General features: G+C 34.3%; 1 non-coding gene and 1 pseudogene across 1 annotated transcript; one reads left to right on the forward strand and one right to left on the reverse strand.

Moving 5' to 3' along the window:
* Positions 1–6,969: 6,969 nt before the first annotated feature.
* Positions 6,970–58,399, reverse strand: LOC143665180 (small ribosomal subunit protein eS8-like; annotated as a pseudogene).
* On the forward strand, positions 37,846–37,916 carry TRNAG-GCC (transfer RNA glycine (anticodon GCC)). The gene has a single exon. It is a non-coding gene; the product is annotated as a tRNA-Gly (tRNA).
* Positions 58,400–144,179: the final 85,780 nt, after the last annotated feature.

The raw sequence follows: 144,179 nt of genomic DNA on the forward strand, positions 1-144,179 counted from the left end.
AGTAGGCCAATGCATATTGCTTATGACATATTAGGTTTACCTATGTTTTTATAGTTATTTTCTCCAAGCTCATACTCACTCAAGTATTGAACTATACGTACTGAACTTTACTGTTTTTCTCTTTGGCCCAGTGAGGTCGCAGCAGGCTCTAGACTACCTTTTTCTCTTTGTCTCTAAATGTTTTACTGAAGTCATTAAATCACTACAGAGTAAAAGCTTTGATGAAACTGGGGCTTCTTCAGATTTTTATGTGTTCTCTGAGATATTAGCCTCCTGATTTTTGTCTGCCTTGCATATTTTCTGAGGTTTTCCCACAGATTTTTTTCTCTAGATTTTATGCTAATTACTGGTGAGAGGTTTAGTTACATTTCTCTGAGGATATTGATAATATTTATTCATTACATCTTAGTTATGTTTGCTATATTAATCTTTGTTCTTGAGTATAAGATGTTTTGATGGTGGTTTGTTACCTTGTTAGTACTTTATCATGTTCATTATCCATAAATGTTGGGCTTCTTGATTGAATGCATATTTCATATTTTTTAACCTGTTAATAGATATATGTAGTTTTGCATTATACTCTTGTTGATTGTTACTGGGCTGAGAAGTTTGTGAAGGTTGGAGTGAAGAGTGAACAAAGAGGGGAGTGCAAGTATAGTTCAGGAGTAGAATTCTCGCCTACCATGTGGGAGACCAGGGTTCGATTCCCAGTTCATGAAGTCCCAAAACAACAAAACAAACAAGGAAAACAAGCAATCAAAATTTAAAAAAAAGCAAACAAAAATTCAACAAATGGTATTGCAATAATGGGATACTCACAGGGAAAAATAATGAAATGTGACCCTGTCATACAGCATACAAAAAAAGAAAAAGAGTGAACAAAGAGCTGAGGTTGCTATATTACAGTTAACCTCCAGTAATTTTTGGTTTATTACTTAAAATTGTGCTTCAGTATTTGATCATTTAGAAATTCCATCTCTCATGCCTACTGGATATCACCAAACGCATGCATGGTGAGAGTTCTTGTCTCTCTTAACAGCAAATGTAGAATTGCCTAGCAGAAACCCTAGGAAACTAATACAGTATGTTCCTCTTTCTGACAGATGTCACTTTTGGTCTTTGATTGATTTGTAACGCAAGTCATATTTTTTCCAATATTCCTGCTCTAGGAAATTTTATAATTTAATTTATTCAATAATATTCAGTCTACTTTCCTTCTTTCAGAGATTCCTCATAATTTTTGGTTCATTAAGTGCTTTCATTACTTAGAAACAGAGGAGTGGGTTGCTTATTTCCCAGTGTTCAATCCACTAACATGAACCAATTTTCTTCATCATGTTCTAATTATACTAATTCTATGATTATTTAATTAACACAGCTAATATATGTAAAAATTCTTTGGAAGGAATTTTAATTTTATATTCTAATATGTATCCAGTTTCATTTCCTGATTGGTTCATTTTCAGTGTACTTTAAATTGCTCAAATTTGAAATAAATTATAATTAAATGTAAATTTAAAAAAAGATTATTACAAGAGTCATGAAATGAGCATTACAAAAACTAGTTTACCATTCCTGTGTATTTTCCTTTTTATGTGTAATTTATGTTCAGGTTACTACAAAGATACATGAAACAGCAATGAATGAAGAAATTAAATAATATTATGGATAAAGGGTATAGAAATCAGGCTATTAAACTTAAGAAGCAATTTAGGAAGAAATTTCTAATAGAATTGATACAAAAGTCTCAGTAAATTTCACTGTTTCTCTTACATTGATTTAACTTCTGGTACAAAAACGGAGATAAAATTACAGGAATAAATCATGTTCATAAGTCCCAGGGTATCTGCATTATTTAGAGCTTTTTTTTTTAAGTTTCACTTCATACATTGAAGTTTTGAAAAAGGATTTTGATTTTTAAATAAATAACAGAATTTAGCCTTAAAAGACTAGGTCTCCCCCTATAAATAAGCCTGAGATTTATCATCATTTACCGGCATTTTACACTACTGCTAGAGGTTTAATGATTGGTTACTAACACTTGTATTATAGGCTTTGAAGAAGCCCCTAAGGTTCTTCAGTCAGTTATGCAACTGAAACAGTAACTAACTAAATCATTTACTGGGGGAAAAAAAAGACAGCTTATTTGTAGAGTTTAGCAATCAAGAGAAAATTTATTGGTCTCATGATATAAGTTTAAGTATCATAATTAAGCTTATCACCCTGTGACCTTGGATGCTGATTGTCCAATTGATGTTGAAAGCAGCTGTTGATTTACAAGTTCCAGGTGGCATAGAGTAGGCTGCTACAGTGAAAACTGCTCAAATACTGTTTCAGGGGATTAAAAACTATACACTAACATAAATGAATGATGCATAGCTATTTTAAGTGTTTAAAAAAGCAATGGAGATCAGTGAAAAGAAAGAACTTTAGTAAGGAAAATAACCATGATCAGACTATTTTCTGGGTCCATTTCTTAATCCTTGGAGATTGCCGGAAAAAAGTTGAAGTACATATTAAGTGAAAGTCTACAATTGTTTCAGCAGAGATGGGAAATTAACTCATAAACCTTTTTTTCAGAAAAGGTTTTATAACATATTAAGGAGTAAAAGAGCATACTTTAAAGTCATACTTTAAAAGAGCTTGTTTTTGAGACATATAAGACCATAAAACAAATGCTTGACAATGTAAATTGTAAATAATGTCCTGATAAATTTTAGTCTCTCTGGAAGAATATTTTCATAGATCCATTTTTCTAGAAACCTGGAGCATGCCTTGTATAGTTGTGCAAACACAAAGTAAATAAACATCATGGATGGAGCCATTGCTTGGGAATCTTGAATAGATAATGGATATGAAATAATAAACTTGAACATGTAAGACAATACATATATGCATATATCCTTAAATTAGAAAATTAAGTTGTGTAAATGAACTTGAGGAATGTTACATTAACTTAAAAATTAATTCCAAGGAGAAGCTCCTGAATTTAAGCTATCATCAAGTCTTAATCTGACAGTTAAAGTACATGATTTTGCCACTGGTCCTCCAATTTCCTTCCTGGGTGTAATATGATTTAATAGCATTAGTCTGGCAGTAAGTTCACAATGAGGCAGGTAAAGAAGTTACAGCAGGTGAGCTGCCCCACCCTGGCTCTCACATGCCTAAAACAACCACAAAGGTTAACACTTGTGATTTTGCTTCTCCTGTGCTTCTTTCAGCCTGCTGTTTGCACAGCCAATAATGCAAGTGGATCACCATGCAAAAGTTCTTACAAATTTATGTCTTTAGGCCCCCAAATGACTCTTAGCTCATATTAAATCTTTATTCTTAAACATACTTGCAACTTTCCATGGGTTCACATATTTGAGGCAATCCTCAAATACAGGAAATTTACCAAGTAAATGTAGCCTAATCTAAAGTTTCTGTATTTTGTTTTTCAAATATGAGAGCTACTTACAGACCTGCCATATACACTATAAATTATATACCAGATACTATATGATTACTATATAGTAAATAAATAGTAAGTGTTGTTAGTTGGTTGTTATTTCCACAGTTATTGCTACTGATATTTTTATTACTATTACTATTATTATGCCTTGCTTAGTTTTGTAATATTTAGAGATCTTTGTATATATTTTAATGAAATTTTTATAAAGTTGATACTATTATAAATAAATAACATAATAAAAATTGTATTGAGTTGTATAGATTTAAAGTCTATAAATTATTTTCCATTAATACTTTATATCTAATATAATCAGGGAAGCACATTTTATCAGGAAAATGATTAAAATATTTGCATTATTTTTAATAATAAAATTGTTTTCAAAACTGGTCAAGATCTATTCCAGTTAAACATGTTTTCATTTGTTATTACTTGATTTCAGTGTACTTTTGCTGTATTCAATTTTAGTTTCCTTCTCTCTAACCATCCCCCATACTTGTCTATTCTAAATCTTCTATTTCTGAATTTGTTTAATAATTTTAATGTTAAAACTGCTATTCTAGGATTTCTACTATTTTGAGCAGCTGTAAGTAATTTTAAAATCTGTCATAGAAGCATAAATTGTGAAGAAATTCAGCCCAATAGATTTTAAAAATAAAAATAGAATTATGTCATTAAATCTATACTTGATTACAAGGTGAGAAACAAGTTGGGCTAAAATTTTGAAAGTATATAAACCATAAAGGTAAATTTTTATTCCAGGTAAAAAGTGTCATATTTGGAACTATACATCATAGCTTATTTTTATGGTATATATTATACTGCATAGAAATCATTTTCGTAGTGATTTCCGTTGCTTTTTTCCTTCTTTTCAACATTCTTCTTAAATTTTTCAGTGCACATGCTTTAAGAATCTGTGTAGGCAGGCCACGGTGGCTCAGCAGGCAGAGTTCTCGCCTCCCATGCTGGAGACCAAGAATCTGTGTAAGCTCCAATCTTATTTAAAAGTCTAATGTTACTTGAAGCAAAGTGGGAAAAAAAAAATAACATAGCAGAACAACTCTGTGTTTACTCTTTAAACTGCATTTTAAAGTCCAGCCAAGAGTTAGTTGTTAGGTATTGCAATAGACAAGTTTTGCCTCAGAGGCTGATTACTTTTATTGATCAAACCTATGGTTGATTCACTAGCTTTTACCTACCTAGAGAATGCCTGATTCTTTTTCGCATAAAGTGAAGCTTGTTAAAAAGCACTTGCCAAACTGTGTCCACTAAAGCATAGCAGAGAAGAAGTTGCTCCTCTTCTAGTTGAATATAACCGAATAAACAGTTGGATGAACAGATAGAAATTTCTGCTCTGCATTTACTGAATCCAAGCAAAGGCTTACACACCCTGTAATTATAAAAGAAAAGATGGTGGAAGTGATGCTTCTAGAATTAAAAAAATAAATAAATAAATATTTAAGATGGGCTGAGAAAATGATTCTGCAGGCAAAGTGCAGTTATTATGTCCTTTTATAGGTTGGCAAGTCTGTAGTTTCTTTGTTTTTTTGTTACTGGGTTTTCGTTTTTGTTTCAGTTCTTACATATTTTTCAATCTGTATATTTAGAAAGAGCTATGTATAAAGACAATGGCATCCAACAAGTTCTGTTTTATTTTAATGCATAGTTTAAATTTTCAACCATGTGATGCTATAAAGGAAAGTTCTGCTTCCAAAATAATTTCAGAGATGGATATCAGTTGAGTTTCAGAAGTGTTAAGGTAATTTGGACAATGTCCTAAATAAATTAAGAACTCGTATGGGACTCCAGATACCCAATGCAGTGCTCCTCCCAGCTCTACAGGTAATCTCCATAAGTGGTAAAACATGTTAATACCAACACCCAACAGTATCACTAGATAGATTACAAAATACACTATTGCAGCCTTTTGTCTATTTTATAAGGGGACGGTTGTCTTTCTTCTTGCATTTAGAACAATTTATAAATCCTGAAAAAATTAAAGCAATCATATGACAACCATAAAACTTCCAAGAACAAACAGAAAGGATAAAACTCTCCATCGTGCCTCACAGATGAAATAAAATCATTAGATTTCCAATTAAAGGAAATGGAAAAGGACACTGATCATAAAAGGAGGAAACTTGATTTAAAAAAACTTATTAAAGATGTTAAGATCTCCCTCATCAATGTTTAGATTTAATAAAAAGAGGAAAATCACTAAAATAAACCCCGGTATGTATTAAATAGTGTCAAAAAGAAAATGATAGGTACAGATTCATACTGTGAACCTTCCAATGAAAGCAGCAAGAAAGCTTACACTTTTAGCTATGGAAAAGTAGTTTGCAGGACCAACCCTCATGCTATAAAATGGAAAAGCTTGAGAAGATTCCAACAAAATTAGAAGCTGATTTCTCAGCCACGAGGAAAAAAGGAAATGAGATACGCCTGATTTGTTGTTGCCTCGTTTCCTCAGAGGCATTGCTACTTGTAAAGAATTAGAGGCAAAGATACTGAGAATCTGAGTAGAAAGTGGTAGTTAAGTAGGTGAGAAATATGAGTTTATATAGTTAATCAGGGCTGAAGAGATGAACATTGGAGTTCAGTGCCACCAGGAAAATAAGGAATTAAGGGTACAAGATCTCAGAGAATAAAGAAATGCAAAGAACTAAGCCATATTTTTTGCACCGTTTTCCTTTCACAGTATTTTTGCTGTTTTCATGCAGTAATAAAAAGGCTGATAATTAAGGGATAAATAGTGGCTAAGAATCTGTGCATAATTATTCATTGAAGTATTATTTAGAACTAACATAAATGGGAAATAAAACTTAACTGCCCATTCAAAGAAGAGTTTTGGGAAGTGAATCGTGTATCCTCCAAAAGACATTTTCAAGCCTTAATCTGCATACGCATGGGTGTGAACACATTTTCACATGGGACTGTGAGATTGTTAGTTAAGATCCTATTAGTAGGAGCAAAGATTACTATTAATTATCATTAGTAGTAAAGATCCTATTGTGATTTTTGAAGATCCTATTTAGTGAAAGTGTTTCTGGGTTTCTCTCTGTCTCTTTCAAAAATAGAAATGTATATATACTCATATATATGAAAGTAGAAAGGCTGAGATATAGGGTGCAGATCTAAGATTTTACTAGGTATTTTATTTTATATATGCCTTCTTTTGTTTACTTCATATTCCTTCATATGATAATACTGTCAGCCCCACTAATAATTTGCATTACATATTTATTTACTTATGTCCATATTTGGCTTCTGTAAAAGAACATTATTAATCTTTTGTATAGTGATCTTTTAGTAGGTGTTCACTTCTACAAATATATATTTTATACTAACTTTCTATATAGACAATCGTTTTATAGAGCACATAATCTTATCTTTTGAAAAGTATATATTTTCCTTTCTTTATACTATTACTGTTCTCATTTTATCTTTTTAGCTAGAATCGCCAATGACATCCTTTTTTTTTTTTAAGATAGCACAATAAAAGCCTTTATTATGAGCTAGGATGAGAGGGAGGAATTATTTGCCTTCCCAGGCTTTGAGTTTCTCAGCTAAAACGCCAGCCTTCTGCCTCCTAGCCATAGCCATCTGCTCGGCCACACTGGCCTGGCCTCGAAGCAGTGCAGGCAAGCAGCGTGCCCTGCTGGAACTGCTCCTCAAGAAGACTGCTGATCTTGACATTCTGTTTCCTTTCATCATATTTCTTCTGAATTTTCTTAGATCGTTTTTTGTTGAAAATTTCTCCCTCCTCAGGAATCAGCTTGGACCCCTTCCTGCGGCCCGGGGGCAGAGCATCGTGGGACTCGTACCACTCCCTGTCCCACGCTGTCAACGAGCACAGTGCAGTTCGTTCTCCACCAGGGCCTTGCTGCGACCAGCTCATTACTGGATGCGTCGCGAATACCATAGATGATTCTCCTTTTGCGAGTATAACACTCAGACCCGAAGGACAAGTTCCCCACATCCAGTCTCAGGGCAGGGTACTTCCTGTAGCCTCCTCGCACCCGAACTGTGCAACTGTGCGTATGCGAAGGGGCCAATCTTTGGTGGCAGCGGGCGTCCCGGCTCATACTTCTGCTTCTTGCCATAGAGCTTTCTCTTGCCCTCGGTCTTGCGGCCAGTTGTCCCAGGATTTGCCCAGCGTGGCGCTGCTGGACAGAGGACACCCAAAACTTCTCAGTACGGTTTGTAAAACCTCTCGAATGTTTTCATCCTAATTTTTAAGCAGAATGTTTCTGCTAGTTCAACATTAAATAACATTACCAGAGGTTACAAAAAATCACTCCTGTCTCCCTATGTTACAAGTTTTTAACAATAACATACAATAACCTTCTGTTAATATTAATATGCAAATTAATAGGCTTTCTTAATATTGTATTATCCATGCTTTTTTGGTTTAAAGCCTACTTGGTCACAATGTATTATTTTATTTACACATTGATGAATTAAGTGTGAACCTTTTGTGTAGACCTTTTGTGGGTATTGCTATCAACATTATAAAATAGGTGGTGTAAGGTATGGCACCTCATTTCCTGGAAGGTTTAGTAAAGATCAATATAAACCTGACGGTTAATAGTATGTCCTTGATGCACAAGTTTTTGAGTCTTGACTAAATTTTTAAGGTAAATGATTAAACTCATAGTTGCATATGTTTATATTTTGTGTTCATTTTGTCATTTTATTTTCTTCTGTAAAATTACTCAATTTGTTTCAAATAGAACCGTCATGCATACTCCTCTTTGAAAAGTAAGGATGGGAAGTAGCAACAATTTGTAAGTCCTGTCACTGCCCCCCACTCCTGCTATACACAAAATTCTCAGGGTTAACTTGACTGTCATTACATATCAGAAAATATAATTATGCTTTAACGAAAGACATCAGGAAGAAACTCTTGGAAACACTGTATTTTACAATTTCTAGCTGGAATATTGTGGTAATACAATACAAAGGTGATTTTTTGTAACCTCTGGTAATGTTATTTAATGTTGAACTAGCAGAAACATTCTGCTTAAAAATTAGGATGAAAACATTCGAGAGGTTTTACAAACCGTACTGAGAAGTTTTGGGTGTCCTCTGTCCAGCAGCGCCACGCTGGGCAAATCCTGGGACAACTGGCCGCAAGACCCAGGGCAAGAGAAAGCCCTAATGGCAAGAAGCGGAAGTATGAGCTGGGACGCCCGCTGCCACCAAAGATTGGCCCCTTCGCATACGCACAGTTGCACAATTCGGGTGCGAGGAGGCTACAGGAAGTACCCTGCCCTGAGACTGGATGTGGGGAACTTGTCCTTCGGGTCTGAGTGTTATACTCGCAAAAGGAGAATCATCTATGGTATTCGCGACGCATCCAGTAATGAGCAGGTCGCAGCAAGGCCCTGGTGGAGAACGAACTGCACTGTGCTCGTTGACAGCGTGGGACAGGGAGTGGTACGAGTCCCACGATGCTCTGCCCCCGGGCCGCACGAAGGGGGCCAAGCTGATTCCTGAGGAGGGAGAAATTTTCAACAAAAAACGATCTAAGAAAATCCTCCAACTACAGTGTGCATATACCAAATAAGAAAACATTTCCCCCCACAGTTAGCTCATTAACCTTAGAAATCACGTGTCAATGTTGGACTCTCTGACTTTTATTTCTAAATCTAATGCTTTTTGGGAATGTTTATTTGTTCCCTTTTTGAGTGAAAAAGGGCTTAAAAGATGGTGTAATGTATTTTCTTTTCAACTAAAAGTTGTTTTCTCAAAATATCTTAGGTTTCTTTTAATACTGCAAAATGATGTCTGGCTGTATTTCGATTTTATGCTCCACAATCCAATCAATAGAAAATGAACAGCTTTATATCTTTCATTTCCTTAACTTGTAGTGTTTTTTAAGGTGGTAACTTTTTTCTTGTTCATATTTAGTCTACCAAAAGATAGCACATAATTCAATACACTGATTGAATTATCTGATTGCTGATTAAGTTTCCTAATCAGCAAAAATCTATTGTCTCTGTAAATAATGCTTCAGTCTTTACATTTTTTGTTAAAGAAAATGGGAAGAATAAAAAGAATGTGCACATATTATAATTAAATGAGAATTATATTTGACCACATTATAAAAGGGACTTTTTAAGCATAAGACAAAACATATCAAATGTTCCGAGTCTTTGGAATGTGCCAGATATTAAGTAGTATATTGATAAGCTGAAGGTTTTTGTAAGAGCTGACCAACAGTTCATCAAAATGTGATCCCAATATGTTAAGAACTATGTTTTTGCTGGAAATAAACTGAGGGCATTCAAAGGATTTAATTTTCCTTATCCCATTCCTCCAACCTAGTACTTGACTGGTAGCTTTACATCAAATTTCAATGTTTGTCACCACCGACTGCAACATACCTGTATATTATTTATTTTAAAAGTAAAGAAATAAAGCTTTACTTTATTTCCAATTTCATAAAATTATATATATATATATATGCAAAAGCTGATAAATAACTGTGTTAAAGAATATTTATAGGAAGCATTGTTTGAATGAAAGTTAAATCATAATACTTTTTCTTTAAAATGAAAGCTTCATTTAAAAATTTCATGAAGTATCTTTTGAGAGTATTTTGGAACCACAAAGATTTCTCACTATAGTCACTGATGCATATAATCAGGACTGGAAATAAATTTTAGCAACTTTAATCTTACATTATAAAATCGTTTTTACTCTAGCCAAAGCCAAAGTGAAATGGTATATACTGCAATGTTTAATCAACATCTATATTTTAAAGAATTGGTTCATGATTGTGTGGGCAAAACTGAATTCTGTAGGGTGGGCTAGCAAACCTTAAGGAGTTGGGGTTTTTTGTTTTTTTTTTTCCTCTGGAAAATCTTGGTTATTGCTCTGAAGGCTTTTCACCTGATTGATTGAGGCTCACCCACATTATTGAGGAAAACTCCTTTACTTAACAGCTTTAAAACTAACCATCAAACCATCTAAATATGCAGTCCAAGTGACAACTTCTGGCCTCTTTTATAAAAATACTTCATTTTTAAGTAATCAGAAAGATAAATGTGTCTACTGACCCAAACACTTACCGAACAAATGCCTTTCAAATTTTTTTACTATAGAAATTAATGTACTTCCCTCCATTGGGAATTTCAAGGAGTTTCCTTGACAATGGAAAGGATTTACTGATGCTTAATATGTACCAAGTGCCATGATCAGAACTTTGTATTCTTTATCTCTTCTGAATCTTTCAACAACCCCTTGGTGTACTATTCATTAATTCAAACTGTATCTATTGAATAAACATCATGTTCTAGACACTGGAAACAGGATGTGTGGGTGGTTATGCATGGGCCACAGTGACTCAGCAGGCAGAGTTCTCGCCTGCCATGGCAGAGACCCAGGTTCGATTCCCAGTGCCTGCCATTGCAAAAAAAAAAAAGAGAGAGAGAAAGAAAGAGAGAGAGAGAGAGAGAAAGTGGATAGTTTCAAGGAAGTATATTTAACATTAGAGAGTTAAGGAAAGCCCCTACAGAAGATGATACTTTAATAAAAATCTAGAATGGATGAGTAATTAAACAATAAAGAAATATATGGAGAAGAACACTCCAGGTAGAGGGAACAGCAAAGGCAAGATCTCTTAGAGGAAGCATGCCTGTCATGATTGGGAATAGTAATGATGAAAGTGTGCCCAAAGTGAAGGGAGATTCAGGAAGTTTTAGATGATGAGGAGAGAATGTTAGAGTTTTTAGAAACCCCCAAGTTTAGGGTATTGTAGAGACTTTGGATTTACTCTGCCCGAGATGAGAATACTTCAAAGTGATTGGAGTAGAAAAGTGACATACACCTACAGAGAAACCCTTTGGCTCTATGCTAAGAATGACTGAAGCTTCCTTTAGGATAAAGCAGGGAAATCAAAAGAAAGATATTGTGGTAATTCATTTGAGAGCTAATGATGGCTTGGATCAGTGACCTTGTGATTGGAGGAGTGACAATGCTCAGAGGTGTTATAATTCTGGATAGAAGGCAGAACCAACAGGATTTGCTGAAGACTTGTGTCATGGTCAGGTTCATGTGTCAGCTTGGACAAGGGGTTGGTCTGGTTGGGCAAGTGTTGGCCTGTCTGTTGCTATGAGGATATTTCATAGAATTAAATCATGATCATGTCAGCTGCATCACAGCTGATTGCATTTGTAATCAGCCAAGGGGAGTATCTTCTACAATGAGGGATGTTTATTCTAATCCCTGGAAGGCTTTTAAGGAGGATTCAGAGGAGACAGTCTTCTTGCTTCCGTCAGCGAGCCTCTCCTGTGGCGTTCATCCAGACCCTCCATCAGAGTCATCAGCTTCACAGCTTGCCCTACGGATTTTGGACTCCACATTCCCATGAATACATGAGACCCTTTTATAAATTTTATATCTATGGATATTTCTTGCTAATTCTGTTTCTCTAGAGAACCCTAGCTAATACAGATTGGATATCAGATGTGAGAGAAAGAAGGAAGTTAGAGTTTAGCCTGAGCACCTAGAAGGAAGGAGTTGCCATTTACTAAAATGGGGTAGATTCTGGTGAGAATATCAGTTCAGCTTTTGATGTGTTAAGTTTGAAATCCCTATCAGCATTCAAGTGAAGTGAGATATTGGATATGTGGATTTCAATGTAAAATCAAGGCTGAAGATGTAAATTTAGGAGCTGTCAGTAAATACATGGTATCTGTGGCGGTTTGGAGCTGTTACATCTCCCCAAAAAGGCCATGTTCTTCTAATCCATTACTGTGGGTATAGACATATTGTGGTGGGACCTTTGGGTTAGATTATTTCAATTGAGATGTGACTTAGCCTGTTCAGGGTGGGTCTTAATCCTCTAACGGAAGTCTTTTATGACAGGATAAAAGAGAGATTAAATGAAGAGAGCTTTGAGGAAAAGCCTCCAGAGAAGCTGAGAGAAGAAGCCACTGAAGTCAGAAGTTAAAAGCAATGAAACCCAGGAGAGAAGAACCAGCAGATGCCTGCCACGTGCCTTCCCATATGACAGAGATGTCCCAGATACCAACGACCTTTCTTCAGAGAAGGTATTGTCCTGTTGATGCCTTAATTTGGACATTTTCATGGTCTTAGAACTGTAAATTTGTAAGCTAATAAATTCCCATTGCAAAACCCAACATTTCTTCTATATTGCATTCCAGCAACTTTAGCAAACTAAAACAGTATCTAACTCCACTATAAGACTGGGTAAGAGTAACAAGGCATTACTGATGTTTTTAAATATGATATAATGTGTATAGAAAAGGCAAAATATCCCAGGATCAAAGCTTGGCCAGAAAAGGTTTGAAGGATAGCAAGATAAAGAGAACTCAGCAAAATACACAGAAAAGGCAGCCAGTGGGATACAAGAAAATCCAGGAGAATGTGATATTCAAGAAATTGAATGAATGAAATATTCCAAGAAATATTTAACCAGTGGAATAAGAAAAGTGATGATTATTGGTGACTTCTAATGAAACAAGTTTGGTAGACTGACTCAATGATTGGGGAATAATTTACGGATACCAGAAATATAAAAATCTCTTTTAAGGAGGAAAGGGAAGGAAAGAAATGGCATTAGCTGGAAGGAAGCATCAGATCACAAGAGGAATTTTTTTTTAGTACAAGAAATACAATCTGTGTGTTTTTTGATGCAAAAGGTCCAGAGGAGGGGATAAGAAAAAAAAAAAACATGATAATTCAGGAAAACATGGAAAATATGGCATGATATCCTTGAGACTGAAAGTCGGGATAATTCAGTGTACAAATGAAGAGGTTTGCCTCTGGCCTCTGTTAAGAGAGAACTCAACTAACACATATGTAGAGGAGAGAAGGCAGCATATAAGAGCACAGGTGAGCAAAGATATCTGTAGAGGTGCAGCTTGTTGAAATTCTCTTCTGTTTTTATTTTCTTAGTGAACCAGGAAGCAAAGTCAGCAGTTGTGAGTGTAAAGGATATTTGAGTATAGGAAGATAATAATAAGATAGCCATCTAGAAGAGTGTACACTGAATGGTCCAGAGGGACAGGACCATTGGCAGGATTAGTAGGCAGAATTAAGGTATAGTTAAAGATTAATGATCTTTACATAAAGTGAAAAGTCATAATTATGCTCATTTGCATAGTTATAAGTGAGGAAATTGAGGCAAAGAAAAAAGTAACTTGTCAAATGTAATAGTTATAAATGCCAGAATTAAAGCAGGTACCAATTCCTACTTTCAAAATCTTTTAAAGAGTAATTAATAACTTTGCCATACTGGATTGATCTTTAAGGCTCTATCAGCATCTTCTATGGATACCAGAAAGCAGAGTGTTGTCATATTTCAGAGAAAATCATTCTCCATTATCTTATGTAATTCATGTGCTCACAGATGGGGATTAGAAGACAGCAGCATTATAAGCTAAATCAAAGCAAAAGTAATCCCATCTTCCCAACTTTATGCATTAGAGGAACCCTTACTATGCTATGCACAGACAGAAAGTGAAGAGAAAATGAGAACTTTCCAGTGATAAAGATGAAGTATACATAATGAAAAGATATTGTTGAAAAACTGAGGAGCTTATTTTGCTGAATCATATTTTTGATATCTGCTAATGGGATATAGGAATTATAAGATAACTCACCTCGCCCATTGGCACCTATGACAGATACTCTAAATATGCACTCGTCTCTCTGAAAAATAATAAAAATAATTTTATATGGATTTCAATATAGAGATAATTGAGTTGCAAAGTATAACTTGACAGCTATAACACAATAACAAAAGGAGAATAATGGGTTTCATAGGGGTAAGGCAAGTTTCCTTATAATCTCCCATTAGAAGAAAATGATCGTTTGTCAGATAAATTCATTTTTACCTGAGAAGAGTGGGAATTAGGAAATGTAATTAATGATAAGGATAGAGGGAGTGGAAAGTCTGGGGTAGAGTTGATGCTGTCTGCATTATCTTTTTTGAAAGACTTCTTGGTCTACAGAAATTACATCCTCAGCTATACTATGCTGATATTAATGCATGGCTTATGGATAAATGAAGATCTCCTGCAAGGCAAATAAAGGTTCAATATTTTCCAGACAGAAATAGCAGGCATAACATATAAAGTATAGAGAGTTGACAAGATGTCTTTAAAACATAAAAGACAGAAGACTAGGGGGAGAAAATAGGAGGTTAAACCATTCCGAGCTAATGAAAACCAAGGAGGTGATACTTGTTAGTCAAAATGATAATGCTCCACCATGAAATGTTAATTAATAATAATACAGACAACAGTTTCAAAAATCCTTGTCCCTCGTAATACACTCCAGGCCAAATTAGCTTAATGCAAGTCCTGCTTTTGGACAGCTATGACTAGTTACAAAATGAGCCTCATTCAGAAAGTTTACAAAATCTACTAATTCAAAATAATACAAAGTTTAAAATGCAATATTTGTTTTGCTTTCTCTATCCAGTAAATTCTGTCATGAGAGGAAAACGCTACTGCAGATTGCACAGAGGATAGCCATTAATTGACTGCTAAATCTCTATTTCCAAAACAGTTATCATTTATAATCATATTTACTTCCACAATGATAGTAATTAAACTCAGTCACCCAGAATAAGAACATGGCAAAATAATTCTAGACAAAATTACCTTTACAGAAATAATTCCAAGAATAAATGACAACAGGTAATAACTTCCCCTGTTAGTCTCTTAGTCATAAAGCAGTGCATGGAACACCTTGCTTTGGGGAGAGTCCTTTTATCTTTCTCACTTAATCATCTTTCTATCCAGGACTCTAGAATTTCCCTTGGGCCATGAGATAGCCTTGAAAAAGGAAGCTGTAAGCTGTAGATGGTGGAAGAAGAGTCCCTAGATTTACTGAAAATAAACCTTTATCTTGGATAAGAAAAAAAACGCATGGGGTCTCAACAATTTTGCTCATCAGGGATTTGAAACTTTTTATGTTTTCCTGAGTCATATTGTGAAACAACGCAAATTTTAAATCAGTATTAAAGCCATGGAAGTTGTACTATAGAAAATAGGATTTGTTAATTTTATTTTAAATTAAGAGTAGCTTAATATGAATTCCTAATACTTTTGATACAGCAAGAGCATGGGTTTCATCAGTCAAGTGTGTATTTCTTAGAAAAATGCTATCCCACTCATTGCAGATTTCTGTGAACTTTATCCTCCTCCAACTTAGATTTTATGCAGATAGGAAATGGATATCATGTAATCTTTTCATAAACAAAAATTTGCTAAAGTCCAGGTCACTTCAGCAGTTCAGAAATCATATGTGTATATAATAAAATTTTAATTGACTTCCAGTATAAAATTAAAAATGAAAAATTATATCCCTGAAATAAATCACATTATGTAAAGTATACAATTTAAAAAATAATATTTAGGAAGAATGATTTTCTGTTTTATAATGCTTATGACAGATTACATTAAAAATAAACTTCAACATAAAGTACAATGCAATGCCAAAACTTCTCTTACAGTTCTTGCCATTATCAGTAATTGCTCACATTTTAATTCAATAACTTACAAATTTAAGCATTTTGGGTAAATTATACCTATTTCTTCTCAAAGCATCCTACTCAACATTTTAGACTATTATAATATTTATAATGTTTTCTAGGTTTTTCTTTCCATGTTACTTGAGCTTGCTGACCTCATCATAACTATATTTAATAAAAACATGGTTCAAAGCATATTCTATTGAGAAAGAGATGGAGCACATAAAATAGATTTTGTATTAAATTTCCTTTTGTTTATCTAGACATGCAAATGTTCACTGGGAAATAAAGTGGGCCTCAAAACAAATAAATTAACACTCACCACCCATCCATAGATAAATATGGAAACATTACCATTCTAGCCTAAAAAGGGTTTTCAATATTTTAATATTGTAATGAATCCATTGCTAATTTCATTATAAGATATTACTGGTACAACCAATTGTTTGATAGGCATGGCAAAATTCTTATCATTCATGCAGTTTAGTTAATGATTGCATTTTTAAAATTTCAATTATGAGTATATCTAAAAGGCGAAGAAGCATATTAAGGAGTTGTATACTAACAACATAGAACGAGAGCATTCTACAATTTTACAGAGGATGCTATTTCCTAGAATAATATTCTAATTTTAAGTACCTATTTTAAAAAAATTCTGATATATAAATTTTAAAAATGCTATCAAAAAATTATTAATGGCTACCATAGTTCACAGTACCCTACATAAGTATTCTCCAACTTTACTTATTAACGCTACTTACCAAACCCCACTGTTAAACAGTATGCCTCACTGAAGAAATTAGGGTCTGACAGTGAGTGCTGGTGCATGGTGTGGTGGTGTGAAATTCTATGTTACACTCCCCTGAAAATTGTGTTTTTAAAACTAATCCATTCCTGTGGATGGAAAGCTATGGTAAGCAGTGACTTTTGATGAAATTACGAGAGAGAGAGAGAGAGAGAGAGAGAGAGAGAGAGAGAGAGACAGACATGGAAGCCAGAAGAAATCAATGAAACCTGTAAGAAAAAGGAGAGATCAGCAGATAATGTCACATGCCTCGCTATGTGGCAGAGGAGCCAAGGATTGCCAGCAGCCAGTCTTCAGGAAGAAAGCATTGTTTTCAAGGTGACTTAATTTGTATATTCTCTCAGCCTCTAAGCATACATAAATTATTTCCCATTGTTCAAGCTGAACTATTTCATAGTACATTGCTTTCAGCAGCCTAGAAAACTAAATAGGTTTCCTATGACATGGCTTTATGTTTGAACCTCTCAACTACTTCTCAATTATCACTTTGGTTTGAACCTTAAACCAGAACATGGAACAGTATGTCAGCACTTACTTGCTAGTCTTTTATAGGGCATACATTTATTATTCTGATCTTTCTTAATGGACCCATATGACCTATACGTTGTATGTCTTTTGTTTTGATTACTTGGTAGGATTTTCCAATTGATTTATCAGTATTAGGTGCTCAGAAATTACTGGTTAAATAAACTAAGGTATTGTTTGTCTTGTTAATTTATGATATGATAGTTATGGTACTCTTCTAATAAACAACTCCAATTTGCATGATATCCATTTGTTTATTAAAAAAACAGTTTCAAAAAATGTTTTCTGACCAAAAATTGGAAGTTATCTCTACCACTGACTTCCCAGAAGTAGGTAATTTCTAAGCCACTATCTTATCATTTCTAGGAGTAAATACAATCAGTTCTAACTTCACTGTAATCATCTTAACTTCAATGTTTTTGCATTCCAGATATGTGCTATTTGCTCAGTTTTTTTTAATTTACATTTTCTTGAATATATCTAGATATCATATCTAATATATATATAATATATTATAAATGAAAATTAACTGAATCAAAGAGTTTTTGTGTGTATGCTAATTTGTGCAAAGAGAAAATGATATTCTTATTGATAGACTCCTTCTGGGTCTCTCCTTAAGGTTGTTCTTAATTTTAAGGTGGTATATTTTAGGCCATTTCTTATAACTAAAGTTCTTGTAACTGATATTTTGTATTCTTCTTTCCTCTACTGTTGTTCTCATTGATTCTATAGTTTCCCCTCAAATATGAGAAAGACTTAAATAAAAGTATTAAAATAGTGTGCCTTTCTTTGGTACTTAGTAAGATTACCATAACCTTTGAACTTTCACCTTATACTTAAATCTCTGTTGTTGTTTTTTTTACATTTTTAAATATTAGTATGTCTTTGATAAAAATTTAAAGCAAAAGTCTTTTTTAAAAGTCTTGAGTTTTAGATAATTTTAAGAATCTAGTGTATATCCAGTTTATATCTTGTTCATGATACACTTACTGAAGCCACAAATAATGAGGTTAATCATGATGAAGGTTATGCTGCTAATGATAATGAAGTAGCAACAATGGAGGATCATCTGATGATCCAGTTTTCATTTTGAAATAGGCAATGGAAAATTATTTTATTTTGCAGCATTCACAACACTTTGGTAGTTTTTCTGTCAAAGTTTTCCAGTACATTACATTCATTGATGTTATAGAAAGAAGGCTGTCCTTGTAGGCAAAGCTACACTATCATTTGCCATGTATCAGCATTTTCTTTAACTCTCCTTCAGGAAACCTTTCTTTCTTATTTCATGATAAGCCAGGGAAATAGAATAAGCCCAAGGGTATTATTTAATTACATGCTTTCTCATCTAGAAATCAAATAGGTCACTTCTATCTGAACAAAACCTTAATGATAAAGGAAGAAGGTATCAGAAGTATTATCATAACAATGATAGGGTCAAAAGGAGATTCTGATGCAGAATAAATTAGAATAGTTTCCTAGGTCTCCGTTACTCATAGGAACTCACAAAAGTTTTCTGCTAAACCCAACCCAATAATGCTACTTTTCTATTGAACCTATGTTTTTCCCTCCAAATCACAAGCGATGAACTCTCAGTGGTGGAATTAGTATAGTGGATTCCACCCCTATGAGCACAAATAATTGCACAAGAAATGCTTACTTGACCCAAGAGGATTGAAATCATTCTGGAGGATTTGAAATTGGTATTAGCAATTGATTTTTAAGAGCTCAATTTTAATATGTTCTTGTTTCCGAGCACTGTAGTAAAATTTGCATCCAGTACTTGGACCAAGTTACAGGAATAAACCAGATAATAATAAAGTACCTAAAATTTAAGAATCATAAATGAGAACATCTTAGGTTCCTGATGTATTCCCATCTCCTATTCTAGTTGCTTTATGAGGTCTAGCTATATTTTGACACTTTTTGTCTTTGAATCATTCAAATTAAGCTTTTCTTTTTCTTAAACTCAAGTTAGTTTCTGTTATTTAAAAATAATGCTATTATAGAATCAATATTACATATGCCAGTATGATCTTGGCCAGAGATGAACTACCTTTGCAAATTAGGCCACATGGTGCACTAAAATGGTGACTCAGTATTGTACTGCATTCAGAAACAGTTTCCAAACATTTGGTATCTGAGGTTTTGAAGATCACAGAGGATTCACTGCTGTAAAAAGCTTTTATAGTACTGAGGTCATGAACTTCAGGTAGCAGCTGATCATTTTTATTTGTGCTTTATAACATTTCTCTATTTTTTAAAATTGTAAACATTATATCAAGCTGGTAACCTACAGCATGTATATATGCACAGAGTAATGAGATCCAAGAGAAAAAATAACATACAAGAGTATAAAGTCAGAATGACAAGTGAATTGATAGATGGCCAAGAATAAAGTAGTGTTCATCCAGGGATTTGAAACATACAGGGAAGCTAAAAGTAAATGTGAAAACAGAAGGTGAAGTTTCAATAGAGAATCATGCAGAATATTGATTTATTTGAAATTCTTATAAGGTATTTAATGTAAAAAGTTTCTACAAAATTTTATTCGACACATTAGGTACACACAGAGGCATACACACACAAAACACAGAACATGTGGTGACCATTGCCTGTCACACAAATGCAAAACTTTAGGCTACTGAAGGAAATCTACATAAGACATAAAGAAGGACACTGCATATCAATAGAAAGGACAATTCACCAAGAAGAAATAACAATCATAAATGTTTAGGCTCCCAATCAAGGAATTGCAAAGTACATAAGGCAAACATTGGCACAATTGAAGGAAGCAATGGTCGTTTCAACAACAATAGTGAGATATTCTAATACACCACTCTCCTGTATAGATAGAACAGCCAGGCAAAGGATCAGCAAGAAAATAGAGAACTCAAAGAATTTAACAAATGAATTGATGTGTATAGTTATATGCCAAAACACCAGGCTATACTTTCTTTCCTAGTGCGCATGGAATGCCCTCCAGCATAGGTCATATGCTAGGGCATTAAACAAGTCTTCATAATTTTAAAAGATTTAAAAAGATTGAAATTATTCAAAACCCATTCTCTGATTACAATGGAATGAAGCTGGAAATCGATAACCACCAAAAAACAGAATTTCCACAAATATATGGAATTTAACAAATGCACTCTTAACCAATGGGTCAAAGATGAAATTGCAAGATAAATTGGTAACTATCTGGAGACAAAAGAAAATGTGAATACAACTTATCAGAAATATGGGATGCAGAAAAGCAGTGTTGAGAGGGAAAGTTACTGCCCTAAATGCCTATATTAAAAAAAAAAAAGAAAAAGCAAAAATCAAGGACTTAACTGCTCACCTGAAGGAACTAGAGAAAGAATAGCAAACTAACCTCAAGCAAACAGAAAAAGAGAAATAACAAAGATTAAAGCTGAATTAAATGAATTGGAGAACAAAAGAACTGTAGAAAGAATCAATAAAACCAAAAGTTGGTTCTTCAAAAAAATAAATAAAATTGATGGACCCCTAGTTAAGCAGACAAAGAAAAAAAAGAGAAGATGCAAATAAACCAAAATCAGAAATGAGAGTGGGGTCATTACCCTAGACCCTGAAGAAATAATAAAATACCATAAGAAGATGCAGCTATATGCCAACAAACTAGCCAACTTAGATGAAATGGACAAATTCCTAGAAACACATGGACAAGATACACTGACTCAAAAGAAACAGAAGATCTCAACAAACCAATCACAAGCAAATAAATTCAATCAGTCATCAAAAATCTTCCTCCTACAAAGAAAAGCCCAGGACCAAATCACTTCACAGGGGAATTTTATCAAACATTTCAGAAAGAACATCAATTCAGCTTAAAATTTTCAAAAAAAAAAAAAAAACTGAGGAAAAAGGAACACTATTTAGCTCATTTTATGCAACTAACATCACTCTAATACCAAAACTGGGAAAAGATGCTATAATAAAGGGAAACCACAGGTCAATCTCCTTAATAAATATAGGTTCAAAAATTCTCAAAAAATACTGGTAAATTAAATCCATCTATATAATAAAGGAATTAAATACCATGACCAAGTGGAGTTTACACCAGGTTTATACCAGGAATGCAAAGATGGTTCAACACAAGAAAATCAATCATTACAATACAGCACATTAACAAATCAAATGGGGAAAATCACACAATCATCTTGATTGATGCAGAGACAACATCTGACAGAATGCAACATCCTTTCAACATAAAAACACTTGAAAAAGTAGGAATCAAAAGTAACCTCCTCAATTTGATAAGGGGCATATATGAAATGCCCATAGCTAGCATTGTACTTTGAACAGACTAAAAGCCTTTCCCCAAAGATCAGGAATGAGACAAGGATGCCCTCTGTCACCAGTTCATTCAACATTGTTCTAGAAGTTCTAACGAGAGTGATAAAGCAAGAAAAAGAAATAAAAGCATTCAAATTGGAAAGGAAGAAGAAAAACTTTCATTATATGCAGATGTCATGGTACTAGGAAAATCATGACAAATCTATGACAATAATTTTGGAGCTAACAAACAAATTCACCACAGTGGTGCAATATAAGATTAATAAACAGAAATCAGTCTATACACAAGAATGACCTAACTGAGGAGTCAATTAAGAAAAAAATTCCATTCAAAAACCAAAAAAATCAAGTATCTAGGAATAAGCCTAACTAGGGATGTAAGGGACCTGTGCAAAGAAAAAACACAACATTGTTAAAAGAAACCAAAGATCTAAATAAGTAGAAAGACTTTCTCTGCTCATGAATAGGAAGGTAGAATGTAGTTAAAATGTCAGTTCTACTCAAGTTGATCTATTCAATGCAGTACCAATCAAATTTCCAACAACCTACTTTGGAGACTTGGAAAAGCTAGCGGCCAAATTAATTTGGAAGAGAAAGAGGCCTCATATAGCTATAAAATGTCCTTAAAAAGAAGACAGAAGTGAGAGGATTTACACTTCCTGCTTTCGAAGCTTATTATAAAGCCAGAGTGATCAAAATAGCATGGTACTGGCACAAAGATAACTAGCATTGACCAATAGAATAGAATCAAGAGTGCTGAAATAGACCACCAAATCTCTGGTGAACTGACCTTCAACGTGGTCCCCAAATCCACTGAACTGGGACAAAATAGTCTTGTCAATAAATGGATATGGGAGAATTTGATATCATTTTTCTGAAGAGCAATGCGGTTTGCTAAAAAGCTCATGAATCAATCACCAAAAAATGAAATAGGACCCTTATTTCAGTCTATACAAAAATGAGATCAAAGTGTATCAAAGACCTAAATATAAGAGCCTGTACCATAAAACTCCTAGATAAAAATACAGAGAAACCTCTTCAAGACCTAGAAATAGTAGGTAGCTTACTAAACTTTACACTTAAAGCACAAACAATGAAAGAAAAAAAAGATACATGGTGACTCTTCAAAATCAAATGTTTTTGTCCTTCAAAAACTTTGTGAAAAAAATGAAGAGACAGCCAAATCAATGGGAGAAAATATTTGGAAATCACATATCTGATAAAGGTTTGATATCCTGTATACATAACGAAATTACACAACTCAACAACAAAAGAACAAACAACCCAATTGTAAAATGGACTAAAGATATGAATAGGCATTTTGCTTTTATGAGCATGGCAAAGATGAACTTAGAGGCTTATAATACAAAATACATGGGACTTAGAGATGGGTGAATGGTTAGCTAGTGAGGTTGAACTTAAATGTGAGGGAATGGAGAGAAGTAAAGACATTTCATTAGTAGGTCTATAAGTAATGTTGTTGTACTAAATATGAACATAATTGAAAGGGGTTGTATAGAGCCATGTATCCCACTGGTTAACACTAAAAATATAAATAAGTTCTTACATGAACTACTTCAAAGGTATGATCTACAAAGAGTTTATGATATCAGGGTATAGAGGGAAAACTACTATTGCATGCTATGGGCTGTTTAACAAGAGAAGACATCAACTGTACTACAGCAATACCAGGGGTAGATAATGGGAAGGGATGCACAAGAGTTGAGGAGAGGTTTGGATTTTCTATTTGATGAGGGTCTTTTTATTTGTAATTTTTCTCTTGGGAGCAATTAAAATTGTCTAAAATTGAGATGATTGATGTACTGTTGACTTTGAATATTATACATGATGCTCAATGGATGGAAGTGGCTGAAGAAGGATAAACTGACTGAGAAGTAGAATGGTGAACTGTGGTATATACATATGATTGAATATTGTGCTGCTACAGAAAGAAATGAAGTTGTGAGGCCTGCACCATTGTGAATGAATCTGTGGGGCATTAGGTGATACAAACTAAGCCAGAAACAAAAGAACAAATATTGTATGATCTCATTTAGAAAATATTTATAAGAAAATTTGGGGCCTAGATTGTAAGCTGTTATAGCAGTCAATGTAGCCGGAGCAGTAATTGTGATTTACAGATTTTGAGAGGCTGTGCCATATATTTATAACCTGCTATTTCCCTGGAACTTTGGGTATCTGTGTGACACCTAAGACTCATGTAGGAGTCCTGCAATTCTGAAGTGAGCATTGCCACATAGAACAAATGTTAAAGAAATTGCAAAAGAGACCAGACTTCAAATAGAGATAAGAATGAAGCCAATAAATTCAGGATTAAGGTAATTCAGAACACATGGGAAGGAGGACACTGTTTGTATTTTGGAACTTCAGCTACTCTATGAGACCAAAGGAAAAGAGGTTAATTTTTTTCCAGAAACTAATTTTTCTGTAGCATATGAAATTTCTGTGGCACTAAATTAACCTGCCTGCACAAATCATTTCAACAACCCAAACACAAGAAGCCAAGAGTGGGAATGAGGACTTGTAATTCTGTACATTTTAATGTAATGTCCAGCTACATCCAAAACTATGATGATCAGATAATTAAAAATTATTGGCAAATGCTCTTGAGGGACAGGAGAAAAATTACGGAACTATTAAATTTTAATACTGGGGAAACCCTTGATACTGTCTCAAACATTAGGGATCTGGAAGTCAATAGCTAACCTCTTGATCTTGGGGCTTGCTCTTGTGAAGCTTATTTATATAGCAGAGAACTTAGCCTACTGTAGTTATGCCTAAGAGCTACTTCTTTAGCCACAAGTTTTTTGTTTGTTTGTTTGTTTTTACATGGGCAGGCACTAGGAATCGAACCTGGGTCTTCCGGCATCGCAGGCAAGCTTTCCTGCCTGCTGAGCCACCGTGGCCCACCCCTAAGAGCTACTTTTGTAGGACCTCTTTTGTTGTTCAGATGTGGCCTCTCTCTCTCTCTACGCCCAACTCTTCAAGTGAAATCATTACCTTCACCCTACATTGAACATGTTATCCAGGGGTGAAAATTTACCTGGCAATGTGGAATATGACTCCCAGGGATGAGTCTGGCCCTGGCACTGTGCAATTAACAATGCTGTTCTGATTAAAAGGATGAAAAGAATTGTAACAAATAAGGTATCAGTGACTGAGAGAGTTCAAATAGAGTTGAGCCGCTACTCTGGAGGCTACTCTTATGCAAGCTTCAGCTAGACATTGCGACTTATCATGGCTTGCCAAACCTCAACCCAAACCACTCCTGTCAACCCCAAGAACACCTAGAGCATTATCTGAGATTCTACAACCATTCCATGTACTATGATTACTTTCCAGAAACCTACAACCTCCAGTTGTGTTCCTAGGCCAGATAAGTCCTGAAACCCAGAAGGGACAGCCTCTCTAGAACATCAATTTGTCCCATCCCCCTATTCCATATTATTGATAGCCTTTCTAATATGAAAATGTTAGAATGGGCATAACCCAAATACCCCCAAATATTGGGAGTAAGATCAAAGGAGAAGGTGGAGTTATAACAGAGAAGATAGGATTTAATAAACTAGTGTGATTACTGAATCATTATATTAATGTTTCTTTTAATCTCTAGTGTCCTGGAGCAGCTAGAAGTAAAGACCTAAAATTGTGGAATTGTAACCCACGGCAAACTCTGAAATCTGTTCTGCAACTAATTGTGATGTGCTTTGAAATGCATTGTTTTTTTGTATATATGTTATTTTTCACAATTAAAAAAATGATTACTACTAACCACAACACGTGGTCACAAGAACTCAGCTGGAGATGTATGAGACAGATGTTTCCATAACTAGTAACACAACCTCCATTCTACAGGCCATGGATCAAGGAGTAATTTTGACCGTTATATCTTATTCTTTAAGAAATACATTTTATTTGTCATTGATAATGATTCCTCTGATGGATCTGGAAACCTTCTAAAAAGATTCACCATTCTAGATGCCATTAAGAACACTCATGATTCATTAGAGGAGGTCAAAATATTAACATTAACAGGAGTTTGGAAAAATTTGATTCCAACCGTCATGGATGCCTTTGAGGAGTGTTAAGACTTCAGTCCATGAAGTAACTGCAGGTGTGCTGGAAACAGCAAGAAAACCAGATTTAGAATTGGATTCTCAATACACATTGCGGCAATCTCATTTCATAACCTGAAAGGGAGTTGCTTGTTATGGATGATCAAAGAAAGTAGTTTCCTGAGATGCAGCAGCTCCAGGTGAAATGTTCTGCATATTGTTGAAATTGCGATCAAAGATATAGAATAATACATAAATGTAATTGATAAAGCAGCTATAGGATTTGAGGGGAGTCCATTTTAAAAGAAGTCCTATTGTGGGTAAAATGCTATCAAATGGCATTTCACATTAAAGAGAAATCTTTCATGAAAGGGAAAGACAATTAATGCATCAAACTTCTCTGGTATCTCATTTCAAGAAATTGTCACAACTTACTTTATCCAGTATATGGGCAGATAAGCAAAAAAAAAAAATGACAAAAAACAAATAAATATGGGACATAGGATATTTGGGGATGTTCTTTTTCATTTTATTTTTATTCTTATAAGCATTTTTTTGGAGTAATGAACATGTTCAAAAATTGATTGTAGTGATGAATGCACAACTATATGGTGATACTGTGAAGTACTATGGTACACTTTGAATGATATATGTATGTGAATATATCTCAATAAAATTGCATTTGCAAAGATATTAAAAGGGGTGGGCAATAATGGCTCAGTGGCAGAGTTCTCACCTGCCATGACAGAGACCCGGGTTCAGTTCCTGGAGCCTGCCCATGGAGAAAAAAAAAAAAAGATATTAAAGAACATCTGAATTAATGGAAAGATATTCATGCTCATAGATTGGAAGATTGACTATTAAGTTGTCAAGTCCACTAAAAGTGATTTAAAGACTCAACACAATCCCAATAATTGTTTCAACAATCTTCTCTGCAGAAATAAAAAAGCCTATCATAAAACTTATATCAAATGCAAAGTACCCCATATAACTGAAACCATTCTGAAAAAGAATAATGAAGTTGGAGGACTCACTTTTCCCAATTTTGATACGTATTTTAAAGCTAATATAATCAGAATAGCATACTTGTACAAGGACAGCCATATAGGCCAATGGAATCAAACTGAGAGTTTAATAATAAACCCTGGGGTAGTTCAGTGGTTAGAATGACCACCTTTCATGCAGGAGACCCGGGTTCGATTCCCGGACCATGCACCCAAAATAATAATAAACCTTTTCTTCTATGGCCAGTTGATTTTTTTGACAAGGTTGTCAAGTCTACTCAATGGGAAAAGAATAATCTCTTCATTAAATGGTGTTTGGAAACTGGATATTTATTAACAAAAGAATGGAGGTGAACCTGTACCTCACAACTTATACATAATGTAACTCAAAATGAATTAGTGATCTAAACATTGGAACTCAAACTACAAAACTCTTGCAGGAAAGAATAAGTAAGCATCTTCCAAACCTTGTGCTAAGTGATAGTTTCTTACGCTATATACCAATATCACAAGCAACAAAAGAAAGAATAGAAAAAAATGCGACTTCATCACAATTAAATAATTTGGGGGCCTCAAATGGCTTTATCATGAATGTAAAAAGTTAACATATAGAATGGGACAAAATATTTGGAAACCACATATATAAAAAGGGTTTAATACCCAGAACATATAAAGAAATTCCACTTTGTGTAAAGATACACAAATGGCCAGAAAGCACATGAAAAGATGCTCCACAACATTAGCTGTTAGGGAAATGCAAATGAACACCACAATGAGATGCCATTTCATACTCAGTGGAATGATTAGTGTTACAAAAACAGAAAATCACAATATCAGAGAAGATATGGAGAAATAGATACACTCACTCATTTTTGATGGGAATGTAAAATGGAGCAGCTACTTTGGAAAACAGTGTAGGCTTGCCATATACCAGGAAATTCCATTCTTAAGTATATCCCCAAAAGAATTAAAAGCAGGGGCTTGAACAAATATTTGCACACTGATGTTTATAGTGGCATTATTCACAATCACTGTAAGGTGAAAGAAACCCTAATGTCCATCAAGCAATGAATGGATAAAGAAATGCAATATATACATACAGTGGAATACTATTCAGTTGTGAAAAGGAATGGAATCCTGATAAATGTGACAATGTGTATGAAACTTGAAGACATCATGTTGAGTGAAATTAGCCAGACACAAAAGGATAAATATTGTAGGATTTCACTGATATGAAATAAATAGAATAAGCAAATGTATGGAGTCAGAACACAAAATATAGCTTAACAGGTACTGGAATGGAGGTAGGGAATGGGAAGTTAGTGCTTCATTTGTACAGGCTTTATTTTAAGGTGGTGGAAAAATTTTGGTAATGGATGGTGGTAATTAGCACAACATTGTGAGTGTAATTAAAATCTACTGAATTATATATTTGAATGTGGTTAAAAGGGGAAATTTTCTGTTGTATATATGGCACTAGACTAAAAACTAAATGGCGATGAGATAGCTGAATAGGGAACTGTAGGGCTCGGTTCTCCTATGAAAAAAAATATTAAATAAGCAGGAACTGCCTGAAACAACCATTTTAAATCTTTCGAGGTCAGGAGAATACTATACAACATCCAGGGAAGAGTGGGAGGTAGAGGCAGATAAATTATGGTAAAGAATTGTAAATTCTCTCTTTGCAAGAGAGTGACCAGTACCCGTACCCCACTCTCACCAAAGGCCACCATGGGTCCAGTCCCTAGCTAGTAATTGATGATAGAAAGGCACCTAAAAATCCTCTTCCCCAAGAACAGGGGTGGGAATTACTGATTGCTGATCATGGCTTTTTATTGGTGAATTCAGATCGCTGGGACCTTTAAAAATAAGGGCAGCTTTGTTTCACTCCACTCTGGATAGAGGGGGCAGTAGCCACTGTTTCAACACTGCATTGATAAAGGCAGCAGTAGAAATTGTTTCAGCCCTCCTTGGAGAGGGGCAAGGTCAGTGGAGAATTAGAGATGCAGAACTTCCTCCAAATTGCAGGTAACAGTAAGCTGAAGGGCTACATTTGCTGGTCCAGCCAGGGAAGCTCAGCAGTGGGAAGTCTCTGGACAAACTTTTGGCACATTTGCTGATTCCCTCCTCCAGGTACTTTGGAGGTAGCCTGTGTCCTCCCTTCATGCCCTTGTTTTGGCTGGGAAAGACTGATCTGAGAAAGTCCTCTCTGGGATGACCCTCCCTGAATGTACCCTCCAGACAAAACCAGTGTGAAACAATAAAAGGACTGCAAAAATTGGAGAGGCAGATAAGTCTACGACAAAACCTGGTCAGCATCAAATACCCAAGAAAATGGCTGGCCAGCATCAAATACATGCATATCTCCTGTGTAACAATGGGACAACCAAACTCCTGTAAACAGGGGAATTCTAAAACAAACAACAAGCAAAAGCTCAGAAAGAAAGGGAAAACCTTGTATACTGCATTCATACTGGGCAAACTTTATTTATAGGAGAGCTGAAGCTCAAGAAAATCTCCATCTTATCACGAGGTAGTTACAAAAGCAAGAAACAAGCATCCCAAGGCATAAATCCCAGAGATAACATTTTAAAACATTAAAATGTACAGTGTGCAACTAAAAAGTGCAAGACAAAAATACAGTAAATGATAACTGTATCAAAAAGAAGGGGACATAAATAAGAAAACACCAATAAAAAAGATGAGAATGTGGACATACCATTTAAGGCCTTTAAAAATAATATTGATAAAGTTCAAGGAGATGAAGGAAAGTACGAATAAAGAACTAAAGTGTATCAGGAAAACGATGAATGAAAAATATAAGAGTCTAAGTGAAGAGATAGAAAATTTAAAAAGGAACCAATCAGAACTACTAGAATTGAAGACCACAATAACTGAAATGAAAAATGCCCAGGGAGGTTTCTAGAGCTGATTGGAACTGGTAGAAGAAAGAATCCATGAACTTTAAGTCCAGACACTTGAAATGAGTGAGGCAGAGAAGCAGAAATATTAAATGTGAAAGCAGCCTAAGACAGCTATGGGACACCATCAAGGGTATCAATATATGCATTATGGGCTTCTCAGATGGACAAGAAGCAGATACAGGAACAGAAGGAAAAGTCAGAGATATACTGACAGAGTGTTTCCTGCACTTAGCAAAGGATGTGAATATGCACATCGCATAAGTTCAGAGAACACTAAACAAGAAAGACCTAAAGAAAAATATACCCTGTCATATACGGATTACACAACCAAATGCAAAGGAGAAGGAGAACGTTTTAAAAGATAAAAAAGAAAAACAATGTGTTACACACAAGGGAGCACACTTTTTTTTAGATTGAGTTCCAACCTCTCCTCGGAGACAAAAAGGCAGTGGGTTGCAATACTTAAGGTACTGAGATTTATGTTTGGCAAGACTCTCTTTCAAAAATGAGGGAGAAATTAAGACACTCTCAGAATAAGAAGAACTGAGGAAGTTCATCACCACTAGACTGGCCCTTCAAGCAATGCTATAGGTACCTCTTCATACTGAAAGGAAAGGACAAAAGACAGTGGCTGAAAGCAGCATAAAGACACAGAGACCTACAATAAAGAAATCATTTGGGTAATTATAAATGCCAGCATTATTGTACTGTATTGTTTGGTATGTCAACCACGTCTGACATCCTAACTAAATACAAATACATAAAAAGTAATTATAAAGCTATAACAGCAAGTTATAACAAGTGGCAACAATTACTAAAAATAGCATGGGAATAGAGGGATAAAGGAAAAGTACATGTGCATGCTAGTAAAGTTAATTTGGTATCAGACCAAATATGATTGTTATATATTTGGGATGTTAATTTTTTTTTGGAATGTTAAATTTTAAACCCATGGTAGCCACAAGGAAAATGGAGGAAAAGTATATCAGCTAGAAGTGATAAGGCACTCAATGTGGTACAACACACACACACATACATGCAAACAAATGAATATAAAAGAGAACATAAAAGAAAGTGAGCAATAAAAAGGTATAAAACTTAAAAACTCCAAATAGAAAAATGGCAGGAGAGTGTTCTGTATTATCAGAAGTCATTTTAAATATAAATGGATTAAAGTACTCAGTCAAAAGGCAGACAATGGCAGAAAAGGTTAAAAAAAAAAAAAAACTTAAAAACTTGACCCAAGTATTTGTGGTCTGCAATAGCAGTAACCAAAAAGAGCTGAGGTGGCTATACTGATATCTGATGAATAGACTTTAAGCTAAAAACAGTTACAAGGGACAAAGATATTCATTATGTATATGATGTTATATATAACAAAAGGGACAATTAAATGGTAAGATATAACAATTATGAATATATATGCACCTAACTGCAAAGCCCCAAAATATATGCGGCAAGTATTGACAGATTTGAAGGAAGAAATTGATAGTTTTACATTAATAGTATGAGATTTTAACAAGCAATTCTCAATAATGGACAGAATATCTAGTCAAATAATCAATAAGGTGTGGTGGTACGGTGACTCAGTGGCAGAATTCTCACCTGCCATGCCATTGATCAAGGTTTGATTCCTGGTGCCTCCCCAAGCAAAAAAAAAAAAAAAATCCATAAGGAAGAATAGACTACACTGTTATGGGAACAACTATACCTAACAGACATATATTGAGCATTGTCTTCAATAAAAACAGGTTACACATTCTTCTTAAATGTACCTGGATCATTCTCCAAGATAGAGCTTTTGTTGGGTCACAAAAAAGTCTCAATAAATTTTTAAAAAGTGGATTCATAGAACGTATATTACCTGACAACAAAGGAATGGAACTAGAAATCAGCAACAGAGGGAGAAATGGAAAATTCACCAAAATATAGAAATTATAACAACATACTCTTTTAAAAAACAATGGGTTAAAGAGAAAATTACAAATGAAATTCAGAAATATCTTGAGGTGAATGAAAATGGAAATGAAACACACCAAAACTTATGGGATGCAGTGAAGAAAATTTATAGCTTTAAATATTTACATTAAAAAAGTAGAAAGACTTCAACTCAAAGACTTAACCTCAAAACTGGAAGAATTAGAAAAGGAAGAGCAATCTAAACCCGAAGTGAGCAGAAAGATGGAAATAATAAACATTAGAGTAGAGATAAAACAAATAGAACACAAAAAGAGAAAAGATTTTTAAAAATGAGATACCATCTCACACCTATTAGAATGGCCGTTATCAAAAAAATAAGAAAAACGCATGGATGTGGAGAAATAGGTACACTTATTTATTGTTGGTGGGAATGTAGAAAGGTTCAGCTATCCTGGAAGCAGTATGGCAGTTCCTCAGAAAGCTGTGCAGAGAACTGTCATATTATCAGCAATCCCATTATGAGAAGAACCGAAAGTAGGGACACGAACAGACATTTGCATACTGATGGTTACAGCAGAATTATTCATGATTGCCAGTAGATGGAAACATCCCAAATGCACATCAGTGGACAAGTGGATAAACAAACTGTGGTATATATGTATAGATATGGTAGAATATTATGCAGCTGTGAAACTGAATAAAGTCATGAAGCATGCAACAATGTGCAAGAACTTTGAGGACATTATGTTGAGTGAAATAAGCCAGAAACAAAAGTTTTTTGAACAAATATTTAAAAGTTTTTGCATAAGGGAGAACAAATGAATGTTACCTTTGTAAGGTGTTAAAAATGGGAGGGTATATGGAAAAGTACAATTAAGTGTCCATAGTTAACAATAACATTGTAATATTCTCTCATTAAACAATATTCCAAAGCTAACAAAGCTAAATGTTGATAAGCAGGGGTTGTAAGGGCGGGGTATTGGGTATGGGATTATTGCTGTTAATGTTGTTATTCCTTCTTTCTCTTCTTTTTTCTTTGTGGAAGAAATGGAAATGTTCTCATATAGACTGTGGTGTTGGATGCATAACTATGGGATTATACCAGAAGGCACTGATTGTACACTTAGGCTACAACCCATCTGGGATTGTAGGTGTGTGCATAAAACCAGTTAAAAAATAAACAGAAAGATACAGGTATTGGAGAGGACGTGGAGAGATATACCTATTTTTTGTTAGTAGGGAAGTAGAATAGTGCAGCCCTTCTAGAGGGCAGTGTGGTGGTTTCACAGGAGGCTAAGTATAGAGTTGCCATATGATCCTGCAGCTCCGTTATTAGGTATATACTTGGAAGAACTGAAAGCACGGACATGAATAGACATTTGCACACTGGTGTTTATGGCAGCATTATTCACGATTGCCAATGGATTCATCTACTGATGAATGGAAGGGCCAGCTGTGATGTATACATATGATGGAAAATTGAGTGGCTGCAGAAAGGAATGAAATTGTGAGGTGCGCAATTAGGCTAATGAGCATTGAGGACATTATGTTGAGTGAAATAAGTGAGAAATGAAAATGCAAGTATTGTATGGTTTGTCCACACAATATAAACTAATATTGTAAATTTATATTAGATTATAATACATTATCTAATATATAGATTAGGATATAGACTAACTATAATTAACAAACTCAGAGAATTGAATTCAAGAGCATAGGTTATCAGGGGATAGAAAGTGGGCAGAGATTGGGCAATTGATGATTAAGAAGCACAGAATGTTCAATAAGGCTCATTGTAAAAGTACCTAGTTTGTAAGCTCTTGCAGCAGTCACATTTATCCCTGTGTTTTAACTGATGTTTCTAAATTCTGAGATGCTGCACTCTGTGCATAATCTGGTAGTTCCTTGGAACGTTGGTTGTCTGTATGACATTTGAGACCCAAGAAAGAGTTCTGCAGCTCTGAAATTACTGTAGCTCTGTAAGCATTACTCCATAAAGCAATAAAGAAGGTTAAAAAGAGATCAGACTTCACTTAGAGATATGCATGATGTGGATCTGGTTAGGACCAAGGCAAATCAGAATACAGGGCTAAGGGTGATATTGACTATACTTCAAAACTTTAATGTAAGACTAAAGGAAGAAATGTTTATTTTGCCGAAAATTTTAATTTTCTGTAGGACAGTTGCTAATTTAACCTATTTGGTCAGTTTATTTAACATTCTAATTAAAGAGAAACCAGAATAGGGAAAGAAATCTTCTTATTCTATACAAGTTAATGTAATACCTTGATATGTTCTAGGGTATTGGGGCAGAAAGCAAAGAATACTGCAAACTCCTCTTGAGGGACTGGTGAAACTGTAGAACTATTCAACTTCCCTACCTGGGGAATTCTTGATATTCTCTCAAGCATTAGGGACTCCCAATTTGATAAGCCAAGACCTCAATATTGAGGCTTGTCTTTATGAAACTTATTTATGCAATGGCAAAACTAAGCCTACTTATAATTATGCCTGGGTCACCCCCCCCCCCAAAAGAATCTCTTTTGTTGCTTATATGTGATCTCTCCTTTTAAGCCAACTCTGCAAATAAAATCACTACCTTTCCCCCTTCATGGAATGTGATGCTCAGGGGAATAAGTCTCCCTAGAGACATGGGACATGACTCCCAGGGATGAGCCTGGCCCCCACATTATGGGATTGAAATGCCTTCTTGATCTAAAGGTGGAAAACAAATGAAACAAAATGAAGTTTAAGTGGTTAAGAGATTTCAAATAGAGTCAAAGAGTCAAGAGTTCATTCTGGAGATTACTTTTATGTAAGCTTCAGCCAGTTAATGCAAATTGCTACAGTATGCTAATGCCCAACTAGCAGTATTCCTGAAAACCCTTAAGAATACCCTGGGCTTTCTCTAAAATTCAATAAAAGTTTATTTAGTAAGTTTATGTTTTCAGAAGCTTAAGGCCTTCAGATTGTTCCTATGCCAGATAAGCCTGGAAACCCAGAGGTAGGAGTCTCTCCAAGAACTTCAATTGGCTTCATTCCTCTACCCCGTAAGGTCAACAACCTTTTCCAACATGAAAAATCTAAAATGGTCATTACCCAGATATCCTGAAGATTGAGACAATGAACAAATGAGAGGGAGGAGGTATAACTGAGAAATTAGGATTTAACAAATGTTTACGACCGCTGATTCATTATATAGATACTTCTTTTAGCTTCTAGTGCCTTAGAATAGCCAGAAAGAAATACATGAAACTGTTGATCTTTGATAATGATTGTATACCCATACAGCATTTTATCATGTGATCATGTGATTGCAGAAACCTTGTGACTGACACTTCCTTTATCCAGTGTATGAACGGATAAATAATGAAATAAATATATGCATGAAAATGATAATTGGTCAGTAATATGGGGAAAATGCCCCCATGTAAACTATGGACACTAGTTATAGTTCTACATATACACTAGTTATAGTACTAGTTAAAGTATATATAAAGAATGGAGTCCTGATACATGTGACAGCATGGATGAACCTTGAAGACATCATGTTAAGTGAACTAAGCCAGACATAAAAGGACAAATACTGTATGATCTTATGCTTTGAAACAATTGGAATAAGCAAACTCATAGGACCAAGGGACTGATTGGGATAGGGAATGGGAAAGTAAAACTTAACATGTATAGAGCTACTATTTGCAATTATGGAAATGTTTCATTAATGGATCATCCTGATGACACCACAACATTGTGATCACAATGAACAACAATGTAATATATAACTAAATATGATTAAAATGTTAGAATGCATATATGGTAATGGAATACATTTTTTTAATCCATGAAATCAAGCTACATAAGCCGTGAACTGTATGAAAACCATGGACTTTAACTAAAAGTACAATTTTTAAAATGTGGTATAATTAATTGCAAAAACTTTTCCACAACTATTCAAGGTGTTGGTGGTGGCGTGGTATATAGATATTCTATATTTTATTCATGATTGTTTGGTAAACACACAATTTCTCTAATCAAAAAAATTAATTAATAAAAAAATACAATGGAGTGTATAGCACAAAGAGTAAACCCTAGTGTAAACTATGGATCATAGTAATTATAATAATGCTGTATCATCAATTGCAACAACATGCCTATACTAATGAAAAGTGTTAATTATAGGTGTGGTAGTCAGGCTCAGATGTCAACTTGGCCACGTGAAGGTGCCTAGTTTTTGTTGCTGTGGACATGAGCCAATGGCATGTGAACCTCATCTGTCCCTGAACACCTGCAGTTGGCTAGGAGGCATGCCTGCTGCAATGAATAATGTTTGATTTAATTGGCTAGTGCTTAAATGAGAGAGCTTAACATAGCACAGTCCAAGCAGCTCATCATGCCTCATTTCAGTACTCACAGCTCAGTCCAGGCCTTTGGAGATGCAGAAAGGAATTACCCTGGGGAAAGTTGTTGGGACCCAGAGGCCTGGAGAGAAGGCCAGCAGAGATCGCCCTGTGCCTTCCTGTGTAAGAAAGAACCTTAGCTGAAAGATAGCTGCCTTTCCTCTGAAGAACTATATGTTTTTAACTAAATAAATCCCTTTTTATTAAAAGCCATTCCATCTCTGGTGTGTTGCATGCTGGCAGCTTTGGCAGTCTGAAACAGATTTGGTATTGGAAAAGTGGGGTACTGCTGCAGTTTGCAAATACTAGATACATTGGAACAGTTTATTTATATGGATAAAGGGAATATTTTGGAGGAACTGTGAAGAGAATGATGGAGAAGTCCTGGAGTGCTTGAAGAGACTGTTGGTGTAAATGGAACCACTGTCAGCCTGGACAAAGGGGGACACAAAAGGGACAAATTGGAATTTGCAGAGTGAGAACCATGGAAGCTGGGATCTGAAGCCAAGAGAATTTGGGCCAGAAGAGTGGACCAACCCACAAGGGGAGCGTGAGTTTGCCCTGAAGGCAGAGGATGAGCCTCCCACCTTGTTGCAGTGGAAGAGTCATGCCGCCTCAGGCCTTGGAGAAGGTACAGCATGCTCCTTGGGGATTGGGGAGAGCCTGGCTGCCACTACATGGAGGGGTTGAGCATGTTCCCTGGAAATGGCAGAGAGCCCAGGTGTGGTTATGATGCTTGGAGAGGATTGAGCTGGGAAAAAGGTGGTCTCCTCAATGTCTCCCGAGGTTGATTTGGAAAGAGGCGGGCCACTGCATAGGCCCTTGGAAAGGGTGGGACTGTCACTTTCTAAGCCAAAGGACAAATGACTTTCAGACTTTGAAATCCAGTGGAGTTTGTCCTGCAGGTTTTAGGAACTGTTTGAGTCTTATGATTCCTGTGTTTCTTACAATTTTTCCCTATAGAAATGAAAACATGTATCCTATGACTCTCCCTCCTTTGCATGTCAGCACCAGATAACTTGTTTTGGGATTCATAGGTCCAGAGCCAGAAGAGAATTTTTGCCACTTTAATATCATTTAAGGTGATATGTATAGCTGCCAAGTTGACAAGGGATGGACATGTGGTAGTTAGGTTCAGGTGTCAACTTTGACAGGTGAAGGTGCCTAGTTTTGTTGCTGTGGATATGAGCCAATGGCATGTGAAGTTCATCTGTCCCTGATTAAATCTGCAGTTGACTAGGGGCATGCCTGCTGCAATGAATGATGTTTGATTTAATTGGCTGGATGCTTAAATGAGAGAGTTCAATGTAGCACAGCCCAAGCAGCTCAGTATACCTCATCTCAGCATTCACAGCTCATTCCAGGCTTGTGGAGATGCAGAAAGAAATCACCCTGGGAAAAGTCGTTGGAACCCAGAGGCCTGAAGAAAAGGCCAGCAGAGATCACCCTGTGCCTTCTCGTGCACAGAAAGTTAGCTCCCTTTTCTCTTTAGAACTATACATTTTTAATGAAATAAATCCCCTTTTATTAAAAGCCAATCCATCTCTGGTGTGTTGCATGCTGGCAGCTTTGGCAGACTGAAACAATAGGGAAAACTGTTTTTGTGGCAAGGCAGTATATGGGAATTCTGTAGCTTCTGCATGATTTTTCTGTGAACTCATGAAAAAATTTTAGGGAAAAAATCTGTGCAAGAATCTATAGAACATATAAATTATATCTGGTATTGAAGTCAGTGCTCTGAAAGAAAATTTGCTTCTGTCATATAAGAATGTGTTCTGGGCGGGCCACGGTGGCTCAGCAGGTAAGAATGCTTGCCTGCCAAGCCCGAGGACCTGGGTTTATTTCCTGGTGCCTGCCCATGTGAAAAAAAAAAAAGAAAAAAAAAAAGGAATGTGTTCTTTCACTGGGTGCAGGGGTAGTTCAGTGGTAGAATTCTTGCCTGCCATGCAGGAGACCCAGGTTCAATTCCTGGCCCTTGCACTTCCCAGAACAAAAAAACAAACAAACAAACAAAAAATTCAACAAATTGTGCTGCAATAAGGGAACTGCAGCACATGGAAAAAGAATGAAATGCAACACCTGCCACACAGCATCCAAAAAAGTATTCTTTCAAATTGAAATTCATAAAAAAACTCTGCTTTTGCAGTTTTAGTTATGAATTTGCTAACTATGGCATATATTTACCAGGGAACTCTGAATGAACTGATGTTTGTTATATAGCCTTTGAAACGAGGTTTTCCTTAGTACAAATGCTTCATTATAGGAAACTTGACTGGTACTTGGTAACTCAGGTTTGCTCTCAAAATTCCAGAGACCTCAAAGGGCACACTTAAATCTTTCTCCCTGGCTTTTAAATTCTTTCATTTCTCTGAATTATAGCTCTCTATATAAATTAAAAATGGTCACATTTAGGTATTGCATTTCCACTCAAATTTGTTTTTTCTAAATTCAATTTTATTTGACAAAACAAAATTCAGGCTTACCTGAGTTATCTAATCCTTAAATTCTGGGTAACATCTACTTATATCATCTCTTTCTGTTCCTACGCTAACACTGCACAGTAGGTCTTTGTCTCTCATCTGGAACATTAAAATGATTTATTCGTGTTTCTTCTTGCCTCCAACTTACTTATTAGGATTCACTTGCATGCTAGCAACTTGCTTTCCTGAAATTCTAGTTTATCATATGAGATTCATGCATCCTACCTTTTTGGATCCAGGCTACTTGACCTGGTATATAAATTTCCCAGATTTGGAACCAAACCTTTTCCTCTGTTTTTACCAACTGTTTGCATGTAAACCATCAACTTTAGGCAGCATAATCTATCCCTTATTTATTTCTTTTTCACAAATCCTGTTTTCTTTCTTGCTTCTAGGCCTTTTTGTACAGCCTTCCAAACCTCTTCCTTAAGCACTTACCTCCCCACATCCTAGCTCCCTAAATTACCAATGTGTACCTGTCCATCCTTTAAAGCTCCTTTTATCTCTGTCCTCTCTCTTACTGTCACCCCTCCCTGCACTTCCAACTTCTCTCTGAAGTCTATACTTCTCCATAGCTCTTATCATTTGCTTCCATCTCTCTTTGATCATTGTCGTGTTTTACCCTGTGGCATTGCTTTGATTGATACCTTTTATGTATACCTTGTCACTCTAAATAGATCCTAGGAACTCTGGAGGCAAGGAAACCTATTTTATACTTATCTATTGTAAAACATGGTGCTCAGAGTTGTTTGATTAAATTGATTTAAGTAGTTCACTTGGACATATTAATATCAATTAGACTTATGAAAGTAGCAAGGCAGGTAGGGACCATGAAATAAATTCCCTGCTGGATATGACCTAACTTCAAGCGTCAATAATAAAGTGGATTTGGGGCAGGTAATAAAAATATCAGATGCCAGACATAGAATTAAGATGTTGCCTAATGAATAGAAAGTAATAATAAATACTCTTGGGTGACTAAAAGATTAACTACATGATAGGAAAATACTCACTAGGTGGGAAAAGCACCATAATTCACTTTCAGAATAGTGCAAAAATATGCAACAAGCAAATCAGGGAATAAGCAAGACAGCTTAGAATATGCCAGAATGGGAGTTACAGGGAGGGCAAAAACCATCCAGTAATTGTTCATTACATGAGGAAAAATACATTAAGAGCACTTTACTCATCTATTTTGAACTATTTTATAGTGAGGCCTGGGCTATCCAGTGAGACGCCAAGCACTGGGGAAAGAGGAATTAAAATGATTTCTCAAGATTCCTGCAGTTCTATATGTTCTTTTCCTACACTGAAAACTGAAAATCATATCCACATCTATCACAGCATGAAATATGATGCAAAGAACCATCCCTGAGTCAACAGTATATTTGAAAGTAAAACCAAAAATACACAAAATCAAGTAAATATAAAAAATGGAATTCTATTTGCATGCAGTTATAAGGTATTATCTATCATGCAAGGATAAGCCAAATAATTCTTTACCTAAAAGAGGTATGCCTGAGTCAAAGTTGTCCATAAAGTTAAGCCAGAGTTATTTAAACCAAAGCATCCTGGTGTCCATGGCAAAGCAATACAAGTTGAGGAAGAGTGAGTGAAATGTCACGTATCCATATTGCTTATCAAGCATCAAACTGTAATTCCCTTTTGAATATCATCCAGCACATTCTGGGATTGATTATATAAGCTTGCCAACAGAAATGAAGGTCTTTTCAGAGGAATATAAGCGTGATTTGAAAGTTTCTGAAACTATTCTGGTTTCAGTTAGACTATATGAGTGATATGGTACCTGCAGAGAAAAAATGAAATGAACCCAAGTCAGCGATGAAAGAGGATGCCTGACAGGTGATGGGCACTGAAGACCCTTGTGAACTGTATGTGCCCACTTTGTGACGCTACCTGGTGAGAGTAAGTGCAAACACACATTGCCAAACCGTCCAATGTCGTTCTGTGATTGTGTACCACGGAGTCCGTACAGTTATGGATATGGGCAGGTGCCATGTGCCCTGAAAGTCCTGATCCTTTAATTGCTTCGATTCAGCCTAGCTTTGAAAAGATTTTATAAGCCCTTATGCAAAACAGGAGAAGCACAATTCTTTCACTTATACTCCCATGGTACTCACATGCTTTAAGAATTTTAACCTCCCTGGACGAAAACCTTTAAATTTTCAGAGTGTTCCTCCTTTAAGCAAAACATGTACTTTTGTTCAGTTTTTTAGATTTTAAAGCACATATTATTCTGCTCTCAGTAGGATATGTAATTTTTGAATATGTGATTAAAGGGCTAGAATTGGTCATGGAAAATAAATGAATGCTATCAATGGCACAAAAATTGGGAAATATTAAAACAAATGTGAGCTACAAAATTCAATCCAAATAAGCAATACAAAATTTGGAAAACAGAATAAGTATACAGTTCAAAGAAGCTTTAACATTGAAAAAAAAATTAAAGGCATTTCTTGAAGAATAGTGAGAAAGAAAGACTCTGTCAAGGCTCTCAGGTTTTACCAATTCCTAGCTATATAATTATCTAAGATGACAATAAAAGAAACAAATGAAAACTTCCCTAACACATACAACTAGAAAAGGATTTTGTTGTGGATTCTAGATTTAAAAAAACATAACCTTTATTTATATGCCTCTGTACGTAAAAATATATCGAAAGCCAGGCAAAGCTTTTCACAGTTAACACAGATTATTCAGCAAACAGATGGTGGAATCAATATTGTAATCTTGGTTTAGTTGTTGTTCTTTTTCTTTTTTCATTTATGTTCAGTGAGCTCCCAAAGAAACAAATACAGATGTGATAAGAGTTTGACATCTTTTATCAGAAACTACAAAGTTTATGATAACTATGAAAATAAATGAACAGTAAGAAATGTTAACACAGATATTGGCTCAAGGACTAGGCTCCAAAAACCAAAAAATAATAGTTGAAGTTTGATTTGCTATATAACTCATCTATTGAAAATGCTAAAGATCTCAGAATTAAAAATCTTCCTTCGTTGGCAAAGTGAGGTTAAAGAATTTGACAAAAGTTCAGGGAAAATTTCAAATCAATATACTGTTGTAAAATTTGGGAGCAGAAACATGGAAATATATCCTCTCAGTTAGGCACTAAGGCAGCCTGCTTGGAAAATACTGAAAGTAATTTCTTATTTAGTTACTATTTTATCCATTAAGTTCTTCATTCAGTTTATCATAATGCTATAGAAAGTAAGTTTAAATTTCTTGACACTTTAAAGCACTTATATTTGGAGAATCTATTTCTGAAGAAACAGTTTTAAAGTATTTTAAGAAAAATAAGTGTGGCTATTTTCTCAGAGAGGAAAGAATTTTTGGATCAATGAACTTGTACACAGTTTTCAATCTCTTGAAAAAGTATTATTTGGGGATGTCAGGTCATTATGACTGTCTTGTCCTGTAAGAGTTTCCTTATCAATCTATTCTAATTCCTAAACTAGTATATGCTGTTCTTGGAGAGATTTAGAATAATTTACCTTGGGAAGATATGCTTTGACCCAGGAATGAATTTAGTTAGAAATGTGAACATTCAACTTGGAGGAAAAAGTATATTTCCACATTTGATAATAATGGACTTCAGATAGTAAACTGTATTGACTGGTATTCATCATATATTAAAATGCAGATTTGGGCAAAGTCAAATGAGTACACCTGAATTTTAAAAACTAGTATAATATTTGCTGAGGTTATATATTTAGTAATGATATACTATGGTTATAAATATTTAACTGTAGAATCATCTTGCATTTATAAGAGATTTCTATGTAGTCACAAATATGTAGTATAAAATTAAACAATTAATGCATAATTTATATATTACTACATGACTTATAAGTAACACATTTCATTACAAATGTATAAGTACATATTTGTTCAAATAAATTGAGATATTCCATCCATTTAAATAGATGGAATTTAAATTTAAAATTAACCAAGTCTTTGAAAAAATCTTTTTTCCAGTTTAATTATCTGCCGACAGATGAGTAATTTTAGAAGTAGTGTACATTTATTTAACTTTCTTATATCCTTTAAACAAGTACAGATATTTATTCAGGAATTAAGGGAAATAGGATAAATAACTCCTTTAGCCTATGGAAGATCTAGATTGAAACAGGATACAGACAATTTAGTTATTTCTGAATAGTAATGAGGGGAGAAAAGCAACAATAAATTACAGCAATTTAGAAATAAAGTGTTAATTATGTAAACTTTCTTTCGGAGATTGTTGACCTGAAATAGTAGAATATTTTATCCCAAATGGGCAAATGTTTTGTCAAGCAAAATGGTAATATGTGCCATTTCTGTCTTGATCACTATCGGACCCTTTAAGAGCACATTTAAGAGTGCCTGGTATCTAGTCGATGTTTAATAGATATTTGTTAAGTTGATGAATTGATGAATATATGCCTGTTGCATTTTTTGAGTTGCAAGAATTACAGATAGTCACTTGATTCCAGCTGTTACTTGCTAGAGATCTTGAAGATTATTTATAAGCCTTTGGGTCATGCACAATGGTGAACTCCAAAAAAAATGCAAGGTTCACTACCTTATGATACAGTAATAGATGTCAGAAGAGCACCTTTCTGTTAAAAACAAAAAGCATTTTTATAATAGAAGAATCTGGCACCTTTTCCAACCAAGCCCTGTGATATTCTTCGCATTTATACTCTTTAGAGTCTATAACGTTGATGCAGTTCATGCTATAACGTCTGCTCTAGTGTGAACAGCATCTTAATATGGCGTATCTGTCAGTAGTTAGGCCGGTGCTGTTATTCGTAAAATTAAAGAGAGTGCAGGTAGCAGTCAGCCTCGGAGTCTGAACAAGGAATGCTAGCACCAGGGTTGTTCACACAGGTGGATGGTACTGGAGGCAAATAAGTGGCAACAGGAAAATCTGCCACTAGCTGAGCTAGAAAGACCTGGCATTTATGCTTAGGAACACAGTCTTTGGGTACATGAGAGAGCACTTCTACTCACAAGAATCAATTAATTTTAATGATTGCATTTTATCTACCAAACTATATAATTAAAATCCTAAGACATGCTCATACATACATACGCACAGACATGGAGAGAGAAAGATTAATCACTATATTCCTAGATTATGTGACTACCACTTCCCAGGTATCAGAGAACTTTGATTGAATGTTCAGGAACTTAACAAACATTTTTCTTACTGCCTATCATGGACAAAGCACTGTTCAAATATTTGAGTAAATGTTTAAAGGAAGTAGGAACTAAGGGAATGATTCATAAAGATATCTGGAGGAACAGTTTTTCAGCAGAGGGAATAGAAAGTGCAGATGTCAAAGAAATTCAAAGAAATAGCTGAGGGTTCTGATCATACAAATCCCAGTAGCGAGTTTGGCTTTTATTGTGAGTGAAATGAGAGAAGAATGATGGGTTGTGAAGAGAAGTGTTTTAGTTTAGTTTACTTTTAAAGAGAAACATGCTAGTGGCTTTGTTGAGAATAGAATTAGAATACTAAGGTTGGGAAGCAGGGAAAACAGTTAGGAGGCTTTTTTGGTAATTTAGAGAGGAGGTGATGGTAGCTATGGAAATAGTAAGAAGGACTCAGTTCTGGATCTAGTCTGAAGGTAAGACCAACAGTATTTGCTGATGGGTTGGATATAAGGGGCCAATATAGTTGACCAACACTTTATGCAATAGGGCAGGCTATTTCTCAGAAGGTAGGTAAGCTACTATAAAAACAAAAAAGGGAAAATGATGCTTGGTAGGCAGAAGGAGTAAGTGTTCACAATTACTAAAAAAGTAGGCCAGACAAATAGAGAAAGAGAGGAGACCAATGTCATCACTGTGGAATAATACAGGTATAGATCATCATTGGAAACCATGTGATGTTGATGTTCAGAGAGTTTTACTACAATAAGTTTCTCATACCCAACGCCTTGGTTGGTTCTACCATCTGCACAGGTTTTAGCCAAGTGGACCTCTCTGTTCATAAAACAAAAATGTAATTTAATTTAATTTAAATAATAATGCAAAAAGCACATTTTTAGCACTTTAGAGAAAATGGGAAATATTACTGACTAGGCCTGTGCCAATTTTATCATACTGTCTACATACTTAATGCTGGCAATTTACCTTTGGGCAACAAAAGTCCCTGATATGTTTTTGCCTTATGCACAGAGAAACAAGAGTTCAATTAGATATTTTTCGAGTTATGTGCAATAAAAAAGAAATAAGCAGAGACGCTGTTTCCATTCTAAGTATTCTAGCCTGAAGCAATTCAGTTTTTCACTTAAGATCTAATCAGAGAGACAACATTGAATGCAATAAATGTGAACTGATTTTCTGAACTCTCACACCAAGGGACATTATTACTATGTGAGAGGAAGTAATAATACATTTTAACCAATATATATTTGTACATTTAAGATACTTTATGAAATGGAATGAAACAAAATTGTTTCCTGTTTATATGCATAAAATAACTTGAAATGTATTTTGGTAAGAGATTATTCTTCTTGGTCAGTTGTATATGCTAATTAAGATTACATCAACAATCTAAGTCAAATGCTATAATTACTATTTCAAATATTGATGAATGTCAATAATTTTGCCATTATCTTAAACTCTATTAAAATGTTAGGACAATATTGGAAGAATATGTATCTACAGCACAAACTTTGGCAAGCAACACCTCTGGATACATAGTGCACGACTAGTATTTGTTGAGGGATACTAACCATAATTTTAATTATGTTATTTCCTAAAATTACTTTCCATTTTGATTATTTGCCAATAATCACAATTATAAAAAGGTGTTTTCCACTTTTCCACAAAAAGGTGTTTTCCATGGTGGTCTCATCCTAGTTGCATTAATTCATGCAAATCAATTCCTCTAACTCATACCCCCACAACTTCATTCTCTGTAGGCACTTCTGATTTATGCTGCATCACTGGAAAGGTGGGTATGTGACATGATAAATTGGAAGCAAATTCCTTCTAGTGAAGCTCTCTGCTCTGAAGCCAGACGCATTAAGTAACAAGGTCCTACAACCAGTCTTCAAACAGACAACTTCACTCCTGATTTTTGACATAGATGCATTTTAGGAAGTTTATTGTGTATTGTGTAAAGAACCATATAAAACCAATGCAAACATACTCTAAATATTTCAGTAAAATCCTAGAAGAAAGTAAGAAAGGGTTATTCACATTCTTAGGCAAACAACTAGGATGCAACCAAACACATCTAGACACCTGGTACTGAACCAGTAAAATTCTAAAACCAACCATATCTATAAAAAGACTTTTAGAAATCCGCTAGACCATAAAAAACCTGTGATCCATTGACCTAGAATTAGTATGTTCCAGAAAATAAACTGTTTAATTGGCTGGTCCTGTTATAATTGCTTAGGAAGTGTGTGCATGTGCATGTGTGTGTTTCTGTGTAAAATGGGGGATGTATATAGAAATCATATAAAGAGTGAAAATTATAAGGAAGAATAAGCAAGTAAAAGCAAAGAGAATGCTACTGTTTACAGTTTGTAGGCAAATATCAGAATTCTTTATCCTACATGGGCTCATATTATGTGTGTGTGTGTGTGTGTGTGTGTGTGTGTGCGCGCCTGTATGTGTTTTCCTTGATAAAAAAACTTCATTTTTCTCCTCTGGCATATTTCCAGCAACTTGGTTAATAAGACAAACTCCAATTCCCAATTAAGTGTCAGTCATGAAAAAAGCGAAAGACAAAGGAATTTTAGGGTAATGAAAAAGTCCAAAAATCTGGACAGGCAAATGACTATAATTAAGTAATGTATATCCAAAAATCTTCTAGGTAAATAGAATACTTCACTTTATACCTATAGTTTGCCTGTAAGAGTATGGAGCCCTAAAATCTTACCATCTAATTCTCTGCTTTATTAATGCCTTTATAGTATTTATCAACTATTTATTTGGAATCAATCTTTCTTCTTGATTTTCTTGACACTGATTTTTTTTTCCTTCTGATTGTTTTCTTTTACCTGACCTTTTCCTTCTTCCTTTTACTTCCCTCAAAATACAGCTCAAATGGGAAACATACTTTTTTCTCTTGCTCATTAGATCTTATACTTCTTTATTAGAGTATGGCTAAATGCACCCTCAATAAATCTGAAAATATCTATAGAGTAAGACCCATATTTTGCCCTCTTTTTTATTCCATGTATTCCTTTGCACTATTTTGTAAAATTATATTTGATGATTTAGTATGATTCCTAGTGTAACTCAAAGGTTTATGAAACAAATTCAGAGGATTTTCATATCTAAAAACAAATCATCTATGTTTCTAGATATTGTTCATCTAATAAGTAAATAGTGATAGTTCATTTTTGTTGCAATTTGAATTATTCCAAATGTGGAAGAGTTGGAGAATATCTTCTTATGCTTGTTAGTTCTAGGGTTTTTTCTTCTGCAAATTTTCATCTCCTTTGCTAATCTCTTTTGCTATATTTCTACTTATGTCATTTGGCAAGAAGTCTTTGGGCATCCACCGTATGTCAGTTTTAGACATTGAAAATATCCTTTCTCAACCTATTTTTATGAGACTTGTTCACATTCATTAATAAAAATTCAAGCAATGGATCAATAAGAGGATAAGTAATTGCCCGGATACTTACTTAAAGATGGAGGCTATTTCTTGTTGACTGCTATATATTGCCATTTTACACAGAGTGAGGCATAAAGTAGATACCCCATAATATACATTTTGCATATATTAAGTTGTGAATTACAAGGGAAAGCATACATCAAGCCAAGCAAGAGGGTCGATGCCCTGGGATCTGTGGTTCAAGGACCTCACTGCTGCTTTCTTATAGTTGGTTCTCTTCCCCCGGGTGAGAAGTCCTTATGGCCAAGGTGACCGCTAAGCCTGAGAACATGGTCCTCTTCAAGACCATATTTTGTCATCTGTGAGCTTGGAATTCCCTGTGTAAATTATTCCAAGTCCACTTTCAGGGCCTAAGCAGGCATCTTCCCTAAGGCCATCTTTCTAAAGAGGTTGTGGCACAGATGAGAGCACACCTAATTTTAAGGAGTGACCACTCAGGGGTATGTGTATAGAGCTTGGATAGGAGGCCTTCACAGAGTAAGATGAGACTGGGAGAGTAATGAAAAGGGTATGGGCCTAGGTTAGGGGCCAGGAGCTAAGAACTTGCTATTTCCATACCACCATTTCTATTATGAAAATCTGAGGAATTCTAAGAACTCCAAATCCTAACCTTTATTCTATTTCTAGACCGTTATGAAGATATATGTATATTTATCTAAAACATTTAAGGAAAAGATAACTCTGATATCATGCAAATTCAGAAAATAAAGAAAATAACACTTAATAAAGTTTTATAAGGACAGCATAAACATGATGTGAAAATGAAACACAGACTTAAGATAAAAGGAAATTGCAGGATAATATACTTCCCCCAAAGGTGAAGCTTAGAAGCTTAGAGAGGAGACCTGTGGCACTCAGTTTTGAGGATGTGCTACTCGGCTGGCACTGGTGTCTCTGAGATCAAGAAGGGCCAGAAAGATTGGGAGCACGGGTTGTTGCTACTGAGGTGCAAACTCCTCTCAGAGGAAGGTCCTCACCTGAGAAGGGGGCACTGCCACTAACAGAAGGAACTGCTGCCACTGTGGAGACACTGGGATGCTGTTTATCAGAACTTCAAGCTTTCAGGAAGACAAAAAAAAAATTGTAATGTATAGTCCCTCCTTCCTTGTAGTTTTCCTTTAGTGGCCCCTATTGGCAGAACTTAACAGGGACACAGGAGAAATGCAGTTTGCAAAATCCAAGGGTGGATCTGTAACTGAAATGCAACAACTTAATAACTGACATAACATGCTGAGAAAAAATAATAGCCACAATGATATTGAATAAAGAACAAAGTTGGGTACTTAAGCTAATTGAAGAAAAGACTTATAAAACTACATAACTAAAGATGTGTGGTATTGTTGTAGGGCTAGATATTTAGACCCTTTGTACAGGATAGAGAGAATAAACCCACATGTACATGGTACATTGTTTGGATTAAATGTATGAAAAAAGTTGACCTTCATACTTTACAGGAAAGTAACAGAAAGGATCATATACCTGAACCTAAAATCTAAAACAATAAGGATTCTAGAAGAAAATATAGATTAATATTTTCAAAACTTAGGAAGGGCAAAGATTTCTTAAATAGCATAAAAATGCAGTAGCTATAAAATTAAAAAGAAAATAGTTATTGGACTTCTTTGAATTTAAAATTTTGCCTTACCAATAGGCTCTGTTAAAAAAAAATGAAAAAAAAATTTAAAAAAATGAAAAGGTAAACCACAAACTGGAAAAGCATGTGTGAAATACATATATCTGACAAAGGACTATTAATCATAATATATAATGAAATATTGCACAAAACAAAAAGACTAGAAGAGAAAATTCACAACAGATGATGCGAAGTTGGCCAATAAATACAGGAGAGGTACTCAACAATATCAGTCATGAGGAAAATGTGAATGAAAATCTAAGTGAGGTAGCCTTGCACATCCATTAGCTTGGCAAAAATTTAACAGATCTATAACTCCAAATTTTGGTGAAGATGTAGATCAACTGGAACTCTCAAACTTAGGAATTTCCAAACTTTGGAATATTGTTTGGTGTGTTCTTAAAAAGTTAAACATAAATCAATCTTATGAACCAGAAATTCCATCCCCAAAGATATAGCTAAAAAATATAAAATCCTGTATCCACCATAAAAACTTGCAAACATATTTATAGTTGCTTTAGTCATAATAGTTGTAAACTTGAAACAACTCAATTGTCCATCAACAGAAGATAATTAACAATAATTATAGTAGAAGCAAACAGGGATCTCTTCTTACCAGTATAAAGAAAAAAATGACTGATACATGCAACAACGTGGGTGATTCACAAAAACATAATGTTGACTGAAAGAATTAAAACACAAAATAAAACATATATTTCATTTCATTCATATAATGTTCATGAACAGGCAAAATGAATTCATGGTGATAGAAATCAGTCTTGACCTATAGTCGGGAGTGGAAATTAACTGGTGGGGCATGAGAGAATTTTTTGGGGTGACAAAAATATTTGATATCTTAATTGGGAATTCAATACAATTTGTTAAAAACTAATTGATGCTTAAGATCTGCGCATTTCACTGCATGTGAATTTTATCTTAATTTAAAAAAATAGAAAGATAGCAGGATAGAATTCAAAGTATAAACCCATCTTTTTAAAATTCTTATCCATGCTGGTAAGAATACTTCTGCTTCACAAGAAAAATATTTTCTTATTAGCTTATGTTCCTATTTAAAAACAGATGATGGCAATTGGATTTTATGAAAGGACAGTTCTATGCATGAAAATATATATAATATTATATTATCCAATTATGTGTCGGAAAAGAGAGTGGAAAAAGTAAGAATAATGTGGACATTTGAGTTAGCTCAGTTGTTCCAATTTTATTCCACTTTCCTCTTGCTTCATCCTGAGGTTGAGATCTGAGAATCAAGCATATACAGACCACTTTTAGCAGTTTGAAAAAGGGGTGCAGAGTCACACAAATAGCAGGAAGCAGCACTAAATGAGATAATAATCTAGTCAATAAATGACCAAAGATCTATAACAGACCAGCAGAAGTCACAGGCAAACTTCCAGTAACCATTTCCTTTGTGTGAATTTGCATCTTCAAGGAGTATTTTCTTACAAGAAGTCACTGTCTCCTTTTGCCCTCCACTTCCAAAGACACAGTATTAAATCCATCTAATGCTCAGAAATAAAGTGCATGGACACTTACCATATATTTACTGATAGTACAATCGATTTGAGAATATAAAATGGCCATTTAGCCTTTTCTCATTATCATTTCTTCCTTCAAATAACCATGGCAGGGTCCTACACCCTGGAAAGAAAGTGTGGAAAACTTATTTACCATTGAATATCAATCACATCCAAGATCAGCTAATTTAAATCATTAATGCCCTGCTACAATTCTCACAACACTCTAAAGCATCTCCTATATAGCAAGATCCCTAAAAAAACAACCATGTGAAAAGACATCTAAAAACTCAACAAAGACATGCATGCATTATCAAATTTCAGCAAATAAAAGATTTCTAGATACTAACAACTTGTAGTTTAGCTAAAGATGTCTAACTGCAAGGTGATTCTGTTGCAGCTTGGAGGCAAAATCCTAGGCCCTGAAAAACTTCTCTGGTTTAATCTATGAATACTAGTATTTCCTCAAAAAATTCAATTATTTTTTAAGGGACATAATTTTTATTGTCGAGTTGTTTGTTGTGCTTTGTTTCAGGTATTAAAATTGGAGATGGCACAGAATCATAGCAGGCATGCATCCTTGTGCTCAGAAGGGGGAAGTGTGATAAAATACAGTTCCCAGCAGAAAGGGACAGTGGTCATAATTGATTGAAGTTAAAATTTATTACTTCTGCAAATTTTATAAAAACACATGACTGCATCTGTGAAGAAGCCCATGCAATTGGTGGGGAGGGGTCCTGATAAAACTTTATGATGAATCTGCCTCTATGGACAATTTTATCTTCCTCTGATTTACTTTTGTTGAATACTTCATATTATCACTTCTTGTTACATGCAAAAATAAATTCTTGAAGGAAATAGTGGAATGAATATTTAGCACATGCAGTTACTTAATTCATTTAAGAATCTTCCCAAAATAAGCTAAAGGAAGCATCACAAATATATATCATGCTAAGATAACAGAGAAAAATATTTAAAACTTGGCAAATCAATTAAAGGTACTTTAACTTGTGCCTTTATTTTCATTATGAATTAATCAAAACAACATATGTTTGATGCTGAGTAAATAACAGATTGAATTACACTTCCAAAAAATTAATTTCCCCCGTGAGAAACTGAGATCTTCTATCTTCTATTTAACAGCAATAATTAAGCTTTAAGTAAACCTCATGTAAGTTGTTATGTTGATATTGTATAAAAATTTACCTCCTAATTATTTATTTGAAAACGAATGTAAAGAAAACATTTATACCTTTTAGAAACACCTGTGTATTTCTTGGCTCTAAATATCTCTTTTTAAAAATAAAATTAGATGAAAAATCTCTATTATACTGATGCTAAATACATATTTAAATTCAGTTAACATATATGTATACTTAAATTATTCTAAGCATGAACAAAATTCTTTTACATGCATAATTTTAATTATTTTAGGAATTTTAACAACTGATGACCATGGTGTAATAGGATGTTTACTAGGTTACTTATTCTTTTGTATGATGAATAAATCTAACCAGTATACCCAGATTTAATTCCTCAGTAGAAGTACCCTCAGAACTTCTTTTACATTTTCATCAATAAAGAAGTAGAGATGGTTTAATTGCCCACCAAAAAGACATACTTCTTCTTCCACAGTTTAGATTTCCTGTTAAGCAGGAACATATTTGCAGCCCTTCCTACATCTGAAAAGGTTTTTAAAAATAGATCTTCAAAAGGAATATGATCAGCTGGACTGAGTGATATCCAAGGCCTTAGGAGAGATCCAAGGTTGAAAAATATCAAGTCTTTGATCATTATGTGGAATAAAGCCACCAGTGAGACACAAATATGTACATTAGCTATTAGATTATTGAAGGATGTCTTGTTCTAATTTTAAAAATAGTTTTATTTGGAATAAACTAAGGTGAGGTTAGGGTACTGGATTAGATTAAGTCAAAATCCCTTCCTTAATACGAAAAGGTATTGATTCTCAAAAAAATGAATTCAGTGGCATATTTTCATGATAAACAGCTATTTTCAGTGTTCTATTTATGTAAACATTTTGCAGAGAAATATACAAGAAAGTCTATCCTGAAATATACTCAAGATTCAATAAGAGGCCCTTTGTCAAACATTGAAAAAAAAAGACTATATCTTTGTACAGTAACTGATATGTACTGTGTACCTACCATACACTAGGGCTAATGCCAAGCACTTTATAGACATTTCCTTATTAATTGGTTGAAACAGCGTTATTAGGAGGTGGGACAAGATGGCAATGTAGGAAGGAGTGGAATTTAGTTTGTCCTCTAGAGCACCTGGAAAATAGGCAGGAACTGTCTGGAACAACTGCTCAGGGAACATCTGGGACAGACACGCATCATACACCAGTCTGGAATGGGTGGAAGGGTTGAAATCACAGCACAGAACTTTAAGTTCCCAAACTGCAGAGACTAGACTCCCCCGTCCCCATCCCCAGCCCTGGCATGGCAGGCTGTTGGAGACACTTACCTGTGGGAAAAAGAAGGCCTCTATTAGAATCAAGGAAAGGTAGTTCATCCGACTCCCACTGTGGTTTTAATTAATAAATTTGGACTACTGAATACAAGCTCTGAGCACAGATAAAACCAACAGGCAAGTGAAGGTGAGAATTCTCTCAAGGACCTATCTTCCCCAAGAAAAGGGTGTGTGTGGCTCAGCTCAGATAGTGGCCCTCCTTCAGAAAATTCAGACTTTGGGGGCTGGTAATCAGAAACAGCTTCAGCTGGCCTTCCATGTCAGCCCGTGTCTTAACCACACCCCTAACAGGGACAGGGTCCACTGAAAATTAAAGGGCTGAGAGCATCACACCACTTTTGCCAGTGGGGACCTGTGGGCTGATAAACCCCACCTGCTGGGCAGGACACCAAAAGCACAGGGTCTAGAGGCTTCACAGGGAAGCCTGATCCTGGTTACATCCTCCTCCTGAAACGTGGTACTGTCTTATCAGGGAAAATCTAATGCGGGCTAATCATAGCTGGGGAAACGCTCATAAAAAGAAGACTCTGTGCCAGTCTGAAAGGATGTAAGTACCCTAGAAAAGCCATGTTTTAATTCTAATCCCATTTTGTAAAGACAGCTGTTTCTTCTAATCCCTATTCAGCACTGTATGCTTGAAATTTTAATTATATCATCTCCTTGGAGATGTGAGTCAATCAAGAGTGTCTGTTAAACTGGATTAGGTGGAGACGTGTCTCTACCCATTCCTGGCAGGTCTTGATTAGTTTACTGGCATGCTATAAAAGAGGAAACATTTTGGAGAAAGCAGGAGATTCAGAGAGAGCAGAGAGGAATGACAGAGCCACAAGAAAGCCGCAACAGAGAACGCTGCAGAACCATGAAGCAGAGAGTCCACCAGCCAGTGACCTTCAGAGGTGAAGACGGAAGATGCTTCCCGGGGAGCTGGAGAGGAGACCAGCAGATAATGTCATGTTCACCCTGTGTCTTTGCAGCCGAGAGAGAAACCCTGACCGTACTTGTAATCACATTGCATTCAGCCAGATAATTTAGGATAATCTTCCTATTTTAAGTTCATCTAATAAGTAAACTTAATCAATGGGCACCTTTAATTCCCCTTTGTCAAGGAATTTAAGCATATTCAGAGGTTAGGATGTAGACATTTTAGGGGAGCCATTATTCTGCCAACTATGCTTCCCAAATCATACATAGAACTCCATAAACTATGTGCAATATTGGTGATATTCTGTGAAATGATTCTAATAGATCTTCCAGATTTGGTGCTGGAAAACATAATAGTTACCTCTTGATTATCTGTGTGTAAACTATCTTCAAGTATATTTTAGCCATTGTGAAATAAGTTGGAAAACTTATTTCACACCAACTCTTTTCTCTCCTGACAAATGTAAAAAGGAGGAGGAGCAAAAGATGCTCTTATAGCAATCTATAGGAGGTAGATTATAGGGCTGTTTTCAGCTCCAATAAAGTGCTATTTCTGAGGGAAAAAATCATCAGGGTTCATTTTTCTCACGTCACATCTGAAGTATTCATGTAGGTACTCTCCTACCATGCAGTTCAAGCAAATATAAACATAACCAGCAGGGACACCTGCATAAATAAAAACAGAAAAGCCCATATCATGGAAAGATGGGCACAAAGGGAGTATAAGTTTTTATGTTGTTTCCATGCTGAAAGAGAGGAATGGGATTTGTGGAAATATATTATGCCATCACAAAAGTTTCAAGTTGTCTTCATAAAAGAAAGTGTCATTTGTGTAGTTCTACTTTACTTTACATTAACTAAAAATGTAAGAGGGTTTAAGGTTTTAAAAAACAAGTTGTCAAATGAAGCATAAGAGGACATAAGAAGATAGCTGCATATTCAGAAATCATTCCCCCGCCTATGTATTGAATATGTGTTTATTATATATACTCAATGCTTTATACATTCTAAATTAGGTATTATATTGACGTGCTTCATTCAAGGAGGAGCAATAATTGCCTCTACAAAATTGAAAATAAATTTGGAACAAGCTCTCTGGTTCTGAGCATGTAAACAAGCATGCTCAAACTAACTATATGCTCTTGAACTACCACATAACTTCTGTGCCCTCCATTTCCTATAGACACTTCACTGGTTCTCAAATACTAGCATTCAGAAGGTTCACCAAGAAAGCTTTTAATAACCCTGTGTGATGGTTAGATTCTGGTGTTAATTTGACCAGGTGATGACATTCAGTTGTCTGGGCAAGTAGGCATTGCCCTAGCCATTGCTGCAAGTATATTTCGTGGCTGGTTGATGATTATTAAATCATCAGTCAGTTGATTGCAACTGTGGCTGATTACATCTGTGATCAACTAAGGAGTGTCTCCCACAGTGAGATGATCTAATCAGTTGAGGACATTTAAGTAAGAGAGACTCATTGCTTCTTCAGCCAATGAGCCTCTCCTGTGGAGTTCTTCCAGACACTTCCTTGGAGCTGCCAGCTTTACAGCCTGCACTTTTTGGACTCTTGAATTCCCACTATTGTATACAATACCTTATAAATCTCATATTAACAGATATATCCTGTTATGTATATATCTGACTAACAGACCCTGATTACTGGTCCCTAACCCTAGAGTTTTATTTCAATAGTTATGCAGTGGGGTGCAAAATGTTTTATTTCTAACAAGTGTTCAGGTGATGCTGATGCTGATGAATCAGAGCTAGACTTTGAGAATCATAGAACTAAATTAATAATATTTCTTTGGGGGATTGTAAAGGATATCAGAATCGCTACATGTATGTTCTCCTCCTCTCTCATTCTTTCCCTTCCTCCTTCCTCCAAGTGACAGATATGGTCAGTCATATCCTGCTGAGCATCAGTGGGTAACAAGATCATTTCAGTCCCATAATTCTTTTTTTTTTTTTTAACTTTTTTTATTGTATAGTTTAACATATATACAAAGCAAAGGAACAAAAAAGCAATAGATTTTAAAGCACTCTTCAGAAAGTGGTTACAGGACAGATCCCAGAGTTTGTCATGGGCTACCATATGATCCTCTCCTATTTCTCCTTTTAGTTGCTCCAGAATGTAGGAGGGCAGAGGGCTTAGATACCTTTATATCATCACACTGGACTTTTTTTCCCTTCTTTTTTTTTTGTGAACAATAACATATGTACAAAAAAGCTATAAATTTCAAAGCACAGTGCCACAATTAGTTGTAGAACATATTTCAGGCTTTGACATGGGTTACAAACTCACAATTTTAGGTTTTTACTTCTAGCTGCTCTAAGATACTGGAGACTAAAAGAGCTATCAATTTAATGATTCAGTATTCATATTCATTTAAGTCCTATCTTTTAAGTATAATTCCACCATCACCTTTGATCTTTCCATACCTCTCTTTGGGGTTGTTTGGCTATGGCAATTCTAAATTTTTGATGTTGAAAGGGTCTGTCACTAATATGGAGTAGGGAGTTGGAAATATCTGATGTTCTGGAGAGGCTGGAGACCCTTCTGGAGGTTATAGGCTTCTGGCAAGTTACTCTAGTGCCTGAACCCTTGTGGAATCTTATATATTGCCCCAGGTGTTCTTTAGGATTGGCTGGAATGGTCCTGATTGGGGGTTGGCAGGTTATGATAGGTAGCAAGGTCTACTTGAGGCTTACGTAAGAGTATCCTCCAGAGTAGCGTCTCAACTCTATTTGAACTCTCTTTGCCACTGATACTTTATTAATTTCACTTCTTTTCCCCTTTTTGGTCAGGATGGAATTGTTGATTCCATGATGTCAGACCTGGATTCATCCCTGGGAGTCCTCTCCCACATCGCCAGGGAGACTTTCACCCCTAGATGTCATGTCCCACGTAGGGGGGAGGGCAATGATTTCACTTGCAGAGTTGAGTCCCATAATTATTTAAATCTATGCTCACTCTTAAATTAGATATATAAAATAAATTTCATCTATAAGAATGTATAAAATATATTTCATCTATAAGAATAAAAAGAAACAAATCCCTATTGCTTTTAGTTGTTACCATGTGCCTTGAACTAAGTAGATGTTGTACGAGGCAGAAAAAAAATGAAAAAATTATAAGGATTTTACTGAGAAAATGTTAATAATAAATGACTTAAGCCCATTAGGACAACAAATATAAGACTGATGGAAGAGAAGCAGAAAAAAAAGATTTTAGAGCAAGTAAGGAAATCTAGTTTATCTCCCTTACAAAAAAAAAGTGTGACAAATAAGGGTTATTTCCTAAAAACTCTGGAAGTTCCAACTGAAATGGGCAACCAACTGATAGAATACAGAAAATCTCTTATAAACAACTTAAATTGCACTGTATAAATGGCAATAACCACCAGGATAAGAACACTGCAAATGAAATGCACTGAATACCCGCAAATCCTCATCTTAGCTCCAGAAGATGTGGTCTCTGTGACAGCTCCTTGGCAATTGCTCATCTGCAACGCATTAGCCCTGTGAGAAATGAGTCTCCATGGAGCACATAATGGTGTGCAGAGCTGTGGTAAATCAATCCCCTTGATTAAGTGACTGCCTTACAGTCTGTGGGGCATCTAGCTTTGTGGAGAGAACCAAAGTTCCTAAGCTTCTACAACTTCTTAAGGTCAAAAATATAAAAATAGTCCCCTAATTACTGAGTAACGCTTGAAAAAAAACATTTTATTTCTTTCGAGGGCACAAATCTTGTTTTGTAGTTTAGTTTAGTTTTCCTATGTAGGCAAGAAGGCATTAATGAAAACATTGTAAACAAGGTGAATCCAATTGGATGTCATCCCTAATGAATTTCTTTTCTAATGAATTTTACAAATAAGACTTTTGTAGATTTCCTCTGCGTTCCATGGCAGCTTCTCATTATCACCTTTCTGTTGTTATAGAGTCATCCCAGTAGCAAAATACTCTGCTAAAGAAGCAGGTCAAAACAAATGAATGCGTGAGAAATTCTTCATTTTTTAATTACAAATGTAGAAAATTTATTTATGTAGACGTTTGGACAAAAGTACTGCGTGCGCATCTCAGGGAACTCGCTAGCTACTTCAGGACCACTGTATGTTCCCTACAATTTCCCCCAGCTCCTATGAATGTGTTGGTGCTATGAATGGAAATAAAGCAGTAGGGAAAACATGGCGCCTCTCAAATTTAGATCGTCTGAATAAAGAAGTGTAAATGTCCTTAGGGAAGAAAAAGGCTCTGTGGAAATCAAGTGATAAAACTTTACAAAAGCTGTCTAATTTGTGCAGTAATTAATGTGATACTTAAATAACATGACAAGAATCAATCAAAGAAAGCACTTGCATGATAGGGAATAAATGTCTATGGGACTTGATGTAGATCATGAGTGAACCAAATGGTCTCATGTGCCGTCTTCCAATAATTTCACCCTAATAGCTTTGTGAATGGTGCACACTATGAAAGCAGAATTAAAGCCTCTTGTGAAGGGAAGAAGGAAACCTAATGTGCCCAGAATAATTTATAATTGAATAAAATATAATATTAATACATAATTTTAGTGGCTAGCTTCCCCGAGGATTCCCTTTAAAGGCTCCTTTGGCCATTTCTGGAACTCAACAAGGGTCTGACCCTATTACAGGAAAATCTAATCATACTTTTACACTCTGGGCTTCTTGTTTGGTGTCTACAGTTTCTTGGCAGTAACATTTTGCTTCTGCCCTCGCCATTGTTGCTACTGTCCATGAGGAAAATGCCTGTGGCTGCATCAGTGGTTGTTTTGAATGTGTTTTGTATACTTGGCAACAGCATTGACATCTTAGACACAATAGATTTATTTATTATGGAAATTTCCTGAGAGAAAAGTAGAGTGCATTATTCTTACAAAACGGATATTACACTATAGTGTTCTGAGAGAGGGGATTAAATTGTCTTTGGGAAATTGGGCTTTATCTAATTTGACAAAAGTAATTTAGATGCTAAAGGGAGCTCTTCTTTCCCCCATAGGATGTTTCCTAGACTGAAAATCTTTTGTGTACTAACCAAAGTTTTTGTTGTATTGCTGGAACCATTTTGGCTCTCAAGGAAATGGTATAATGTGTCAATTTATTTGATATCTGTGTTATTTGGCCTGATTTCTTTATCTTAAATCTTACATTCTTTAATAAAAACAATTCCTTCAGCTTCAGTTATCTGGCCCACTTTCTATAGGAATAGGGGTTTTTCATTGAAACTTGCAGCAGATATCAGCATTCCATCTCTCTATCTCTTCTGGAAGAACCCACATGCTAAAAATTTTCCTTAAGTCTTTCTCCCACATTACTATCATATATATAAAGGCATTCAATGACCTCTCTGGGTGTCTGAATCACAACTGAGTTCAATTGGAAATCAACTCCCTATACTTTTTTTTAACCTGACAACTTTTGAACTCTTTCCTACCCAACCTCTATCACATCTTGTCTTTTCTGCATGGAAATCTCAATTGCATTGTTAAACATTCAACTTTCATTGTTCTTCGATATACTGTCTCTTCTTCTGGACATCCTGTTACCACAAATATTTTATAAGTCCAAGCATTTATTTCCAGCTCTTTCGGTTTGCTGAATCTGCCAGAATGCAATATACTTGGAATCAGTTGGCTTTTATAATGGGAATTTACTAGCTTGCAAATTTACAGTTGCAAGGCTGAGAAAATGTCCAAATTAAGGCATCAGCAGGATGATACGCTCTCTGAAGAAAGCCTGGGGACATCTGGGGCACCTCTGTCACATAAGAAGGCACTTGGCCAGTATCTGCTGGTCTTTCTTTCTAGGTTTTTCTTGCTTTCAACTTCTGGCTTCACTGGCTTCCTTTCTCAGTTTATGGATGTGTCGTTGTCTTTCAGCTTCTCTCGAGTTTCCCTGAGAACCCTGGACTTTTTCTGTGTGACCTTTATTCTCTTATAAAGGACTCCAGTAAGGGGATTAAGAACCCACTTTGAATGGGATGGGTTATATCTCAACTGAAATAGCTTCATCAAAAGTTTTCACCTACAACAGGTCTCACCTGCACCCACAGGAATGGATTAAAAGTACATAGCCTTTTCTGGGGTACATGACAGCTTCAAACTACCACACTAGCATACCATTTATTAAGATTAAATATCGAACACCTCTGAAGATTGCATTTTTGAGGGCTGCAGGGAGATATATTTATGTACTTAAGAAGATGAAACTGAGAAGACTGTTCCTGATTGTCATGTGGGGAAATAAGCTAAATGGTTTGAACAAAGTAAGAAACAAACACAATTATTTCTCCACTATACAGCAGCTTAGCAAGGCTGAATCCAGAACACAGAGACAAAGGAAAATGTATGTTTCCAAGTTTTTACTGCATTAGTAAGGAAATGTGGCAAAGAGACTACAAAAGATTAACAATAAAGATAATTCAAAAGTGTGGCTTTCTTGATCCAATCTAAAGTAAAAAAAAAAAAACACAGTCATTATTTTGTATCATTATGCTGAATTTATATAAATATCTCAATTAGAATTATAACTATAGATAATTTTTACTAAATGCCTACATATGAACTTTTCAGTGCCTGCTATGTTTCCATTCATGTTCCTCTATGAAAGTTGTTGGTATAATGGAAAAAAAACAAGTCAGTTTGGAAAGACACACTTGAAGTTCTTAAAACATATTGGATATTGTTTATGGTTTTCCTTAACATTATCACGCATTGACTAACTAAAACGAAATGTTAAGTATGAACACAGTCGTTTTATGCTTATGACATTGCTGCACAATGTTATTTCAATAATATTTATTTCACATTATGGATTTATATTCTTATTTAACTGCCTATTTTATGATATATGTAATGATATCTTGCTTTATCTGAAAGGTTTTGGGAATAATATTTATTCCTAGTATCAATGAAAGAAATTGCTTTGTTGTTCTTCTATCTCAGTGCTGAATATTAGTAGTAGGTTTTTTGTTTGCAGTTTAATTACGTTTTATTTTATTGGTTGTAAATATTAAGTAGTATGGATATTTCAAATACATATTTAGATTTCTGTACTTTTTTTTTTTTTTTTTTTTTTTGCATAGGCAGGCACGGGGAATCAAACCTGGGTCTCTGGCTTGGTAGGCTAGAGCTCTGCCTGCTGAGCCACCGTGGCCCACCCTCTGTTTTTTTCCCTTAAAAAAAAAAAGAAAGAAAAGATGAAGGAAGGGCAGATGAGCTGGCACATTTGGGAAATGTTCCATCCTTAAATGGACAGGAATGGGCTATTATTCCTCAGAGACTAAGGTAGATATATCAGTTGCTGTTTATCGTCATACTTTTGCAATTATTTATTTCAAACAGTTTCACTTACATTACCTGCCTGCACCAGTGCGTATTTGCATTTGAAACTCCTGTGTTATATAAGCATGAAGAGATTAACAACAAAAAAGAATAAAAATATAAAGCACAAAGAACTGATTTGGATTAGTTTAGTGAAATTTATAAACTTTAGTTTCCTTAACTTTAAAACTGTGGTAATATCAATCTCAAAGGGTATTGTGGGGATTAATTGGCAACATGTATCTAGAAATAGCATAATTAAACTCCAAAAACATACTCACTGCTAATATTAACTGCCAAGAGAGAAGAACAATGGGTAGATTTTTTTCATTGATACTAGGAGTAAATATCACTCCCAAAACCTTTTAGATAAAGCAAGATATCATTGCATATATCATAAAATAGGCAGCTAAAGATGAATACAAACCTGTTATGTGAAATAAACATTATTGAAATAATACTGTGCAACAATGTCATAAAAATTGTATTTATACTTACATTTCATTTTAGTTACCCAAGGCACAATGATGTTAGGGAAAACCATCAACAATATCTAATATTTTTAAAGAACTTCAGTTACGTCTTTCCAAACCAACTTGTTTTTCTTCCTTCTATACCAACAGCTTTCATATGACAAACATGGATAGAAGCATAGCAGGCACTGAAAAGTTCATAGCTAAATACTTAGTAGAAAATAAATATATAGTAGAAAATCTTGGAATGTGACATAACCTAGTAAAATTGAACCTGAGGAAACTAAGACTCAAAAAGATGAAGACATTGATAGAAGTTTGCAAAACTTATTAATGAAAACCCAAGGAACAAATACAGAAATGCTAATTCTCAGTTCAGTGCTCTTTCCAAAAACAGTATATTAGTTGCATCCAAATTTAATTATAAATATATATGTAATTTTCAACTAACAATTCTTCACATGGGTTATTGGACATTATCCTCACCAATAAAATAAAAATAGGCACATGTTTTCTAAAGAGTGCAAATATAAAGACAAGCCATTTACTCCAGTAATTATTGTATTGAATAGTCAAAGTGACGAGAAGGGAGTAAGCTAAGAATATTTGTATCACTGTCATGAGCTCTAAACAGGCATGATTGTGCCATGTTCATCTTTACCTTTCCAGTACCTTCAGTTGGGTCTTACTTTATAAATTGATACATTTGAATGAGTTGGAGAAGAAAGATATAGATAACAATATAAGATGAAATTGGGAGAATATATTTGCACAACACATATGTGATAAAGGTCTTGTTTCCAAAATATACAAAGAACTCTTAAAGCTCAATATAAGAAAACAAATAACCCAATTATCAAAATGAGTGAAATATCTAGACAGACACTTCACCAAAGAAGAAAGGCAGAGGAAAATAAGATTCTGAAAAGATGTTCAACATCATTGGTCTTTAGGAAAATACAAATGATAACAACAATGAGATATCACTGCACATTTATTAGAATAGGTAAACTAAAAAAAATACCAAAGTTGATAATGTTATTTGTCAGAGAAGATGTGGAACATCAAGGCTGTCATTCATAGATTGTTTGGCAAAGCCAAATGTAATTCACTATATGATCCAGCAATCATGCTCCTAGGTATTTATACAAATAATTTGAAGAATTATGTTCACAGGAAAACTATGTGAATATTTACAGAGACTTCATTCATAATCGCCACAAACGGGAAGCAATCAAGACGTCATTCTTGAACAGGTGAATGAATAACAAGCCATTGTATGGCACATTCATACAATGGAATACTACTGAGTGATGTAAAGGAATCAGACATCAAACCATGCATAGACATGGATAAGTTTTTAATAAACATTGCTAAGGGTAGGAAACTAGTCTGAAAAATGTACATATTGTATGTTCCATTGTATAGCACATTCTGGAAAAGGCAAAACCATAGAGACTAAAAAGATTATGGTTTCCAGGGAGGTTGGGAAGAGCGGAGATTAATTAATTAAAGAAGATTATGTTTAGGGTAGCAAAATTACCATCTGAGATACTGCAGTGGTGGATACATGCCATTAGTCATTTGTCAAAGCCAATACGACTTTACAGCACAAGGAATGAATCTAAATGTATGTAAATTAAAATATATATTTTAGGAAGACAGGGATCCCAAGATGGAATGCAGATTGTGACAAAATAGTTTAATATATTACAAATGTATAAAACAACCTTAAGGGGATGGAGAAAACGTGATGACTTATTTAACAAGTGGAGACAGTAAGAATAAGGGCAAAAGGAGCTTCACACAAGCACTGTACTCTAACTGATAAAGTTTTTTTTGATGGGCATACATGTTAACAATTCTGAAACCACTACACATGTACACTGCTATTGGACACTAAGTAAATGTATAGCAGAGGATTTCTCACGGTTGAAATGAGAAGTGAAAGATAATCTAGAGGAGAAGGTTAGAAAGAGCTACCTGGTAATCATTATGAACTCATGTTTGGCTTAATATAGATACAGATAGAATCACATACATAATCCTATTTATAGAAATGTGTATCTACATGGGTTAGTATGTAGACATGTATTTACTTATTCTGTCAGCTGAAAGGATTTAGAAGCAATGACAGCCAAGTAGCAGTGAGCATACCTAGCACCATTCTCCAATAAAAAGAATTTGGGCACTTGGGAATGTGCCTGATTTTAGGACTTGGGGGCAACAAATATTCAAGATGTGATTCAAGTATGTTGTAGTGCTTGAAAGTAAGGAATGATTTTAGAAAGATAAGGTATATAAAAAGAACATAAGGCCAAAAATGGAACAATTTGAGCATTGTGCTGGTTTGAAAGGATACATGCCCCCTAAGAAAAGTCATGTTTTAATATAAATCCTATTTCATAAAGGTAGAATAATCTCTATTCAATACTGTTTGTTTGAAACTGTAATGAGATCATCGCCCTAGGTGATGTGATTTAGTCAAAAATGGTTGCTAAACTGGATTAAGGGACAACATGTCTCCACCCATTTGGGTGGGTCTTGATTAGTTTCTGAAGTCCTATAAAAGAGGAAATACTTTGGAGAATGAGGGATTCAGAGAGATTCAGAGAGAGCAGAACGATGTAGCCATGAGATGCAGAGAGTCCACGAGCCAGCAACCTTTGGAGATGAAGAAGGAAAATGCCTCCTGGGGAGCTTCATGAAACAGGAAGCCAGGAGAAGACACTAGCAGATGATGCCATATTCGCCATGTGCCCTTCCCCCCGAGAGAGAAGCCCTGACTGTGTTCACCATGTGCCTTCTCACTTGAAAAAGAAACCCTGAACTTCATCGGCCTTCTTGAACCAAAGTATCTTTCCCTGGATGCCTTTGATGGGTCATTTCTATAGACTTGTTTTTAGTTGGGACATTTTCTCGGCCTTAGAACTGTAAACTAGCAACTCATTAAATTCCCCTTGTTAAAAGCTGTTCCATTTCTGGTATATTGCATTCTGGCAGCTAGCAAACTAGAACAAGCATGAAATTAGATTATAATCCAAAGTATAAAATAAATACTAAGTGTTCATAGTGATATAAAAAAAGATTGAGTAAATAGATAGGGAAGAAGACAAATTTCCACAAGCTGAAGAATTAGTAGATTCTTCACTTTTAAGGAAAAGGACCATAACTCTACTTCTTAAGTGTGGGATGCACATATTAACTTCTTTCCAAAGAAAGTATGAAAAGGGGAGAAAAAGATTTACTTTATAGTAGAATACCTGAGCCAGATAACTAAAGGTTAACACCATCAGTAATAATTCAAGTGAATAGCATTTACCCTTCATATGATGAAGCAATTTACCCCTGTGATCTTCATCTCCAAAACCCATAATCCAAGCATAAGTATGAGAAAAATACTTGACAAATCCCATAGAGAGACATTCAACAAAATTTCTCACCAGAAACCCTCCAAAGTGCCTAGATCATCAAAAGCAGGGAAAGTATGACTAATTGTCAAAGCCAAGAGAAGCCTAAGAGGACAAGATGACTAGATAAAATGTGGTATCCTAGACTGTATGCTGGAACAGAAAAATTACGTTAAGTTAAAACAAGGAAAAGAACAATTTTAAAACACTAAGAAAATCTAAATAAATTATGGACTTAAAATTATCAACATCAATTCATTAATTGTGCAAATGTTCCACACTAATATAAGGTGTTAATAATAAGGGGAACTATATGTGGTGTATATCAGAACTCTCTGTACTATCTTTGCATTTTTTCTGTAAATATAAATAAATTCTAAAATAAAAAATTTATTAAAAAGCAAACAAACAGTCACAGCCACAACAAACCAAACAATAGAAATCACCAGTAACTCTGGCAGCGTAGATTTACTTGTGTTGGAAATATTTGCCCATTTTTGTTTGATGTCTAATTAGCTTTGTTTGAAACCTGGATGAGATTGGTTCAGATTGTGCAGAGACACTGTAAATGGAGAAGAAAGAATGTAAAAGGCAGGCATGGTACTGTAGTAATTAACCTCTACTACACTATTTGGCATAGGGACAGTCTGATAAGAAGGAAAAGGACTGAAGAGCAGATCTGAAATCTGCCAAAGAATAAGAATCCCAGAAAAATGCAAAATTATCAATACAAAAATCTAAGAAAGATAATATTGCAAAGCGTATTCTGTGGCCTGACCTGTCCTTATACATCATAGTCCAACTAGCATCATATAATAGAAAGCATTATATATTAGAAATACCTAGATTTTAGTGTCATCTCTACTACTTAGTTGATGATATGAAACTATACCTCCCAAAATACTGTTCCTTTATTTCTATAATGGAAATAATTATAGCTACTTTTTTAGAATCAAATTGAATAATGTACATAACTGTTTCAATGATGACTCATAAACAAATGCTATTTTCTTTAATTTCCATCTATAATTCACCCTTGATCCTGCATATGCAGGCTCACAATAGGGGTAAAGGATTGGCTAAGGAAGCATAGTATAGTAATCAGAGTATAATTAAATATTCAAAAATTGATTGATTTGCATGTCTGTGAGCTGGTTTAAACTCTTATAAATAATGAGGTTCAATAGTCTACTGTTACAATTCTACCATGAAGAATGCATACAGAAAAAGGGTGGCTGAAAATTGTGATTTCAGTTTGAGTTGTTACCAGCCTAAAACCATGAGATAAATAGAAACTATGAGTTCCCATCTCTGTAATTTTGCCCTTAATATTTCTCTAATAAAACATCTTTCCAATTTCTTTCTACCAAGTTGTATCAAATGATAAAATGTAAGACATCTCTTTGAAATTCTAAAGTACATAAATAAAGGCAGTTTGCATGCTTTGCATGGTAATGCAGAACCATAAAATTACTGTGACCTGAAACTATGCAAAGAAATCTTAATAATTGTTCAATGACCTTTAAATTGTTTTGTCAAAAGTTTAAAAACTCTCTTACAATCAGTTATAAGTGCAGACAGAAATGGAAAAACAGTAGACCTAATAATATTCATGTAATGCACTATTTTAAAACATTGAGAATTAAAATATTCTTTTTTATTAATTAAAAAAATTAACTAACAACATTTAGAAATCATTCCATTCTACATATACAATCAGTATATTCTATGTCTTTTTAAAAAACTTTTCAAGAGCCCCTGACTTCTTCTAGTATAACTCATGATACAACACAAGCACTTTTCTATGTGTTGGTGAGTTGCAATTCTCCTTCCTAGGTTAAATCTGCTCTACTACTTTATCCTTTGCCCTTTCAAGATGTAAAATGTCTCCAAGAGTTTCTTTCACATTAAGTTTTTTATATTTTACTTCCTCTAGGAGATCTTCATCCTTTTGTTCACAAGTACTTTATACCTTTTTATCTATCTTAATGGTATATACCTTTATATCAAAGATATATATCTATACCTTTGCCTTCACAATTGGCTATTTCTTCTGTAATTCTATTTACATGGATTGAAATTTTACTTCCAGTATTGATCACTTTTCATTTATTTGCTGCACTTTCATCTATGTTGGCCATTTCCCTCATTCAGTTATCCATTTTTGTAAAATGTCACCTGAGTTTTTCTCTGGGTAACAAGGAGTCAGAACTGCATCTATGTATAGATTGAATAATAGATGGGCAATGACCAAATATTGACAGACTTTGAAAGAAGTACCATGACTGATAATTGATCATGATGTAGATCTGTTATTTACCTAGTAATTTTCAGTCTGAAGTACTACAGAAAAGTTAGTACTTTATGCAATTAATTTACTTGTATTTCTGCAGTTACCCTTGATAACTGAAATTTGAACTGTTGTGAGAGGACTGGTATTATTTAAATAAACCATGTACTGGAGAGTAAATCATGTTCCCAATAAAAGTCATGTTCAAGTCTTAATTAGTGTTCTGGTTGTGTGACACACTTCTAAATAGGACATTTGATGTACAAAGTATGAACTCTTTTGTGAATAAGATTTTTGAGGATCTTATTTACACGAGGCCAAATTGAATTAGGTAGGACTTAATGCATAAGATTTGCATTCTTACAAGCAAAGGAAAGTCAATTTGAAGGCAGTTAGAAGAAGCCAGAAATGAGTAGAAGCCAGAAGCAGAGGAAGGCAAAGAAGGAGATTGCAATCACCAGAATGCTACAGACGTGGAGAAAGCATTGCTGTGCCAACACACTGAATTTGAACTTCTAGCTTCCAAAGCTGTGAGCCAATATATTCCTCCTATTGAAGCCAACTAACTGTTGGTATGGCATCTATCACAGCAGCTCTGGAAAACTAAGAAAATTTAGTACCTGAAATCTTTGCATATTATAGCTCAGCAAAGAGCAGACTGACCTGCTAAGAATAAAGAGTTACAAGATAAATCCAATCTCAATTAATGCTTTTATTTTTTTCAAATTCTTTATGGAGGAACTGTTTCAGTTTCCCAGGAAGCAGCCATATATTAGAATACTCTTGTATTCATGCATTCATTGAAGAAATATTTATTAAGTGACTGTAATATACCTTTTAGAGCAGTTAATTAAAAATATTTCTGTCCTCATAGGGCTTACTCTCCAGTACAGAAAACAGACAATAAATAAGATAAATAAGTTATGAAAATGAAGGTAACAGTAACAATTCAGGACAAAAATAAGGCAAGGAAATCTAACATATATCATGAGAAAGCTGGTTAAAATTTTAGGTACAATGGCCAGAACAAGACTTCACTGAAAGGCTAATTTTTTTAAAAAGATCTCAAAGAAATGAGGGAGTGATGCTTATGAACAGGTTGCAGAGAGCCTCTCTGCAGGGGACATGGTAAACGTAAAAGCTTTTAGGTGAGATTAGACCTGGTGTGTGAGGGGAATGCAGAGGACTCTCGTGAAGGGAATGGAATCAGTGAGAGAAGTGGTAGTAGATGAGGAAAGAGAGAAAACCATATTATGAAAGCTCTCAAAAAATTAGTTTTTGAACTTTGATTTTGCCCTGACTGAGATTGCAAGACATCAAAAGGCTTTGAGCAGAAGAGGACCTGATATAAGTTGTATTTTAATAACATTGCTTTGACGAACACACTGTAGGGGAGTTAGAGCAAAAACAGGAGGCAGTAAAATTCTCCTATAATTCAGTGAAGAAATCCTCGTGCCTTGCATCAGTGTGATGGCCTTGGAGTGATGGTGAAATATGATCACACACGGATGCTTGAACAACACTTCAGAGCTGGCTGAAAGGAAGCTGCAGATAACAGTCACCTGGAAGACAGAAGTACAGCCTAATCTATGATCCTCTGTGAAGAAATATATTATTAATCATGACAACTCTTTTGGTGCATATTGGGCCAACAAATTCCCAGACAAATAAACAGTTTGTGGGTAAAGTTAAAGCAAGGAGAAACAACATATTTGACTATGATTTTTCAAGATTAATTTCGGGGATCCTTACTCCTTCATATGAATTGTCTGTGAGTTCAGAAACTATCCAAAGGCAGGGAAAGAGGTCTGCTTAAGATGATGTGATATGAGGCAGCACTATAGCTATCAGGGAGGGGTGACTTACACTTCCAGGAGCAAGGCCAAAGTCATGAGGTGTAAAGCATTGTCCTTTAAAACAACTTTCTGCTTGAAATCTTGAAGACAAAATGACCTAATGCAAAAACAAAAGTTAGTGCCCTCATAGGGACATTCTTGTACATATAAACTTGTATCTCCATCTCTCAAGTAATTCTGCTATTCTTAACTTTGACATGCACATTTCAACTTGGAGTACAGAATGTAAATATATTCAATTATCCAATATATGAGATACTATCACACATAGATTTACATACAATTTGAGTTTTATGTAGAGAATATATACTTAATAAATAGCAAATGCTCCAAGGTGTTATATTTTTGTTTAGTCAAATCCTTTCCTACTTATTATACTGAGTAGCATTTTTTCCCTTCCTGATACTTCTTCCCTTAATATACATATGTAATAGCTAATGATACCTGTTGTTCATTTTAGTAAATTCTGTTTTCTAAAGTAATAAATGAATACTGATTTTTTTCAGTCCCAGGTGACTCATTTTTTGTAATTTATCATGCCAGATTTCATCAACCACTTCATACAGGCTTAGTGGAAAAGCACAACAAAATCCAATTGATTCAATACCAAATGATTTATCATAACATGACATTTTATATGATGAAATTCCAGGATAGGCAAAGTAAAAAGCATTATGCTATTCAAAAAAGTCATGAAAAAAATGGAAAAAAGTCCTTTCTCTTGGTTAGTTAACGTTCACAGGCATATGGCTGAATATTCTGTCATTTTGACAATAAACTCAATGTTGTTTAAAAGTAACCTCTTTGATACATATACCCAATATATGATGTATATATGTACCAAAAACATATACATATAAATTTATTTCTTACAAGTTCAAAATTGGATAGCTTAGTTTAAGACTATATCATCAAGTAAAGCGAATTCCAATATTTACCCATCAAATTTACCTTGATTTTTTCAAAGATTCAATTCCAGGCATTTAGCACCTGCTAATTAGGAGAGACACTACTGCTAAGTTCTTCTGAATAAAATATTGGAGGGCTTCCAAGACCAGTACATCATCAAGAAAAGTAGCTAGACTCATTATCCAGGAATCTGTGATTGCACTACTAAATGAATCATTATTTTGACTAGTTCTCACTGCATCATGCTTCTTCCTTGGCAGGTTGCCAGCAAGATTTTTTTTAGACAGTTCCCAGTGAGATCTCATTGAAGCCTACAGATCATTTACCCTACACATTGTATGCAAGAATAAAATGAACAATCCCAATATGCATTAAAACTGATACCATGAACTACATATGAAAATTCCTAATTTACAAATATTTAACCATAACCTAAATAGCTGCGTGTTTACTATTACCACTGAAGTGTCACTAAGTCTAAAATTTACAACCTATCGTAATTGGATAGAGTTGAATTTCATACACTCAACACATAATAGGAACTAATAATGACTCTAAGCTAAAAATGTGATTTCAATTAATTTGCACTGCAATCCCAAGAATACAATGAAATTTCCACCTTAATGTTAAGAAAACTAAAGCATTGATGCTAGAGATACAAGTAGACAAAACCTAAACTCAGATGTATGAGGAAAAAGAAAAAAATTAATTGCAGTTAAATTTAATGAAATGTTTGTCATTGGAGTGTTGAAGGGAATGGTTATCAAGGGGAACTGGACAACTTTAGGGTATTAAGAAGAATTTTAAAACATAAAGATTTTATTGTAAGCATTAAATCATAAATAGAGGTCACCAGCTAGAAGTGGGTTATGGGGTTGAGTAGAAGGAGGAGGATAAAAGTTTTCAGCATGTGCCACACACTAGATGTGGAAAGGCATACGTAAATTAAAGAAGTTCAGTGTGCTTGAAAATGAAGCTGATAGTTTGAAGGAAAGAGAATCTAGAGAGAAGGACACTTCCAGATTGTGAAAGTAATTGCAAACTGTGATAAGAAGTTTAGATATGCTACAGGGCAATTGCTAAGCTTTGGAGCTTGTTAGTCACCAGACTGGTAATCTCAGTTTCACATTGTAGAAGGTCACAGCGCCTCCAATATGGGAAAGGATTCGAAGGTGAACAGCTTTGAATCCAAGGAAACCTGATAGAAGAGCACTGCCATATTTTAATTTAATTAATTTGCATCCTTTTGCCTGAGCTGGAAGATAAGTAAGGGTAAACAATAAAGGTGGGAATAACAGTTATAGGAATCACAGTCAAGGACATTTGTTTTCAAACTTCAGCATGTGTCAGAATCACAGAGATTGCTGGGCCCAACCCCTGGGTTTCTAATTCAGAAGGTCTGGGGTTGGGCCAAAGAATTTACATTTCTAACCAGTTCCCAGGGGATGCATCTAGTTGAGGACTAACCTTTGAGAACCACAGGATCAAAGGGAAGGAAACTTGGTGCAGGGGTCGTTCAGTGATAGAATGCTCGCCTTTCATACAGGAGACCCCGGTTAGACCATGCACCTCCTCCTGCCAAAAAAGGAAGGAAACTGGGAAGCGAGCCAAAGAAGCAAATGCTGTGCAGTCACACCCTCTTCCATGCGTGAGAGCAGGAAAGGAGTTCTCCAAGCAGTGACTTCATTCTACTTGCATTAGGACTCAGGATTCTATCTTCCCAGAGATCACAGTTTTTCATAAACTCCATGTATGCAGTACATATCACAGTTTCAAATGATTTAGCCAAGGAAAAACTGTGGGAAGAAATCAGAGTCCACCTTAAAGTCCCTTTTGGTTATGGACCTCAGAAATACAGAACTGGATTAATCATTATCCTAGTTTCATGACACAATTCTTGATCAAAGTATAGCCCGCTTTTACTTAAGCTAATCAACTTAAATAATAAAATAAGAATCCATAAGCTCATCACCCCAAACAAAAGCTAGGATATAAACAGGAACTTACATATAAGTGTATGTTAACCCCATCCCATGCCACCAACCTGAGCGAACCATCACCTTTAATTCCATATTCCTTTTTGTATAGCTTTAATAAAATAATATATGTGTGTGTGTATTTAAGAAAATGGTATTTTTAAATTTTGTTTTTTTAGCTTTATATAGCTATATTACACTATATATTTTATATTTGGAGATATACTTTTGCACTTACAATCATATTGGTGATATTCACCTATAGCTTCATGTGTCACTGCAGATAAGCTGCTGTGGCTACTGCACAATATTTCAGTATATTGAATATACTGCAGTTTATCATTTGTTTTTCTTTCTATGAAAAGTGTGCTGTGACCGATCTTGCACCTGTCTGTTTATGTTTATATACAAATTTATTTTGGACACTTACCTGGGAGTGGAATTGTTGGTACATTGTATGTATGAATGTTCAAATTCAGTAAATAAGGCCAAAACTTGTTTTCCAAAATAATGGTAACAACTCCATCGGCAATTAAAAACATTGTGGATCCATGTGCTCTTCCACTCTTACTACGGGAAATTTAGTCTTTTCTAATTTTGGCTTCAAATCATCAAAAAACAGTATTTCATGGTGATCTTTGGCTTTTTCTTTCTGAAAAAACTAATGATTTTGAACATTTATTTGCATGATTGTTAGCCATATGTCTTTCCTCTTCTGATGCGGTTGGTCCTTTTTCCCCTCAACTTTTTGTTTATTGGGCTCTTTGTGCTTTCCTTGTTGATATGTAGAAGTTCTTAAGATATTCTTAATTCTAATTATTTTTCAGTTTTATATATTAATATTATCCCTCAGTTTGTGGTTTGTCTTTTAATTTGTTTTAAAATATCTTGATAACCAAAATTATTATTTTAAACTCAAGTACAGCTACTTTTATACTTGTCATTTATTGAATCTTATTTAATAAATCCTTCCTCAATTCAAAATATGAAATACGTTGACTTGTATTTTCTATCACATTTTAGAAGCTGGTTTTTGAGATTTCCATAATTGAACAATCTTGTGCTGATTATTGGATTTACTGTGAGGTTGGGATCAAATCTAATAATTCCTATGGGGATAACTTTTTTCCAGCTTCGATTTATTGAATGATCTCTTTTTTTCTTTTCCCACAGATCTGAGGTGGCAAAATTGCAAATCAGCATGTATCACATTCTGGACTCTCTATTCCCCATTGTTATATATGTATCACTTAATTCCAGTATTATCCACTCTTAATTATTATAGCTTTATAATAAGCCCTGATACCTGCAAGAGCATACCATACCCTCCCTGTTTTTATTCTTCAAACATCCTGGTTATTTGTAGACATTTTCTTATAATCATTAGAATCTTCTTATCAAGTCACATGAAAAAATATACTGGGGTTTTGATTGGAATTCCATTGAATCTATAGATCATTTGAAGAGATATCTTATCTTAGACATGTATCCAATTATTTTAAAATCATGATTAATTTTTCCAATTATAAGGATATTATTTAATGTATCATAATAAATTTATATAATTTCTCTTAGAAATCATTAATTTGCTGTGTTTTATTTATACATATAAGCTTCATACAAAAGATTGGGGAGAATGTCTTTAATTAAAGTTTCCCTATTCGCCATTGGTGTCCAATATTACAATCTACTATAATACATTAATTTTTTAGTATATTAATTTTATATCCAGTAAGCATCCTTTTATTTTTTAAAAAATTGTTTGTAGAGTATTTTAAATTTTCTTGTAAGTGGTCAAATCATTGAAAATGCAACAAAAAAGGAAATTTTATTCCTTCCTTTCCAATGTTTATGCTTCTAAATTTTTTTTCTGGTCATATACTACTGAGTAGATACTATAATATTAAATGAAATTGGTGTAGTTGGCATATTTTTTTGTCTTATTCTTCATTTTAAAGGGAATGTTTATAAAGTTTCCACATTTATGGTAAATTTAATTCAGGTTCTGTTTATTTCCTTCATTTCAGGGGTTTGTTTATCAGGTAAAAACTTTTCTGTCTATTCTTAGCTTACTGAAAGTTTTTTTTTCCCTTTTTTTCTGAAATGACTCAGTAGTTAAGATTTATGAAAACCTGTGAGATGGTCATATAGTGTTTCCACTTTAATTTCTTAAAGTGGTAAATTATATCTATAGATTTTTTCTAACCAAGCTAAGTAGCTTAGGAAAATCAAAATTGATTGTGGTATACTATCATTTATATATTATTGTATTTAGTTTGTAAATGTTTGTTTAGAATTTTTACATCTGCATATTAATTAGTGAAAAAGAAGTGTAATTTTTTTCCTGTATTTATCTTTTTCTAACTGCATATCAGATTTATGCTAGCCTTGTAGGATGAATTATCTGTTAGAATATAAAACTGAGACCATTTTTAAAGACTGTTTCATTTTTAATAGAAACAATGACAAAATTGGTTTTTGTTAGTAAATTAGTTTTTACAATGTATGGTGCTCTGTGAAATTATCTGTTTCACCAAACTTTTCAAAATTGGTTAGAGTATTTGGTGGTATTTGCTTAGTGTTTACAATCTTGGATTTTCCAACAATTGAAAAACATTGCTATTTGGTTCACTTTTCCTTTTTAATCAATATTTCCAAAGATCTGTCTAAATTGTTAGAGCTTTCAAAGAACCAATTTTTTATTCTTGTTCTCTTTTCTAGTGAACTATTATTTCACATTTCTGATCTTATCTTTTTTATTCTAATATCCTTGAAGTCTTCTTAAGTGTATTTCTCTAATTTCCTAAGGTTGACACTTATCTCACTACCATTGCAGCCTCTGTTTTTGTTTTGTTTTTTTTTAATAGAAATACTCAAGGAGGATGCTTTTTTTTGGCATCTGTGCTGATTTGAAAGCATTTATGTGCCCTAGAAAAGCCATGTTTTAATCCTAATCCCATTTTGTAAAGGCAGCCATTTCTTCTAATCCCCATTTAGTACTGTGTGTTTGAAACTTTAATTATATCATCTCCCAGGAGATATGACTCAGTCAAAAGTGGTTGATAAACTAGATTAGGTGGAGACCCGTGTCCCCCATTTCAGGTGGGTCTTGTTAGTTTACTGGAGTCCTATAAAAGAGGAAACATTTTGGAAATTCTGAGAGATTCTGAGAGAGCAGAACACCGCAGAACCACAAAGCAGAGAGTCCACCAGCCACTGGCTTTTGGAGATGAAGAAGACACCTGGAGAGATGGAGAGGAAGCTAGTAGATGATACCATGTTTGCCATGTGTCTTTCCACTTGAGAGAGAGACCCTGAACTTCATCGGCCTTTTTGAATCAAGGTATCTTAAAAAGAAATGTCTATATAATGTGTCAGTAGTTACAGTCATTTGTTAAATTCTAATTTCTCAATTATATGCCCTCTCTCTCATTTGATCTTTCTCTCAATCTTTAAGGATACCTGGGCAATGACCATTTTAACTTCTTTGTGCTAGAAAAGGGTGTTGACCGTATGTGATAGAGGAATGAAACTAATTGACATTCTTGGAGGGATTGGTAACTCTGGGTTTCAGGGATTATCTGAAATAGGATCAGTCTGGAAGGCTTAAGTTTCTGAAAAATAATAAATTTACAAGGAAAACTTTTATAGAGACTTAGATAGAAGCCAGGGAACTCCCTAGGTTTTCAAGAGCATTGTAGTTTGGGACTTGGTATACTGTGGTAGTTTGCAACATCTGCTGAGACTTGCATCAGAGGAACCTCCAGAATAACCTGTTGACTCTATTTTAAATCTCTTAGCCACTAAAACTTTACTTTGCTCTATTTGTTTTCCCCTTTTTGGTCAAGAAGCCATTCTGAATGCCAGGGCTAGGCTTATCCCTGGAAGTCATGTCCCACTTAGGGGGAAGGTAGTGAGTTTATTTGTAGAGTTGGCTTCAAGAGAGGGGCCACATCTGAGCAACAAAGGAGGCTCTCTTTAATTTATAGATTCAACACATTACCAATTAAAAGTAAAACTTACTTTGCAGAAAGAAAAACCAATAATCAAATTTTTTGGAATGGCTGGGTGTCTCCGCTAGCTAACATATATCTTGAAACAGAAAAAGAAAGTGGGAGTCTATCTCTACCTGACTTCAAAGCAGGTTACAAAGCTACAATCGTCAGAACAGCATGGTACCAACTTGCTCTTAACTAGGATATTCACATGTATCTTTCTGTTCTTTTAGTTCCAGTACATACAAATTCTTATGTATTCAATTCACCTAAGTAAAGAGCATATGTCCTAATTTCATTTTAAGTCCTAAATGTTATATTTTTTAATGGTAGTTTGGAATTGATCCCACTTACATTGGTCATACTTGTTCATATAGCAGGCAGTACCTACCATCCTAATTTAATGTTTAGTTTACTCCACTTTTTCTGTTTCTTTTATTTTGATTCCATTATTATGCGTGTGTGTGTCTTTCTGTGTTCTAATCACCTCCTATTCAAGCCATTGATGAAGGAGAGATCCCTCACCCTAAGTAGTATGAGATGTCTGAATTCCTGACACTCTCTGCATAGATGAGATTGACAGCACTTTATTAGTCACAGCCTAGGGATGGAGAACACCGTACACCATGAGGCCACTCAGAGGATGCACTTGGGAGCAGCATGGGCTGCAGGAGGCAAGCTTTATAGTGACCAGAGGGTGGGGTGACCCTTGGTTCCCTCAGGAGGATGTGATTGGTTTGTTTAAATAATTGTGGGCTGTCAGGGGGCCGAAGCCCATTTGGTTGAGGACTGCATCTATTCCAGCTGAGGGAGGGACCAGCTGGATGGGGTTCCTTTCCTGCTGGGTGGCAGGCATATCCAGAGAGAGTAGGGAGATTCACAACTAGGCCTTTGGGGCCTTATGAGGGTCAAAGATATAAGACTGCACTTTAGCACTGCATCTTAATTTCAAGCTTTGCAATAATGTACGGGTATAGGGGTGTGTGTGTATAATATGTATACTCACATATAATATATATACAGAAACGCAGAGAAGATTAGCCAGACCATAAATAAACAAAAAATTACAACTCAGTCAATTAGAAAAGTGAATATATTCCTATATAACCAGGTCAAAAAGCAAACATTATCAGAACACCAAATGTCCTTTTAGGCCCTCGCAATTATTAAGCCCTCTCTCCTGGCCAAAGCTAACCCCTATTTGTAAATCCAAAATTATCAATTAGATTTGTAGTTTTTGAACTTAATATAATTGGGATCATTCAGTAGATGTTCTTTTTTCTTTAATATTTAATTCAGGACAATATTTGTGAAATTGATCCATGTTGTCACCTGTAACTGTACTTCATTTTCTTTGCTATAGCATGTGATTTTATGAATATACCTTAAGCATAGTTATTTATTCTATTGATTATGAACAGTTGGGCTGTTTCTAGTTTGGGACTCTTATAAAAAATGCTACTATAATCATTTAGGTTGGATGTCCGGTTACTTCATATCCTCAACATCACTTTGAATTGTCAATCTTGAATTAACCCATTGTGTCTGTTGGCCTGTTAACTCATTTTCGGTTAACTCACAATCCCCTGATGAGGGGGAGGTGGGTCATATTTTCATATGTTTCATAACTTTTTGGTCATATTCTTTTGATAAATACTTGATCAAATATCTTGCTCATGTTGGATTGCTTTTTGATTAGCTTATTTATATACACATATAAATTATAGATATCTATTTTATGAATTTTTTTGTCTTTTAAGTCCTTATTGTAAAAATAACCTAATTTATTTTTCCATTTTTAAATGATTAGTATTCTTTATTGCTTGCTTTAAGAAAGTTTTGACTATCCCAAGTCGTGAAGACATTTATTTATCTTATATTATTAATATAACTTATTAATACAAGTTCTATTAAGAAAAATAGATTTTCGGGTAGGATATGAGGTGGATTACAATTCATTTTCTCCCATATGTATAGCTTACTACCATTTCATTTTTTAATTAAAAAGGACTTCATAGCCCCACTTCTCTAATTAATATTTTTCCCTTCATTTTATTCCTTCATTTTATTTCTTTCATCAGTATCACACTATTTTCATTACTGTAACTTCACTATAAGTTCTGATATCAGGTAAAATAAGGTAGTTATACTGAAATAATAAATAATGATTAAATAATAAATCTTAACTTTTTTCTCAGTTTTCCCCACACTGTTACCTTTAATCCCTTTTAAAACTTTTAATGTTGATTAATAAAAATACTTTCTAATAATATCCATCCACATTTCTTGACCCTCAACTGTCCCCCAAACTTTTGTGTTGATGGTATAAACATTTATTTCTGGGTTATTATATGTATCAATCAAGGCTCTCCGGAGAAATAGAAGTGATTTTATTGTAAGAAACTGGCTCACATGATGGTGGGAGATGGCAAACCCAAATTCATAGAGCAGGCTGAAAGCTGGAAGTTCCAGTGAGAGGTGATGAATTTTTGGGTATGAACTCCTGAGGCCAGAAACTTAGTAAGGCATGGAGGACATCATCTTGAGGCAGAATTCTTTCTGATCCTGAAACTTTCGATTCTTGTTGTAAGATCTCCAAGTGATTGGATGAGGCTTACCCAAATTACGAGGGTAACATGCTTTACTTGAGCCAACTGATTATATGGTAATCCCATTGAAAAAATACGTCTGCAGTAACAACTAGGTCAGTATTTGACCAAACAACTGCACAGCATAAACTAGCCAAGTTGACATATAAAATTAACCATCACACTATTTATTTTTCTTTTTCTTTGATCTTAATTTTTAAAGGCAAAATCACACACCTACTGAGTGTTGATGAATTATTTCGATAATTGATGAATTATTGAAAATAACTTGCAGCAGCTCCTGAATTTGAAACTTTTATTTGTGTGCTTCATCTAAAATGCTTTCCAATTTTGATCATTGCATGGCAATAGTTCTGATATATGTTTATTTAAAAAAATAAAACTAAGATTTTTTATTACTGCGTGGATGGATATGAATTAGATTCTGTTTTTTTCTCTCTTTCGAAAATACTAATATGCACTTACATCTAATGCTGATATTGAAATTGAACTTATACATGTATTTATATACATACATATATTTTGCATGGGCTGGCATCAGGAAATATATGCAATTTTGATTTTCTTTATTTATCCTTTATATAGTATGTTACTGTATGGTGCATAATGGAACACAGGCTCCAGAAAAACACAGATTCTCAATAAATGGCTGCTTTGTTACTTAAACAGCACAAAGAGACCAAAAGAGCAGGAGAAGAGGTCCCTTCACGGCCAGTCCCTGGGGGGAGCCTACTGCTTGGGTCAGTGTTGACGGATGTGGTCTCCACACTACTACCTTCCCCTCAGAGAAGAGGGACCCAACAGGACACCTGTGCTACCCAAGTGATGGATATTTAAACCATCCAGGGGTAGGGGCTCCAGCCACTGAGCCAAAAGCATACATCAAGCAGCCTTACTGCAGATGTGTGCCTTGATAAGCAACTGGGCTGCAAGATCTGGTTTCAAGTTCAGGGTAAGGTCTGACATCCCATTAGATCAAACATCTCCCCTAGGCTGTGAAAGGAAACATATGGAAACATTTGCACACAATCAAGCAAGAAAGGAAAAGGAAGGAGATAGCTTAGGGCAGGGTGGGTGGGTGACTTCCCCAGCTCCATTTTCTTAGAGCCAAAGGAAGGGAGAGTTTAAATCAGTAAGTGGGCAATAACATCAAATAGTTCTGAGAAGAGTCAACAAAAGAAGTTACTAAATTTTCTATTAGATTTAACTCCATGGGTGTAATTGTTACCTTTATAGAGAAATAGTAGAAATAGAAGAACTTTTATTTCTAAAAGATAGAGGAAGAGATAGACTGTCAGCTAGCATGATACCCTTCTTTAAATTTTTCTTACTTCTTGTCTTACCTCTCCCTCAAAACTGCTCTCATTCCTTCTCTCTGAAATTATCTCAACTAGCAATGAAGAATATGAAATATAAATTAGAATCATAGCCTAAAAATATCTCGGCCACTAATAAATTACTACTTCTTTAACTCAAATAAAATGCAAATGTGACTATAAGACATAAATAGAGTTGCAAAGTAGGGAATATTTTCTACAAAAAGAATGGTTGACCAATTTGAGAAATGATTTTATCAGGGTAAGCCTTTTGCCTCTTATAAAGTCATGTAATGAATGTATGAGAATTGTTCCCTGATTCTTCCAGTTAAATGTGGAACAGTCTCCTTTCATTTTTTTTCCACATACATCTGACAACATGTATGAACTTTGACTGAAATAATCCCCCTTCATTTTTTTGTTTTGTTTTGCATGGGCAGGCCCCAGGAAAAGAATCCCTTCATTTTTAATAGATACTAGATTAGAAAAGAAAAGTTTATCTCTTTAGTCACTCAGGTATGTTTATCCTCCTCTGTTTCTTCTCTGTTCCTGAGTTGGAAAGTCAAGGAAGAAAGCTTCTGGCACATAATATAATTAAAATATCATAGGACACAGATTCTATCAGACTAGAGTTTGACTTAGTGTGGCCATGTGATCCGGTGCTGAGTGATCTTAGGCAAGCTAGTTTGTTTTTTCAGCTTTAGATTTCTCTCTTACAAATGGAAATGATAATCCCTCCATCATAGGATTATATGAAGAGGCCTAAATTAAGTGGCTCTTACACATATAGTGTTTTGCATGGGACACAAGAAAATTATATACTAACAAGAGCATGCTTAATATGGATTGCATTTGTTTGGAAGGGAATAAATTTGAGCAGAGAGAAAGAGTGCCACTCAAAAGAAGTAAAAAGCAGAAAATGAATGGCTCCAATCTTGATGCAAGTTAACCCAGGAGAGTTAGGCATGAAATTGAGCTTGCATAATCTCCTAAAAATTAACTTTCAGTAAAAATAATAACATTCATAATACAATTTTTAAAAATCAAACGTATCTGAGTTAGAATCATCTGTTAGAATATTGTTTTCATTAGACATTTTTCTCAAATATATTAAATTATTTTTAGAATAAAGGTAAATGAATAAACATTCAATACATACAGCACTATTCTACACTTGGTGTGAAGGGGGAGAGCTAATTAAATGGCACATATAGGGTTCTTACTATACATTATAAAATTATACTAAACATTTCCCTACACATTGGAAGAAATTTTTGCACTGGGCATTGTCAGACACTTAGAATAAATAAACTTGTTCACTATCAGTAAAGAGCCATTGAGGATCAACATCATTGCAGAATGATTATCACAAGAAGAACTCTTGGATATTTGAATATTATATTGACCTTGAAGACCAATTGTACTACAATTGATACATCTAATGAAAATTTAGCAATACCCAAGAAGACTGATTGCTACCCTTTGAACCTCACATGAAAATAGTATTAGATATGTAAATTAATAAGTACCATAAAAACGAATGTAAAATATCATCAACTGTTTGTATTATCTAATAAAGACTATAATTACTACCTACAAGTAATTTCATTGCAGGTCAGAACAAAAGTTAATAAGGAAAATCACACTTATACATATCATCCATAATACCTGCCATACAATAAAACTTACTGTACATATATAGATGCAGTAAATGTGAAGTAAAATAAAGAAAACCAATAACCAAGATAGACTCGAAGATGATCAAGATGTTGAAATTAGCAAAGATTCAGAAGTGACTACTATAACTATGTTCAAAGAAAAAGAGCATAATAAATGAACAGATGAGAAATCTCAGCAGACAAATGGAAACAATGAAAGAGACAAAAGGAAAACTATGCAACTGCAAAGTACGAAACCTTAAATGATAAATTCACATTCTGGAATTAATAACAGATTATAGACGTCAGATGAAAAGGTTGGTAAATTTCAAGATATATCAATATAAATTATTTAATCTGAAGTACAGAAAAAATAATATCAAAACAAATTAACAGAAGCTCAGTGACCTTTAAGACAACGTCAGGCAGTCTAATGTAGATGGAATTCAAATGTTAGAAGGAAAATAAAGCGGTAGAAAGAAGATTGGAAAATAGATGAACAAATTTCCCAAATTTAATGAAAAACATTAATGTACTGATTCCAGAATTTTAGTGAACTACAAACAAAATGCAAAGAAAACAACACTTACTTTTTACTGAAATTGACAAAAGGTAAAGTAAATAAAAAATGAAAAAATCATAAAAAATAAGAATTATAAAAAGGAAACAAAAGTAGAAATTATGGTTAACTTTTTATCAGAAATTATTAAAACTAGCTGAAAATGGATTATTATCTTTAAAGGGTGGAAAATGTTAAATATATATGGAAATGTAGGTCCCATGAGAATATACTTCACAGATAAAGGTGGAGTAAAGACATTGTCGTATGAAAGCAGAAATAATCTTCTGCCACCACATATGCACAGGAAAAAATGCTAAAGTAAATGCTTCCAGCTGAAGGAAATGATACTACATGGAAACTCAGATCTATAGGAAATAATGAAAAGCACTGTAAATAATAAATAAGTAAATAAATATAAAGGAATATCTAACAATCTCCCTCTCAATTTTTTAAGGACAGCTGACTTCATATGGCAAAAGTAACATTTTATTATGTATTTAATAATTTAGGTTTCAGTAAAACATATTATAGCAATAGTTCAAGTGATGGAAAGCAGTTAGATTCTTAAATTTTGTGTGAAGTACAATATAAATTCTAACTATTGATAAATTAAGAATGATTACTATGCTTCCTAAAACAAACACCAAAAACTAAAAAGAGTTATAGCTAAGAATATATTAATACCAATACAAAATATTTATAAATTATATAAAAATTGACAAAAGTGCAATTTCACTTTAGGTGATGCCAGATGACAGAAACCAGTGACTTGTAAAAATGCAACTTATGCATTACAGGATTTGCCTAGTGTTTCCATAGTTTCAGAGAAATCATGTAAAACTTTATAATGTTTTTTTTGTTACAGAAGTTGTGGGATTACACAAAATTCATGCATAAAATGTCAGAGTTCCCGTATACTATCCTATTATTGACAATTTGCATTAGTGTGGTATATTTGCTACAATTGATGAAAGAAAATTTTTATAACTGTAAGACTATAACTATAGTACTTAGTTTACTTTAGGCTTCACTATTTGTGTTCTATAGTCCTGTGGATTTTTGTAAAAATTTTATTCTTGTAACATACAGACAACCTAAAATTTCCCGTTTTAACTGCATACAGATATATAGTGTGTTTCTAATTTTGTGCTACAATCACCACCATCCAATCCACAAACTGTCCATTTCCTTATTGATATTCTGTCTACATATTCTAGCTATTATTGAAAATGGTGTAATAAATTACCCTACTATTAATGCAGAACCATTTATTTCTCCCTTTAAACCTATCAGTATTTGCCCTATATACTTTGGGGTGACATATATTAGATGTGCTCATATATTTATAAGCGTCAGATCTTTTTGTTAAATTGACCTCTTTAACAGTATGTAAATATCTTTTTTCCTTCATAATAGTTTTTTACTCAAAGTCTGTTTTATCTGATATTAGTATAGCTATGCCAGCTCACTTTTTGTAACTACTTACGTAGTTATTGAGCCCCTTCTCACTTCTTCCTGGATAAATTTTTCATGTATTATATTTGTGGTTACCACCAGATTAAAATTTATCCCTCTAAGCATATAACAATCATTTGGATTTGGTATCAGCTTAATTTTAATAACATATATATATATGTTTAATATATAATAGCATATATATATGTTTTATATATATATATACACTGTTCCTATACCCTTCTTTCCCCATACTTTTTTGTACTTGTTACAAATTATCTTTTTGTATATTGTATATTCAGAAACACAGGCTTATCATATTTTAATTCATTTGTATTTTAGCAATTGTAAGAAGTCAGAAGTGGAGTTATACTAAAAAATGCAATATGATACTTGCATTTATAATTACCCTTATGGCTACCTTACCAGAGGTCTTTATTTCTTTACGTTTCTTTGAGGCACTGTCTAGTGTCCATTCCTTTCAATCTAAAGGATTTACTTTCTTCTTGCTTGTCAGCAGGTCTAGTGGTAATGAACTCTGTCAGCTTTCATTTTTCTGGGAATGCTAATCTATCCATCGTTTTTAAAAAAAAGTCTCACCAGATACAAAAGTCTTATTTGGCAATTGCTTTCTCTCAGTCCGTTAAGTATTCATTCCACTGCCTCCATGCCTCCATGGTTTCTGATGAGAAATCAACACTTAACCTAATTGGTACTCTCTTGTTTATAACATATTGCTTTTCTCTTGCAACTTAAGTAATTTCTCCTTGTCCTTCGCATTTGGCAAATTCACTACTCTGGGTCTGGGTGTGATAGTTTGGATATTATATGCCTCAGAAGAGCCATGTTCTTTTTTCTAATCCAGTCTTGTGGGGGTAGGGGTGGAATCTTTGGTTAGGTTGTTTACATGGAGACGTGACACACCCAATCATGGATATGGTCTTTTGATTAGATTACTTCCATGGAGATGTGACATGCCCAATTGTGGTGTGACCTTTTGATTAGATGGAGATATGACTCCACTCATTCAAGATGGGTCTTGATTACATTTGGAGTTAGGTGGAGTGCCGACAGAGAGAGAGAGTGTTCTTTCAGCTCCTGGTATCTCCTGGGGCTTCTGCATCCAAATGTCTGCATCTATGCTTTCTCCATATTGACTATCCAAGCATCTCTGTCGGCACTCCACCTAACTCCAAATGTCTGCATTTATGTAGGTTTTGAGCTTTCTCCAAAATGTTTCCCCTTTTAATGGACTCTAATAAATTAATCGAGACCCATCTTGAATGAGTGGAGTCATATCTCCATCTAATCAAAAGGTTACACTCACAATTGGGCACGTCACATCTCCATGTGTGTGTCCAGTTTTGTCCAGTTGGTGATATGACAGAGATTTTCTTAAGTACCAGGAGCAAAGAAAATCAAACACACCAATGCAGGAAAATTTCCTTTCATACTATTCAAATTGGCTTTTCTTTGGCTTAGGCTTTCCTTCAGATTTCAGTCCTGCTATCAAGAATACCAGCTCAAGGTAAATGTAAAGTGCAGGATCCTCCCTGTCTTTTTCAGCATGTGTCTTGTCCTGGACTTGTGCTTGCTAGTAGACTTAGGAGTTCCCTGTCTACAGGGAATTTGAATGTTCCCTCTATGCCTTAGGGAATAGACCTTATCCTGTTCCAAAATATTCCATAAAGAAGATAAGCCTGTGTCTCAGGTGTGCCCAAACTCAATTGTTTCTTGCACTACTTTTGCATTCCCAGCTGCTTTTGTATGAAGGGCAAATTCTGGGGAAGGGTGTGAGCCAGAAAGGAGTTTCCCATATTGGTCTTTCCCAGCCACAAGGAAGCCATGGACCCACGAATAGAGTGCTTGCTAGAAACACACTGCCCTCAGGAGGGTGTGAGGTAGGGGCCAGCAAGATTACCAGGAGCTTCTCCTATGACTCTGGAACTGTGTTTTCTTGATTCCGCACTTTCCCAGTGTGCTGGTTTGAAGAGATGTATGTCCCCTAGAAAAGCCATGTTTCAATCCTAATCCCATTTCATAAAGACAGCCATTTCTTCTAATCCCTATTCAGTATTGTATGCTTGAAACTGTAATTAGATCATCTCCCTGGAGATGTGATTTGATCAAGAGTGGTTGTTAAACTGAATTAGGTTGAGGCATATCTCCACCCATTTGGATGGGTCTTGATTAGTTTATGAAGTCCTATAAAAGAGGAGGCATTTTGGAGAATGAGAGAGATTCAGAGAAAGACGAGAATGCTGCAGTATCATGAAGAAGAGTCCACGAGCCAGTGACCTTTGGAGATGAAGACAGAAAACACCTCCTCAGGATCTCATGAAACTGGAAGTCAGGAGAGAAAGCTGGCAGCTGACACTGTGTGTGCCATGTGCCCTTCCAGCTGAGAGAGAAGCCCTGCCTGTGTTTTCCATGTGCCTTCCCACTTGAAAGAAACCCTGAACTTCATTGGCTTTCTTGAACCAAAGTATCTTTCCCTGGATATCTTTGATTGGACATTTCTATAGACTTGTTTTAATTGGGACATTTTCTCAGCCTTAGAACTGTAAACTAGTAACTTATTGAACTCCCCTTCTTAAAAGCCATTCCATTTCTGGTATATTGCATTCTGGCACCTAGCAAACTAGAACACCCAGTAATTACAGCCTTTAAACTGTTTGCTGGAGCTTTGAAAAAGGGTACTGTCTATCAAATTCTGCTGATTTTGCCCAAGGCAGGTTGGCATAAGAGTTTCTCTGGGAGTTGGGTCCTGAACCATTTGAAGTAGCTGATCAAAAACAGTTATCAGCAATTGTTGGGGACTAGACAACAGTAGCTACTGCATGGAGAATTAAATTAACCAATATTTATTGAAATTTATAGCCTCTTCTCCAACTCTCCTCCAGATTCTGCACAGTAAGCTCCAGAGTTTCAAAATAATTGATTCAGACAGTTTCTGTCCATTTAATAGTTATTCTGGTTAAGGTACTGATTGACTTACTGTAAGAATAACATTAAAGACTGTGAAACATATGTTAATTTAGTTAGCTAAAGGAAATTATTTACTATCATGAAATAATGATTTACCTGTTACCTTCCATGTCCATATAGTAATTAATTAGTTCATTTATCAATGAAGTATTTAACACAAATATATTTGGTCTCTACATAGAGCTTGCTGTTCTAGTGAAATATGATGATACATTAAAATGAAAATTTCATTTGTTTTCTTTCTTAATATCCATCACCTCCTTCTATCTGTATCAGAAAAAAATAATTTCCTTCAGGAAATATCTCTACTCAACTTTCACTTTATGCAATTTTGGAAGGGCAACAACCCTACCCCACCCCAATATCAGATCAAGATGACAGCCAAGCAAGAATTTCTGATATTGCATAACAGTGCAAGTTTGAAGCTTTCAGAGGCCAGCATATGTGCTGCTCATGTTGAAATTGGATAGCATGGAGGAAAACACAACAGAGGGATAAGGATATAAAGAACAAATACCAGTGATATTTGAATTCGTGTATTTAACTTTGCTAAGATATCATCTAACACTTTTCAGTTTTATGAAATTGGCGTTTTTGATTCATTTAATTGAATTTCCTTTCACTGCAACTACTCATCACTAATACAGAAATATTAGTCAAAATAAATTTCACCAAATTGTATTCATCTATGTTTATTAAATATAATTGAAATGAGAGTGATGTCTTTTTCTTATATTTTTAAATACACTTGTAGGTAAAACCATACTGTCCCAAAAAGAGAACTCATGGAATATTTTAAAATCCATACCTTTTTACTTTGTAATAGCCATTGTAAATTAAAAATACTAAATAAGGGGAAAGATTGAATGATCATTATCATGAGATTTACCCTGAAAATAAAATTGATTTTAACATGTGCACTTTTGAGAAAACCATTATAACCATTATAATCTCCTTCAAAAATAATCGCATGGAGACAATTTGCTTTCTTCTATTTTCCAATAAATTTACAGAAATCAGCAAAACAACAGTTAACTGTATTACATTTCTAAGAAGTTAAAGGTAAATGAAAATTCTAAATAATGCTTTTTAATCTGTGATTTTACATTGTTTGACTTACATTTTCCCTAGTATGATTTTTTTTTTTTGCATTACACAAACATAGAAGTATTCTTTTAAATTTTTGTATGTACTATAGTGGTTTGGAGCTATGTACCTCAGAAAACATGTTCTTAAAATGATCCATTCCTCTGAGTGTGGACTCTTATTATAAGACCTTTTATTGAGGTTACTTCAATTCAAATGTGTCTCAGCTGAATCAGGATAAGTATCAATCCTTTTATTGAAGGCCTTATAAGGAAGGCCACAGGAGAGGAGAGCCACTGAAGGAGCAGCCAAAAGCTGGAAGTCAGCAGAACCAAGAATCCAGGAGAGTCTACCGTCTGCATTCCCATGTGATAGAAAAGGGAAGGAGCAAAGATAACTGGCAGCCAGACCCAGAATGCCATAGTCCTCTGAAAGAAAACATGATCTTGATGACATTTTTTTTAAATCTTAATAATATTTTGATCTTGGTCTTCTCCTAGTCTTAAAACTGTTAGTCAATCAATTCCCATCATTTAAGCGAATCCATTGCATAATATTTACTTTAGCATCCAGAAAACTAAAACACATACCAAAGAAAAATATGAATTTCTCTTTGAAATTAATTTACCTGCTTATTCTTAACAGGTATTTACTGTACTATATACAAACTGATGTTCTTAGCAGGGAAAAAGGTTAGATAATTAATAAACAGCATATATATTTTTATATATGTATTTGTATAGTAAGAATTTAGTTGAGGGTCCAATTTATTTCTTGCCTTTAATACAGATAACTTGTCTGAATTTCACAAGCATATTTGAACTTCTTGAGCATAATATTTTATGCTAGGAACTCAAATTCACCAATTTTGACTTGTCATATGTGTTACAGTCTTTTGAAATATCATTTCCCTTTCACTTCCATCTGAATAAATAATTTTCGAGGACATCACCCAAATGTATACACATGCTTGCATGTGTGCATACATAGAATTAAAAAGAGATGCTTTTGTGGATTAAAATTTTATATCAAGAAAAGAGAAAAACACAAAGATATGATAAGATTATTTAGAAAAATATGTACAGAAATAAAAATAAGCCAGAAAGTGGGGATTCACATGGGCAATATATATATACTTTTATAAAGTATAATATCTCTAGACTATATAAAATAAATATAATATATTTTATATATAAAATCAGCATATAGTTGAAAAAATTTCTAAATTAAGGAAACAAGGCACAATTAGAAATAACTAGTTATCCCATGGAGATCATAAAGTTTTCCTTTTTTTGGTTTCACAAGTATATTCAGAAAAGAATAACAACATTTCCAAAAATGGAATTGAGAAAAATTTAGGGAACACAAAAATCAAATTTTAGTGGGCATTTTTAATGTTTAAATAAAAAAAAAAAACAATTAAGAAAGCTAAACTTAAAATTTTAAGTAAGATGCTTAAGTAAAGCCTATTTTAAAGAGCCACATGCTGCTTATTTCAACATATGCTATACATTTATAGGGTGCACAAGTGATTAGATGAATCAATGTTTAATCAAGAAAAGTCCCCTAGATATGAATGGAAGAGGGAGTGTCTGGTTCATGGTAAAAAGCAGAATTAAATTATTTTAAAATAACAGTGGTAATTTTAATCAAGATTTTTGCCTAAATTTGAGAGTAACTGATTGCATAATAATCAAAAACATAATTTTGCTAGATGGTGATGCCCAAATTTTCATGTCTAAAAATAATAACTTGAGTATTCTCTCCATTTAGATCCACATGTACTAATGAAAGGGGGGGTAGATATTTTCTTTAAAACTAACATATCCATATAATTTGGTTATGGAAATGTAGTTACTATTACATAATTGATCTGAAGGATAGTCAATTCTTTAAAAAAGTTCTTAATGTTAGACATGCATTATCTCTATATCATTTGATCATTTATTTTAGTTGTGTCTTGGTTTGAGAAAAGTTCCTTTCCCCTCAATAACCAAATATTTGTTGAAAGCAGGTCTGGATTTTATATTAAATATATAAGATTTCTTTCTTTATGGAGTCTACATTCTAGTGGAAGAAATCAAATAATAAACAATATGAAATCAAAACACAAGGTGTGTCAAACATGAAAAGACTCAGGAGAAAAAGCAGGAGGAGGATATGGAAAGTCAGTGCGGGAGGGATACCATGAAATTTAGCAGGGGTAGTCAAGATGTACATTGGAACCAGTGTATACTCATCCAGATCCTGCACTGCTATAGATCCCACCTGACCATGAGGTTTGTCCCCTTGTCCTACTTCCTCTCTGCAGGGACCACAAAGATGACTTGCCCAAATCATACTAGTCCTGCAATCAAGAGACTCAACTGATCCCACCGTGATGTCATTTTTTAAACCATTTTTAATTGTGAAATACAAAACATATACGAAAAAACAATACATTTTGAAATCATTTTAACAAGTAGTTTTAGAACACTCTTCAAAGTATGGTATGAGTTAGAGTTCCACCATTTCAAATGGTTCCTTCCAGCTGCTCTAAGGCATTGGAGACTAAGAAGACACATCAATATAATGACTCAGTCATCATACTCTTTTGTTAAATCCTGTCTTCTCTGTTACAGTTCCTCCTTTGATCCTTTTCCAACTCTTTAGGAATATTTGGGCAATGGCCATTCTAACTTCTTCATGTTGAAAGGGGGTGTCTATATTATGGGGTACTGGGGTGCAATTGGTTGATGTTGCATGAGAGACTGGTAACTCTGGGTTTCAGGGTCTATCTGGCCTAGGAATCATCTGGAAGTTATGGGTTTCTGAGAAACTGACTGAGTGAAACTTCTCATTTTTTAAAACATCATTCATTGTTCTTATATCTTTCCAGTAATGAGGATAGGACTTGAGTTTGGTTTCCATCAGATTCTCCACAGACAGGCCCAACAGCCCTAGAAACCTAATGGAACTGAATTGGCTAATGGAGGTTCTGACTATACCACAGTGACTGCCCACCTGGGCAATACAGTCCAGAAGTTTTGGGGAGCATGCATCCCATGAGGTAAGCTTTCAAAAGTGAGAGATAAGACATTCCAAAGAGACTGTAAAAATTACTTGTGCTTCCTGCCCTCATAGTTGGTCCCAAGAAGCAGTGATTCTATAAGCCACTTCTAGAAATGACTTGAGTGATCCAAGGAACAACTGTATAGCTTGTGAGATCATAGTCATCGCAATAGAACCATCATGTACTACAATTTCTACTTGTTATTGTCTGTCTCACCTCCTTTTTATCTTATACCTCCTCACCTAACATTTGCTTCTAGGGAACTCAAAGCTAATAGTTACCTCCTTGTACATAACAAACTGCTCCCAAATTTAAGGGATTAAAATAATAACTATTATTTTCATGAGTATGTGTATTGCCTGGATAGTTGCGTGATCTGACCAGACATGACTGATCTCAGCCAGGCTTATTTGTATATCTGTGATCATCTGATCAGTAGGTTGAATGCTCCAGGTATACGAAAACTTCAGCTGAAGTTATTTGGTTCTGATGCACATGGTCGTTCAACTTCCTGGTTATTTTCTTGGTACTGGCAGGCTCCAAAAATGTGAGCATAACTGTGCAAGGCCTCTTGAGGCCTAAGCTTGGAGATGGAACACTTCAGTAGAATTACTTCTGCTGAATTCTACTTTCCAAGGCAAGTCAAAGGCTATCCTAGATTCAAAGGGTAGAAAAATCTAATCTCTATCATTATTAGGATAATTGCAAAGTCATATTGTAAAGAACATTGGTGTATGGTGGGAAAGAATTGTGGTCTTTTATGCAATCAACCTATTATACGAGGATAAACAGAAAGCCCCAGGTTTGATTAAAAGTGCAATAAAGTTATGGGAAAGCACATATGCAGATATTTTGGAAAAGATAATTCCAGTTATCTAGAACATCCAGAGCAAAGACTGAGGCAGTAGCATGCCTCAGCTGTTAAAAGAAAAGCAGGGGGTGCCTGAGCTGCAGAGTGAACAAAGGAGAAGGTCCTAGGACATGTGCCATTGAAGTCACTGGGTTTGGGGAGAATTGGTTTAATAATTTCTAAGTTACCACTAAACACTAACCATATGACATTGAAAAATCACTTCTCTCTAGTTTTCACATGAGAATAAATTCCTCATCTTAAAAACGAAAGTGTAATGTAAAGAGTGGATTTTACAGCTATGTTTTAAGTAGCGGAGCCTTTTCTCCCATTAAAACATTTTATGGAATTTCTATATATAAAAAAACAAACTCAGAGCTGCTCTGCTTGAACAATGGTAAACGGAGTCAAAGATCAACACCTCACCCCCTTCCCTTGTGGCAGCCTGGTTGCTCCTTATCGGACATAGTTTTTCATTGCTTAACTACATGATATTTTAAAACCTGTCTAAATCTATGGCTCTATAAGGTAGTAAAAGTCTCTTTAAACTACCTAATTGAGCAACTACTAACCCTTCATTTCCAGACCCTCTTTGAACAATCACTGCATATCATCAAAAAAAAAAAAAAAATGAACCTGTTACTACTCATTTTCATCATAGAAAATTAAAAATTCCTTAGCCATTTATTTAAATGAGGTAAATCATGCTTATTTTAGGATTTCTCCCATTCACTGTTTGGCAGATTAATTCAGGGTGATGTTTCCTAGAACCATATTCTGAGCTCCAAAAATATTGCCAGCTTCTGCTCATTAATGATTCCTATAGTGTCCAAAAGTAAGAAAAAAATACATTACTAGTACAAAAAGTTACTCATTTCTAATATCATTTTGTAGTTTATTACATTTTTTATAATTTTATTATTTGATGTAGGTTAAGATACTGCAAGGATTGCTTTTAATTCAGTGACAATATTACACAAATGCTGTACTAGTTTCCTAGGGTTTTCGTAGTGAAGTATGACAGACCAAGTGGTTTAAAGGAACAGAAATGTATTTTTCACAGCCTGAAGGCTATGAATCCTCTGTCAAGTTGTTATCAGGGCCATATTCACTCTGGAGCCTCTAGAGGAAGATGCTTCCTTGCCTCTTCCAACTTCTAGTAGCCTTGAGCATCCTTGGCTTATGAAAGCATGACTCCAAGCTCTGCCTCCTTGTGATTGTCTTTGCTCTGTGTCTATATCTCTGTTGCCAAATTTACCTTTTCTCTTAAAAACACTAGTCATATTGTATTTAGAGTCCACTCTAGTCCCATATGACTTCATCTTAACCAATTACATCTACAAAGACCCTACTTCCAAATAAGGCAATATTTTGAGGTTTCAGAAAGACATAAATTGGGGAGAGTCACTGCTCAATCAAATACAGTCTTCCATCTGCCCCCCCCCCGAATTCACATCTGTGCTGCGTGCAAAATACAGTCACCCCAACCCAACATACTCAAACATCTTAAACCATTCCAGCATCAACTCTAAATCCTAAATCTCATGTAAATATAAATTTAAGAGCCCCAAATCTTGCTTAATGGGAGCAAAGTATGTGTCTGAGGTAAGGAAAGATTAAGGTAATGGATATTGGTGGCAGTTGCACAATATTGTGAAAGTAATTAATACTAATGAAGTGTACTGACAGTTGTTAAAATGTGATATTTGAGTTATATATATGTTGCTTCAAAAAAAAAGTTTTTTTAGAAGACCACAAATCTCATCATCCAACTCAACTTAAATAAAGTATAGATGAAATTCTGGTTATAGTTCATCCTGGGGCAAAATCTCTCTCCATTCATAGATCTGTGAAACTTAGAAAACACGTTATCTGCTTCCAAAATACAATGGTGGGACAAACATAGACTATTCCATTCTAAAAAAGGACAAAGAAAAGAAAAACACTGTTGTAGGTCCCAAGTAAGTCTGAAACAGCAGGGGAAATTCCATTAGATTTCACAGCCTAAGAGTAATCTTTGGTTCAATACTCTGTCTTCTGGGACCTCCAGGGTGACAGACATGCCTTTCTTGCCTCTATTCTCAGTCATTCTGCCTTCATTTGTTCTGTCTTTGTGCCAGTTTAGGCAGGCAGTGTTCCTTCAGGTGAAATCTCTCAAAAGCCTTGTCAGTCTCCTGTAGATGTCACGAGGATTCACACCATTAGACAGAAAGGTTCACCGCAGATCCTTCCTGAATAACCACATCTCTATTCCTGCCTGAGATGGTGTACTAGACATATGTATTTTCTTTTGCAAATAGCTGTTTAGCCATACCGTGGCCCTTTTAGCAGAGCATACTATCTAGGCAGGCTGAGAATTTCCCAAATCATCAAGGGCTTGTTCCTGCATGCTTAATAGTTCTTTACTCAGTTTATTGTTTTCTTCTCACATTGCACTATAAGCAGCAAGGAGAAACCAGGTCACACACTCCACACTTTGCTTGGAAATCTCCTAAATATGTAAGTATATTGCATGCAAATTCTACTTTCTACCCAATAGTAGAATATAATTCAGCCAAGTTCTTTCCTACTTTTTAACAAGGTTCATCTTTCCAATAACGTGCCCAGTAGCATATTCCTCATTTCCATCTGAGACCTCACCAGAAGCACCTTTTATGTTCATATTTCTAGCACCTTAAAATCCTTCCAGAGTCTACTCACTACCAAAATCTGTTATCAGACAGGGCTCTTCAGAGAAACAATAAACAGCATCAAAATGTGTGTGTGTGTGTGTGTGTGTATATACAGAGTTTTTGCTTGTTTTATATATATATATATATATATATATATATATATATATATATATATATATATATATATATGGAGTTTTTTGCTTGTTTTATATATATATGGAGTTTTTGCTTGTGTTTTTTTTACAAATTTGTCTCACGTGACTGTTGGGGTGAACAAGTCCAAAATCTGGGGAGCAGTCTGCCAGATTGAAAATTCAGGCAGGAAATCTTCAGTTTTTGTTTTTAAGGCATTCACCAATTGAATGAGGCTTACCCACAGTATTGGGGATTATTAACTTTACTTAGAGTAGACTGATTATTGATACTAACATGACTCACAAAATGCCTTTACAGCAAAATCTATATGAGCGTCTGACTAAATAATTGGTTGTTATAGGCTGGCCAGGTTGACACATAAGATTTACCTTTTCCATTGTAATGGTTTCTTGACTGCATACATTCAGGTCACTGAGGAGTATATAGGCATTGTGGAATTTGTTCTTTTTTATATCTAACTACTGGACTACATTTTTTCTAGAAGCCAACAAAGTATAAATAAATATTACCAAAGTGTAAAAATAGTAAAACAGTATTTTCAGATCTGCAGGCCAGGAATCTCATACCCAGTTTGAAACACTCCTAGAGTGTCTCTCAGTATTATAAAGTATTTATCATTGCACCATGTCTCTGTAAGTAATAGTTCGCATTCTTCATAATCACTACAAGAGAAAACTTGGTAAGATCATATGTTCTTCAATCAAATATTTTATTATAAAGTCTGATTGCTGCTGCTATATTAAGAGTCTAACAAAACATTAGCTGTGTTGGATACAACATTTAATAAGTGAAATCAATCTTTTGCTAAAATGAATGGTTTTCATTGATATGTTCATTAATTTTAATAAAAATTTAAAAGCCTTTCATTTGGCTTATGTTATTTAAAATAACTTTTAATAGAGGCGTAGCAATTTCAGAACTTTTCAGTACACTCTTCCCAACAATACCATTTTTTCTTGCTCTTAAGTCTTTATTACCTAGTTTCTCACTGCTCAAATTATTCTTGCCTTGTAAGAATCTTTTTTATTTTCTTTTGATCCAGAAATCAAAATAAAACTAATTTTAGTTTTGATATCACTTGTATAATATAGCAGCTGTAGGTAATGCCAAAAACACAGAGTTGAAAAATGCCAAAGACTATTTCTTTCAGTCCCTAGTAACAATTCATGGCACTTGATACATTATTATCATCAGCAAAATATTGAAGATAAATAATATCTGTTATATTATTTATTAAACAAAATAAATCTCTGATTTAAACTAACATTTCTTAACCTAAGTGTGAGATTACCACATTTGTCCTTAATGATACTTTAAAATATCTAGAAAACTTCATCTTAGATACTCAATAAGTTTAAATATATTAATTTTCTAATCGTCAAAAGACTCAATATAGAAAGGTAATTGTTTTTCCTCCTGCTTTATTAATGGAGAAATCAAGGCATTGAGATTGTTCAAATGTCCCACCAAAAGTCAAATATGAGTATAAAAATAAGCCGTGTTCTCTCTCTCTCTCTCTGTATCTCTCTCTATCTCTTTCTCTTTCTCTGTCTCTCTCTTTGTCTCTCTTTCTCTATCTCTCTGTCTCTCTCTCTCCATCTGTCTGTCTGTCTCTCTTTCTCTCTATCTCTCTGATTCTCTCTCTCTCTTTCCCTGTCTCTTTCTCTCTCCTTCCCTCTCTCTCTTTCTCTGTCTCTCTCCCCTTCCCTCTCTCTCTTTCTCTCTCTCTCTCTCCCCATCTCTTTCTCTCTCTGTGTCTCTCTCCTTCCCTCTCTCTATTTCTATCTCTCTCCCTATTTCTTCTCTCTGTCTCTCTTTCTCTCTCCCTCTCTATACCACTCTCACTTTCTCTCTCTCTGTCTCTCTTTCTTCCTCTGTCTGTCTCTCTCTCTCTCTGTCTCTCTTTCTCTGTCTCTCTCTCTCTCTGTCTCTTTCTTTCTCCGTCTGTCTGTCTCTCTCTATCTCTCTCACTTTCACTCTCCATCTCTCTCTCTCTCTCCCTCCCTCTTCTCTTTCTCGCTTTCTCCCTGTTTTCCCCTCATCAGTTTGACCAGTAGTTTATTGCTTTAAATGTTAAAGCTTTAAAATAAATTAATAAAGAAAAGATTGTGCCTTACTTCAAAAAAAGCCATGTTTTAAATTTCTAGCTTCTACTATGAAATTGCATTTGTTAACCAATGCAAGCATTTACTCCCCAACAACTACAACAGTAATCAACAAAACAACAAAAACTGTCACTTCTAAATATTAAGACTTTCAGCATATGAACTATGCATAACTGCACTGAAGAAAGTATTGACTATTTCCCTGTTCAACAATAACGAAATAAGGTTGTTTCAAGAAAGATCTGTGAATGCTTATAGAAAGATGGGATCTTAGGTTGAGTATACATTAACAACACAAGTTAAATTTTCATCATGCACATAACATTTTACTAAATTGTTCAGTTCAGGTAAAATGTGATGGTGACCAGAAATACCTACAAGTTGAGATCTTTGTTATCATACTCTGTATTACTCTGAGTTTACCACCACTGAAATAGTCAATTAAATTAATTTAGCGTATTCACTGAATAAAGGTCAAGTATGTTAGGCAGAAAAATAAACACTCTCATGTTATTGCCAAGCCTTTTGTTACGTATCTATATAAAGTTCTTTTTTTACTCTTCAGTGCCTATTGTTACATACAGGTGAGTGAATGGATTTTCAGAATGGAGTATATAAACCAATTCAGTACAATCTTTGAAATTGTCCAGAATTTTCTAGATTCCAGAAGCTTCATGTACTATTTCAGTAGACATCATTTTGGGAACCAGCTGAAGCTTAAAACGGACATAAATATTCTACTTTATTCCCTACCCTAAAATATTTTATGCTATATTGACTTGCTAAAAGTAAACATGTTTTAAGAAGTTTGGTGGAAAAAAAATACCGTGCCAAGTATTACCATGGTGCTGGAAAAAAAGTGCTTAAACATAGTGCTTAAACAACCCATGACCTGAATTTCACAACTAATTTGCAAACAAGTAAAGTGCTGTGTGTTAAGAGGAATATTTTCTTAATCATCTGCACCTTTATGTGCATATGTGTGTCCAAAAGTGTATTGTATCTTTGAAAGAATTGCGCACACACCAGTGAAGGCGGTCCTGGAATTAGTAGATAGATTGTGTAATATTTTCACTTGCAGATGGTCCCGGCCTCGTTCAGGAGAGCAACTCAGATCTTCTGGTTTATTCCGGTGCTTTTCTCACTAGTGTCATTAGAAGTTCTGCATTTACGGGGTTGTCTCTCAGGCTTCCATGCTATGTAACTGCATAATCCTTCAGCACCACTCTTGGTTATTCCTTTCTATGTTGGAGCTAAGAAAGTTTTAAGCCTCAGTTTTATCTGAGGTACAATTTACTGAAATGATGTAAAGTTTTATGCAAAAATTAAACTTCTCATAATGAAGCATAAACATCCTTATGCATCGTCATAATGGCATTTATAGTGTTTAATTTAATTAAGTGAAGTTACTGTGAAATTAGCAGCTCACACTAATTTCAGATACATTCAGTTTTAGTCATATAAATAGTGGGATATCTTTTGCTTAATATGGATTCATTTGAAACAGAAATCTTCTCGATTTATTTTAGATATCATAAATGAATGCTTATCGTAAAGCCATATGAAAGCATAGCCATACATGATTAGAATTTGTCCTTTCTGATCATATGTCATTTTTCAAATGTTGCTTCTGGGGTTACTTTTAAATTTAATCAGAATAAATGCATAAGGGGGAAAAGGTTTCACATAATATCCTGACAGTGAAATTAGTAAAACCTGGAAAGTAATTTCCATTTCAGCATGTGAATCAAGAGATAAGATATGCAATATTGGCTCATTTTCACTATGGCAAGAGAAAGTGTCATTTTCAGTACTCTTGCTAATTTCTATTATCCACATGGGAGCTGTTATTATCTGCATAATGTACTGAGGCATTTGCAATTAGGCTTGCTGTTCAGATTAGCCTCCCTTGGTTTCAAGTCGCTTTCACTTGAAATGATAGAATTAAATTAGCAGTCTTACCCAGGTCAGTGTGAAGCTTCTCCTGATAGATTTTGCAAGTTATTTTTGCTGGGTTACAGTTTTCATGTCATAACTTTGGATGCAATTGGAACACAGATATTTTACACTATTTGTAGGAATTTTTAATAAAAGAGAGCAATATGTAATTTTGTTTTATTCAATTTCTTCCACTTAGCTATTGTACGACAGTTTGAAATAGAAATGGAATGCTCCCCTTTGCAGCCAATCATATAATGTCCTTTTGGTATGTCAAGCTGTGTAATGAGGTTTAGATAAAAATTTAAAGCACTTTGGCATATTAAAGTCATACTAATTCCCCATTATAATACAAATAGAAATTTTTCTTTGAAATGGGAGATAGAGTTATGAAATCATGTCTAGGAAAAGACCTAGTCATTTTCTTTCTTGCTCTTATCTTCTCTTTCTTTATATTATTTTATTTTCTTTCTTTCTCCTTGACATATGTATATTAAATATAATCAGGGCAATTTTTTGTCTACTCAGAGTATAGGGAATATGGAAAGGAATTTTCTTTTATAAAAGGCAAAAAGCTGGAGTAGACATCTAAACAGTAGTAATACCTTAAAAATGAGTAGCTCTGAGATTTTAAGTAAAATATGTCTATGCTTAAGATTTCCTTTATATTCTAAAGTTGTCCTTTATTGGACAGATTCAAGGAACCTAATTTATAATTTTATGGATTTTTGTATTTTTTGTAAAATATGCTAGCTCATTTGAATTTCTAGCTAATGATTGCTCATGTTAGTACAAGTGTTTCCCAGTAAGTCCAATGATTAACAGTTCTCTTTCTAAAATATTAAAAATAAAAAGTAAAATAGTGTATACTTTTAAGTTGTAGATAAACACTTAGGATTCTGTTTCTTCAGTCAATTTTCACGTCCATTATTCTCTTGCAAGTGTATGTACGCTACATAATTCCGAGTGTAGCGTAATTCACGACTGCTCGTGTCCTTAATAATTAAACTCTTCCAAGAAGAACATCAACAGAGGTAAAAATCTGGTCTCTGGGGGTGCATTTTTAAATATTTTAATGGTGTTTTTCTTCAGTAAAGACATTGAGATAACATTCAGGTGTCAAAATAACAATGCATTTTAGATTCAATTATACCAACTTCATAATGGATACAAGGGAAAAATGTTGAATTAATTAAAAAAATTCAAGACTCCCAAGCAAAAGATAGGTTGGTAGTTGTTTAGAGAAGTAGAAAAAATACTGATGACAAGTTAAACGTGCAAGAGCGCTTAAGTTGTCATAAAACCTTCTGTCACTAATTCTATTTCATATTTTCCCTCAACATGCATCTTTTTCTGTCTCAGAGATCACTCTGGTTTGTGTGCATGTTGATTCATGCTTGAGTGAGAATGCGGCAGATAACGTTAGGCAAGGCATGCGCTCTTCAGCTCACATGCTCTGCCGCTCCCTGTGAAGTCATATTTTGCCATTTTACACATGTATGGTTCCTACCCCACCCTAGAAAACAAGTATTTGAATTTGGAACCCCTTTTCTAACTAAACCTAGGAAATAAAAATGCTCTAATAGTAAAAGTAAATTAGGCAAATAAAATTGGCTTTAACCTGGTGACTTCTCTTTACTTGCTTTGAAAATTCTGATCTGACACATTTACTATTTTTTGTTTGTTTCATTTTGTTTTGTTTTGTTTTTAATTTAAAGGCTCAATTTGAATGCATTTTCTCAGAAAAACAACCATGGGTATACAATCCTTAACAAAAATTCTTTAAAGCAAAAATTTCTAAAGAGCAACAGTTACTTCATAATTGGTCTGACAACAAAAGTTCACTAGAAATCATGCAAAGTTAATTTGGGTCTTTATCCCATTTAGTATGAATCTTTGTATATTCTGCCACAGAAATATTACTGTGGTTGATTATAAAGGGTTGTGATTATTTAGAACACGGTCTAAATTACTTCCTAAAAATTTTAAATAGCCTCAATTCAGAAACAAGAATCCAGTCCCATGAATTTCAATTAAGGTAGTAAAGAACCATATAAAATAAGTAAAAACAGCTTCAAATGTGAAGATAGTTAGACAGGGAAGGAAACAAAAAAACTTCAAATGCATATATTCAGGTCCTATAGTTCTATATATCAACAAAAGTTGATTTGAATTGTAGCCTAAGCTTCTTGACACCTAAGCAAAGAGATGGGATAGAAAAATTGTTTACTTTTTGTTCACCTTCTGAGTCAGGAAAATGACTTCAAGAAATAATGAAAGATATAAAATGGATTCATAATTTTTGGTATCTATCTTAATTCTGATGCTGTTTTGCTTTATGACTTGGGGGAGTATTTTCTAAATTTCTGAATAGAGAAATTCTTCATCTATAAGCATATAGTAACAGCACTTAAAATTTTTCAGGTATGTTTTAATTTTTTAATATCGTGTATTGGTTCATACACAAAAATAATTTCAGGAGCAGGCCAAGGTGGCTCAGCAGGCGAGAATGCTTGCCTGCCATGCCAGAGGACCCGGGTTCGATTCCCGGTGCCTGCCATGTAAAAAAAAAATAATAATTTCAGAGATAATAATAAAAATGATCATTTCAGGGATGAGTATAGTTTAGCTAGTTATTTGGATGATGAACTTCTTGCCTGCAAAATATTTTATCAATAACCAAATAAGGGGAATAAAGTGACAAACTTTACCATGAAGTTATAAAGAACAACTACGGTTTGTAGAGAGGAAAAATGTATTTTCTCTAGTAAATAGACCCTTGTATTTCCTGTTTAATTTATAGTGGCTGCAAAAAGGAATAAAAAGAAATACCTTCTGCAGCTGGCAAAAAATAGCTGCTTTATTTAGTAATGTTATGCAGACATTTACATTTCTCCCTGATCAGACATCTATTTTTAACTTGGATTTGAGAATGGACTTGATTAATATATCCAGTTACTATAAATTTTTCCAGAATATAAATTCCTATAATTAGTAGTAATGGTCCCCCTTTCATTTCTGATATCAGTTATTTGTGTCTTCTCTCTTTTTTCTTTGCCAGTCTAACTAAACGTGTGTAAATGCTATTGATCTTTTCAAAGAATAAATTTTTATTTTCATTGATTCTCTACTGTATTTTTATTATTTACTTCTTTTATCTCTTCTTCAATATTTATTAGTTCTTTCCTTCTGCTTCCTTTGGGTTTAGCACACTTTTCTTCATCTAATTGTCCAGTTGTTAGGTTTCCAAGTTGAGATCTTATTACGTATTGGTTTTTTTTCCTAAACATTTAGAGCTCTAAATTTCCCTCTCAGCAAGGACTTTGTGTCTTCCAATAAGTTTTGGTAGATTGTGTTTCCATTTTCATTCACTTCAAGATTTTTCCTAATTTCCCTTGTACTTTCTTCTTTGACCCACTGGTTTTTAAAGAAACCATTGGGTTTCAGAAATTTTCCATTTCTCCCTCTGTTACTGATTTCTAGCTTCATTCACTTTGATCAGAGAAGATAAATTGTATGACCTCATTATTTTTAAATTTGTTGAGACTTTTTTTGTGGCTTAACATATGGTGTATCCAGGATAATGACTCACATGTACTAGAGAAGAATATGTATGCTGCAGTTTTGGGGTGCAGTTTTCTGAAATATCTTGTTAGGTCTAGTGTTTTTATCATATTGTCCATGTCCTCTGTTTCCTTACTTATCTTTTGTCAACCTGTTCCATCCACCATTTAATGTGGTATATTGAAACCTTTTATTATTAATGTAGAACTGTTTACTTCTCCCTTTAAATTTGTCAACATTTGCGTCATATATTTTGGGACTGTGCTGTTAAATACATAATTGGTTTTGGACAAACAGTATATAAGGACATAATTTGTAAAAGTACAGCAAAAAAGTGATGGTTTAGGAACAATGTTTCTGAATCCTGTTGATGTTACACTTGTACCAAATCAAACCTGACTGTTAGAGATTTACAGTGTTGAATTTAAGCCCCAGGGTAACAACAAATAAAATATCTGGAAAATACATACAGAGAGAAATGAAGAGGGACTCAACATTTATCACTTCAAATAACTATGCAAGTAGGCATTAATGGAATAATTTATGGACAAACAAAAAAGGCATAAGACTTATAAAACTAAATAGCAATATGGCAGAAAAAAAGTCCTGCATTATCAATAGTTGCTTTAAACATATATGGAATAAAATCTCCAGCCAAAAGAGATACTGGAAAAAATGGATATAAAAGAATGACCCTACTTTCAGGTGTTTGCAAGTGATTCACCTTAAATTCAGGGACACAGGTAGGATGAAAGTAAAAGGGTAGAAAAATGCAAGCCATGCAAATAGAAACCAAAAGAGATTTGGTTACACTTGGGTCAAATAAATTTTTAGTCAAAAATTGTTATAAGTGAAAAAGAAGGAAGGCACGTACTGATAAAAGAGTAAATTCAACAAGGAAATATAACAATTATAAATTTCAATGAACTACATTTTTTAATTGGCAAGTATAAGTTTCCAAAAAAACATATTGATTCCAAAATTGCCTCCATAAGAATTCCTTGAATAAGGCAAATTAAAAGTATGGATAACTTTAACCTATTGTATTCAGGTAACCCTAAACACAGCATGAACCCATCTTTATCCTATATTACCTTCCTTCCCATTTCCTATACATCTTTGTTGCTCCCTGCTCTACTCTTCATTCTGATCTTTCTTCCTTCTACTCTCATCAAGTAGAAATTTTCAAAATTCTACTGCTCCTCTGAAGCTAAGCTCCTCTCAAGGAAAATATCTCTTGTGGTTGACCAATCATGGTCCTTAACTTAATTAAAAGCTTTTTTAAAGGACTTTTCCAAGTTTGGGAAAGATAGATAAAAAGTTATGGAGGAATTTAGGATAATTCTGGGGAAGGGATAAAACCATAGTGTACCGCCCAGATCTCTTTTCGGGAATGAAAGACTTAACTGGCTCAAGGTCACAACCCTTCATGTGGCAGATGGCACCAATATAGTCTCCTATTCTTTTTCTATTTTCTGAATTCAGAAGCATAGTTCACATTTTCAGGCTTCTTTCTATTTAACTAAGCATTTAGAGCGAGTTTTTTTTCTCCCTAAAATTATTTAGTTATATCTCAGAAGTTTAAATATGAGGGTTTTTCAGTTATTCAATTCTAAGTATGTTTTTTCTATGTTCATTATAATTTCTTCTTTGAACCCTGAGTCATTTAGAAACATATTTTTTACTGACCACTAATGTAAATACCTTTATAGAGAGAAAGAACATGGTCTATATGATTTTTATTGTTGGGAATTTGTTGATGCTTCCTCTATTGTCTAGTATATGGTCAATTTTTTAAAAGTTGCAATAAAACTGAGGCTGTGAATTTTATGCACTCAAGGCCACATAGCTCCAGTGCTTTCTTACCCTTCTTTGTTTTCCGTTTTCTTATAGTTTTGGGCCTTATTTTCCCACCCAGTTTAAAAACCATGCACTAACAATTTAAAAAATATATTTATTTTATTCATCAGATGTGGCCTATACACAATGGTGTTGGTTGATTGATGACAGAGAATACAAAATAACTTTTCTGGGTGATGAAAATGAAAATATAGATATCTTGATTTCTAATTGAAATAACAGGAATGCCAGTTGTGTGGTTTCTTAGGTATATACATATACCTAATATGTATATACCTATACCTATATACATATTATAATATGTAATAACATGTATACATATACCTAATATATATATAATATTGTATATATATATATAAAATCTGTGAAACCCTCATTGAACCATGTATTTAAGTTGAGTGCCTTTGAGAGTATATAACTTAAATCTCAATAAAATTGATTTAAAAATACTTTATTTTAGAATTTTTTCAGTAGTCAATAGTCAGCTGTGGTAACTTAAAAATCACCATGGAATGCCGACAAGCCAGCAGACAAGTTCAAGCAGCATTTAGAATTTCTAAACTGATTGAAGAATTCTTAAAATAATGGAGACTAGAGATAACAGAAAAAGAAAGACAAGTTGCAAGACTACTAAAATCAGCAGGTATTACATGTCTGAACCAAGGTGCCAATATTAAAAATAGATAAGGATTGAGTTGTGACAGGAAGGACGATGCATTGGACTCAATTACTGATAAGGTATGGATGAAACTCTCCTTTACCAGAGACAGATAAGATCACCAGTCTGTGCTGAAATTTATTACTTCATTAATAAACTTATTTTAGGTAATTAGCATTAGCTGATAAGGCAAAATAAACTGGATAGTTTTTGTTTTTTTTCTTTTTAGGGACAAATAAACAAATAAATGGAAACATAAGTCTCACCCAGGGAGAGCAGATGACAATTGCCAATCCAATGTCTCTGCATCTCTGCAAACTAGGAGCTGGGATGCTAGAAAAGTTTATGGACAGAAAGCTGATAGAAGAGGAGAGATGGCCTGGAGACAAATTTCAGCTATTTTCAATTTCACTTTGGGCTTGTCCTGCTAATTGATGATAATAATACTGTCACTGCTATAAGTCTTTCCACCCTTCCAGCCTATAATGCTTCCAGGTGGTATTGGAATTAAAGAATTGTTTGGATTTGAGACTGAAGCCCTGTTAAGACAAGCGAAAACAAACAAAAAACCAAAAAGCTTTTAATAATGAACAAAGAGAGAAACTAAGAAAAAAATCTATAAATTACCAGTGTTTGCCACCCAGTGAATGAACTGTAATCCTTTACACTGTTCTAATTTGAATAACAGGAATGCCAGCCTAACTCTGGATCAGAGTCACACAATCTTTGGATAAGATCTCTCTAAGGAAACAGCACATGAACATATGTTCAGGAAGCAGTATTCAACAATAATAATAGAAATCAATTTTGCAGTTAACATATTAAAGATGGTTGACAGTTTTAAAATGTTTTACCAAAGACCAAAGATACAGTCACCATACTGTTACAGTATACACTAATACAATATTACTATGTATATTATTCACACTTTGGGAAATGAACAATGCCCTAGTACATTGTAAATAAATGTCCCCAAATTTCCAAAAACCAATGAGCAAGTGAAAATTTTGTTCAGCCTGCACTAAGCAGTTGCCCAAATGAATTATAGGACTTCTGGAGTGAATTAAGAGAAATACAACTTCCCATGATGCCACTTTGTATATATCATCTGTTTACCTGATTTTTTGATAATGGGTGCATTTGAAAGTGAAGCTTAAACCCCTAATTTGATGATTTTCTGAGAATATAGTGAGAGAAAAGTCAATTAAATATTTGACATGAATACATTTCTTTTCTGCCAGGACAACTGAATTGTCTCTAAAAATGCCTGCTATGTAAGCCTTTTTTTTTTCCTTAAAAGAAAGGTATGAATGTAGATTCAATTCTCCAAAACATAGCACAAGGCATTTTGATGAATGTTTTCCTTATCAAGAATCAGCAGCAACATCTTACATTAGTCCTTATCAGTATACTCTAAATTAATAATGCATATGCTTAAATATCCTGGATAGTAACACTTATTAATTAAAAGAAATAATGTCATCTTTCTGCCATTTCATTCTTAATAGTCAGTTCATTTGGACTATCCAGTTTTACCAGAAGCGCTATGGGAACTCAAGTTTTCATGTAATCTTTAAAGTTCAGTGTTACCAGGCTTGCTGTCAATTTAATGCCATAACAATTTTCTCATCATACCCATTTTCTTTGTTTTTTTTTTTTTTTTTTTGCATGGGCAGTGTGCTGGTTTGAAAGGATGTATGTCCCCTAGAAAAGCCATGCTTTAATCTAAATCCCATTTATAAAGGCAGAATAATCCCTATTCAATACTGTATGTTTGAAACTGTAATCAGATCATCTCCCTGGAGATGTGATTTAATCAAGAGTGTTTTGTTAAACTGGATTAGTTGACGACATGTCTCCACCCACTTGGGTGGGTCTTGATAAGTTTCTGGAGTCCTATAAAAGAGGAAACATTTTGGAGAATGAAAGAGATTCAGAAAGAGCAGAGAATGCTGCAGCACCTTGAAGCAGAGTCCATCAGCCAACGCTTTGGAGATGAAGAAGGAAGATACCTCCCAGGGAGCTTCATGAAGCAGGAAGCCAGGAGAGAAAGCTAGCAGATGATGCTGTGCTCACCATGTGCCGTTCCAGCTAAGAGAGACCCTGAACTTCATCAGCCTTCCCTGGATGCCTTTGATTGGACATTTCTGTAGACTTGTTTTAATTGGGACATTTTCTCGGCCTTAGAACTGTAAACTAAGAACTCATTAAATTCCCCTTTTTAAAAGCCATTTCATTTCTGGTATATTGCATTCTGGCAGCTAGCAAACTAGAATAGGCAGGCACTGGAATTGAACCTGCGTCTCTGGCATGGCAGGCAAGAACTCTACCACTGTGCCACTGTGGTCTGCCCATCATACCATTTCCAATGATGTTTTTAACAGTGTATTATTTTGTAAGTAGAAGGAGGAGCAACAAACCACAACTTCAAATTAAGAACCAATTCGGAATCAAGAAAAAGTGTTAAAAATAGCAGCATTCCTACTGATAGCATATATGACATTGAGCTCAGCGTCTCTTATTTTCACCAACTGTAAGTAGTGGAAGCAAATCCTCCTGCTTAGTCAATGATATCCCAATAGATAATCCATTCCATCTCTTTTTAAGCATTCAAATATTCATTCAAAAAGTGGGCAACCATTCAAGTTATATTTCTCTAGTAAATTTATTTATTTTTAAGAAATTCTAATAAACAAAGCAGGGTATAATAATTAATCACGTCAGGAATTGTACTTCTTCCGCTTTAGTTGTCATACTTAATCTTTTGTTGGCTGCACCAAGGAAGAGGGATTGGATTATAGATACTTACAAATAAATAAATAAATTTTATTGTACACCTGAAAGCCACAACATCTTTGTCTTATTGGAATCTCTGATCAAGTAAAAATGTGTTCATTAACTTTAAAATTGTCTTTGAGATTAGATTTATCCTCTGAACCAAAATCAGAACATTTGCTAATTTTTACTTATCCCTAAAAACATAATTACCCACTTTTACCTTTCTCAGTAGCTGCATGCCCTGAAAAGCAAAAAATAGAAATAAAAATAGCATCTTAAAACCCAACCTTCTTAAGGAAGGACAGAATTCCTATTTATTATTTAAAATAATAATATCAAGTCTGGGACTCAACTGTTTATAAGACAGTCTAACTACAGAAAAAAATAAGTAATAGCTACTCAAATACTATGGACAAAACTTAATCCAATCTCTCATGTCATTAAATATATTTTGGGACTAGGTACATTTATTCTTAAGTTGTAAAATAATTTTCATTTAAAAAACTTAGCTGACACATTACTTTGTTTAAAATGTATTTTGCTCTTTAACATTATTGTTCACAAAGCATTTTAAAATTATTTACATGCTTAGCATGTAATCATAGTGCACCATGATAAAAGTTTGTGCTTGTTAATTATTGCTGCTATTGTTGGATTTAAGTCACAAGTAATTGTTTAATAATTATGTAGCAATATTTTACAACCCAAAGCTGTTATGTTTTAGTTTAAAGTACAGGCAATCATGCAAATAAAGTAAAATGTTGCTTTAAAACCATGAAAGAATTTACTATTCTGTGAAAACAGAGTAGTTAAAGCATTTGGTAAGAACTAACATTTTATTTACATAGAAAGGCATTAAATATTATTTATGAGGGAGTAAATATAGCTATCCACCTAATTAAATATCAAAGCCATGTAAAAATTAGAGTGTGTGCTTATCTGGAATGCTCATTGGTAAGGATCAGAGATTTGTTTCTACTCCTAAGAAGGCATTAACCAAGTACAGAGCAGCAGAAAAATGGGAGAGAAAAAAAATAGAGGAAAGAAAAGATAAGAAAGGGAAAGGAGGAAGGGAGGGAGGGAGAGAAAAGGGGAAGGGAGAGACAAATAAAAAAAAAGGAAACTAAAAAGAAAGGGAGGGAAGGAGAGAAGAAGAGAGGGAGAGAGGAAAGGAGGGAAGAAAACTTTGAAATATTATCATTAGAAGCAGTTTACTAACCTCCAAGGCCGCTCTTACCTGTGGTTCACTCAGAAGTTAAATGTCTGTACCTGAGTGTGCTTGTAGAGGCAACTACTCTCACAGATTTTGGCTAATTTGAGAAACTTTCAGAGTGAGTTTTTTCTTCAGGAGCTTCTTTGCAGATTCAATTAACGAATAGAGCACTGCAAATCCAGGTGATTAAACATTTGCATGTATAGAAATCAGCCAATGTCTGCAATGTTAATTAATGAAAACTTGGACATTTCTACCAATAAAGAAAATTCAGAGAGCATAGAAAGAAAACGTTTTTCCCCAAATAAAAGAAAAACACTTCTAACTCCTAACTCTATGGTGCTCAGGCCATTACTCAAGGAACCATCTGAAATTAAAGTCTATTTTGTTATCAGTTGTCTCATCATTCCAACATTCAATAAACACATTTCCATCTTTAAGACTGTTCTATCATATTGGATAATTTTATCCATTCCTTAATTCTTTCCTTCAAACATTATCTTTTTTTTTTTCTTTTGTGTACTGTATTACGGGTGTCACATTTTATTTTTTTGCCATGTGAGTATCCCCTTATTGCAGCACCATTTCTTGAATTTTTGTTTCTTTGGTTTTTTATTTGTTCATTTGGGAAGTGCATGGGTCGGGAATCTAACCTGGGTCTCCCACATGGCAGATGAGAATTCTACCACTGAACTACCTTTGCACCCCCACAAACATTATCATTTGCTATTATGTGTGGCACCACAATATCTTAGACTACATGGGATTCTCTATCTGTGCTCATATCTCAAATGTGGAGGATCCTAACACTCTCTCTCACCCCACTTATCATATAATCTTTGAAATTCTTTATCCGTGACCATTGTTTACAACCACAGCACAGGGAAGGATGCTTTGCCAATCTGTCTCTTCCAGTCTAGACTTGTCTTCTGATTTCTAAATTTTTATGTGAAACTTATTTTACAATATTTATACCAGAATACCTCACAGGCTCCTCAAATTCAATATATTTCATGTTATTAAGGATCTCATCATCTCTTTGGTGCCAAATTTACTCTTCCTCCCCATAGCATCATAGATGATGCACTAACCCAAATCGGAAACTTGGGATCCAGGACAACTAAAATCTCACCATGCACACCCTACATCCAACCATTCACTATCAATTACATCTCCATAATAAATTTAGAATGTGTTCCTACCACTCTAGTCTTACTTTTTCCATCATTGTCTCTTATCTTTCATAACTAATAACCTAGAATCTTTTGTCTTATACTGTAATGGTTTTAATTCTGCCAAGTTTTGTCTTATTTCCATGCTTCACATTCTGTCAAAGTGATCATTTTAATATATAAATATACAGATATTAATTTTACCCATTTAACAGATCAAAATTTTTCAGTGATGTCCCCTCTCCCTTTGGAATCCCTGAATAGCTTGAATGTGACACTTGGGACTTCATGATTCAGGCATGACCACATGTCTGGTTTCATGGCTACGTAGTAATCTCTTGCATTTTAAGTTTGTCCATGGAAACCACTTATACATATACTTATTAACCCTGCAATTGCATAGATTTTTTTCTTACACATATAATTCCCTTCTCTTTGGAGGTTTCGCTCTAAGTGTCTGCCTGGGACAGCTCTACCCATAGTTAAAGCTCAGCCCTATAGCCATGCACTCTACATTATTGCCTAATTTTTCCAGGTAGGGTTTTATAAACAGTGTTGAACTTTTATTGTTTGTGTTATTTAATTGAGCATTAACAATATCACTGTGGTAATAATTTTCTGCACGTCAGATGAAGGAACTAAAATTTGGAGAGGTTAAGGACCTTGCTTAAAATCACACAGCCAAGTGAGTGCCCGAGGCAATAATTAAGCCTTGGCGTGCCTAACCTAAAATTTGTGTTTTTAACTACAATATATTATCATTTCTGAATTTGTTTTCCCTTTCTAATGTGGTTACTGAATTTTGTTAATACCTCCGGTAAAGTAATTGTTCCACTATATTTAAAAAATTCTGTGTTGATACCTGTATTAATCAGGGTTCTCTATGGAAACAGAACCATCTATAAATATGAGATTTTATAAAAGTGTCTTACGCAACACTGGGGATGCACAAGTCCAAATTCCGTAGGGCAGGCTGTGGGAAGGCAAAACCCATATATGTTCTATGAATCCCACGAAGGAGGCTGGCTGGCTGAGAGACAAAAATTCTCTTCTGACTGCTGAAATCATCATCTCTCCCTTACAAGTCTTTGACTGGTTGGATTCTCGCTTTGCAGGACACACTTCCCTTAGTTCATTATAGATGTAAACAGTCATAGATGCAATCAATTGACTGGTGATATAATCAATCAGCCTCTGGTTTAATAACAAACCATGAAATGTTCTTGTATAATGGTTAGGCCAGTGCTTGCTTGACCAGACAATTGGACATGATCACTTGGGCAAGATGACACATGAACCTAACCATCACAATACCCACAACAAATTATACATTCTGGAGGGAAAGGGCCTCATCTTTTTATTTCCAATGACTACCTTTTTCTTTGCTTGGTAGAGAGTCAGGCATTTGCTGGGTATTGTTCAAATAAAATTGCATATTTATGTCTAAAATTTATAATAGTATCCATAAAGATGGAACATAACAGTATGATTGCAATGCTATTAAAAGTTGTGATGTGTGTTATTATAAGACTATATTTTTATAAAGCCAGTTATATTCAGGAAGTTTGTTCCCTTTGAATAGTATAGAAATGACCATCTTTTTCACTCTTTTAATCTGTTCAAACTTCAATTACATTTGAATAGAAATTTGGCCCAATTTCCTTTTTATGACAATCTCATTATGCCATGCTTGGTGACCTTTCCAACAAACACAATTCATTCATTCATCCAAGTTTCAAATCTCTGTGTTACTTGGTTAGCTCTGTTAATGATATTAATTGTGGTTCCAATTCAACCATGGCTGATAGTGATTCTATGAACTTTGTAGTAAATGACAGTGCCTAACCATATACTTACTAATCCTATTTCTTTTTCATTATTGGAAAGGAGTGCTACATTTCCTCACCTCACTTATAGTTTAGTGGGTGCTTTTGAATGGGATCTGGTCAATCCGGTCAGCGTAATGTTAGCAGAAGTGATGCATATAAATTTTAGCCCTAGTCATAAACCCCCCTGAGGCCTTCCATCTTCTATATTATTTTATCTTAGACCCATGAAAGTCATGGGTTGAATCAGAAAATTGGAGGCGTCCTATTTCCAGATTCATTGCTTAGAGAAGAGCCACCTAAGGGAGACACCTGACCTTCACTGGGCTACGTTGTGAACAAAAATAAACTCTACTTTTTTAAACAACTGAAATCTAGGGATTTCCCTCCATTTCACTGCCTATCCTACCCTAATTAACACATGGTTCAAAAATCGACCTTCATGATTCTAAATTGAGTTTCTTTTCATGATAACTACAGCTTTCATTTCTCCTTGCCACTTTACATTATGATTATTCATTTATTCTCTTATTTCAGCAGTGATTATGAACTCTGTTCACTTAAATATTTCTTATTCTCTTAATCCTTTAAACTCCTTCCTGTTTCACTTGTCTCCTTGCATGACCTATCCCTGTTCAGTGCTTCAAATATAATCTTACTACTAATCCTTGAAATTCTATCTCAAGGATAGAATTGTCATTGTCAATGCAAAATCACAGATATTTATCACCATATCTTTTTGCTCTCACTATTTGGCTAACAATTTTGCCATGTGATTACATTATTTTTAGTATTCTCATTTGAAGCTCTCTAATCTCAAAGAACAGTCCATTCTTAGGAAAAATATGACCATCTCTGTGTGTGTGTGTGGATGTGCATGCATACATGCATACATACTTAAAACAACACTTGTAGTCTGCATATACCACCCAATACTACATCTCACCTCTAATTTTTTTATTCTCAGCAGAGGAACAGCCTACTTCTTTTACTGAGGTCAACATCATATAATCAATGTTTCTCCTTTTCTCTTTCTTTCCTCTAAGTTTATTAGTGCTCTCCTTTGTCTCCAAAAGTCCTCTAAGTGCTCTCTTTTGTCTCCACTTCTTCTCAGAAATATATAAATGAACCTCACTGAAGACTAACTTTACCACCTAATTTTAATATTCCATTTCTCAAATTACCTGGAATATTGCTAACCCATCACTCTACCACACATGCTTCTCTTTTTTCTTTCTTTCCATCTAGAAGTGTGATCTTCATTTTTATATTAGAGAGTCTTCAGTTAAATGTTCCTAAATATTCAAGATGCTATTCTTTTAGTGTAACACCTTCACATCCAAGCTTCTCAAAAATGTTTCTTATTCTGTGGATGTTACTGCTTAACAATCACTCTGCTTCCCTTAGCAATGCGGTTTATTTCTCAATATTCAATTGAAACTATGCTCTTCAATCTCACTGATAGCTTTCTGATTCCAAAACCTAATGAAATTTTCTCAGTTTTCACTTTCCTTGATTTATCGGCACTGTGTAGAAATGAATGCTTAGACTTTAATTTTTAATTTTAAGGCAAACCAACACATTAATTCACCTTGGAGTTCTCTGTGCCTGTGCCTATTATGTTTCACTCTTCGTATCCACAGCGAACAGATACAGTTGTCTGGCAATTATCAGTATTTTCCAATTACCATCAGCATCTTGGGTAATTTTAGCTACCCAAGCAAACACCTCACAGGAAATTACCTATAAAATAAAATAGACAAAAAAAAAGAGAATTCCTAGGATTTTAAGAAATCTTGGGACATTTATCTTCTTATTACTAAGTGAAATAAATGTAGATGTTGGTAATGAGAGTGTTATATGAAAATATTGATTATATCATCATGAAATTAAGACTATGGTTTCTTTTTTGTGTTCTCTAAAAGTTTTCTGTTTTAATGTTTTTTAAACTGTAGTGTGATAAAGAATAAAATAGTTTAGAATCCCATTATATTGCAAGATATTTAAAAGGCAGAAAAGAGAATTTCAAAAGTTGTTAGTGCGGTTTGATGGTGGCTCATGGCAAGAATTTTCGCCTGCCGAGTTGGAGACCTGGCTTCAAGTCCCAGAGCCTGACTATGCCAATGTTATCAAAAAGCTGCATGCTTAATCAAGCATGACCAAAACAATGAAAGCACCACCTTAATTGTTTTAGCAAACACATACACAGCAGAAACAGGGAAGATTTACAATGACAGTCTAAAAGCATCTACCCATACTTACTTATTCAGAAGCATGTTTCTCTCTTGAAATTTAGTTTTTCATACATAAGTAAGAAACTAATGTAATGCTGATAGCTTCAAAATATCTGATAAAGTTGCCTTTGAGAGCAAAGAAGAGTTTTAGAGAATACCCTATCTGCCCTTAATAATATGGCTTATTATGTTTTACTGAGCATATAGTTATTATACACCAAAATGAAGATAACGGCTTTAATATATTTATGTATGTTGAAAGTAGATTTGAAATTGAGTTTTTGGTTATCTCAGGAGGAAGACAGAAAAATGGTTACAAGATCCCACAGTTGTAAAAACCTCTTAAAGGTATATTTAAGTAAAATGTTAAGAATAATGCTAAAATTTATATCCAGGAGTTCTAGGCAAAAATGCTAAAAGCATATCCTTCACTGTTCGTTATTTGAAAAGTAAGCTGTCTCGGTTTCTCAGACTGCTATGACAAATGCAACGGAATGGGCTGGCTTAGACAACAGGAATTTATTGGCTCATAGTTTTACGGTCAGGAGAAGTCCAGAATTGAAGCATCAGCTAACTGATGCTTTCTCCCCAATTCCATAACATTCTGGTTGATGTTGGCTGCCTGTGATCCTTGGGGTTTCTTGGCATGTGTCTCTGCTACCTATCATCACAGATGCCCTCTCCTTTCACTACAAGGTACCATTGACTTCCTACATCTCCCTATGGCTTTCTCTCAATAAAGCCTCCAATCATATGATTACAACTCACCTTCATTCAGTTGGGCCACACCTGAACTAAAAATAACAACAAAACACCTTCAAGAGATTCTTTTTAGGGGAACATAGGTTATGATTAAGAACATGTGCTTGCTGGCATCATAATTCAACCTATCACATGAGCAAATACTTCCACCTCCAGTTTCAACATGTAAAGAGCTTGGAAGTCATCTCCCTCATCTTTACAAGAAAAAAGCTGGACACACCCCAAATCAATAGTTTTTCTTGAACCTGTCAGAGAATGGAGGTTGCACAGCAAACTACCATCCTGAAATCTGGAGAGACAGCTGAATAAAGAGAAACACAGCAGAGATCAGCTTATCTGGAACAAAAGCCAAGAGTAATTGTTATGAATTGCTGGAGGCTCACCATGAAAGGACAAGAAAATCACCTTTTATTTTAGGCAGGGGCAGTGGAAAGGCATCCAGTTTGAAATATTCTCACTGCATTTTCCTTAACAAAACTCTACTGTCCAGTGAAAAAGACTTTGCCAGAGTCTTATCTCACAGAGGAAGACTGACAATTGCCCAAGTCCATCCTCCACTGGCCTTTCTGTCTCACCTAAGTGGATGGGGAAAAACACGCGCACACACACACACACACACACACACATTCACCATTCACACACACACACACACACAAGATCAGAGCCCAGAGACCCAGGCTAAGAAAGTAAATGCAATTATGAGATTTTAGAGTGCTTCCCCTCCCTCACACCCCCACCATCACATCGACAGAGCTTAAATAGTGGGTTACAGCTGAAAAATCAGAAAGACTTTGATTCTATCTAAAGCAAGAGTTCTTATTGTTTTTCTGCCTATTCAATCTATCAGTTACTAAAATAACTGATGTTATTATTTATCAGTTATTATTATTTATCAGTTATACACCACAAGTTGATTGAGTGTTGTGGGGTACAACAGCAATTTTGTTTTAATTTTTCTTTGTACTTCTATTAATTTTTGCCTCATGTACTTTGATACTTTGTTTTTTAGACACATATTATGACCTCTTTATCATTATGTAATGCCTTTTTTTTCATCCCTGGTTACTTTTCTTTTTCTGGAGGTGATTTGTTCAAAATTAATATAGCTACTCCAGGATTCATTTGATTAGTGTTAGCATGGTATTTCTTTCTCCAGACTTTCACTTTGAACCATCCTGTGTCTTTATATTTAAAGTAGATTTCTTATAGACATATATAATTAGGTCTTATTTTTTTATCCACCCTGATCATATCTGTATTTTAATTGGTCTATTTTGACCAATCACATTTAAAGAGATATTGATGTAGTTAGTAGATGTACAATGTTTGTAACTTTTCTGTTTGCTCCTGTATTTTTCCCATGTTTCTTCATTATTTTTGCCTTCTCTAGTTTTAAATGAGCACTTTATATGCTTCTATTTTCTCTCTGCTCTGAGGTTAAACATTACACTTCTTTTAAAAATGGTTTTAGCCATTTTATGATTAAAAAAAAAAAGGTCACTCTGTTGTTATTGTAGTTTATAAAGAAACAATCCAGAAACAGTTCATAAACTTTCAGGGCGGTGCTAGGGCAGTGCTACGGTGGCTCAGTGGTAGAATTCTCTCATTTGCCATGCGGAGACCCCGGTTCATTTCCCGGAGCTTGGCCACAAGAAAGAAAAAAAAAAAAAAAAGTTCATAAATTTTCAAATACTATTCCCTTTTCCTAAGGTCTATCAATATTTTAAAGCATTTGTGAAAGCCACCGCATTACTCAAGAATTCTAAGTAACACTTATTTTTAAAGTTTTTTAATAACAGAAGTTATTGCATAAAAATTTTGTAAAAATACAGCATTCCTATATACTCCCCATTTTTGACACTTTGCATTAGAATGATGCCTTTCTTACAACTGATGTAAGAATATTAAAATTTTACTATTAACTTTGGTTCATAGTTTACAGTAGTGCATTTTTCCACATTCCAGCCTAATATGATACATATGCTATAATTTATGAAGGAATATTTTTATACTGGTACTATTAACTATAGTCCACTGTTTTCCATAGGGTTCACTGTGTTATACAATACTATGTTTTATATTTTACTTTATGCTTTAACATGTATATGACTAAAATTATTCCTTTTAGCTACATTCACATATATAATACAGTACTGTTAATTACACTCACAATGTTGTGCTACCATTATCACCATCCATTTCCAAAACTTTATAGTCAAAGTAAATAGAGAGTCTCTCCAAATTAAGAATTAACTCTCCATCCTCTACTCCAAGTCCAGCCCAGGGTAATCTATATTCTTGGTTGTAACTCTATGAATTTGCTTATTTTAATTATTTCTTATCAGTGAGCTCATAAAATATTTGTCCTTTTGTGTCTGGCTTTTATCACTCAGCATAATGTCTTAATGGTTCATCCCTTTTGCTTCATGGATGAGGACTTCATACCTTCTTGAGACTGAGTAATATTCCATTTGTTTGTATATACTGCATTTTGTTTATCAGTTGATGGACACTTGGGTTGCTTCCATCTCTAGGCAATTGTGAGTAATGCTTCTATGAACAACAGTGTGAAAATATCTATTCATGTCTTGCTTTCAATTCTTTTGTGTATATACCTAGTGGAGGAATTTCCAGTCATGTGGTAATTCTCGCCTTGCTTTCTGAAGAACTGCCAAACTATCTTCCACAGCAGCAGTACTATTCTATATTTCCACCAGCAATGAATAAGTATTCTTATTTCTCCACATCCTCTCTAATACTTGTAATTTTCTGTGTTTTTTTTATAGCAATCATTCTAGGGTGTGTGAAATGGTATCCCATTACGCTTTTTTGAGGGGAAGGCTTTATTCCTTTATTAGAGAAGTTGTGGGTTTACAGAAAATTTGTGCATAAAATATAGGACTCCTTATATCACTCCACCATGAACACTGTGATTGGGGTTTATTTGAATATATAAATTGCTTTGGGTAGGACTGACATCTTGATGATATTTAGTCTTCCCATCCATGAACACAGAATGCCTTTCTATTTAAGTCTCTGATTTCTTTTAGCAATTTTTGTTGTAGGTTTCTCTTTACAAATTCTTTGCATTATTAGTTAAATTTGGATTCTTTTAGTTGTTATTGTAAATTAAATTTTTTCTTGATTTCCTCTTCATATTGCTCACCACTAGTATACCAAAACATTATTGATGTTTTGTGTTGATCTTGTACCCTGCCATTTGCTGAATTTGCCCTTGTATCTCTGTTGTTGATTTGGGGGAACATTCTATAAAATGGATCATGCCAACTACAAATAGTAAAAGTTTTACTTCCTCCTTTCTAATTTGGATGTATTTTATTTATTTATTTTGTTGCTTAACAGCTCTAGCTAGAGCTTTTAAACAATGCAGAATAGTAACGGTATCAGTGGGCATCATTAGCATGTTCCATATCTTAGAGGGAAAATTTCAGTCTTTGACAGTGGTTAACTGTGGATTTTTCATATTGCCCTTTATCATGTTGAAGAAATTTCCTTCTATTTTTTTTTAAAGTGCTTTTATCAAGAAAGTATGCTGGAATTTTCCCTTGCTTTTACTGAGTCAATCTAGATGAACATGTGTTTGTTTGTTTCCCTTCATTTTGTTAATGCAGTGTATTGCACTAGTTGATATTATTATTTTGGTCAACCCTTGCATACCTGGGATAAATCGTACTTGATCATGGTGTATATTTCTTTTAATGTGCCATTGAATTTGATTTACAAGTTATTTGGTTGAGACTGTTGGCATCTGTATTCTTAAAAGAGATTGATCTATAATTTTCTTTTCTTGTAATATCTTTATCTAATTTTGGTATTAAGGTGATTTGGGTCTTACAAAATACTAATTAGATAGTGTTACCTCCTGTTGAATTTTTTTGAAGAGTTTGAGAAGGATTGGTTTTAATTCATTTTGGAATGGCAGGTAGAATTGAACTGTGAAGTCATCTGGTCCTGGACTTTTCCTTATTGGGAGGTTTTTGATGACTGATTCAATCTCTTTACTTGTGCTTGGTCAGTTGAGATCTTCTATTTCTTCCAAAGACAATGTAAGCTGTTCATGTATTCCTAGGAATATGTCTATTTCATTTAGGTTGTCAATTTGTTGGTGTACATTTATTCATAGTATTCTCTTACGATCCTTTTTGTTTCTGTGAGGTCAGTAACAATATCCACTCTATTGATTTTATTTCTTTGCATTTTTTCTCCTTTTTTCTTTCTCAGTTTAGCTGAGGGTTTGTCAATTTATTGATATTTTCAAAGATCCAGCTTTTGGATTTGTTAATTCTATCTATTGTGTTTTTAAAATTCTCAATTACTCTATTCTTACTTCTGTTCTAATCTATGTTATTTCTTTGCATCTGCTTTCTTTAGTTTTAGTTTGCTCTTCTTTTTCTGGTTCCTCCAGATGTGCCGTTAGGTTTTTTATTTTAGCTCTTTCTTCTTTTTTAATCAAAGCATTTAGGGCTATAAATTTCCTTCTCAGCACTTCCTTTGCTGCATCCCATAACTTTTGATATGTCATGTGTCCATTTTCACTCATCTCAAGAAATTTTCTGATTCCATTGAAATTTCTTCTTTGGCCCAGTGATTGTTTTAGAGTATGTTATCAAACATCCATTTATTTTGGGATTTTCTAGTTCTTTGCCTGGTGGTTTAGTTTGTAAAAGCTGTTGTAATGCAATATACCAGGAATGAAATGGCTTTAAAAAGGAAGTTTATTAAGTCACAAGTTTAGAGTTCTAAGACCATGAAAATGTCCAAATTAAGGCACCAATGAGAGGTAACCTTCATTCAAGAAAAGCTGAAGCCATCCAGAACCACTCTGTCAGCTAGAAAGTCATTTGTCTGGCATCTGCTATGGTCTTTGGATTTTGGACACCTCTCTTAGCTGGGAAGAACACAGTGAATGTCTGCTAGCTTCCTCTCCTCATTTCATAAGGCTTCACTGGAGGTGCCTCCCTTCCACATCTCCAAAGGTCTCTGGTTGTGTGGACTCTCTTGGTTCTATTGCCTCTATTGTTCTAAAACTTCTTCCAAAATAGTTCCCTCTTAAAGGGTTCCACTAAGTGACTCCACCTTGAATGGGTGGGGACACAGATGCATGGAAACCATATAACCAAAATTACCACCACAATTGGGTCACTTAGAAACAATAAAAAGATTCCACCCAGCAGTGTTGAATGAGGATTGAAGAACTTGGCTTTTCTGCCAAGTGGATACACAGCAGATTCAAACCAGCACAGCTGGTATTGATTTCCAACTTCATTCCATTATGGTCAGAGAAGATGCTTTGCATAATTTCAATCTCATAAAATGTATTGAGACTCTTTTTTTAATCAGGGGGTAAAATGTGTTCTTGCTTTTCTTGGGAACAAAAATTTCATAAAAAACACAATGTCAACAGGATTCTGTGGATATTGGCAGAGTTACAAATACTGCATTCCCTTAATGCTCAATTTTTAAGTGTCATAAACAGCCCTTTCCAATATGAAAAAGTTAGAATGACCAGAGTCCAAATACCCCTAATGAGTGGGAGAAAGATCAAGGGTGATGGTGCAGTTATACAGAGAAGATAGGGTTTTACAAATGAATATGATTGCTAAATCATTAAATTGATATTTTTTTTTAGTCTCCAGTATCCTAGAGCCGCTAGAAGTGAAAAAAAAAAATTGTGGAATTGTAATCCATACCAAACTCTGAAATCTGTTCTACAAGTAAATGTTGTGCTGTGCTTCGAAATTTATTGCTGTTCTGTATATATGTTATTTTTCACAAAAAATAAAAATAGAAGTCGATGGTGATGATAAAAAATATTTATTCTTTTTAGTCTCCTATATTCAGGAGCAGCTAGAAAGAAAAATATGAGAGGATGGTATGGTAGTCTATGACCAAACTCTGGGATCTGTCCTGTAACTACTTGTTGAAGAATGCTTTGAAAACTATTGCTTTGTTCTTTCTTTGTTTTGCAAATATGTTATACAATGAAAAAGTTAAAAAAAGTGAATCATAAAGCAAGAGTACAAAAAGTGTAATGCATCTAACAGAATTCATTGTCACATCTATATTGAAATAATAGAAAGATATGTTTCCATTGAATTATTTAATGACATTTTCCTATGCTGCCAAGAGATGTACACATACAACGGTTGCATAAAAATGGAAATATGCACACATCTCCATACATCCCTTTCCCTGTACTTTCTTCATCCACTCTGAAGCCAACCTAATGAACAAGTCCTGATGTTATACTACCCAGAGGTGGTGTAACAATTCCGCGTGAAAGATGCTTTTTTACTATTAACAAAAAGATTGTCATAATTTCATTAATTCACTAGCTCTGCTTTTTATCATACATTATCACCTTAAGATATCTAAAAACCTTAGATGTTATGAAATAAAGAATAAATCTGATCCGCAATAAACACAGATATTTTACAAAAAATGCACATAGAACTATGGTTGTAATCTAACACTGTCTCCTACATAGAGAGATACTAGCAAAGAGCCCCTCCCTCTGCCTTTCCTCTCCTTCCTCTCCCACCATTTCAATGACTAAGTACAGACATCTGTCTAGGTCCAAGAGGCGGATTAACAAAGATCATTCTGAGAAGAAAGTCCTTCCAATAAACTAACACAAGGACTTTTCTATAGGGATTATCTTTCTACCTCTATTTTTAATATATTTTGGACATTAGGACTTGTCTTTTAGTACAGCTTTTGACTTAAAGTAGATTTTGCCAGATATTGGTTTAGCTTTCTCAGTTCTTTTTTTGTATACTTGGGCTCTTTTGCCAGGAAATGCATGGAGTGGTTCTACAATCTGCATATGCAGCTGGAAGGATATGGCTATGCTATCTCTGTGCCATTCCCAGGCTACAAGTGACTGATGATGGGAAAGAGCACAGACTAGCAGGTCTAGGGTAGAAATTTCCTACCAAATATTTTTCTTTTTCTTTGATTCAGCAATTGTGGAGACCTTTTCCAGTCTTTATCATCCTCCAGAGTTCTAAGTAAGTGGGATTTGTCCTTTTATAAGATGATTCTGAGGGGAGATTTTTCCAGGCTATGTCTTACTTCACCATGATGATGTCACCAACATTTCTTAAATTGCTATCTAATACGAATCCATTTATTTCCCAGTCCTTGCTAAGGATGATGTTCATAAAAACTGTGTATATGCTACAATTCTCATACCATATACATATATCATTTTCCCTTCACATTGAGATATTCATCTGATGTGAGAAGGTTAAGGTTGATGGGAAACAAACAAAACAAAACTAAGGCATTTTCCAGTTTAGGAAATAAAATGTCCTTTCAGTTACAAAAGTTATAATTAGAAATCTTTTGAACTGACTGTATTTTTTAACTGAAGCATGGCTCCTTCCATGGGAAAGCTTTAGTATTATAAGAATTGGTCAAGCCTCAGTCTTCACCAGGATTATAGTAGGAATATTTTCAATAGGACAATTTTCATCAACTGTTTTTAATAGCTTCTTTTTATGAAATGTGTAAACGTACTTAATTGCATTTATGCCTTTTAAAATTGTCATATTTTCTCCATTCCAGTTCATAAAATATAATACCTAGGTGAAATTTTCTCATCTCTTTCTGGAACTGCACTGAAAATAACCATAATTTACCTACTTCCCTATCAGATGCTCTAAATTTGGAAGCTGTGTCTTTATCTATGGAAGAGAAATGTTATCTTGAGTTTCAGTTCCCCAACATGTCAGCAGCTCAGCCCCATCAGAATGTTTCCTATTATAAAATAGTTTGAGAAGAACACAACCAAACACCCAATGAAGGCAAAGGTTATTATAAGTTATGTCTCAGGGAGTCATTCTTATTGAACTGAATAGATCAGAAATTAAAGCCCTCTTCCTGGAGGAAAGACAGTAATCTAGAAATGCTCAGAGGGCCTCTCCTTTTATTGACCTTTGGTCCAAGAATTATGGCATCAAAAGTCTACAGAATCAAAAGCAAGTAAAGTAATTCTACTCCAGGGCAGCATGCCCTGTTTCTGTTTGGATGATAAAATCAGTCAAAGGGTAAATTGGAAGAATTACTAACTCACTGCTTGAATCATTTACTGTTGTTTGAAGCACCAAATCATCATTATCAAAGATGTTAAAGCAATGTTTGCTAGTGAGAGGTTTTTAACATGACTTTTGAGGAATTCATTAGACTTTTCTCCCGAGTTTTAAAAAGAATTTTTGTACTCACTCCTCTTCTCCTTACCATACTCCATATGCCAAGTCATTCTACATTATAATTATATATTTCTGTTAAAAATATATACCTAATGACAAAAGAGTATATCTAATGAGTGCATCCTGAAAACATATCAATTTACTTTACGTTTGTTCCTTCCCCAAATACATGCTCCCCAACTCCTTTAATTAAGCATTCACACAATGGTTTTCTACCTCCTTAATCAAAAGCATTTATGTGTGGTTATTTTATTGTGTTGTATAATTCAATGAGGGATCACAGCCAGTGTACCAAACACTGTTGGTTATCATTCTATTCTTCTTTTAGGTTGGCAGTAACATGAATTTATTCTACTGCTTATGCCTCTACAATATAATTCTTTGGTAAAAGCATGTCTGTTTTAAATCACTAAAGGTAAACTTGATCACTGTGAAGGGTTTACTGCTGGGCATGTGATATAATCCAGCCAATGCTATGTGAGTGTAGGTCTGCTAGGGAGAAAGATAAGGTATAAGATGTTCAATGCTTACTCAGTAATGTGCATTTAGGGTTGGCACACCCCACAATGATCATCAAGTCAACAGAGTCCATCTTTGGGGACAGTTTTATTTTCAATTATTCATACTGACAATTCTATTAGAATCTGATCTGGCAACTGTTCTGAGTGGATGCTGCAGTCTGTCTGACATTTATCTAGCTTTATAACAGTTAAAAATCAGTAATAATCAGAAATATAGAAATGCCATTAAACAATGACACGATATATTTCATTCACATAATAAATAACAATAATATCTAGTGCTACTAGATATTATTAGACAGGAAATTAACAGTTCCAAGGAACTCACACTTGAATCTGCCCTTCTTTGGTATTTATCACGGAGTGCCAATTCACTTGATGTTACTACCATAAGGAAACTTGGAGTGAATTTTTAAAAGTGGGTTTTATGATCAGAAACATCAGCATTTAAAAAACAAACAAACAAAAATGGTTACTGATTGTGTTAGTCAGGGTTCTCTAGAGAAACAGAACCTTCAGGAGAGATCAGTAAATATGAGATTTATAAAGGTGTCTCATACAACCGTGGGAATGGAAGAGTCCAACATCTGTAGAGCAGTCTGTGAGACTGGGGGATGAAGGTCTGGATGAACTCCACAGGAGAGACTCATTGGCTGAAGAAACAGTGAAAGACACTTCTTTCTTAAAAGCCTTCCACTGATTGGATTATTTCATTGCGGGAATGTGCAATACTTTTATACTTTTTTTGCACACTCATTATCATTAACACACTCATCATCACACTCACTGATGGCAAAAATTTAGACCACATACATTTATCCAAATAAAAATGGGCATGCCTTTAGACCATTAATTGTCATTCTTAGGGAAACATGTACAATGCAGTAAAAGGATTTAGGAAAAACACCTGTGAGAATTAAGTAGATCTTTTAAATCTTATTATTAACATCAAGCAAAAATATATAATTTGAATGTAAAAATAACAAAATGATTTATAAAATTGTAGAATGATAACTTACTTATATCGAGTTACCATATGAAGACTATGCAGCAGCATGTGAAAACACTCATTATATCTTTTTTCTAGAACTGACTATATAAAAAATAAATATTCATGCATACATATGCCTCTAGAAAAATACAGAAAAGAAACATAGAACCATGAAATAACTTACAGAAAATGTTAATATTTTAAAATTCATACTTGTACATTATAATTGTATCAATGGAAGAAACAAATGATATGTTCCTAACTAGCTAAAAACACATACTTGTACTTTTATACTTTTTTTTGCACATACTTTATATTAAATATTTCCTTGTGAAACATTTCTAAATATTTTTTGCTACTAGGTAGATTTAAAATGAACAAACTTCAACTGGAATAAAATGAGATAAACCTATCTGGGCCAGTGAATTTTTAATTTGCCCATAGGCCTTCCCCTGATTTTTGTTATATTAGATAGCTGATATTGTGATAAATATGTTTTTAAATGTGTCCTGCATTTTCATAAGAAAAAAGTTTCAGCATTCCCCTTTGCTTGGGGTTTACTGAAATCTATTTTCTATATAGGGTGATGATCACCATAATTTTGTAATCAAAATATGTTTCATTTACATCATGGATTCTGAGATCAAGTTCCACATGTTCTGTCCCACTACTGTTGAATTATCTTACTATAGACCATCTCTCCTCCTGAGAAAAATCTATAGCTTATAAATAAAATATGACCAATGTAAGAAGAGCTTGAGGATCCAAAACTAGGGAAGGTATAGAAAAGTGAACCTGACATTCAAACATCTCTTTTCTGAGACATCTGCTGATTTGAAAGCTGCAGTTGGGGGCTCAGAAGTAAACATAAAGTACTGCCTATAATAGCACAACTTATCATCATCTTAATAGTTATGGGTGAGAGGCTTTCAGATGGGTTCCACAAATGAGTAAAGCTTTGGATTAAGGGTCAACCAAAATAGAGCAACTCTCAATAAGACAGTTAGACATAACATAATTATGAATTAGTTCAATCCATGATTTCTTTAAGGTGAATTCTAGCTACCCTAATTAACTGAAGAAGGAATATAAATTTGCCCCATGGGATAATATCATCCAGACTCCATGTTGTCTCTAATACTCTTTTTCATAAGAAATGCCCAGTATTGAATCACAATTTACCAGGCATACAAAAAAAAAAAAAAAAAAACCCACATAACAGAAATGGAGAGAGAGAGAGAGAAATAGAAACAGTCCTATAGGAAATTCATATATTGGCATTATCAGACAGATATTTTAAATTAACATAATTAAAATATTTAGGAACTTAAATTTAGGAACTTTAAATTAACTTGGAAGTTAATTGAAAATTCTAAAAGATGAAGAGGACAGTCTAGAACTTAAAAATGCAGTAATTGAAATTAAGAATACAATAAATGAATAAAAAAATCAGAATAAATCAGCAGAAAAGACTAAAAAGTTAGAAAACTAAAAGGTGATTAAGAATAACATAGTCAAGTTTAATCACAGAGAGAAAATATAGAAATGATTATAGCAGTCATATGACACATGGTAAAAAAAAGACTGAACATATGCAAAATTGAGGTTTCAGAAAAGTAAAGAGAGGGAATAAAATATTTAAATGGATAATGTCCAAAAACTGAATGACATCAAACTACAGATTGAAGAAGTGCTTCAGAAACACAAAGCAGGGTTAAAACAAAGAAAATCACAACACAGTACATGATGGTAAATTACTTGTATTAGTTAGGGTTCTCTAGAGAACAGAATAAACAGGACATATCTGTAAATATAAAATTTATGAAAGTGTCTCACATAACCATGAAACGTAGAGTCCAAATTCTGTAGGGCAGGCTGTGAAGCTGACGATTCCAATGGAGGGTCTGGATGAACTTCACAGGAGAATCTTGCCAGCTGAAGCAGGAAGAGAGCCTATCTCTTCTGAATCCTCCTTAAAAGGCTCCCAGTGATTAGATTAAGCATCAGTCATTGCAGAAGATACTCCTCTTGGCTGATTATAAATGGACTCAGCTGTGGATACAGCCAACATGATTATGATTTAATTCTATGAAATGTTCTCATAGCAACAGACAGGCCAGCACTTGCCCAACCAGACAAACAGGTACCACCACCTGGCCAAGTTGACACATGAACCTGACCATGACATTACTGAAAAACCTAATACACAGAGAAAATCATAAATTTAAAGGAAAAAAATCATTATCTTCAAGAAACTCATTAAGATTGATAGCTTAGTTTTCAACAGCCAAGCCAAAGTCAATGGAATAATATCTAAAAAATGCAAAAAAAAAAAAAAATGTTATCCTTCATAAGCAAATTATTGCATATATGGAAAATCTAGAAAATCTCAGATGAAGTATTAAATTGATAAATGAATTTGGCATGTTTTTATACAAAAGTAACAGTGTATCTATATACCTGCAACCTATAATGAGAAAATGAAATATTAAAAAATAATGCATTTAAAGTATTGAAAATGACAAAGACCTAAATATAAACTAATGAAAGATATAGACTAATGAAAATCATCTATACTGATAATTATAAACATTATTGAAAGAAATTAAAGAGAACCTAGTAAATGGAAGAAAAAAACAAGTTCATGAATTGAGAAATTCAATATTATAAAATCAGTCGTTTCTAGACTGATCCATAAATTTAATATGATCCCCACAAAAATCCAAGAATGATCAAGAAACGAAGAGAACAAGTTATATCACCAATATCAAGAATGAAAAGAAATTATGACTACAGGGCCTACAGCCATTTAAAAGATAATAAAAGAACATCACATATACCTTTATGCTAATGAAGTTGTAAATGTAGAGAAAATAGGGAAATGCTTTCTACCAAACCTTACAGTAGAAGAAATTGCAGTCTGAAAAGTCCTGTATTTATTAAAATGCAATTCAATGAGCCTTCTTAGTCAGTTTTAGAAAAGGACAAGATCAGCACTGTCACAGTTTCCATCATGAATTAGGGTGTATATTAAGATGTTTTCTCTCTTTTTTGGTCATATTTTCTATGTATATACAACTTAAACTTGAGTACCCAGAAAACCCAGAAAAACAGTCTATGAGACATTTGGAGAAACCCATCAAAAGTATCTCCTTTTGCCTCTCTTGATAACATTCTTCATGTTTATTTTTGGATATGACAGCATATCAGGGCCTTTCTGTCACACATGTCTAGAGCACCAATTTTCAGTTATTCAGATTGTCATCAATGAAAATATTCTTATTGGAAATATACAATCTAGGGTTTATTTAAATTTGTTATATCCATTTTGATTTGTTCTTTTACTTCTGTTAATGCTTTATGCCCTATCTTGGTCCTCTTGACTGGCTAAATCCTTTTTTGTGTCAAAGTGGTAAGGATATGGTATTGTATTTTGAGACACTTTATTAATATTGTACTATTTTTTCTTGTTTCCATGACAGCTGAGTTCTAATGCCTTTGTTTTCCCAGAATCACCATCTTTAAGGGTTCAAATAATTATATTTAATTCAGAGTCATCTGTGTAATTTACAGTATTTTAAAATCCCCATCCTATCTTTGAAAATCAATTCTTATACTTGTCTTGATGCTAGAGATATGCTACAAATGGGGACTATTGGTTTGGAGGAATTTATTACAAAATTACTATTTCAACAGATGTGCTTGTGACCTGAATTCAAACATAGTCATTAGCTCTTATTTAATTTCAGTACAAGATTCAATCAAAATTTGGGAACACTTTAAAGAGAGCAAGTGAATAACTCTGTACATCAGTGTATCGTTAACAGCTAAGGAAATTACACTCCATGGTGCTCCACTGGCTGTGCAATGTAAGTTGAAGGAATTTTTATATATTTTTTTTCTTCAAACAGCTATTTAGCTACCAGAATTTTGAATAGAAGACTCAACAGGGCATCTCCTTTGCTCACTAACAGTTCTTAATGGGAGTAAGAGTAAGGAAACAAATGTTTTAACATTTGTTATTGAAAAGACAAAGTCACTTGAAGTTTGGACCTACTATTGAAGCAGCTTCAGTGATAGATACTATAGACAGAACCAGATAGAAACATAGGAGATGAAAAGTGGGTAGATGCTGATTGGTAGGTTGGTTCTTTACAATTTGGATAAGATGTGTTGAGAATAACAAAGATATTGCCAGAGAAATGAATTCAGCAAGTGGTAGTGACATATAATCTAATAGTTGAGAAGTTCAGTCTTAAACATGCCATGATGTAACCATGGGACACTAAAGGGGGCATTGGTGTTCCTTTCTATAAATTATAGATTTGGAGGTCATCGACTTGTAGCTGATCATTTAATCAATAAGCGATGAGAAGAAGAGTGAGAGTGTGTAGGTATACAGAGATGCTGCTGAGAGCCTCCAATTATGTTTCTCTCTGGGAACAACCAACAATCATAGTTCATGAAGTGGGAGGAAATTTATTTACTTAAAAGCCTTAGTTTTCTTTAATTCTGTTTGCTATCCATGAACTACCACTCCAAGATTAGAACTACCTAAAGTTGCAAAAAGGAACAAAATCTATTCCTTTCTTTAAAAAATTTATGAAGTAAATATATTTAAAAGTTTGAATTGATTTATAATTATACTTACTATTTTTCTATGAATGAAAAATTATTTTTATCAGAAAATCTAATGAGGTTGGTTGCCCAAATATTATTTTTCAATAATGTAGTAAACATGTTACTGTATTATAAAATTTTGAAAACAGCAAATAACTGTGGGAAATATAAGTTGATGCAGAACACTCAGAACCAGTATAGTCTCATAAGTAATAACTCAAAAACGGTAAATAAATAGGCAAATCAGTAAAAAATGCCACTATATTTTTAAACAGCTTAAATTTCTATTAAATGATGCAAAACTAGATGTGGGTCTTTATTTTGACAAAATTTTGTATATTGCTTGATAGAAATGGGTATAATGAAGATTTATGGCTCTCAAAGTGGAAAGAGAAAAGTTGTAAAGAAGGACATCAGATTGACATTGAAGCTTAGTGACCAATTCATTGTCCTGTCTTTTATTTCTTGGCTTAAAATAGAAAATTAACTCCTATTGTTTGGTCAATTTATCCCTTTCATAAAGTGTTCATATTGCATCAAGTGAGAACAGATGCTACAAGGTGCTATCCTCCTGTACTCAGTTTTATAGTTGTTTGTTTCAATCCATTGTATACGCTTTTGAGTTCTACCTAAAGCAAATGATGATTGTGATGTGTGAAACTTTTGTTATTATTGATTGATTGATTTTTGCAGCACAGTCTTTGATGGTGAGCAGTGTGGTTTCTTTACACTTAATCTCTCTTTTCTTTCAAATATTTTGCTATTTAAATATTCTCTACTCAAAACTTCAAGTTCTTGATCACTATTTAGATTCTTATAACCATCACTCTTGCTCATGTTTGGGATGCTTTATTAAGCACTTTTGTGAAGAAAACTGAACAATTTGGTGACAATACCATCAGATACACCAGTAAAGCAACACATGTACACAAATGGAGTAAGAGAAAGAAGATAAATTGCATGTGCGGGTGTCAACAATTGTATATTCTTTTATGGGTCACTTCATTCAGCATGGCCAGTTTTTCACTTTCAGTGTTATTATCTGATAGGGCCAACTAAAATCACATTATGGAAAGCAGAAATAAGCTGACACAATTTCATGCTTAGATTATTTTATTTCCCTATTTGTATATTTTATATGAAAAAAGTACACACTGATTCAAACCTGAAAGACCCCTAGTATTGTAACTTGGAACTTAGATTTCTAGTCTGAGAAAAGTAAGTTATATAATATTTATGTTGTTGATTTGGAAAGAAATCTGACTCTACCTCTACTATTAAAAATGCATGGGTTCAGGCTGTGTTCAATATCAAAGTGAGATAGAGAGAGAAATTGAAACAATATTACATAACTTTTGAATATTAATAACCACCAAAGAATGGATCAGAACAAAAAGAAACAAAGCCTTAAAGAGAATTTTTATTAGCATTTTTTTACTAATTATAAACATACACAGTGTATATTTTGAGCACTGGAAAAGGTAGATGATAATAACTAGTCCATATCATAAAATATACGTATCTCTGGATATATCCATCTTTAGATTTGTCAAGGATCTCTTTTTTTTTTTTATTTTGAGGAACAAATTGGTGTTTAAAAAGGAAAAATTAATTAAATAAAATGAAGATCTTCTATTTCAGTTCTCTCTACTTTTCTCTTTCTCTCAATATTTTATTTAAAAATGCACCTCTCTCTCTTACCCAGTTCCCTAATGTATTGTTTTTGTTTCTATCACATCTGATATGGATTAATATAAAACAGTCAAATTGAATCAAATGCAGCTCTAATTCCCAAGCTTGTTTTGCAAAAGATAGGATTTGAAAAGCTACAACACACTGGAGACAAAAATTGAGATTTTTGCCATGCTTTGCAGATTCATAAATAATGTCTTTGTATAGTTTTAAGGAAGTCTAACTATTCCATATGTTTTATTTTTGAATTGCTAATATAAAATGTGGTGCTTTTTTACATGTAAAGAAATACATGAATAGTTTTATTAAAATACTTTATTCTCAAAAATATAAGAAAATCTATGAATTTTCCATTTATTCCATTAAGTACACATACAACTGCAGAACTGCTAAGATAATGCCAAGGGTATAAGTCAGCTGCTCAGGGAATAAAATGTGGATAATTAGTGTAATCCAAAGCAAAATTGTTTATAGCTGAGTTATAAAAACTAAAAACAAAAAAATTGAGAAGAGTACCTTTTGGACCCAATGTCCCCACTTGAGATTCTCAAGCTTAAGCTTCAAAATTATATCTTGAATCCATATTAATATTAAAACAATTATTTTAAAAATAGAATAACTAATATAAATGAGGGAAATTTAGGTTGTATGCAATACATTTTCATTTCTCACTTCAGCTTTTAGTCATTCTGTTTTGTTCCTATATCCCTGAGTACAAAATAGAGATTTTAAACTTTTTTTTTTTTTGGTTTAGACCACAGCCCCTTTGAGAATATCAAAAGAAAAGAAAAATACACCTACGCCTATGCACATCCCTACAAAATTTTGTATTCAGTTTAAGGCATTCATACACCCACTAAAGTCCATCTGGACCATATAAAATTTCATTTACCCTAGTTATTTAATTTTCAGTTTAGAGGCTGCTCTTCACCTCATACTACTTTCCCCAAGGCTTTTTAAAATGCCAAGCACCCAGTAGGTGCTCATCAAATATTAGTGGGTAATGATGATAAATCTCTGTTCCCTCACTTTATACATGTAATAATTTGAGATGAGTTCACCTGAATTTTTTGTTAGAAGTGTTAAGCCCGCATATACTATATTCAATGAAACTGGAAGCAAAATAATCTTTGGAATCGAATCAACCTTTTCTGTAACTAGGCATAACAGGGTCTAAGTCATCTAAAGTTCATGTGAAAATCAAGATGTCCCAATTCTACAGAACTAATATCTGTAGGTTAGAAAGTCTTAGAGGATCAAAAAGCTTAAGGAACAGTGAGCAAAACATTATATGCAGTTATATTAGGGTATCTTCAAAATTAGGAGTGAACCCCCTTGGAGGTGGTAGCAATTACCAACTCTGATCATTATTAATTTCTCCTTTTCTACCTGGAAACCCAGAAGACTAAATTTCCAGCCCCCTTACAGTCAGGATAATGTGATTAGAAATCCATCTTCGTCATTTCCTGGCTGGGACACTGAAAGCTCTACTCTCCAGCTTGCTCAAACCCTGCTACAATGACCCTTGAAACATATGGTTATATAGTGAAACAACAAGATGGAGTCTTTAAAATTCACTGGGCAATTGTTTGGAAGGGAGCTCCCCTGGAGAAATAGGTTCATGCCACTCATATTCCAGGGTTTATTTGATACCTCAGAATAGTTTGGGCTGGTCTGACTAATGACATCTGTATTCTTTTAAATTAAAATGTAATGGGTAGGGCGGGCCGCGGTGGCTCAGCGGGCAAAGTGCTTGCCTGCTATGCCGGAGGACCTCGGTTCGATTCCCGGCCCCAGCCCATGTAACGAAAACGGAGAAACAAAATACAATAAAACAAGAAAATGTTTAAAAAGATGTTTCCCTTTCTTCCTCTCTTCCTTCCTTCTATCCTTCCTTCCTTCTCTCTGTCTTTCCTTTAAAAAAAAAAAAAAAAAAAAAAAAAAAAAAAAACTTCTAAAAAAAAAAAAAAAAAATGTAATGGGTAATGGAAGTATTAGAAAACCATGAGACAGAAACTGGTGAAAGGATTTTGAAAATCCATTTGTTGCTATTGATTCACCAATTAAATACACCCATCTTGCTTTCAGATCTCTCCATAACAATGGAAAACATCAAGTTTCAGAGTGGACCTGACACATGAAGTGGCACTGCATTTCTTGTATTGGGGATCATTACATGGGGATTGGGTGTGAAGCTTTCTCACTGATAGACAACAGCTGAACATTTACCAAAATTTTTAGGCCTATCGTCAGAAACTATAACAATTATTTTATTTCCTGCTCATAACCTTTTTCTGGTAGAATTGGGTAGACATTATGTGTGGCTGCTAACAAAATCTACCTAAACAAGGCAAAATTTTAATTTCCTTTAAAAAAAGTGACAATCATTCTCTAAATTGACTATAAAGACATATACTCTGCAGATTAACGTACCAGGTTTCCTTAATGAAAGAATATAAATTACTCATCCTTATCCAGGGTTAATAGGTAAACAAATACGTTATGGAACAAAATTGTAGCTACTCCTGGTAAATGTTCCTTAGGATACATTTAGTATATATCCACTTATAATGGCTAATGCTTGGAGATTTAGGTAGCAGATGTGTGGATTTTTTCCAACATCCTTCCTAAAATCAGACACTTAGCAGTCACAGACCCCTTGAATCCAAAGTAACTTCTAAATAAATGCTCAGCATATATTGTATGATATTAAGTAATATGCCCATCCAGCAAAGTGAAAGCTCAGCACTGTTCTTATGCAGAATAATAAAGACAGCAATAGCTAATAGGACACTTGCGGTGACCTAATATGAAGCCTATAAACGCCTACACATTGACTGTCTCAATTGTTCTTAGACGAATCTCAGAAGGTGGCAGATCATTTTTTTAGTGCAAGCTGGCATTCAATTACATTCTTCACTTAATTAACAATAGTATTCACAAGGTCAATTTGTTCTCCATACACAAGATATTACAGCTTACTTATACAAAAGAGACAAAGTAGTGTCCCTGTCTTTCTGTCACTAGTAACTGAAATCAGGATAACATCTTGTGTAGCAATTCTTCCAGATAAAATTGTATAGTTTGGTTGAATGGGGATATGGTACAATATTCTAATCACAGAGTAATAAACTTTGAAAGTTAGACTGTCATTTGAGAGTTAAGTCATCCATGTCCACAGCATATTAGGGAAAGAAATAGATGGTAATTATTCTGCCGCTCCGTAAGAAAGCATAGAAACTAAGAGATCAATGGACTCAGATGGCAGAAAAAATTAGAACAAAGCATCAAACATCTTCTCTCATTATCATATGTATTATATTTTAACCCACATAAAGCCAGACCTTCTAGGACTGTGTTGAAAGCAAGCTCAACACATTGTCATATGTTATAAAAGCATATAAAATCATATAAACACTGCACCTCTTCACATGCATGCATGCACACATACACACACACTTAATCCCAAAGTATCGATGAACAACTATGAAGCTTCTTTCTTTGTTTCCTCAAAGTTTGCTCCTCAGAGCAACTTTTCAAACCTCTTCCTTCCTTACTTCTTCCTCCTGAATCTCAAAAATTTCTCCTAAATTTCTATTAAACATCCTTTTGCCTCACATCCCTACCTTCTCTTTATCCCAATAGCCATCTCTAAAATCTATTCCCACCTTAAATTCATTTCTTCCAGTTGTTTCTTTTTTCTATTCCTAGGCCCAGAGTTTGTTCGTTTGTTTGTTTTTTACTTCACTTGATTTCCTTAATTCTGTATGTCCACTCACTGTATATTAACTCAACAAAACAAAATCCAGTGGTTGAAACAAATAGTTGTCTCTAGAAGGCAGGTATGTGTATTGAATTGGGGGGCTGGAGAGTAAAATAAATCTGTAAAAACTTATACTTTATTATGTATTTTGTTCTTGTCATATCTGTACATATGCATACTATATGTTCCTTTTATTTTACCAAATTTATTAAATACCAAGTTCTCTATAGATAGTTTTAAAATATTTGATGACTTGGAATCATTCAGTCATTTCTTTTCTGTCAAAAGATTTCTATTTCTGACTTCCCCAAGTCAAGAAGTACAGACTCCAGAGATCTCAAAATGCACAAATCCACTAAGATAATATTTGTGTAACTTATCTGATTCATAGAGGGCTGAGGTTAGAATAAAACCTATCTACAGAGAAGGTCTGCCATGTAATAAAACTAAGACTTGATCTCTTTCAAGTTTAGTATATTCATTTAAAAAAAAGAAAATCACAATTATTTTTCTAATACCCTCAAAAATTTCAATTGAACGTTATAATTAATATAAAATCAATTAAGAACTGCAAAATTCATTTCAATGCAAGGTATTTATGTCACCCTTTCATCATACAAGCAAATGGTGCTGTGGGATGTGTTGGAATCCAGGCACTTTAATGCTATTTTTCTATTGTTTTTTCCAGGTGTTTCTAATCCATATTTTTGGTATTTGCTCAAGAATTCCTTTTGAAAGATAAAGGAATGAGAAAAAAATTAAGAATATACTACCCTAAGCTCAATTTCTAGATTCTGCCATCTACTACCTCTGAGACTTAGAGGATGTAATTTAAACCTCCTGGTTCCTACTATAAGATTTTACTGCAAGAAATTGATGCAATAAAACATGTAAAATAATCCCTGGTGGCAAGTTGAAAGTAATATATTGACACTGGAAAGAACAAATAATATTTTCACCATCAGAAACTCTGTAATGGGGTCTATGAGAGAAGTCAAAGCCTTATATTGTCTCTGAGAGTTGCCAATTTAAACTTCCCGAGTTTGCCAATATATTCGCGTAGACTTCTAACATTGGCTATATTTCATTATATGTTATAGACATCATCATTTATTGAAAGGAACACAAGATGTGTGTGGCACATTGACCGAGGGTGAAATCTGTTAATTTTTAATCAAGCCACTAACATTTATCTGTTGCATTTTTTGGCATCATCATTACTATTATAAATAATTATTATTAAATTATTAGGATTTTTGTGAGATTTTAAAATGGTCATGAAGCTGTCTGCACTGTTTCTCATGATTGGACTACAAATTACATATCATATTATTTACTTTCTCCTGTTGGTGGGCATGTGTGCTCTTTCTATTATTCATTAGATGTCAGGTGCTTAGAAAATTTGGGCTCACCTTTTAAATTTCAGCTGAAAAACCAATCTCAATTCTTAAGAAATGATACTTTAAACAAATGGTTCATAATCTGAGGCCCTGGACTCCTATGGATCCCAGAGTTACTTCTACAAAACCATATATATTACCCAAACTAGTCTGTTTAACAGATAAAAAAATGCATCATGCCATGGGATTAACAAAATACAAAATTATATAAAATCTTGCTTTTTGACATTATATATTATCTCAACAGATAATATAAACATCATAAGAGATAATAAAATTGTCCTTTAAGAAAGTCCTTCTCCTAAAACCTGGAAACCACCAGTCAAAGGACATTCAGACAAAAACACTTTAAAGTTATTTGAAATCCCTGATTTGAAGCAGGACCCTTGTTTTAACTGTCCGTCTTCTGCCCCCACACTCTCGTTATTTTTATAGCTTCCTCTTTATATTCTGACTAGAGTGTGACTGCTCATGCATATTTGTTCCAGGGCTAGATTTCTATTATGCATAGAATCACGTACTCTGAGGTTTGAAAAGGACCTTAAAGTCATCTAGTCCAACCATCCATCAGATGCATGAATTGTTCCTACTTACATCTACATAAGCTCACACCGTGGCCTAAATATACCCGAGACATTTCTCCTATAGCCAAACATTAACTCTGACTCTAAATGGAATTCTTAATTCATCAGCACTTTTAAAACTTCCCACTTGTAACAGGAATCTCAATTAAAGTGTATTTAACAGCTACTCTTGCAAGATGACTGATTCTTTACAGCATCTATTGAGCTAGCTCTTCATTAGCACGCCAGTCACTCTCATGTATTAAATTAGATGCTCAGGGAGCTACATTAACTCTTTCAAATCACTGAAGCACCATGTAGTGTGCTACATGTCGTAACTCTAGTTAAGAGCTATGCATCAGATAGAGGAGTGTGTAACAGACAGCATGACAAGAAGGATAATTTATGGAGCCAGAAATAAATGACCCTCATAAGAATAGTGATTTTTAGTGCATATGAAATACAAAGAGAAACGGATTACTAAATACTGTTAACCACAATTTAAGTGGATTTCATCCAGAATTTAAATCTCTATAGGCAGTCCTTCTTTGGAGCATCACATTAAAAGAGAATTGTTATTTCCTGTTAAAGTTTGCATATCGGCAGAGATGTTGCAATAATGACAGCCATTAAAATAACTGCCTAGTCAGGCTTAAAATGATCAGCATTACATTTGTGTTGATTAACTGCTAATTTCTTTTTTTGAAGTTTGTAATGTTACAAAATGAAAATGCTGAATTTAAAATCTCTCCCCCTTCTCTTTTTCTTTTTTTTTTTCTTTCCTTAACTATTCTATGTTATTCATGCAGCCTTATAACCGATGTTAAAATTATTCATGGTTAAAGCAGTCAATGTACTCACACAGATTACACTCTTGCCCAATGATTTTGGATGGTGTAAAGATGAGGCACACTGGTTTTCACAAAGCCTTTTTTTTTTTTAACCTTCTGTGTCCATTGCTTTAGATAACTGATTATGTTCTACATAGTCTAGCTCCTATGTATAGATGAGGGCTCCAAGAATGAAAATATACTTTTTATATTAAAAACCACATCAATTTAAATCTTCTAATCCTTCTGAAATGAATTGCTTCCTAACTTCTTTAAGTACATAGCCTAGCATTCACTTATTCAAACAGATTATCAGAAGCCTGTAGGAGATACATGAATTGCAGTGGCTCTAAGAAATTAAAAGACGTAAGAAGTTCTGAGTCCTAAATGCAAAAATTTACATTCTGTAAATCCTGCATATATTTTCTGTCATTGCTATTAAAATTACCACAAATGTAGCAGTTCAAACAACACATTTATTATCTTACAACTCTTTAGGTCAGAAGTCCTAGTCCATATATGGTTCTCACCAGACTAAAACGTCAAGTCTTCTGAGTACTTGGCTTCCTTTAGAAAATTTCTAGGGGACAATGTGTTTCCTGCTTATTCAAGTTATCAGCAGAATTCGGTTACTTCAGGTTGTAGGATCAAGGGCCTCATTTTTTTTTTTTTTTTTTTTTTTTGCTGGCTGTCAGCCAAAGGTTATTCTGGGCATCTAGAAGCCCCGACTGTTCCTTGGTTCATGGAACAAGGTTCCTTCCTACGGTTCCTTCCTCCCTCTCCAGAATCAGCAATAGAGAGTCCCTCTCATCCTTCAAATTTCTCTTCCTTCTTTTTCTGTCTCTCTGAACCAGCCAAAAAACATTGCCATTTTAGGGACTTAAGTTTACATTGGGCCCACACCAGTAATCTAGAATAATTTCTCCACCCCCAGTCCATATTCTTAATCACATCTGCTAAGTCCTTCTTGCCATAAATGATAACAGATTCACAGGCTCCAAGTATTTAGGGGGTGGACATCTTTAGGAGGCCATTCTTCTGTCTACCATATATCTTAAGATTTTCACAGTTGCTGAATATTGTAGGACTACTAACATTGGGGAAAAACCATAAACCAAAACTTTAAGCCCTCATAATCATAAAAGAGACTATGTAAGAGTACGTGTGTGATTTAGAATACCTATGAATTTTTAAATAGGTGGATAACTGACATATTATAATAAAACAAACACAAAAAGTAAAAAAAAAAAAAGTACACATCTGGCATGTTATTAGAAAAATCGAAGACTGACTTGGCTACTCACAATGGTCATCCAGCGATCTTGCATCAAGCATCCCTTCACACTCCTGGTAGTCAAGCCTAGATTTTCCTCTAGGGAATTAAGTTTTTCCCTCCCTGCTAGTGCAGGCACTTCCAGGTAGAGCATGGTTCAGGGATGGAGCATATGAGTAAGTCTGAACAGTTCAGCACAGTGCATTCCCTTAGCCCACAGAGGCTGGTTCAAAAGATCATTCAACCCTTGCTTCAATTAGAATCAAGGAGATATAAAAAAGGATTTGTTGAGCATGCCGAAATAAAAAAGCTTCAAATTTTTCTACTGGACTTGAACATGGAAAGAGAATCCAGACTTTGATAAAATAATTTTCGTCCCAATGGCCCCTGTGCTTTGAGCAAATATATTACTGGACTTTGTAATGGGTGAGTCAAATTGTTGATAGGAAACTTATGTTAATACACTTAATGTTACGCTATTTCCTTGTTTCTCAAATAAACACTATATATTTGTTATATTATTTTAATGCATTGCTTGATTAAATTTACTAACATTTTACATAGATTATGGCATCCAGGTTTCTAATCAGTTTTGGAAATATAATTAATATTTTGTTATTACAGTTATGTGTCCTTAAAATAATTTGGTATGTATTTAATCTTTCCAATGGATCTGGGAAAAATCAAAATATCTTTGAAAATATCTGTTCTTTAAAGTTTAAATAAGCTAACTAACAGATAGAACTCAGCTATCAAACAACTCTTTCCAGCTCCTCTTCTTCCTCCATTTTTTTCTTAATCAAACTTTCTAAATTTCTGTCAATTTTTTCTAAATAGTTTTAAAGACACACTTTATGCTTTATTATTTATTTCCATTAGTATATGTGTTTCTAGTTTATTGATGGCCTTATGTCTATCATTTCCTATCTTCTATTTTTTTGCCTTAATTTTATTAATTTTCCATCTTCTTCTAGATTTTTAAAGCAGTTTTATTGAGATATATTCATGTACCATATAATCCATCCAAACTGTACAATCGGGGGCTTTTAGTATAATCACAGACTAGTGCATTCATCACCACAGTCAATTCTAGAACATTTTCATTACTGCAAAAAGAAAAACAGCATGCCCTTAGCAGTCACATCACAATTCCGCTATCTGTCCCCGGCCCTAGATAACATCTAATCTAATTCCATCTTATTAAATTTATTTATATTTTCATTTTTTTAATAAATGGAATCACGCAATATGTAGTACTTTGTGTCTGGTTCCTTTCACTTAGCGTAACTCTAAAAATTATTTTTTTTTAATTAGAGAAGTTGTAAGTTTATAGAAAAGTTATGTAAAAAATAAAATATTCATATACAACCTTTATTGTCAACACTTTGCATTAGCGAGTTACCCTTGTTATAATTGATGAAAGAATATTTTAAAAATACTGTCAATTATATTGCATAGTTTATATTAGGTTTATTTTTCTCACATACTACTCTATTATTAACACTAATAGTATCATACATTTGATATAACTGATGAAAGAACATTCTTATATTTGTGCTATTAACCACTGTCCATGGTCAACAGCAGGGTTCACTGTTTTATACAGTCCCATGTTTTATCTTCTAACTTTCCTTTTAGTAACACACATGACTCAAAACTTCCCCTTTCAACCACATTCACCAACATAATTTGGTGAATATTAATTACATGCTGTATTGGTTTGCTAATGCTGCTGGAATGCAGTATACCAGAAATGGAACAGCTTTCAAAAAGAGAATTTAATAAGTTACAACTTTACAGTTCTAAGGCCACAGATATGTCCAAATTAAGGATCCAGAGAAAGACATCTTGGCTCCGGGAAGGCCAATCTGCAAAGGCACATGGCTGGCATCTGCTAGTACTTTTCACCAGTTTGTTGCTTCCAGCTTCTGATGCCAGTGGTTTCCTCTCTAAGTGTCTTCGGGACATCACTTAGTTCCTCCAGGAAGCAAGTCTGGGTTCTGGCTTGCTTAGCATCTCATGGGAAGGCACATGGTGACATGTGCTGGACTCTGCCTGTGTCTAGGCATCTGCTTTCTCTATTGGTGCTCCAAGCATCTCCAAATATCTGTGTCTCTGTCAGCTCTGAAGTAACTGTTCTCCAAGAGTCTGCATTTGCAGTTTTTCCAAAATGTTTCCCCCTTCTAAAGATTCTAGTAAACTAATCAAGACCCACCTCGGATGGGCAGAGTCACAGCTCCATCCAATCAAAAGTCTATACCCACAATTGGGTGTGTCACAACTCCATGGAAGTAATCGAACCAAAAGGTCACACCCACAATTGAGTGTCACATTTCCATGGAAACCATCCAATTAAAGTTTCCCACACTAGACAGTAAGTCTGGTCCCACAAGATTGAACTAAAATATGGCTTTTCTGGGATACATAATAGTTTCAAACCGGCATGCACACCCAATAATGTTCTACCATCGGCTCTATCCATTTTCAAACATTTACAATGAAACTTCATAGATATCCTGTACAAATTAGGAGTCAGTCCCCAATTGTCTGTGTCATTCTATCACTTAGTGGCCTATATTCTAGATGCTACTCTGTGAGTTTGCTTATTATAATTAGTTCATATCAGAGAGATCATACAATATTTGTTCTTTTGTGTCTGGCTTATTTTACTTAACAGAATGTTTTCAAGGTTCATCCATGTTGTTGCCTGCATCAGGACTCAGTCCTTCTCACAGCCAAATAGTATTCCATTGTATGTATAAACCACATTTAATTTATCCATTCATCATTTGGTGGACACTGGGGTTACTTCTACGTTCTGGCAGTTGTAAGTAATGCCACTATGAACATCGGTGTGCAAATGTCTGTTCAAGTCCTTGATTTCAGTTTTTCTGGGTGTATACATAGTAGCTGGATTGCCAGATCATATGGTAGTTCTATACTTAGCTTCCTGAGGAGTCAACAAACTGTCTTCTACAACAGCTGTACTATTCTATATTCCCACCTGTGGTGAATGTGTTCCTATTTCTCTACATCCTCTCCGACACTTGTAATTTTCTGGGTTTTTTTCAAATAGTGGCCATTCTAGTAGGTGAGAAATTATATCTCATTGTGATTTTATTTGCATTTCCATCATGACTAGCTGTTAAGTCATGATGAGCATCTTTTCATGTGCTTTTCAGTGATTTTTATTTCCTCTTGGAAAAACGTCTATTTGAGTCTTTTGCCTACTTTTTAAAATTTCATTGTTTGTCCTTGTTATTGTTAGTTATAAGATTTATTTATATATTCTGGTTACTAACCCTTTATTGGTATGTGGTTTTTAAATATTTCCCCCATTGAGTAGGTTGCTTTTAAACTTTCTTGACAAAGCCATTTAAAACGCATAAGATTTTAATTTTGAGGCTATCTCATTTATCTATCATTTTCTTTCATTGCTTGTGCTTTTTTTTTTTTTAACATGGGCAGGCACCGGGAATCGAACCCGGGTCCTCAGGCATGGCAGGCAAGCACTCTTACCTGCTGAGCCACCGTGGCCCACCCCATTGTTTGTGCTTTGATGTAAAATCTAAGAAACCATTACCTACCACAAAATCATGAAGCTGCTTCCTCACGTTTTCTTCTGAGTTTTGATTTATTTATTTGCATTTTCTCTTTTTTTCTTTGTCACTCTATAGAAGGGTTTGTCAGTGTTATTTGTCCTCTCAAATAATCAACTTTTGGTTTTGTTACTTCTATTGTTTTTTAAATTCTCAATTTCATTTATTTCTGCCCTAATCGTTATTATTCTTTCCTTCTGCTTGCTATGGGATTGTTTGCTGTTCTCTTTGTAGTTCCTCTAGGTGGGCTATTAGTTCTTTGATATTAGCGCTTTCTTCTTTTCTAAATGTATTTAAGACTATAAATTTTCCTCTCAGCACTGCTTTCACTGCATCACATATGTTTTGATAAATCGTGTTCTCATTTTCATTCATCTTGAGCTATTTACTGATTAATCTTGCAATTTCTTCTTTGACCCACTGAATGTTTAAGTGAGTTTAAGTGTGTGTTATTTAATTTCCATATATTTATACATTTTTCAGTTTTCTACATGTTGATTTCAGCTTCATTCCATTATACTTAGAGAAAGTTCTCTGTATAATTTCAATCATTCTTAATGTACTGAGACATGTATTGTGACTCAGCATGTGGTCTATTCAGGAGAATGATCCATGAGCGCTTGAGAAGAATGTAAATCCTGCTATTTTGGGGTGGAATGTTCTGTATATGTCTGTTAGGTTTAGTTCATTTATCATATTACTCAAGTTCTCTGTTTCCTTATTTATCCTGTCTAGATCTTTAAGTTAATGAGAGTGGTATATTGAATTCTCCAATTATTATTGCAGAGTTGTCTATTTCTGCCTTCAGTTTTGCCAGTATTTGCCTCATATAATTTGGGGAACTGTGGTTAGGTACATAAATATTTATGATTGTTATTTATTCTTTGGTGGATTGCCTCTTTTATTAATATATAGTATCCTTTGTCACATAACAGTTTTACATTTAAAGTGATCTTGTCTAATATTAGTATAGCTAACCTAGATTTTTTAAATTAAGGTTTGTGTGGAATATCTTTTATCAACCTTTCATTTTAAACCTAATTTTGTTCTCAGGTCTGAGGTGAGTCTCTTGTAGAGAGCATTAACATTTAATGTTATTACTCTAAAGCTGTCCTTATTTCAGCCATTTTAGCTTTTGGTTTTTATATGTCATATCTTTTTTTTGACTCCTGTTTAGTTACCCTTGTTGATAGTTTTTATTTCAACACTCTGCTCCAAGCATCTGTTTCCTATCTTTTCCATTCATTCTGCAGAACTCCCTTTAGTATTTCCTTTAGGCCAAGTATCTTGTTAATGAACTCTCTCAATTTCTAATATCTGTTAATATTTAAAACTCTCCCTCATTTTTGAAGGACAGTTTTATTGAATAAAGAATTCTTTTTTGGTAGCTTTTATCTTTCATACCACATCCTTCTCACTTCCATGGTTTCAGATGAGAAATTGGCACTTCAACTTTTTGCAGTTCACTTGTATGTGACATTACTTTTCTCTTTCTGCTTTCTGAATTCTCTCTTTATCTTTGGAATTTGACATTCTGATTAGTATGTCTTAGAGTAGGCTTATTCGGATTTTTTCTGTTTGGAGTAGGTTGTACTTCTTGGAAATGCATGTTTATGTCTTTCATAAGAGTTGGGAAATTTTCAGCCAGCATTCCTTCAACTACTTTTTCTGCCCCTTTTCCCTTCTCTTCTTCTTCTAGGAAACCTATGATGGGGATGTTTGTGCACTTGGTGCTGTCATTCAATTCCCTAAGATTCTCTCATTTTTTCCCATTCTTTTCTCTCTATTCTTCTGTCTGTGAGATTTCAATTATCTTATCATCTTTCACTGATTCTTCCTTCTGCCTGTGCAAATCTTTTGTTATTTGCCTTTATTGTATTTTTAACCTCTTCAATTGTGACTTTCATTCCAATAAGTTCTGTATGCTTCTTTTCATACTTTCGGATTCATCTTTATGCCATGCAGTATCTTCTTAACATTGTTTCTCTCTTTAAACATATTTTTCTTTATCTCCTTGAATTGATTTAGGAGATTTGTTTGCACATTTTTTACTAGCTTTTCCAAATTGTGTGTCTCCTTTGAAATTTTAATTTGCTCCTGATGGGGGCATAGCTTCCTGTTTCTTAATATGGCTTGTAAATTTTTGCTGATGTCTAGGCATATATGTGTGCTGGTTTGAAAGGGAGCATGCCCCCTAAGAAAATCCATGTTTTAATATAAATCCCATTTCATAAAGGTAGAATAATTTCTATTCAATACTGTGTGTTTGAA

This window comes from Tamandua tetradactyla, chromosome 21, assembly GCF_023851605.1.
Source record: "Tamandua tetradactyla isolate mTamTet1 chromosome 21, mTamTet1.pri, whole genome shotgun sequence".
NCBI lineage: Eukaryota > Metazoa > Chordata > Mammalia > Pilosa > Myrmecophagidae > Tamandua > Tamandua tetradactyla.